The 133,247-nt window shown below is 39.3% G+C and overlaps 3 protein-coding genes across 5 annotated transcripts; 1 reads left to right on the top strand and 2 right to left on the bottom strand.

Annotated features, from left to right (window-relative positions):
- The first annotated feature begins 20,752 nt into the window (after nucleotides 1-20,752).
- Nucleotides 20,753-74,725, top strand: ntrk1 (neurotrophic tyrosine kinase, receptor, type 1). Its single transcript, XM_022190456.2, has 18 exons — nucleotides 20,753-20,836; nucleotides 28,232-28,498; nucleotides 36,748-36,822; nucleotides 37,404-37,475; nucleotides 42,057-42,125; nucleotides 46,765-46,922; nucleotides 47,400-47,542; nucleotides 49,379-49,517; nucleotides 52,139-52,471; nucleotides 52,963-52,977; nucleotides 53,084-53,142; nucleotides 53,221-53,323; nucleotides 58,254-58,409; nucleotides 58,595-58,725; nucleotides 60,624-60,796; nucleotides 65,956-66,196; nucleotides 66,878-67,036; nucleotides 73,252-74,725. The coding sequence occupies exons 2-18, from the start codon at nucleotides 28,302-28,304 to the stop codon at nucleotides 73,435-73,437; spliced, it is 2,409 nt and encodes an 802-aa protein (XP_022046148.1). The 5' UTR covers nucleotides 20,753-20,836; nucleotides 28,232-28,301; the 3' UTR covers nucleotides 73,438-74,725.
- A 2,337-nt stretch (nucleotides 74,726-77,062) lies between these two features.
- On the bottom strand, nucleotides 77,063-107,028 carry paqr6 (progestin and adipoQ receptor family member VI). Of its 3 annotated transcripts, none has more exons than XM_051956286.1 (8): nucleotides 106,797-107,028; nucleotides 93,011-93,282; nucleotides 89,315-89,442; nucleotides 88,563-88,768; nucleotides 85,453-85,579; nucleotides 83,648-83,744; nucleotides 83,099-83,243; nucleotides 77,063-80,581 (listed from the first exon to the last, which is right to left on the bottom strand). In XM_051956286.1, exons 1-8 carry the CDS (start codon nucleotides 106,855-106,857, stop codon nucleotides 80,313-80,315), a joined length of 1,305 nt encoding a protein of 434 aa, XP_051812246.1. In that variant the 5' UTR covers nucleotides 106,858-107,028; the 3' UTR covers nucleotides 77,063-80,312. The 3 variants fall into 3 exon arrangements, with proteins under 3 accessions (XP_051812246.1, XP_051812248.1, XP_051812247.1); XM_051956288.1 differs by lacking the exon at nucleotides 106,797-107,028 and adding an exon at nucleotides 106,363-106,550; XM_051956287.1 differs by lacking the exon at nucleotides 106,797-107,028 and adding an exon at nucleotides 103,559-103,692.
- A 2,239-nt stretch (nucleotides 107,029-109,267) lies between these two features.
- Nucleotides 109,268-131,887, bottom strand: smg5 (SMG5 nonsense mediated mRNA decay factor). Its single transcript, XM_022199620.2, has 22 exons — nucleotides 131,402-131,887; nucleotides 130,322-130,420; nucleotides 127,347-127,470; nucleotides 125,320-125,476; nucleotides 123,803-123,892; nucleotides 123,336-123,425; nucleotides 122,542-122,620; nucleotides 122,327-122,452; nucleotides 121,325-121,393; nucleotides 120,536-120,777; nucleotides 119,973-120,110; nucleotides 118,616-119,530; nucleotides 118,281-118,450; nucleotides 118,114-118,189; nucleotides 116,554-116,729; nucleotides 115,181-115,339; nucleotides 114,902-114,961; nucleotides 114,129-114,288; nucleotides 113,172-113,262; nucleotides 112,940-113,014; nucleotides 112,718-112,856; nucleotides 109,268-110,670 (listed from the first exon to the last, which is right to left on the bottom strand). Exons 1-22 carry the CDS (start codon nucleotides 131,464-131,466, stop codon nucleotides 110,587-110,589), a joined length of 3,384 nt encoding a protein of 1,127 aa, XP_022055312.1. The 5' UTR covers nucleotides 131,467-131,887; the 3' UTR covers nucleotides 109,268-110,586.
- Nucleotides 131,888-133,247: the final 1,360 nt, after the last annotated feature.

The raw sequence follows: 133,247 nt of genomic DNA, 5'->3' as shown, positions 1-133,247 counted from the left end.
GTTTTCTTTTCGTGATCAATTTGCCTAAAGATATGTTTACACCTGTCAGTTCCTGCTGTGGGTAATAGTTTTTATTTGCATGCTAATGTCTTCTTTATCCACTTTCAGGGAGAGTAACTAAATCTAATCTCTGTTCTACAAGTGTGATTTCCCAGAGTTCCCACTTAGATATTAAGCAACCAGGTTGATTAAGTTGTAATTGTACATCTACAAACCCGCTTAAAATCATAAAACTAGTAGGAAAATGCTGAAAATGTATTGTGCTATTGGACAATTTGCTTGATATTGTTGCCATTTACAGATTTAGTGAAATACTATTTCTTAAAAATGTATATTAAACGTGTAGGCAGCACAGGAATAACAGAAACATGACATATTATAGTTTTTATTAGCCATTTTTTAAAGAATATTTGACTTCTAAAAGATTTTAAAATTGCCACTTTTATCCATAGTTCAGATAAACAAAGCTGAATAGTAATAAAACTGTAAGTTTGTCTGGGAGACCGTGTGTAAAGAACAACAGAATGACGAGAGGTTAGATGGTTAGAGCTGAACATTTAATTTGTGCACCACAATCCTGAAATTATTTAGCTTTTTAAAAAAAAAAAAAAAAAAAGGCTTTATATTACGTTTACGGCAAACAGCAGTTTGCAGGTTGGGAGTTGATGATTGCACAGATTCAACTTTCTGCATGATACTGTTGTCAAAATCAGGTTCTCTTTGGGAACCAACAACAACCCCAGACCAGCATCTTACCACATGGAACATTTCAAGTTTTCAGAAGATTTGGATTGTGCAGTAAGACAGCCATGCTAGCTGTTTTTTAGTGCATCATTATGTCAATAACAGTAGTAGAAGTGCACACATGAGATGCTTGGGTCAAACATTATTCAAAACCGTAGTTCAATATTATTTTGCAGTCCCTACAAGGTAGAGTAAGCAGTGTAGAAAATAAATGTTTTTGAATCGGGGCTTCGTCTAACATCAACTGGGAGGTTTTTCCAGGAATGCATGATAACAAACCCTTGCTTCACCATGTTTTGTTCTAACTTTCGGGAATGCCAGTTTGCCTCATGGCTTCAGGGTCCAAGAAAATTCATATGCAACAAGCATGTCAGCAATGCATTTAGTGTCTGAGCCACACAGTGATTTATACACAAGTAGTAAGATTTTGAAATCAATTCTCTTCGGGACAGGTAGCCAGTGTAAAGATTTTAGAACTAGAGTAATGTGGTCAGAACCTGAGTAATGCCAATAAAACACATAAAAGACTATAAAAGGTGTATTGTAATGTAATTGTAAAAGGTCCAGCTGAAACAGGAGTAAGCAGGAAAGTGTCTATGCACAGCAAGAGCAGGAAGCAGGGCATAAATCAAACAAATATTTGCAACTAAAACCCCAAAAACTACTCAGGAGTGGCTCGAGGAACACGACAGAAATCCTATAAGAGGATGACCTTTTCCTCCAGATGTGCAGGGAACTTGCACAATATGCAGTTGGTTTTAATGTTGTGGCAGATCAGAGTACATTTAGTGAGCTACGTAAAATGTAAATGTTGATGAGTTTTCAAACGGTTGCACCTCTACCCTGTCGGCTGTTCAAACGCTGTACATATAACTCAAAATCCACAGAATGAACTCAGAGAATTGAGAGTTGAGATCTCATCTGTGACAGCAGGAAGCAGTGACTCTCCAGGTTGCAGGCAGGATCGTATGCTTGGCGTCTGTCCAAACCACTCGACAGCGCCTTGCACCACTCAGCCGATCAATGTCCAACTGGTTTGGAAGTGAGCCCAAAATCCACAGCATCTCTTGTCACAGTTTGTGAGCATAGTAATTATACATTATTGTATATTTCTTGGGTATGCTCCCAATCCCCTACATACTCCGTGTTTCTTGGTTGACACAGAAACCATTCACCATCAATTTGCTGTAATTACTGCCAGGCCTCTGGTGGGCCACCTCTCTAAGCCGCTGACCGATCCCCATCCATCCTGCCAAAATGGCAGCTTTATGGCCTCCTTCCTGGATTGTCCTCCGTCTGCCAATCGGATCGGGCAAGTGTTTGTCTGACCTGGGAGGTGAACAAAGGGATGTATCTGGTGGAGAAATTAATATGTTGCCCAAGGCTTATTGGTCTTGCTCTTGGTCGGGACACTCTCAAATTAAATCATTATCCAGCAGTCTTTTATGCCACTCAGGGTCTGTCTGTCTTTTTACCCTGTTCAGGATGTTGTTCATTCTTATTATGATAAGGATTCTTTTTCAGTTGTTTGTGAATTGTAGTTTATATTGCTTAAGGCTCTCATTTGAAACTTTTCTTTAAGTTTAATTTCCTCCTAGCATTTTCCTCAACATTGGAAGTAATTTTTAATGTGATGTAATCTCACTACTGAAAGGACTGCCATGATTTGATACAGACATTTGTGATGCTCAGACAATGAATGAGTTCTTTGGTGATTTTATAAGGTCAACATTTGAGTTTTGCCAACATGAACTTTTGAGCGCACTTTCATGGTTCCTTCAGGATAAAAGGATGTCCTCCTGACACTAATTCCTTTTTTTTTTTTTAAAGCACATGCAAAGAAAACCTGGAGTTAATGTTTCCTTGCACCTGTTTCTGGCCTTTTCTCTGCAGGCATCACAATGACTGACACATATTCTGTCACAAAAGATGCAGACATACAAGCATGCGTTCGGTCCCTGTCACACGCACTGGATGATGCTCGCTGGTGTTTCACTCTGCAGGGTTCTGCGTGACTTGGAAAGAGCTGCACTGACTCCTGGTGCCGCTAACACTTGATCTGCCATTCTGATCACAGAGCTGCAGCCGACCCTGCCAAGCTGACACTCAGTGGTCTCCTGGCAGCTTCTTGCTCTTACAGCAGCTCAGCCAACAAGTGACAGAATGAAATACAGAGAATCTGCTAAAACACATTTGTTAGCTCAAGGCAGGTCAAATTAACAAACTGAGCAGTGCTTAGTACCGACTGTTGTTTTCACACTCAAGCGTGATAATAAATTGACACAATCTTAAATGGACTATTGAAATGTACTAGAAAAATACAGAAAAAATATACTTATCATCAGAGATGGGACCAAGTCACACATGTGCAAGTCTTAACCTTCAAGTCTCAAGTTAGTCCCAAGTATTTTTTTCTTGGGCAAGTCAAGTCAAGTCAAGTCACAGGTTATGTCAAGTCAAGTCAAGTCAAGTCACAGGTTATGTCAAGTCAAGTCAAGTCAAGTCACAGGTTATGTTAAGTCAAGTCAAGTCAAGTCACAGGTTATGTTAAGTCAAGTCAAGTCAAGTCAAGTCAAGTCACAGGTTATGTCAAGTCAAGTCACATTATTGTAATTTTACCTGCAGAATATGATATTAATAAAGTGAAAAGACAAGCGATAAGTAACTATCAGTAAACATCACTGGCTGTGCCCAACATGTATTATTGATTGTGTGACGGCGCACTTTACCCAAGGCAGCAGCTAATCCCCCCACTCCTTACTGTTATATTAAGCTAACATTAGCTAAAATGCTAACTAACCAGACAATGTAAACAGGCTCTGATATTAAAAACAAATTGACAAGCACTTACTGGGCCAAATGGGTCTTCAAATGTCAGACGCAATTTGACGTTGTCGTCTGACTGTCTGTGATTTTCACGTTGCGCGTCTTGCAAACTGCTGTTTGTCGTTTACCGTCTTGATAGAAATCCTGATACCCGAAGGTGATTACCTTGGGTACGGCTGACATGTTGATATCTGGCGGTGGGCGCTGCCGTGGAGGCCTACTAAGGTAGCCAACGTAGAGAGGGCGGGGCTGATTGATACGGCAAGCCGATTTCAAATTAAAAGCCTATGTTCGACAATCCAGCATTTTACATATCAACAACGTCATTCAAACTGAAAACATGATGTGAATAATAATAACACTCAAGTCATTCAAGTCATTGTGTCTCAAGTCAAGTCCCGAGTCTTTAACTTCCAAGTCAAGTCGCAAGTATTTTATTTTTTTTCAAGTCAAGTCACAAGTCATTAAAACAGCGACTCGAGTTGACTCGAGTCCAAGTCATCAAGTCTCAAGTCCCCATCTCTGCTTATCATATTGATAAGTGGCTCAATCATTAACTTATTACCAAAGGCTAATAGGCTGACACCCTACAACTAAATCAAGCTGGACAAAGTAAAATGTTGGACACATGTCAAGACACATTTTAAAAGCAAGAAGAAAGAGATGTATTCTGGATCTAAGCAGTGGTGGAAGAAGAATCCTTTACCTAAGTAAAAGTCCCAATACAGTAATGTAAAAATGCTCCAATACAGGTAAAAAGTCCTGCATTAAAGCCCCTACTTATCTAAAAATACAAAATGTAGTTAAAGTATCAAAGTTGTTATATCTCTCATTAGATTTACAAATGGTGAAACTTTAGTATGTGGACTACTTTAAAAACCAGTTTCATGTAGAGGGACAGCAGATAAATCTGAGAGTTCCATAAATGGGAGATGAAAGAAGAAAAACAAAGTTCCAATCTGTTTTCAGTATGGTCTTTTTCTCTAACGTCTGAGAGGTTTAAAGGGAAAAATCTGAATTTGCTGAGTTGTTAGTGACTTAATAACTGAAATGTGTAAGAAGCCAAAAAAATTTGAAAGCCGCTGGTTTAATCTCTATGTTTTGCATTTTAAAAGCATGGAATATTGTCCATTGTGTCAAATATCCATCTTAAAACTAACTAAAACTGCCAGATTTATGTAGTGAAGTAAAAAATACAGTATTTCTCGCAGAAATGCTGTCAGGTAGAAGCACCCAGATATTGTACAGTGTTAGAGTAAATGTACATACACACGTGGACAAAATTGTTGGTACCCCCTCAGTTAAAGAAGGAAAAACCCACAATTCTCACTGAAATCACTTGAAACTCACAAAAGTAACAATAAATAGAAATTTATTGAAAATTAAATAATCAAAATCAGCCATCACTTTTGAATTGTTGATTAACATAATTATTTAAAAAACAAACTAATGAAATAGGGCTGGACAAAAATGATGGTACCCATAACTTAATATTTTGTTGCACAACCTTTTGAGGCAATCACTGCAATTAAACGATTTCTGTATTTGTCAATGAGCGTTCTGCAGCTGTCAACAGGTATTTTGGCCCACTCCTCATGAGCAAACAGCTCCAGTTGTCTCAGGTTTGATGGGTGTCTTCTCCAAATGGCATGTTTCAGCTCCTTCCACATATGTTCAATGGGATTCAGATCTGGGCTCATAGAAGGCCACTTTAGAATAGTCCAACGCTTTTCTCTCAGCCATTCTTGGGTGTTTTTGGCTGTGCGTTTTGGATCGTTGTCCTGTTGGAAGACCCATGACCTGCGACTGAGACCAAGCTTTCTGACACTAGGCAGCACATTTCTCTCCAGAATGCCTTGATAGTCTTCAGATTTCATCGTACCTTGCACACTTTCAAGACACCCTGTGCCAGATGCAGCAAAGCAGCCCCAAAACATTACTGAGCCTCCTCCATGTTTCACCGTAGGGACAGTGTTCTTTTCTTCGTATGCTTGGTTTTTGAGTCTATGAACATAGAGTTGATGTGCCTTACCAAAAAGCTCCAGTTTGGTCTCATCTGTCCAAAGGACATTCTCCCAGAAGCTTTGTGGCTTGTCAACATGCATTTTTGCAAATTCCAGTCTCGCTTTTTTATGAGTTTTTTTCAGCAGTGGTATCCTCCTTGGTCGTCTCCCATGAAGTCCACTTTGGCTCAAACAACGACGAATGGTGCGATCTGACACTGATGTACCTTGGCCTTGGAGTTCACCTTTAATTTCTTTGGAGGTTGCTCTGGGCTCTTTGGATACAATTCCAACGATCCGTCTCTTCAATTTGTCATCAATTTTCCTCTTGCGGCCACGTCCAGGGAGGTTGGCTACTGTCCCGTGGGTCTTGAACTTCTGAATAATATGAGCCACTGTTGTCACAGGAACTTCAAGCTGTTTAGAGATGGTCTTATAGCCTTTACCTTTAAGATGTTTGTCTATAATTTTTTTTCGGATGTCCTGGGACAATTCTCTCCTTCGCTTTCTGTTGTCCATGTTCAGTGTGGTACACACCTTTTCACCAAACAGCAGGGTGACTACTTGTCTCCCTTTAAATAGGTAGACTGACTGATTATGAGTTTGGAAACACCTGTGATGTCAATTAAATGACACACCTGAGTTAATCATGTCACTCTGGTCAAATAGTTTTCAATCTTTTATAGAGGTACCATCATTTTTGTCCAGGCCTGTTTCATTAGTTTGCTTTTTTAAATAATTATGTTAATCAACAATTCAAAAGTAATGGGTGTTTTTGATTATTTAATTTTCAATAAATTTTTATTTATTGTTACTTTTGTGAGTTTCAAGTGATTTCAGTGAGAATTGTGGGTTTTTCCTTCTTTAACTGAGGGGTACCAACAATTTTGTCCACGTGTGTAGTTACTTTCCACAACTGGGACAGAAAAGGCTTCTCTCTGCTCTTAATTCTGATTTACAATTACCTGTTTGAAGAGATACAACTGAAAAGTATGCTTTATTAATTAATAATTGTGTATATAATAAAATTTTCCCATAAATTTCAAATATGTTGCTGCATGGTTGCCTGGATCACATCTCTCACTGCTTTCTGATGAGGATTTGTAGTGTCCTGTAGAGTTTAATACAGTATATGTGTGGAGAAAGAAGTTGTGTTTTTGGCATCTACAAAATAATTCAGCGCAAATATAGTTTCTCAACTAACAGCAGAACTTTCGAGGCAAAGTGCACTTGAAAAAGGTGCCTAAAGAAGAGGCTAATGGACTATATTTCTGTTTTTAGCACAGTGCAGCTCCTGTTGCTTTGTTCGTAGATCCATGCTGATATATCATTAGCTGAAACCGTAGCTCACTGTGGATTTCAACCATTCCTCACTTCTGTTTCCAGAGACTAGTTGGATGGGCACCTGATTTCCCCAGTGAGTCTTTTTTTCCCCCATCGCTCATTAAAAAAATATAGGGATTAACTGATATATTGTCCATGTTTCTGTGTCATTTCAAGGAATTCAGGGATAGATTGATGATTTTCATTTTAGTTTTGTACAAGCTTTACTGTTATGATAATGATGGAAGATTTACATATTTTTTCCATGTGATTTTCCAACTAAATCACTTAGTGCATGCAATTTATTTGTATTGTTGCCGGTAAAACAACAGTAGTTTGGCCTACACTTTATTGCACAAATGATGTTCTTAATAGCCTTGCTCATGGCATCACATGACAATGAATTAGTGAAAGAATATCATAGTATAAAAACAGCATCATGACAAAACCAGCTGGATTAGATTCTTAATTTTTTCATGATAGTGAGGCTCTCTGTCTGAATCCAATCCAAAGCGTCCTGAATTAACAAATCACTCTGGCTGCTGGAGACTGTAAAGAATACAAAACTACCTATATGGAATATTATAGGAAACCATCTGTGAAAAGCTTGTGCTGTTCTCATGAAAGCTAGAGTGCTTAAATGTAAATAAAAGTCTGTTACACTCAGACCCTTGACTAATGAGTTCACACAATGTGAGATAATAGAAATATTTATTTACAGAGCTCTTTTAAAAAAGACATAAGACATCAAAAAAAATCGTAAAATCCTCAGGCTTTAAAAGAGGCATAAAAACGCCATTCAATGTATAAAGTACTGTGTTGGAAAAGGCAAAAACACAAATACAATTTCAAGGACGTTAACGTATGATCACAAACAGCTCTCTGATGAAAGTGGATTTTAAGAAGAAACATAAAAGAGGCCACTGACTCAGCCAAACTTAAACCAGGCCTTGAAAGTAATCAGTAAAATCCTGGCAGTTCTCTGCAGTCTTAATAAACCGAGTGTCGGGTTGAGCTCTGTTTTTCACGGTATACTGAAGTTTTTAGTCATCATTTACTCATTCGTGATGAACCTGTTGTCATTAATGTTACATCAGCCAGCAATGAGGTTAAAAAGGAGACCAATCATTGTAACGAAAACAGCGTAGGCTACAGGAAAGAGGAGTTAATGGGGTCGAAGGAGGAAAAACCTCGGAATCATCTAAGCAAAATTTCAGACTTATAGAGGTAGGATTACAGTCTAAAATAAAAAGCATCACAATACAGTAGTGTCTACACAAAAGATTTACACTGTACATCTACCTAGAATATAAGTTGCTGTGGGGATGAGAATAGGAGATATTAGTAATACGCCTCAGTACCCTTCCTCCTACTGTTCTCCACTTTGACTGTACCTAAAATGTATGGCTCGTCAATGTTGAGTAAAAACTTTCTGCTGTACTCACTTTTTACACCATTCAGAGTCTCATGGTTATCATGCTCTGCAGCTCATTTTTAATCCATCTTATTTAGTTTCTCTGCATTCGAAACTGAATTTCTGGATGAAGATGTATGCAGACAATCTGTATTTCATCAGACAACCTCCTCATGGTGACAAGCCTGCGTTTGCTCACACAGCTGAATGTTAGGAGACAGATGGAATGTTTTCAAGTTGAATTTCTTTTATGAAAGTAAAGGTTTGCGTCAAATTTATGTGGGTTAAAAACTAAAAAAACACCTCATTTACACATGCACCCTCAAAAACTGCAGGCACAATAGATAATTTCAATTTTTGGACTTGTTCACTGCGTCACTCAACTACTTACAAAGCAATTCATTTACACAATGAAACCCTAATGAGCTGCTGCACTCGAGTAAGAAAACAATGCATGGAAGAACATCTTTGTGAAATGAATTGCTTTGTTTTTTTTGCCGCCATAGTTGACCGCAGATTTTCCTTCTTTGCCATTTTACACAATCTACTGTCAGGATTCAGTTGGCCACCGCGCCCCAAAACCAATAATCTTCCGTTTTCGCAACCATTTTTCTGCATTGCAGAATTTGACAAGAGCATGAGAAAATCATTCTCTACTGAATATTTAGCTTTTAGTCTGAACCTGTCCCAAATGCTTATGATCCTCACAGCTCATAGCCCCGGTGTTCCTCTATGTTTCCACACCCGCTGACAGCAATGGCAGATTTACTTGAATGTCACAACTGGCTGTCCAGAATTTGCAGAACTGCAACTCATATTTTACCCCCTTAGCTATTAGCATATTTTTTTTTTACCAGAAGACAAGTAGTATAAAGGCTGAACTCTGCTGTGGACACAATGGGCGCATAGCTGCCGTTCTTGTACTATTACTTGGAGACCGCTCAAAGGTCCTGTTATACAATAGGAGAAGATTAGAGTGTCTGACCCTTTTTTTGACATGCATAATATTACTGTGTTGTCAGCATATTAAAATGATTGCTTTCTGACATGTGCCACTTTTCTGTGATGTTCCTCACTGCTTCATTCACACGTAAGGCGACTAAGAGATGCATAGTAGATGCTTAATATTTATTAGGTATGTATGATAAATGATCTGTCATAATGCATAAACAAAAGACTAAATCTAAACCAATTGCAAGTACATCAACCTATCTGAATCACTGATAACCTAATTTAATTTTGATTTCCTCGACACTGAATGTTTGAGCCACAAGTGACGACAATCTAACTAATACTTAACCAACAGTAAAAGATCCTGACAGCTGCGATGGAGCTCAGGATTAAACCTGAGGATGACCACTATGCAACAGATTATTTTACCTGCAGCTAACAAATTGACTGTATGTGACAGTTCACCTGTTGTAGGAGAAGAAAAATACTGAATGTCAGATCCAGATCCATCCTGTCTCCATGTCGACAATGAAGTGTAATTCTAAGAAATGATGTTCCTGCTGTTCCATGTGTTTCCAAAATCCTGTTTTGGAGATGCTTATATGGATCCTGCAGCTTTCTGATGTTGCAGATGTTTAGTGAATTTAGAGGAAAGACTCCTACAAGCAGCTGGAAGCAACAGTTCATTATGGTAGAGTCTTATTAAGATGACCGGCTACAGACTCTGTCTTCATTGCAACAAAATGTTATTTTCAGGGATACTGCGGTTTGTAATAGACATAAAATTGTATGATTTTTTTGGACATTTTGGGTCTTTGCGCTCTCTGCTATGCTGGCATCTGTTAATGTGAATGCATGTGTTTCAGACTTGTGCTGTGTTGAAAGCATCTTTTATGGAAAAGTAAGCAGACCCGAAGGTTCAGACATGAAGCCGACTCATTGAGACGGCGTCAGATTAATGGGAAGTCATGCATGTCTGAAAGGGGTTAATGTGTTCTGTGCATACAGACTATGAGCACAAAAGGGAAAAAGGAAATTAACTTCAGCTGCACAGAGCATGAACTGACAGTATAAAGAAGTAACTATACGTATAATTTACCAACTAAAATAAAAAGTGCTCTCAGTCTTAAGTTTATCTGCAAAATACAATGAAAGTAACAATTAACGAAGTCATCCTTTGCACCTGTTATCATAGAATTTCTCTGATTATTTTGAAATAAGAATATTTGTTGTTTTCTTGTGCAAAGATACTCATTCATCGGTTAGCAGACACTAACCAGACTCAGTGATTAAAACAGATGCAGCTTTTTTGTGTGTGGTTTGAATCATTGCTCTGTAAACATTGATTCACACAATTCTTAAAAACTTGCAGATTATTTCTTTGGGAAACACATTATACTTTCTGTATACACTCAGATTATTGGACTTCATCTTGTTAGCATGAACAAACAGCAAATGATGAGAGGAACATCATCTATATAATGTTGTGCTTTCAGTCTCCTCAGCTGCCTGTTGTTTTTCTCCATCAGTTGGATCAGCTGTTATGCCGTATATGTACTTTACTTTCCACTAATAACTTGTAGCATCGCAGAATGAGAGCGGTACACGATTATAATGTTCCCACTGTGTGTTTTGCTGCACTATTGAGAGCTGTACAGGGCATATTCCATAAACCTCTTTATTGTGAGTGGACCTAGATGTAGAACATGTACAGCCTGAGTCACAGTTTGCTTCCTGTTTTAAAATTATGAACAATTCTGGTTCTAGGAAGCTTGTGTGGTCAGAGCAGGCAGTCATACAAATAATTGACCAGATGAATCACCCTGACTTCACTTTATGTATGTGTGCGATGTGTGTTTTTGCTGACAAAAAATAATCTAGGAAAATAAGTGTTAATCTATGTAGAATTTACAGAAAGCAAACAGTTTTATAGGTTACTTTGTCGTCTCTTTGCAGTAATACTAATTTGTCTTTGCTGCCTCATGCTGAACCGTAGCGCATGAGATGAATAGAAGGGTTATGGCCATGTATTGCGAATAAAGTGGCACTTTACTCTCATTTTTCAATTAGGATAATGGAGAGCAGCTCTTTATAAACATGGATATGAGCTGGAGATGTGGCTGCTTTCAGGGAGGAGGCCGAGCAGGAGAGTGATTGACAAAAATAGAGAAAAGGAAAAGGAAGAACTTATTCAGTCTTTTCTCTCTCGTAGTTTTTAGCATGCAGTAGTCTTTTTTTCATTTTACGTCACTGTATGTGAATAAACCTAGTTAATGGTGCAGTAGTTGCTGCATAAATGGTGCAGCAACTAAGCTATTTTTTCTTTGTTTGTCTGATATAGTCAGTAATTGTAAATATTATCAGTGAAAAAACAGTTTACAGGAAAATCTGAGAAACTTTGCGAGTCACTTGGATTGCTCAGTAAATTTCACCTGCTTGGATTTTATTTAACAAATGTTGTTAAACAGCAAACTTTTCCTTCAGTTTTTAGCACAATTTTGGTGCATCTTAAGCATTTATCGATTTCTCATTACAGGTGCATGTTTATTAGAAACCATTTTCTGATCAAGCTGACACTTCTGTGTTTAGTACAGTCTCTAAATTTTCCACTAAACCAAACCACAATCTGCCCAGTCGCCAGAGGGACAAACAAAGTGTCTATCTCTCTTTCATACTGTGCATCTTGCAATCAAGTGCATTTGTCAGACTTGTTTGCAGGGTTTTTGTGTTTTTCTAAGCTTGTTAAAACAAAAGAATAAGAGAGACAAAGGGAGAAATTAAAGAAGGAGGAAATGGATAAAGAGGGAGGGCGGTAGAAGAAAATTAAGAAAAGAAGAGATAACAGATAGATGTTAAACGGATGGAGAGAAAGAGGGCAGAGATGATGTCGTTCATTAGCTCCAGAGCTAACTCATGCCGCCTGGCCTCTCAGCTCCCACCACAGCTCCTCAGGTTTAGGTTTCTGCTCATCTGCATGAGACTCTCAGAGGCCTCTGGTGTCCACAGCCCAGCTACTAATGAGGGGCTGAGACGGGCCGATCCGGTTACACACACACACACACACACACACACACACACACACACACACACACACACACACACACACACACACACACACACACACACACACACACACTTCTACTATAGTCTACTCCAGCACATTGATATGGGTTTACCCCTGTGATGATCTGCACACACACACAACACACAGATGTGCACGTACTCGTATAAAGTGCACATAATTCCCTGAAAGCCAGCTTACATACAGCAACTGGATACATACCAGGGCAATGATCAACGCACGCACATGCACAGAACTGAGTGCAGATCTGCAGACACACACACAGACACACACACATGCTCAGAGACCTCACACATGCACACGCACACCGTCCGGGGTTGGGTGTTGATGATCCAGCCACAGATGCAAGTGGCAAATAAGATGGGTGATGTAAAAAAAAAAAAAAGATGGGAAGAAAAGTGATGAAGAATTTGAGACGGCTACACCCAACACCGCTGTTTTGCTCGGTGATATATTGATCAGGGAGGGAGGATTTTGTCCGATGAGAGGTTGGGGGCCTGTGATGTTCAGATCTGTAGATAAAGACACTATAGCATGCGAGGCTTACACAGAATACCCTCTCTGTATCTTGTTCCATCAGCTTGTACTGATCTGATAACAAAAAGAGGACATGTGCTCTCTACATACAGTGTATATGTGACCAAGCTCTGATGGCCACACGGTTATGTTGTACTAGTACTTGGTTATTTGCTTTCATATGACTGATTCGTAAAGATGTCGCAAGCACAAACCTAACAAATGTGGATATTTTACACAGGATAATGATTTGTTTTTGCCAATTTGATATTACTTTGTTGTGGAAAATTGACATACAATGCCTAGAGAGCCCCAGTTGGATTGCATAAATGTGAAAAAAATCAATAACAATAGTTACCACTAGATGAACATGTTTTTTAGCTACAAGCTACAAATATAGCAAAAACTGTGAAGTTTCAAATGGCTGGACTGAGCCTTATGGTCATGTTGCTGCTAAAGAAAGTCTTTATGAAATCATGGAAGGAAATCAGTGCAAAAGCTGAGAACTGGCCAATTACTTTGAAAAGGTTTTTCTGTAGTCCACTTTTCTTAGTTCAGAAGCTTTTCAAGCACCTCACACACATTTCATGTCTACTGTTTGCTCAACTCAACAAAACATAAATTACCCCAAGGAGCTGTCCTGTGAAAATGTACCTCACTTACCTAATTGTTTTCCTTCATTTGTTGAATGTTTGTAATGAAACTAAATGTTTTAAAGACTGTAAATACCTAATTATTAGATGCAGTCTCGTTTTTTTCAAATGAAACTTGCTCAGCATCGTCCAAGACGTGCAATTTTCATTCAGAGAGCGTGCTCATTAATGCTCTTCTTAGTCAAGCCAATAGAGAGCATGTGTGGCTGAGGTCCTGCTTGCTGTATCAGTTGAGCTGCTGTTGGCTCCCTGCACACATGAATGATGTTCAATTAAATGATACAACTCGTATAGACTGTCAAATGTCCATCCATCCATCCATCCATCCATCCATCCATCCATCCATCCATCCATTATCTCTACACAGCTTAATCCTCATTAGGGTCAGGGTGGGGTGGGGCCTGGAGTCTATCCCAGCTGACTGCATGACTGGGGACAATCTGGAAAGGTCACCAGTCAATTGCAGGGCTACACATAGAGACAAACAATCACACTCACATTCGCACCTACAGACAATTTAGAATCCCCAATTAACCTCAGAGCGTTTTTGGACTGTGGGAGGAAGCTGGAGAATCTAGTGAAAACCCACATATGCACAAGGACAACATGCAAACTCCACACAAAACGGTCCCAGGCCCAGACCGGGAGGCAAACTGGAGATCTTCTAGCTGTGAGAAGACTGTGCTAACCACCGAGCCACTATGCAGCCTATCAAAATTAATCAGTTTCTCATAAGTAAAATATATCTTCTTTGATGTGAAATTCTGCAGTATGGACTTCCTGCTTGCCCATGCTCTTCATTGAGTTTGAGAAAAAGCAGTGAAGTAGTTTTTGCATAATTCTGCCGACAGAAACATCCAAACTAAACAAAATATAACCTTCTTGGTAGAGGAAAATTTAAAACAAAATTAGTATTGTGCACATTCTGGAATGCTCAGAAAGACATACTTATTGTTTTATAGCCACCTTGGGACCATCCTGCAAGAGTGTAAACCTTGGTTTGCTGGGAAAAAAAGTTACATTTTTATCCAGGCAGCAATGATATTTCTCTTATATTTATTCTCTTTCTCTTAACAATAAAAAATCACACACAAATTAAAATAGACTGGGGCATTACCAACAAGCTAGGTCATTTAGTCAGGTGTACTTAAGTCCAAACAGCCGCTTAGTGAGCAACAGCCCATTACTTCAATAGATTGTCACAATAATGTATAAACCACATATACATTACTATTACTGACTATTGGCACCGATAGACAGGATTTAAAAATAGACAGCAGCAAGACAGGATGAAGCCAGCAGCAAGACAGAATTTTCTGGGACAAAAAACATGAAATTACTGCAACACTTACAGAGTGCACATAAGTAGCAGAATTAAAATTACAATAGAGAGAAACAGGAATGTATTTTTAAATAACAAAAAACTGTAAGCCAAGTATTCAGGTACAAAGAACTTAATTACTCAATTGATTTTAATCAGAATAGTATTAAATTGCTCAATATGCTAAATACACTTAGCTCCTTGATTCAATAAATTGCAATCAAATAGGAAGTGGAAGTCATATCTGAAGTACTTCGAAAATGTATAAAATTATTGTATAATTATCACTTGAAAAAACAAAGCAAAAAATTAACTCTAAAAGAACAAATTACCCCCAAAAAGTTATTTCATGGTGAAAATCCATTTTACCATGTTCTGTGGTTGTTATAAACTTGGAGGTGTGAAGTAAAAGCTGTTGAGATACACTACCTGTCCAAAAAAAAAAGTTGCCACCTGGATTTAACTCGGCAAATGGGTAAGAGCCTTCCATTGGCTAATTACTGCAGTGATGAATATGTTTCAGCTCCAACAACTTATTTAACCTTAGCTGATGCAGTGAGGAGCTTCTCATTTCTGCACAAACCATGTCAGAAGACATATCCTGTGGTCATGGAAAGGATGTTAATCTGTCTCAGAAGGGTCAAATTATTGGCCTGCATCGAGTGAAGAAAACAACTAAGGACATTTCTGCAGCTACTAAGATTAGGTTAAGAACTGTCCGACACATTATTAAAACCTGGAAGGATAGTGGGGAATCAACATCTTCGAGGAAGAAATGTGGTTGTAGCAAACTCTTAAATGATCGTGATCGGAGGTCATTTCAATGTTTGGTGAAATCATATAAGATATCAGCAAGAGAATTCATGGCTGTGTTTAATAGTGAACATAAGAGCATTTTCACATCCACAGTGTGAGAGAAACTCAAGGCTTTGGGACTAAACAGCTGTGTAGCCGTAAAAAAAAAAAAACACTGATCATTGAGGATGAACGGAAAAAAACGGCTTCAGTTTGCTATGGTGCATAAAGATTGGACTCTGGAGCAATGGAAGAAGGTCACAAGTCCAGATTTACCCTGTTCCAAAGTGATGGGCACATCACAGTAGGAAGAGAGACAGATGAAGTGATGAACTCATCATAGCTAGTGCCTACAAGCCTATGTGGGTTAGGGTTATGATCTGAGGTTGGTCAGGTTCAGCAACATTATGTTCCCAACGAATGAGATCAGCTGACTACCTGAATATACTGAATGACCACATCTTTCCATCAGTGGAGTTTTTTCCCCTGATTACACAGGCATGTTCCAAGATGACGATGCCAGGATTCATGGGGCTCACATTGTGAATGAGTGGATCAGAGAGCATGAGGCATCATTTTCACACATGGATTGAGCACTAAAGAGTTCAGACCTGAGCTTGACCTTGAGAATCTTTGGGATGTGCTGGAGAAGACTTTGTGCAGTGTCAGACTCTTCCATCATCAATACAAGAGCTTGGCAGAAAATTAATCCAACTCAGAAATAAATGCTCTGACATTGCAGGAGCTTATTGAAACAATGCCACAGTGAATGTGTGCCATAGTCAATGCTAAAGGCAGGGCAGCAAAATATTAGAGTGTGCGGCTTTTTTATGATGGGCAGGGTATACAAAAGAAAGAGATAGAGAAAGGGATAGCTTCCCAGCTTTATGAAAGTGTCGTCGAAATAAACAGCGTTTGCATTATTGTGAGCTGCAAATGAGGATGTTATTGACCACAGTGAAATCCCAAATTAATTTAATACTCTATGCTTAATAGAAATGTTTTACAAAAGAACACTGACCATGGATGATGACCTTCAAGATGTAAGTGCTCATTAAATAACAGGGCTGCAAGCCCCTTCAGTGCAGCTAAAATTACCAAATAACCCTTTAATACCAATCAGTCATCAGTTTGGTATTATGAATTTTCAGAAATACCAGATTTAACATCCCGGTGATTCGACCAAGGCTCCCTCATCCCCTAAGAAAAAAAAAGGGAAAATGAAAGAAAGGTTATTTTGAAAAGGTAGTCCAGTGATTTCATTTTCACTTTCAGACAAGTTCAGATCAAATTTTCAAAATGTAAACATTGTAGCCACAGTGATCAACAGATGTGATGTTTCCATCACTAGTATAACCACAAACACTAGATCCTTGACATAAATAGGGTTATTTTTTCCCAAGTTTCTAGAGCTTCATTCAGGGCAACTGTTTGGCTGAGTAGTGCACTTCTACTACCAGTCGAGAGCCCCTTTAAACTGTATCTTGACAGGTACTGCAACTACTCATCTCTGTCATTTACTAATAAGCATTTAATGGTCTTCCTTAGTGGTACTCAAAGCACTTTACAACGTGTTTCTCATTCACACACTCACTCAACCACTGGTGGTGACAGAGCTGCCATTTAAGGCGCTTTACTATGTGTGAGTTCAGTGTCTTGCCCAAGGACACTTCGACATGCTTCGACCTGCCAACCTTGTGATTAGTGGACAACTAGCCCTGCCACCTGAGCCACCAGTGCCCATCTTGAATTCCCATTTGTGTTTTTAATGCAAAGCCTTCCTTCAAAGTACCACCTTATTTCATTTTCATTTCACTTTATTGTTAGTCAATCCTACATATGTACACTGTTGATTGTCAGACAAATTAAAATTTGGTAGCATGAGAGCACATTGACCAGTTGACCCTGAAAGCACAGTCCTAGGTAAATACATGTGAAAGTTTGTTTAAAACATTTAAGAATGTATTAGAAACATATTCAATATTTTTGGAGAAGCATGACATATTGGATTATGCAGTGCTACCAGTGCTTTCAGTTTTCACATTGCTTGAATTTGAATAAATCATTTGTAAAAGCCTTTTAAAAATGTCAGTGATGATATTATTAGCTGTACACACTATATATGGGAAATAGTCAAAATAATATGAAAAATTCAAAATTCTCTTTTTTTTAAAATTTCTTTTTATTGAGCATCAACAGTATGATACATAATCACACAAACAGAAGAATCACGATTATTTATATTATTATTTATATTTTAACTTTTCTCCCACCCCCAAGAACATGTTGGACACCAATCCATAAAAAACATATGATTAAATTAGATGAAACTGGATATGTTAAAAAAAAAAGTAAATAAAAATAAAAAATTATATATATACATCCGCAAAAAAAAACAAAAACAAAAAAAACCTATGCCTAGACTCACCAAGATTGAAGCTGTGCACTAGCCCCGACATGGTTTACATGGATTCAATCATAAACACAAATATTGATGCAAGATAGCCGCAGAGTGGTCATTAAGTGGGTACAGTTTTAAGTTTATTTAGATGTTTCAACATTGGACCCCAGACAGAGAAGAATTTGTCCCTGGAACCCCTGAGGGTATATTTTATTTTCTCTAATTGTATGAACTGTGTCAGGTCGCTAAACCACAAAGATACTTTCGGTGGATTTTTTGATTTCCAATGCAATAGTATTCTTCTACGTGCCAGCAGCGTTGTAAAAGCAATTATGTTTTTGTAACTTTCCCTTAGTGTTGTGTGTTTTCTATCTGAGGTACCAAATATGGTCATAGCTGCGTTGGGTTGAAGGTCTATATTCAATGCTTCTGACAATATTTTAAAGATGGCAGACCAATAGGTAGCCAGGGCTGGACACGACCAAAACATATGTGTTAAATTAGCAGGAGAATTTTGACACCTGTCACAGCTTGCATCTGTGTTAGGGTAGATTCTAGCCAGTCTTGCTTTGGAGTAGTGAATGCGATGTAGAATCTTGAATTGTATAATGCTTAATTTGGCGCAGGAAGTGCTGTCATTGACTCTTAGAAGAGCACTCTCCCAAGTGTCCTCTTGCAAGTCTTCCCCCAGCTCATTCACCCAATCTGCTCTGATCCTTGCCAGTGTTGTGTTTTTTAAGGAGGTCGTACATTCACTAATCCTTGAGATAAGTCTTTTTGAATTGAATGGGGATTTCAACAGATCATCTAAACCAGAAGGTGATGTTATGTATGGAAAGTTGGGATCCTGATGTTGAAGGAAGTGACGGACTTGGAAATATCGAAACAGGCTGGACTGAGGAAGGCCGAATTTATGCGAGAGCTCATCAAAACTTGCAAAAATGGAGTTTATATACATATCCTTAAAATTATGAATGCCTCGTCTCTGCCAAAGTCTAAATTCCGAGTCTAACCTAGCTGGCTGGAAAAGGTGATTATTATGTATGGGACTTAGATAGAGAAGGTTTTTAAACCCAAAGTTCCGTCTAAGCTGAATCCATATTTTGAGAGTGTTTATGACTACAGGATTATTAGTGTACTGTAAGAAAGAGATGGGAAGACTGGAGGTGACCAGGGCTCTAAGAGAGGTGGAGATGCAAGATGCAGCTTCAAGCTGACACCAGTCTGCATCAGGTGTATGGAGCCAATACATAATTTTTTGGACATTTGAGGCCCAATAATAATGACAAAAATTTGGAAGGGCTAAACTACCTTGATTTCTGGGCCTCTGCAAGAGCTCTAATCGTATTCTGGGTTTCTTCCCATCCCATATGAATGAAATTAAGGCCTTATCAATAGATTTAAAAAAAGATTTAGGAAGATAAAGAGGAATACATTGGAACAGGTAAAGAAACTTGGGGAGCACATTCATTTTAATACAGTTCACTTTCCCCGCTAAGGATGGATGAAGTGGTTTCCATTTCTTCAGGTCTAATTTGACTTTATCAAACAGTAAACAAAAATTTTCTTGGAAGAGATTTTGCATGTCCCGTGTAATATTAATGCCCAGGTATTTAAAGCAATTTCTGGACATTTTGAATGGTAGAGTACCATCCTGTATTTGAAGAGCCAGATCATTAATAGGATAACATTCACTTTTACCAAAATTCTCTTTTTGATACATGAAAAAAGCAGCTGGGAAAATGATCTCATTTGGTTATATCACATTCATTCAGCTGTTGAAGTTTGAACTTTGAGACGAGCCTGTTTTTCTCAGTGTTAGAGGAGAATTGGAACACAAATCCGTGCTTACAATATGAGCAACTTCTATGACTGTGCATTTAAAAGTATTTATTTATTTCAACAATCTCTTATTGAATACCTTGACATTCATGCTTTGTGTTTGCTCAGCCAAACTGTGACGTACCTCGCTTTCATTTCCGACGTACAGTACAGTATGTAACAAAATCCATCGTATCACTGTTCTGTACACAAGTCAATGCACAGCAAGTGGAAAGCAGCCAGAAGCAACACAGGGTACATACAAACATGGCAGCTATGTGCATTTACCACTTGGAGTGTAAAAGCCTTTCCTTGTACTTGGTCCAAAAGAGCTTTTACTCACCCGCTCGTTCTCTTATTACCCTCCCTGCCTCTCTGCCCTCACTCTCTCTCTGTCCATTGTGTGGCATTAATATGAAACTGATTGATTATTGTTTAAGGCTCTGACAGAAGTGCTGCCTCTCTTGGACTCCTTCTGTCCACCTGTGTTATGTCCTCCCTGCTCAAATATTCTGCACATACAGTGTATTACATATCGAGTGAACTGAAATACAGTTTTTATGCTTGTAGAAATGTCTTTAAGATTTTTTAACATGAATAATAGAAGGGGAATTTCTAACTTTCTCCAGACTTTCTGGACACGACACCAGCAAGAAAGATATAACTAAACAGAAGAGTGGATTATTATTTTAAATACCTTATTCAAAAAATGTGGCATTGAACTTATATTTTCCTCCAAATATTTGACAAAAATATACAGCTTCTTTTAAAATGCAAAAGAACGGAAAGCCAAACTTTGGAAAGGAAAGAAAAATAAAAAGGAAATAAAGTCTGTGCATTGGTTGCTTGTCAAGTTTCCATACTGACTTTGAAATTGTGTAACTTCTTTCAAAAGCACGTCATGCTAGTGTTTGTTGTTCCAAAGTGCAGAATTAAAACCTTTTGGCATTGGAGTTGGAACATTCTGCCTGAGGATCTAAGAGCAGGTAAAAGTAGTGAAATCTTTAAATGAGCTTTGAAAATGCATTCCATTTCTATCTATTTAACCTGTTTGATTAAGTTGTCATTCAATTTTATGCTTTTTATCTATTTCCATAAGATTATTCTCATGTTTACTCTTTTTAATCTCTTATCTAGTCCTTTATTCTCTAGTTTTATTTCACTATCTGCCTATCCTGTCTTATTACTGGCTTTATCAACCATCTGTGAAGCACTTTAAGCCCACCAAACTATATGAAAAGAGCTGTAGAAATAAAATTTGATCGACTCAGAGAGCCACTGTGGCCAAAAAGACAAAATTATTTCCTTAAACTGCTGCATACTGTAATTTTTAGTGAAAGGAAATTTTTATGTCAAAGGAAAGTAAATGTGAATGTTGAAATATTTTATACAAGTGTGGTCATTTAATGCACAAGGATAATATGTGTGAGATTAAATCAGAAGGAAAAGACGGAACATGTCACTCATTGCAACAGTGTGGTTTTTTGGATGACAGTAGAGCTTTATAGCATAAAAGAATTCAATATAGATGGACACTTTTCTCAGAATCTGTTGATAGTGAGGGAAGCACCAAGTTTATTTGCTGATCTCCATGCCAAACATTGGTTTATTGGGACTGCTTTTTATGCTGCTCTTTGGATTATGCCTCCTGGTGTTTGCGAGAGAGACAGAGAGAGGACACATGGTGGAGATATGGCTGCTAACATGATCAGGTCTATAGAACAGGATGCAACAATGTGTGTGTCTGTTCCCTGTGAGTGGAGTCCTGACCAGTGTATTTATCTTCGGCGTGACAGGGGAGATTGATTCAAAAGTCAAGTGTCGCAATTAACCCCTACAATGTCCATCAATCAGCATAATGCATGAAAACAGTAATCGGATTAAATACCCTGAGAGAAATGAAACCATTGCTATCTGCCAAATGTCCACTATTTTCAAATGATGTGAGGATGAAGCTAGTTGTATGACTCGTAGGAAATTAGATTGTCCTTAAATGAATTGTGTGGATTGCAGTAAGAAGAAGCTCAGAGAGAAGAAAGTAATGATGCCGAGCATAGTTTTTAGGGAAATACATGGTTTCCATAATATACTGTACAACTACAATATAATAGGTTGGAAGAATATCAACTGTAACATATTATGCAGTGTAGACTGTTTAGATTGATTGGGGTTCATCATTGTAAGAATAGTTTAGCTGATGAATGAAACTCTTCACATTATTGTTTTTGTTTAGAGCCGAGAAATTCCAGTGGATTTTGGATTCTACTTTTTAACTTTATGAAATTTACATGGAACTGTGGAAGAAGCTGTGACTGGGCAGTAAATGTAAATTGCTTAATTGGTTATTGTTATCAGGACTTATAATGTATCCCATTATAACAGAGGGTATTTTTGTCCTTCCTGTACTCAGCTTTCATTTGGATGTAAGATAGGCTGCATTACTGTAGGTAAACCGGAGGGGAATGAGATGAACAGTGCAAACACAAGTAAAGGATGTTCAACTACAGCTGAGCAATACGGCTGAAAACAATAAAGCATGTAATGAAAGTTCATATCATTTTTTTTATTGACTTAATTTCAGTAAAGACCTGGAGAAAAAAAAGGCTTAATTTGAAGTAACCACTTCAGTTGAACCCTCTAAACCCTAAACCTGTCAGTGGATTTTTTTTCACCATTTATAGAAACTGTAAAAACACAAAGAAATAGCAAAAATTGTGATGGTCCTTAAACTTCCCATCTGTGACATGCTGTACCAACCAAATCTATGCATTAATTTGTAGTATTTTATTAATATCCCTTCTCATGCTAACTTCAATGTCAGCTCAACCATGAAGCCAATTAGTGACTCAGCTGTGACCAACAGACAAGTGGCAAAAATTCAGGGACTTTTTGGCTGAACTGCAGGCTGTGTATACACAGAGCAGATAGAAGACATGTTTGAAATCAAATTAGCCATGAAAATTTTCACATAAATATACCGTGTAGAATTACCATTATTACCCAGTGTTGGTAGCCCTTGTAGACATGGAATTAAAAGAAACTGACTTACATTAGTCAAATGCAATGAATAAACAAACGTTAAAGAAAATCTTGAACTCCGGTACCTAGAGATAAACTGAGGGTGAGCCTGCAGCACCATACTGAGGAACCTGCACAGGGTTGAACCCACCAGCGCTTGGATCATGCTACCAGAAGTGCGTTGCTTAGTTTCAGGTGGTCGTCTAACCGTGCCACAGCTTTCAACAGCAGAGGTCTGCAGACATGGACGGAGGCAGCGAGAGGCTCAGATAGCAGCAGTGGACTTTTTGATGCACCTTTTGGAGACCTGCATGGACTAGAGCACCAAAGATATGATGTATGAGTCATGGAGGGGGCACACTTGCAATTTGTTCATGCAGCTGAACTTTGTGCTTTCATGGTGTTGTTTATTTAGTGCATTTGGATCAAACTATTGAACCTTTTTCTTATTCCTATTGATGTCCATCATTGCCATATGTCGCAATTGTTCAATCACTCTGACCTATACTCAATCGAACAATTCAATTGAGTATGGGCAATCAACAATTGAACAGAAGTTATGTTGGCAATCTTCATATGCTGTGTTGCTGTTTTAGAATGTTGCAGGGTATCCAGGTAATCCATGACAACTCCCCCGTGTACTAAAATCTAGATGGTTCTAGCCCTTTTTACTCTCCATTGTGAACATCCTACAGTGAGGTGGGTCTTGTTGTCCAGCAAATGTTATGTACAAGCTCAGTTCTAGTAAATTCTTAGGTCATGATCTTACTGTACAGATCACTTCCAGTTATGAACCAGTGCTTTGCTTTTATTGACTGGTCAAACACCTTGCTCTGAACAAACTTTAGCCATCTGTGTCCGATCAACTTCCTTGGTTTCCTGAAATAAACTTAGAATTGGTAAATTCTTACTGTTCAAATATATCCTAAACTTTTTGACAAAACAACCATTAATGGTCATTCTTCAATTCTGACTTATCACCAATTTATTGTTAGCTTGTCCACATGTCTGTGAGGGTCTTTGTAGTTGTCATTACTCAACTGATGCCCATTTGGTGAACTTTAGAAGTGCACATAATGGTTCTTTTCAATGTAGGTTAATCTGTCAATAATTTTCTCAGTTAATTGACTAGTTGTTTGGTCTATAAAATGTCATAAATTACAGAACAATGTCAATCTGTGTTGTAAAGGTGACGTCCTCGTGTGTCTTGTTTGTCCACAATCCAAGATTTTCTGTTGAGTAAAGAAAATACTGACTTTGTTTTCGTATTTACATATAAAATAAATAACTACCCAAACCAATAATGGAATACTTAACAATACTTAATATCTGACAACTGAGAAATCTGTGCAGCTGAGGTGTGTTTTATGTTTGTACTGTATTCCACCATAACATATTCTATTGTTTTCTCTGTTGATTTAACCAGACAGATTGACAATTTTAGGTTTTTCATTATGTCAAACTAAAGACTATAAATTAAGATAGTCCTCTTCTTGCAGTCAGTAGGTTGCCGTCCTATTCTCTAGCAGGAATGTGTATGCTTAGCCCCATTCTTGCATGTATTAAAGTATTTGCACATCTGCTGTTTTGAGTTTGAGTCTGAAGCTGTACATGGAGATAGAAACCATGAATGGGCTTTTACTTTTGGCCTAATGTTTTTTTCTATTTGACCTTCATCTCTTCTTGGTTTCAAATCTTCCCTATTGTCCTCTACTCTCTAGCCTGATTCTTTGTAATTTTACTGGCTTTTAAGACCTGCTGAATTTATCACTGATGCCTGTTTTCATGACAATCCATCCAGTAAATGTTGAGATATTTTACTTTAAAATCTTGAGTTATCCTCTGGGCACCAATTGTGCAAATTTAATCATTCAGTAATTATTTCTGTTTTCCTAAAGCCACACAGTTTGTGTTGCTAAAATTAAATAAAGAAAGCATACTTGTTAGGATCTTTACCAGTATTTACTTTTCACAGAATATGCTCAGTGTCCATAAACTATCTCTTGTTGACGTTCCGAATCATGCAAATATGAGCAAGTGTGTGACACTGTGATTGTGCTGGAGGAGCTCATTCACATGGAGGAGCTCATTCACATACTCTGTCCTCGTAAATTTAAAATGAAATCACTTCCCATGCAGTAAACTGCCAAATAAAGCCTGGAAAGAGAACATAAATATGTTCTGATAAATAATGCACACATATTATACTTTACAAGCTGCTTACATGATCCAATTTGCGTATGCTTGTTTTGTGTAATATGTTGTACGCTCCCAGGAAATGCTTCCCAATCAGTTTCTCATCTTTTAGCTGCCATGCCTGAGCTTTCAGACGCATTCCCTGTGATTAAGCGCCTTGTCCCCCCGCACTATTTGCTGAGCTAAGGCCAAGAAAAAGGGCCATAAGAGGAAGAGTAATTAAGCCACCAGATAATCCTGATGACAGCAGCAAAAACGGCTATTCAGCTTATGGTCAGTAATTGTGGTCGGAACACTATGACCTTACTCATGTGCAGAGTGACTAAGAGGAATGGGGGTGGGGCGCAGTACATGTCCCATGGGTGAAAGCCGGCTCCACTCCTATATAGAACATATATATGATGGGTAGGGGTGGCTCTTTGCCACAGGTTAATGTTCACAGTTATAGGATTAGCAGCAGTGTCACTGATGGTATGTAGAGCTCACCTGCTGTTTCATTTTGCTAATAAACTCACCTGTCAAAGATGATTTGGAAATTTCAGTTTGTGCTGAAACAATCATAGCAAATCTGCAGAAGTTTACAGTTTTCTCATGCGATGATTTCATACTTTTCACTGCATTCTGTTACTGTAAATTGGGTTGTTTTTGTATTTGGGAGGGAAAGTTTGGATAGTTTGTCAAACAAAGCTAGTTATTTTAATGGACAATGAACCAAAGTGAATGCAGAAGAGTTCCCAATATCTATTTAAAGCCAGAATGTAGGACTTCTACCTAAAAATGTATCTCCATTGCATTCAAGCTCTTGCCAGAGATGGTAATTAAGCCTGTCAGTTCTACGTGCATCTTTGTGGATTTTGGAGCTTATCAGAGTTTTAAATCTGCTGTCTTTCAACTTTCCTGCACCAGTTTGCCAAAGTTTAGTAGATCTGAAGACTAAAGCAAACATCACGATCAAGATGAAGTAGATTATAGACAACTGGAATGTGGAGAAAAACACCAAGGAAAGTTTTTGAGATTAGGACAAAGCTGGAGATAGCTTCAGACGAATGATTACAACTATCATTGGTGAGATGGATGTAATAAGCGCGCAGTAACAGTATTTGTGTAATTATTGTCATTGCCAGAAGGGGGAGACAAAAGCACTCCACGACAGGTTTACAGAGAAGCTACAGTCCTTGAAGGTTATAATCTCTGTTTAAAAAAATTGTGCCTGAACCCAAACAGAGTTGGAAATGCAACATCCAGGACCAAGTTGTTAACATTTATTATTTAAAAGCTGGAACTCAAGAAAAACAGAGAAATGTCACATCGGAACCCAGCTAGGTACCTATTTAACTAAGTTGTATTCTCATTTATGTACTTTTTTCCTGAAAGGTAAAGTAATGGGGAACTACTTCCAGTTTGAAAGTCGGCATACAACAGGACTTTTCCATTATTTTTAGATGTATGCTTTTATGTCACTCCCTATTTTCTTTCATTTTCATTTGCAGTTTGCTTAGGTTTAGAAACCAAAACTATGTGATTAGGTTCAGGGAAATATCACGCTTTGGTTTACACTTTCACAATGATAACTACTTGTTTGAATCATGGTTTAGTTTCCACAACATGTTTGAAGCATCTCCTCATCACCTCTGAACCCCTCCTAATATATTGCTGTTGGGCTGAAAAGGAGCAATAGTAAAGCAATACAATAATTTAAAGATAAGCTGATTAAAAATGATACGTTATAAACAGATAATGTGTTTCCCTTAAAACATATTGTAGAATGTAGCATTATTTTCTAACAATGTAATTTCTAGGCCACAAGCAGCCCCAATTCCGCAGCGTATTGCTATTAACAAAAAATATTACTATACTGTCAGAATGAAACTTTGCGTCTTACTGGATATAACACTATCCATCATCTTCCCTTTGCCTGGCTGTGATGCAACTAATGCATCCTCCTTGCCAAGAAAGATGGTGAAACACAACCATTTTTTGTGTTATTCCTCTCATGTTGATTGAAACCTCATGGCTGATCCTGTTGCGATTTCAGGTTAAAAGCCCACTTGCTGTCACCATGAAGGATGATAAATGCCACTGGTGTGGAATCAACTTTGCACACCTTATTTCCAGGCCTGCATTTTCTCATCTTCATGATACAATTGTGCAACACACACACATACACTTCTGGAATCCACTCGGGTATTATACGTAACGTTAAACCAACCTGATGAGAACAGAACCCAACCTGGCTGAATAGAACGTGGATCAAAACCCATATGGATCTGAGGTCTAATGGTTCAGGTGGGGATGTCAAGATCTTTAGCTGTCAAATTTAGGAGGAAAGTTGAATTGTTTCTAGTTTTGATTGATTGGGTACCTGACTGTCAAGCCTGAATATGTGCAGGATACAACTTATGCGCTAAACGCTGTAAATGTTCCAACGCTGGAAAAACAACAAACTCTGAAACCTGCAGGCGTTCGCTTTCATTTCCTATCATTAAATCCTGTTGGGAGATCACACTGTTGAGAAGCAGCTTATTGCAAATAGCATGTGCTCCCCCTCCTTACATTTGCACAGCCATTAAATTCATTGCTGACCTCCTAAGTGTCAACAATCATGAACCTTCCAACAATCAATTCTCCCGGGACGTCCAGATACAGTACGGTGTTGCTAGAGCAGTGTGGGAGCACTGCTGCCTGCATCCAACCACCCAAGAGTCCTGACTTCTTGGCTCAGCTTGCACCTCGAGCTGCTGGCGGGACAGCAGACCTCTCACCCGTGGGGGAGGGGGAGGGGGAGGGAGGGCTGATGAGATCTCCACCACCATATCCCATCTTCTCTGCTCATCATCACACACCCTTCACCTCCTGCCCACCCCCCCCCCCCCCCCCCCCCCCCCCCCCCCGTAGCTTTCTGAGGTGTCTGGTGACTCTGGCCCATGTTGTGATGCTCCTCCCTTTGTTGTGGAGGAGAGGAAGAGAGAGGGAGGAAAAGAGAGGCAGCAGCCCACCACTACCATGTCCCAGGGGCCCCTTGCCTGCTTGCCTGCCTGCCCCTCCTGCTGCTCAGTACAGCTGTGGCTCAGCACCAGACCCCGACCAGCTGGGATCTCAAGTCCGCCAGAGAGCCAAAAGAAGAGTGTGTGAAGCCTCCTCACCACTCTTTGTTTACTCTTCTTTAGGTGAAACACAAACTCCAGCTACAGCCGCCTAACCTCCCCAGTGGTGCTGAGATAAAATCTACTTTTGGAGATGGCCGTGGCACCGCGGGCCCTGGTGCTTCTCCTGCCCCTGGAGCTCGCCCTGCTGAGCCTGGCTCCGGCACCCAGCCTGGGAGGATGCCCGTCGGCTTGCCGGTGCTCTTTCACCATGCTGCAGTGCCTGGAGCCCAATGGTATAACCAGCATCCCGCTGCTGGTACAGCAAGAGAGCGAGAACGTGACAGAGATGTGAGTATGATGTGTCACCTGCTCTGCATGTACCTCTGAATGAGCATGAGTGTGTCGGATGCGCTCTTCTACTTGATGTTGGTGGTTTGCCAAGTGTGATTTTATCTGTTTGTGTTTGCATTCATTGGGTGCTAAATTTGCTCAAAATGGCAGAAAAAAATTTAAGAACTTTTATATCTGATGTGGACTAATGTATGGTTTTATACAGTTTAGGAGAGTATGTTTACTCAGTCATTGGTAAGGTTGTCTAGATGAACGATAAGTACCCAAAAGTTGGAGCAGGTAAACAGCTGCGTATTCCAAACTACTACAACTACAAAGTTTCTTTATACGTCTTTGGCTAAGAACAACCAGCTCCTCTCCATGCTAGGTTCCCAGTTTTTCTCTTAAGCTGCAGTCCAGATATGATTCTATTTATTTTTCCCAATTTAATACAGTCAGATTCAACTTACAATGAGCTCTGGTCTGTCTTATGTGGAGAGCATATTGGTCTGTCATAAACAGTGTTGTCCAGTAGTGTGTTACAAAAGATAATGTTTGTCTTGCCAAAGTTTTGGAGAATCTCCATCAAGACTGCACTGAGTGAAATCCAAATTGTCTACAAAGCTTCCAAGTTTTAGTTCTCTTTATTTTGCAGTCAGACTCTGCTCAGTTTAGTATCATGTGCTGCTTGTTTTCAGCATTAGCCAAAGCAAGGTGCTGCTTCATGTAACGTAAATCTACCGCTACCTGTGATGTGGGGTAGTTTACGTGCTTGGACTGTTGGGAATCAATAATAGATTTGGTGTGACCTGAACAGACATCTTCAACTGATGTGTCAAAGTGGGGCCTTGAAGTAATCAAAGCATCTGAGGAGTCCAGATTTGGTGTTTTAAGTTTGCTTTTAATTGTGGAGGTTGTTCTTTTGTGTAATCTTTCCATCATTTACAAAGACTTGAACACGTATAAACACTCACTCAGGACTTAATCAGCTTTAATTCCTTTGTTTTTTAAATCCAAAGATGCAAACTTATCATCAAAGTGCATCTGCTTAAACTAATTTTAAACTTCTGGCAATTGATCCACTTGTTGGGCGTTTTTTTTATGTTTTTGTTGCGTGTGGAAGATATGTAGTTCATTTAGGAGACTAATAAGATTAACAAATCATTAAAATCCACATTTTATAATCTGCAACATGGAGGGAGAGAGTATTTTTCAATTATTGTGTTTCAAATGTAAATTCCATTCTTGATGAATGATCTGTTGACCTGCCTGCACCGCTAAGGTTGGTCTGACCTAATTTATGTTCCTTCACTGCGCAGCAGTTGCTGCTCAGTACATCAAATAGAAGATGGCTGATGATCACTTGCTTCTGTGGTTTGGAGGTTACTTTAGTTTAATGTAGGTACTTCTTTACAGCCAAACATGCTGCTCTTTTTTCATCATTAAATATAAGTGATGGGCTGGCTGTTCTCTCAGGAATCGGTTTGAGTACATCTCTCACATAGAGCCCGGATGTGCGACTTCTCAGTCAGCTACAGCAGATGACTGTTATTTAACATTGGCTGTTTAAAACTTTGCTCAGAAAAAGAAGTTGAAAATGACCACCTGTGATTTAAAGAAGGCTGCTGTATTATTATGCAACCCACTATCAGCTCCAACATGGAAAACTAAATGTCACTCTCTGCACCGCCACGCTGTTCTCTCTTTGTTCCTGTCCCTAGATCTGAGCAATTAGCACTTGTTAGGAAGGAACTACATTTGTGAAACGCTATTTCGGTGGAGCAAGTCAATTTACTGCCACTTTGTACCTCTATTCACCTATACCCCTCCCTGCTCCTCCTTCTCTTCCTCACTCCCTCTCTCTGTTTTTTCTCTCTCTCGCCTACCTCAGAGGTATGTCCTTGTATCTGCAGCTAAAAGTGTTTCGTAAAGCTCAGGGTGAGGCTTGACATTCTCTCTGAAACATCCAATCAATAAGCAAGCGGGCTTCTGTTTACCGTGGTGCTCAACATGCCAGCAAACAACAACACTTGGCTGTATTGGGAGTGCAGGCGAATACAGCCGATACGCGGAACAAACAAGGGGCCATTAACTGTGGAACAGGGGCCGAAATTCATCATAAGCTGAGTTATAAATTCAATTTTGTGAATTGCCAGTCAATGCCCCCACTCGGGAACAATAGATGATATACAACCCACTTGGCTCAATCCAATAAGTAAGGGCGATGGGTGATCCTGGGCCCACCTGCCCCGTAATCACATTATTGCAGCGTGGGTCAATCAGACAGGAATAAAAAGGTTTGTGTGCTGCAGCTGACAAACTGCGAGCTGGAAAGTTGAAACAATGCCACATGCTGAAAGTGGCTGTCATCAAGTAGATATGACTGCAGGTACGTTTTTGGCAGTGGTTCTACACAATATAGAAAACATCTACTTTCAAATAATATATCATTCTTTCTACATTTTATAGAGGGAAATATCTCACCTTTTTCTCTGCTATATTTATTACACAAGTAAAGTAACTTCTTGCTTTGCAGAATACAGTAAACATATGATGAGTTAATAAAATATGTTGTCACCGATTAAACTACAAAACAGTGTGCAAGCACTCTGGATCCACGGATTTGTTAAAGATTTCTGTGTCATTGTGAGATAGCAGCACAGCGTCACTGAAACTGACTCCAACTGAACACTATGTCAGCTTCCTGCTGATGATCACATGATTGTGATCCTACTACAAATCGACCAAACTTATCGGAACTTATCATCAGAAATAATACAACGAACAATTGATTAAATTATGGGGGTGTCTCTGATCCTGCTGCATATTTAGCTCATGCAATTTGGTATCTGTACATAACGCACACATGCATAACACACTCCAAGGTAACTTTTTATTAAAGATTTCTTCTGTCGGAAACGATACAACAACTGAGAAGCCTTAGCGGAATACTGCACTCTCTGAGTACTTTTCTTGTTACTTATATACCAGAAATGTTTTCCTGCTTCCAGAGTAGACACTACATGAACATCAGGGTTCCCTCTTGGCTTCTAAACTTTAAGATATCACTAAAATAGATAAAGATATGTTGTGGGAATTTACTCTATCATCTAACTCAGAAATCACAAAACACCTTTCTGGGTCGTTGGCAGATTTAATATTAGATACGGTATGGAGAGTACAGAGTTTGCTGAGATTCTCAAAGGAGAAGTACAACTGCAACAACTTTTATAATGAACAGACAGTCAGAAATTCATTTTCATCGATTAGTATACATAGATGTAAATTTAACTCTAATATTTGTTCTATACCATATGAGAACCAGAGTCCTCCTTCCCAAACTCCTCTTAGGAGTCTAGCCATATCGTCTTTTGCAAACCTCAAACCTTTTTACCCTCAGGCAATTCTTTGAACCTACCAGAAACTTCGACCTACCAGAAACTCACAAAAAAAAAATAGTTCCACAGCAAGGACACATGTAAATGTAATAGAGACATAAATAAAAAAATGATAATCTAGGAAATCAAGTTTGTTTGTTTTTTTCTTGCATAGCTGCAAGAGTGTCTTACAGATGTATCTTTTATAATGGTAGTTTAATTGGGAAAACATTTTTGGTTGCCTGGGATTTTTTTTTTCTTTGCTGTAATACCACAAGTGGCCACTGGGAAAGTTTGATAGCATGTTGATGGGTGGTCTTTTAATACGATCATAGTACTACTATCTGCATAAATGCTGTATTGGAGCTGCACAAAATCTGACAAACTGGTGATGGCACTTTAGTCATGTCCATTTGAGATGAAGCTTGCAATTGATTAACATCTGCACATGGGCAGTTACAAAGAAGTACATTTATTAAACCTCTGGTGTTGGCTCTCATGGATGTATAATTAAGAAAGGTGGGTACCAAACACCAAAGGGGGCATCCTCTTAGATTAGCTTCTGCATCCCGCTGCACATGTGCATTAGTGCTTTCCTCTGATGGCCTCACCCACAGATTCCTTCAGACTTTCCATTGTGGTAACATCATGAAAATAAGACACTGGGGAGGTTTTGCAAATATATAGCCTGAATGATGAAAAATTAATGAAATAGTAAAGCCAACCCTGGAGGGGGTTTTACAGTTGTCTATTTTATGATTCCAAAATCCCACTAAGATAGTGATTCATATTGCAAAATGTATCAGAATATTTACACGATCAACCCTACTATGGGCAGAATATTTTATGGGCTGCAGAGGATTTTATTTTTTTTTGCAATATTATGAGTCTTAGTGGCAGGATTGGGGTTGAATAGTCCAGCAAATGAGTTGGTATACCTTTTCCAAAACATTTTTCTTAACCTTGATGGGTCATGTCATAAGTTTGAGGAAAAATTTGAAGGAGAATCCATGAGGACTTAGAAAAAGACAATTGTGGCTCTGACTGCACTCAGACTAGGCTACTCGATCATGCAATGGTGGAAGTTTTTGATGTGGGTCAGGCATGGATGGTGCTGTGAATGCTGCTGCAAAGAATTGTGGGACAGTATTATCTGCTTTGCTTTCATAAAAGATGAACCAGTGTGTTAAAAGAGATAAGAAAGGACCCACAGAAGCACCTTTTTTCAGCATTTAGAGAATTTGACCAGCTCTAATCATGAGTCCTTTTTTTATTCTAAAACCTTTAAGAAAATTCTTAAGCCAAAAAGACTTTTAGTCCAGATCTCCTAATACATCGATGTCCTCTCTTCATCTCCTAGTAGTATGACACAGCTTTGTCTCTGACTCAATCGTTTGCAGCTGAGTTGCATCATGCGCTTTTTACAGGATCTGTAACTCTTCTCCATCCATTTTGATACTTCATCATTATAAAACATATATGTTTTGACAACATTATAGAAGGAGAATGTTAAATAGGTAGAGCATTAGTATTCTAAAATACCTTTGCTATTTCAAAAGCATGGTTAGAAGACAGATATATTACATTTTAAAAAGAATTAAAGCTACAAGCAGCGTTGGACGGGTCCTCGCACCCTTGCTGGTTGGCAAATCCATGCATGTCCACCAGGTGGCGCTTTGACTGAGAGTGTATGTCGGCCTATGGATGCCATGAGGAGTGGACTCTGTTGGCACATGTAAAATTTGAGGCAGATTGGAGCATGTTCAGGCTAGTTTTACAGCTTTTCCTGTCCATCCAGCAGGTGGCGCTGCAACGGAGAGTGTATACTGGCCCATGGATGTGATCAGAACTGGACTCTGATGACACATGTAAAGTTTCAGTCAGATCAGAGTATGTGTAGGCTAGTTATAGAGCATTTCCTTCCATCCAGTAAGTGGCGCATGACTATGACTGTATATCGGCATATATATGTAATCAGAGCAGGACTCTGATCATACATGTAAAGTTCGAAACAGATTGGAGCATGTTCAGGGCATTTACACAGCATTTCCTGTTTCATGGCGAATTGTCAAAATCCAGGGGTCCCCATTTCCACGCCCTGAGACTTTTGCAGAGCATTTTGATAAGTTTTGATCACCCATGCCTGCTGTACATCCTGGCCAAATTTCAGCTCTCTCAGTGTTACCCTGTTTGAGTATATAGCTTTTGAAAATGTCTAAAAATGACCGAAAATCATTGAAAATATGACACATGATTCAAAATGGCCGACTTCCTGTTGGGTTTTGGGAATGGGTGTCAGTTACATTTTTGTGCGTCTTGATGAGTTCCATATGCTTACCAAATTTCATAGCTGTAGGTTACACGTGCTGGCCATAGTAAATGTTTGAAATTTTCCAGGTGGCGCTATAGAGCGATTTTACCACAATCAGGTGAAATGTCCCTAAAATGTAAAATGCATCGTCAATCCAGATATGTGTGTCAATTTTGGTGAGCATTTGAGCATTTTTAACCTGTCAAAAAGTACTTTGCTTTTTTACGGCAATGATGCGTTGCCATGGCAACAGCGTTTTTTGAATCGTCAAAATCTTCACACTGTGGCATCATCAAAGCATGAACACTTAGCTGTCCAATTTTCAGAATGATATGGCAAAGCATTGAGTCATGGTATGTGCAAAGGTAATGAGAAATACTTGTTATTGCCAACAAGTGGCGCTATGAGCAATTGCAAATTTAGGAGTGTGGATGTGCTCAGCCCCAGACTGGTGTCCAGCACATGAAATTTGGTCCAGATTGGACCATTTTCAGCTGAGATATGAATAAATTAATTTTTACGAAATTTGCCACGCCGCCATGGCCACGCCCTTTGACAAAGAATCACCATTTTCTGTGGGAGTCATCATGAACGTGTCTGGGCTTCTGTTACCAAATTTGAGGTAAATCTGATCAACTGAGTAAGAATAGTACATGAAAGTGTAAAAATGTGTACTTCCTGATACCACAAGGTAGTGCTATGACTGTTAATGTACATAACCACATGGATGTCGTCAGGGCAGGACTCTGATCATACATGTAAAATTTCAGGCAGATTGGAGCATGTTCAGCAGAGTTAGACACCACTTCCTGTTTCATGGCGAAGGATCAAAATTTTGGGGAGTGGCCATGCCACGCCCTTTGACTTTTGCGGAGCATTTTGATAACTTTTCATCAGGGACGTCTACTGCATATACTGGCCAAATTTGAGGTGTCTTGGCCTTACCTCCGATGAGTTTTGAATCTCAAAAAATTTACAAGTATTCCAAGTTGGCCAACTTCCTGTTGGGTTTACAGCATGGTCATGATTGACTTTTTCGTATGTTCTGATGTGATGCATATGCCCCCCAAATATTGTAGCTGTGGGTGAAATGTCATGGCAGTTGGCCTAATGACCACTTTTTCAATTTTGCAGGGGGCGCTATGGAGCCATTTTACCACACACTTGCGCAACTCCCATGAAATATCGAAATTTTCGCCAGTCCTGATGTGCATGCCAACTTTGACGCATTTCGGGGTATGATAAGGCCACCAAAAATGCAATTCATTTGCCCGGAGAAAAATGTATGAAGAAAAATAAACCCTAGGGTTTCAATAGAGTCCTAGGCACCGCGGTGCCTTGGACAGTCGGTGCCCTTGCACTGCCTGTCCTCGGCACCGTCGGTGCTTGGACCCTAATAATAAAATGAAAAACCAATTCAATCTGAAACGTGCATTTTCATTCACATATTTGGTTAGTTTTTGAAATTTTTAATATTTAAATATGGGAATATAGTTGGACAGTTTGTATCTATTTTTCTTTTTTACTTCTTCTTTTACCTCAAGGCTTGCAATTAATCTTATTTTTGTAATTTCATAATAATGATAACAATAATAATGTTTTTTAGTAGGGTTTTTTGGTTCATTTTACATCTCCCCAAGGATGCCATGGTTTGCTGAAGAGAGGGCTGAAGACATTGATATGGAATAAGTCCTTCAATATTTGAATCTGGTGTTCTTATTGAAAAGCCCATTAAAGAGGCGTCCTCCTGAGCAAAATGGACAACATTCATATACAGCGCAGGAGGGGGTGGACCAAGAGGTAGAGAAGGGCAGAGAATGAGGTGGACGGTTTGCTCCGGGGAGATCCTTGGAAGGTCCACCCAAACCATCTATTCAAACATCTCCTGAAAAGAGTGGACTGTCCTTGCTTTGAGTGCTACATTGATCTGCAGCTCACTAGTTATTCTGAGGTAGGCTGTGTCTGGAAAAGTGGAAAATGACTCATTGAGAAGAATTTCCCATCAGCCTCATCCGCCCAGCGTCTCTCAAGGCATTATTTTTTTCCACACAAGCGAGCAGATTAAGTTCTGATTAAGCTCTGCGGTGTGTGGGTCCCTGCACATCTCCACAGAGTTTGCTGTCTGCTTCTAGTCTGCTCGGTGGATGTCGATGAGGTCAGATACGAGTCAGAGGGGTTGAATTTGAATGCTAGCCTCTTTTTTCACATCAGCACTGTTTCAGCTACGTGAATCACCCCATTTTTTTAATTAAAAGGAGTCATTTCAGTGCTATTTTTTGTTCTAATCTCGTTGTCTTGGATACAAAAGAACCCTTTAAAATGCCATATGAGTATTTTTCTTTGTCATTTGTTCAGTGTTGAAAACCAATAAATAATAATAAACACTTTTCCACGTCCACAGTTAAGGAATTTATTTGTCTCTCTTTTGTGTCTTTTTCATGGTTTTCCATCTTGCATGGACTTAACCGAGCATCTACACGGCAAAAGACTGAAGGTCACAATAAAATGCATATATTTACGGTTCTGTATATAACTCTCCCTCTCTGTCTCCCTATCTCCCTCTTTTTCCTGTTAACCAGTTACATTGAGAGCCAAGCAGGCCTGGAGAACATAACAGAAACTGACCTTGCTTACTACAGAGAGCTGAAGAACCTGTAAGTAATGCTTCTTTTACAACAACGTCATTCCACACAAATGACCAACCTCTTTCCCCAGTGTTGTTGCACCACTACACGACCGGAAAAGGTGGGTATACCTTGAACATGTTCCTGTCCAACAAAGGATAAACACCATGTGTTGTTAACAGTAGCCGTGTTTTCATAAAATTATACATTAATATATTAACAAAATATGTTAATTTTGGTGGCCAGAGATGGCTTTCTAATGGTTTAATCAGAAGGAATTTAATAAACATTCAAAATGACAGAGGTGATTTTCAAAGTAAAATATTAAAAAACTGAATTTGACAGTTCTCAATACATACAAAGCTGGTAACAGTTTACTGAGAAGCCCAGGACATTCGCATAAATGATTCTTCTGCATGTCTAAACTTGATCAACAAAGGCAACAAGGACTAGCCAATTAGACAACTTAGGTAAAAAACAAGTGACTAGCAGCACATTACTTAATGATGTACATCAGAGGGGATGAATCTTTAAGTATTGCTTGTCAGGTCTTTCACCTTGATGGACACAGTGCTTCTCCATTGTTACTTGTGCTTTCTTGTCCTCTGCAGCACAGTCATGTCATGTAAGCTGAGGTTCATCTCTGCCAATGCCTTCCAGAACAACCTCAAGCTTCAATATGTGTAAGTGTCCTTGTCAATACAAAGGGATTGTCTTCCCCGTGTCGTGTTCTGACCTGTATGTGGGTCAGCCTATTTGTCGCTGTCAATCAGAGCTCAGCCAGCTCTTTAATATTGCACGTGTCACATGAAGTCGGAGCTGCATTTCTCAAAATCACAGTGGCTGGTGGTATCTTCTGATATGGTAAACTGATGAGCTCAATGAAGATAAATAAACCACAAATTACCGAAGATACATATTAGATTAGATTAGGTTGGATTCAACTTTATTGCCACTGTGCAATCAGTAAGATAATGACATGCAGTTCAGCATCCAATCAGAAATGCAAAACAAAGCAGTTAAAGTGCTTTTTATATAGTATATGCAGTATATTACAATATAAACAGAAGGAATAAAGTTTTATTTTTTCATTGTTAAAAATATTGTTTGTTGTTTGTGTGGGTCAAAGTTTGTACAGTTAGCATACTTACTATCATCAATTAGCAGAAAATGAACTATTATGTTAATTTCTAATTGATTTTATGGAAAAACCAAGATTTGTTTCTTTTTGCAACTGAAGTCTGTAACATAGAAGCTTAAAAATCTATACAGTAGTACTAACCAACCTTTTTAACGACGCTTTAGAAAACAAATAATCAAGTGTTATCTTGGCTTTACGTTTCTGCGCTGTTTTGCCTCACAGTCCATGCGAGTGTTAAATAAAATCATGAAACTTGTTTATTCATCAGCAGCTGACCGTTATCGCCACCATCTTGTCCTCATCATTTTACTGAGCGTGTGCAACATGTCCAATGTTGTTTATCTGAAAGACGGGTGGTTTTCGAGGACCAGAGGCGGGGGTGGTGTTGGTAGTGGTGGTGAGGTAGGCAGGGGTGAGCTCAAGAAATTGGAGAAGACATCCACCAGTCACCTTTTACTCGCTCACTTTGGCGGATTATCGACAACTGATGCATAATAAATACACTCCACTAAGGGTCCATTATCACTTAATCAATATTTCACCATGGAGGGAGAGGCTAAGCTGGGGCTGGGCCGAGTGTCGAGTCTTCTGTGCGACAGATGTATTTCTGAGATTAAGAGGGACTGAATATAGCCAAACTGGGCAATGAGCAGGAAAGCTACACCAACTTCTTTCTCTCCTCCTGCCCTCGTCTTCATACACAGGCCTCTTCAACTGTATTCTGTACAAATGTTTTTTAAAACACATACCATCGATGGCTAAAGGAGAATGAGCTGCTATTCCCGGCTCTGCTCTCCCCCTGTGGACCTGAGGAGGAATCGAGCTGGTAATGGATAAGCCCCAATGGCTAACCCATCTGACATGAACTTTTGGGAGCAAGGAAAACAAATAATTGAACCCTTGGCCCTGTCAGAGTGATTATGTATTGGTTTCCATGTGCGCGCTCCCCAGTGTGGCTTTTTGTCATCTTCTGAGGGAGTTTTATTTACAATTTGGTTCCTTGGAAGTCTGAGGATCATTTGAGAACCACGGTGATGATATTTAAGAAGCCTGAGAGAATTGACAGAAGGATATGTATCCTTCATCTATCACAGTATTGTTATGAAAGCCTGACATACACAATATTGAAGATAACATAGAATTAGGTTTATTCACTGATTTGCTTTTAAATTATTTGAAATCTTTAGAAGCAAACAAGAAAGGAGCATCCACAGCTATGAAAGCAGATCTGTTCTCTTCCCAGATTTTAGCTCTAAGATGGATATATGTGAGCTTTTAGAAAAGTTCAGCTTTCTAAGTTGAAATAATAACTTGGATGTCGATGTGAACACTATAACTCCAATGTGACATAAATGCTGTAATAACCCTTCATTATACTCCCTTGTGGACGTGCACACGGACACCCATGTATGCCTAGTTATTGTTGTTGTACTACTATTATGCTACTTTTCTAGTCCACGGGAGTCCGGATGGAGGACTAAATTACATACATAGGGGCGGCATAGCTCAGTGGGTAGAGTGGCCATCTCGCAACCGGAGGGTTGCGGTTCGATCCCCCGGCCCGTCGTGCTCATGTTGAGGTGTCCCTGAGCAAGACCCCTAAGTGCTCCAGGGGCGCTGTACCATGGCTGACCCTACGCTCTGACCCCCCCCCCCTCCAGATGGGGGGGATATGCGAAAATCAGAATTTCCCCTCATGGGATTAATAAGGGATATAAAATTTAAAAAAATACATGTAGAGTAAGTTATGTATACCTCTTCTGTGCATTACTGCTACTGCTAGCAGTGTGGACACAAATTTTGAGCTGTACATTGGTGGGAGACGAGAACATTATCATCATGTGGACCCTGCAGGCGAAACTTTGTGTACACACAGATATGGAAAGTGTTACTCTGGCTTTATATTAACTTCTAGTCCACTTGGTGTTATCTTGGAGCACTCAGTTCTGTACATGAACAGATAATAAAATTTATATCACTTGGACCGATAGCAGACCCTTGTGTACGTGGAGTTGAATTCCGTTGGAAACTTGCACATAGACAGCATGTAGTTCTTGTAATTATACAGCTTTTCTTAGCTGTGAAAATTTGATTAGAGGACTTAATTTCATACATGTACAATAGTTCATATGTGCACGTTGCGGCCGAAGCGGCGGCCGCAGCGGCGGCCGCAAACACCGATGGACAGCTTAGATCGTCATGAATCCGCCGGTATAAACCACTTTCAGATGTGATTACCACAGCGGGTTTCGCTCGTGGTGAGCGGCACGAAAAACATGACGACATCGTGTTGGTGCGCACGAAACCAAAACAAAAACTGACGTGACAGTTTCACGAATCCCCGTGAGACCAGACTGGCACGTTCCATGCATTCACACCACTACTGAGCATGTGCACTATTGCTCTTGTTGCAAAGTTGGTACATTAACACGTATTTTGAAGTTTGCGCTAAAATTTGCATGGAGGAATCTGTGTAGAATGAGTAACTACACAAACACCATTAACACAGGCTTACAAATGTGTGCTGTAATCCTTATTTCAAATCCCGAGTTTCTTTTTACCTGACGCACTGGAATCTTTTCACGGATACCTTTTCGGATAAATTTTTGCCACCATGAGCTCCACCATACACTAGTTGCTGTCATCAACTCCAGAGCAATCATAGTCAGCATAAAGGGCATCGCTCCCAGTGCATCAGCATGGGAATGTTGCCACATAGACTACATTCTAAACTCCAGTATACTGCAGAATAGGGCTGCAACTAACACTGATTTCCATTGCCACTTATTCTTTTGATTATTTTTTAACTGATTGATTTGTTGTTTCATCCTAAAAGTGTAACAAAATGGTGAAAATTGTCGATAAGTGTTTTTTCAAGAGCAAGACATTGTCCTCCAATTCCTTGTTTGGTCCACAACCCAAAAATATTCAGTTAGAGATGTAAAGAAACCAGAAAATATTCACATTTAAGAAGTTTTCCTTAAGAAATTGATTTATCAACTAACAAAACAGCAGACGATTAATTTAATAACAAAGAACTAAATGCTGCTTCTTGACTGCGAACTACAGAGAGATTTGCGTGGTGCTGCTTCTCTTTATCAGCATAGTGTGAACTTGTTTGGCTTGATCCAACAAATTTCTGACCTGTTGATGGCACTACATAGAAATAATCAGAAACACAGAGTTGGTAACCAGATTTTCTGAGGGTTATTCAAATAACTAAAGAGACATGAATCACATAATGTTGGGATCACCAAAGTCAGTGAGATTTATCCTCTGGGAATCACGAGTGTCAGTGCTAAATTTCATGGCAATATAACCAGTAGTTTTTGAGATATTTAAATCTGACTAACTGACAGATTCCCTCTGTCATTGCTGGATCTATTCAGCTCCACTATAGAAAGAGTAAAATTCCTCCAATGCAAGGCAAAGTTTTCTCTCTAAATATTTAAGTGTGTGTACTGTAGCCGAGCAGCATCCATCCACCAATAACTGTTTGTGACTCTGGTCTAATCACCTAATGTACTGAACTCTAAGCAAACACAGAGAGGTGTGTGGCTCCTGGGTTGGTGTGAAATACTTGCCAAGGTAATTGATCAGAACCCATTTGAATGCATTAATGTTTTCCACTCAGTGTAATTCAAAACAGGGACATATTCTTCTGAAAGTGAGCAATCAAATCACAGCGTGACTCATCTGCACAACAAAACCAGATTACAACAAAGAAAAATGCCATATTTACTTGAATTTTTCTTTTAAGCTGATATTTGTTTTTGTTTCATACTCCTTCTCAAAGCAGCATTTGAGTAGATGATAAGCTGGGGGAATCTAATTTCAGATACACTGCCAAGGTGTTCCTACCCTTTTGTGTAAATGTGGTGGTAAATCAACAAGTTTCTGCATGTCTCTTTATTTGTTGAGGTTGTTTTTTCTCATACCAACAATCAGAATAGGAAAAAAAAAATTATGCCACTGGAAAGGTAAATTCAGGCAAAGCAAAGGTACCACAAATAAAAGCTTTCACAAACTAGTTATGAAATAGGTTAAATTGCTGTATATGAATGGAGAGTATGGTTGAGGGGAAGCAAAACAAATGCTGATAATATTGTGTGTCTTTTCACAGAAACCTGGCAGCAAACTCTCTGGAACACATCAGCTGGAGGGTGTTTCATTTCCTACCTCTGCTCAACCTGTGAGTCCCTTTAAATTCACTGTGAAGATGCTCTTTGTCATTTGAATCATTTCAAATTTCTGTGAGGTCGAGGTGGCTTTAAATAAGAAAATAGTCTTTTGAGCCAAATAAAAGGGGAAAATGTAATCATTTTCTCAAGTAAAAGCCAAGTGACAGATCTGCAGCTGCTGTCTGCTTTGAGAATTTGTTTATCATGGCAAAGCTTGCTATGTATACAGCTGTTTGATTCAGATTTAGATATATATGAGAAATCCATTTGTTACATTTTTACCTTCTTTTTTTAATTACAGTGGGTACGGAAAGTATTCAGACCCCTTGAAATTTTTCACTCTCTGTGTCATTGCAGCCATTTGCCAAAATCAAAAAAGTTCATTTTATTTCTCATTAATGTACACTCAGCACCCCATCTTGACAGAAAAAACAGAAATGTAGAAGTTTTTGCAAATTTATTAAAAAAGAAAAACTGAAATATCACATAGTCATAATTATTCAGACCCTGTGCTTAGTATTGAGTAGAAGCACCTTTTCAGCTAGTACAGCCATGAGTCTTCTTGGGAATGACGCAACAAGTTTTTCACACCTGGATTTGGGGATTCTCTGCCATTCTTCCTTGCAGATCCTCCAGTTCTGTCAGGTTGGATGGTGAACGTTGGTGGACAGACATTTTGAGGTCTCTCCAGAGATGCTCAGTTGGGTTTAGGTCAGGGCTCTGGCTGGGCCAGTCAAGAACGGTCACAGAGTTGTTCTGAAGCCACTCCTTTGTTATTTTAGCTGTGTGCTTAGGGTCATTGTCCTGTTGAAAGGTGAACCTTCGGCCAAGTCTGAGGTCCTGAGCACTCTGGAAGAGGTTTTCCTCCAGGATATCTCTGTACTTGGCCGCATTCATCCTTCCTTCAATTGCAACCAGTCGTCCTGTCCCTGCAGCTGAAAAACACCCCCACAACAAGATGCTCCCACCACCATGTTTCACTGTAGGGATTGTATTGGGCAGGTGATGAGCAGTGCCTGGTTTTCTCCACACATACCCCTTAAAATTAACACCAAAAAGTTCAATCTTGGTCTCATCAGACCAGAGAATCTTATTTCTCATAGTCTGGGAGTCCTTCATGTGTTTTTTGGCAAACTCTATGTGGGCTTTCATGTGTCTTGCACTGAGGAGAGGCTTCTGTCGGGCCACTCTGCCATAAAGCCCTGACTGGTGGGGGGCTGCAGTGATGGTTGACTTTGTGGAACTTCCTAGACGGCCAGGTCTAGGAAGAGCTGTGGTCGTCCCAAACTTCTTCCATTTGAGAATTATGGAGGCCACTGTGCTCTTAGGAACCTTGAGTGCTGCAGAAATTCTTTTGTAACCTTGGCCAGATCTGTGCCTTGACACAGTTCTGTCTCTGAGCTCCTTGGGCAGTTCCTTCCACCTCATGATTCTCATTTGCTCTGACATGCACTGTGAGCTGTAAGGTCTTATATAGACAGGTGTGTGCCTTTCCTAATCAAGTCCAATCAGTTTAATTAAACACAGCTGGACTCCAACAATGAAGCAGAACCATCTCGAGGAGGATCAGAAGAAATGGACAGCATGTGAGTTAAATATGAATGTCTCTGCAAAGGGTCTGAATACTTATGACCATGTGATATTTCAGTTTTTCTTTTTTAATAAATTTGCAAAAATTTCTGCATTTCTGTTTTTTTCTGTCAAGATGGGGTGCTGAGTGTACATTAATGAGAAATAAAATGAACTTTTTTGATTTTGGCAAATGGCTGCAATCACACAGAGAGTGAACATTTTCAAGGGGTCTGAATACTTTCCGTACCCACTGTAATTCATGAAACAACCACGAATGCCAAATTTTCTGTCATTTTTTACATCATTCAAGTTTTGACTTTGGCTACCCTTCAGTATGTCATCTTGCATCCTCTTCTCCTAAAGTGGTTTAATGACACTCGACTTACACTTTGTCAAAAAATGTATGCTGCACTTGGATGCATATTTGACTGTAATTTACCCTAGCTGGTTAAATGTTGGGGTGAGTGTGAGCGGCCCTAATCATCTTACAGCTCAATGCTGTACAACAATCAGCCACAACAATAAAACCATTGACACATTGATTATCTTGTTACAGCAGCACCTGTTGAGAGGTGGTATATATTAGGCAGCATATGCAACAGTCAGTTCTTGAAGTTGATGTATTAGAAGCAGGAAGAATGTGCAGCTTGAGGATCTGAGGGACTGATGTCTTTTAGGCTATTTCTAGGATGCACAAGTTGCTACCTACCAAAACTGCTCCAAGAAAGGACAACATGTAGAAAATGAAGGCTGGGCCATGTGGTCTGAACTCACAGAAAAGGCTACAAACACTGTTTAAAACATCAATTCAGTATCAAATAACGGTCTAGGAACATACAAGGAGCTTTCATTGGTGGACACCAGAGCATCAGAACAGATCCATGGAGCAATGAATCATGCTTTCTTTTCCATCACGTGATCCGCTGAGTGCATTTACCTGGGAAAGAGCTGGTAGCAGGAAGGAAAAAGACGAGCTGGAAGATGCAGTGTGATGATCTGATCAATGAAACCTCCAGCACTCATGGAGATGTTAGAGCTACCCAAATATTGCTGCAGGCCACGTACACACCTGCAGGGCAGCATTTTTTTCTGAAAGCAGGATAATGCTCCCTGCCTCACCACCAATATTGCTCTGGTGCAGTTTTTAGGAACATGACATTGTGTTAACATTTAGGAACAATCTCAATGTGATTGAGCACCTGTGGTATGTGCTGGAAAAACACGTCAAATCGGAACCTGAAAAGATCTGCTTGATGTCTGAAACCACAGGACACCCTCAGAAGTCTGTGGAGTCCAGACTTCGATGAGTCTGAGAAACAATATTAGACAAGTGGTTTTAATGTTGTGGCTGATCGGTGTATGTATCTACAGATATGAATTTCACAGGTCATGTCATCTGTGCTGCTTTTTTATTCTTCAAGGACAGAAGTGTTATTCAGCTCTAAATCCAAACAAACCTGGGAGATTGTTGCAGCACAGCAGACATATTTTTATTCTCAGCTGACATTGTTTCAATACTGTGGCTGGGAAAGTTAAGGCATAATTAATGCATAAACGCATTAATTAATTAACACCGACTATTATTTTATTGCGCGTTACTGCAGTTTTTAAAAAAATTGTTATTGTTGGGAAAGTCTGTTAACCACTGGCTCTGAATACACAGGCAGACAAATCATGGGTCACAGGAGGGCTGGATGTTGATCAGTACTTGGGATGGGCGTCATCACATCTCACCCAAACTAACAGTGGAGGGAGGCTTCGGCAGGCTGGTTACCTGCAGCGTGTGGGAGAAGTAGAGATAAACAAAAACAAGACAAGCTAGCAAAAGCATAAGCAAAGTAGTTACCTCTTGACTGCATTCTTATTAGTTTTGTGGAAGATGTCAGACTGAGGAGCGTTCAGTGAATGACGGCACGTGTGAGCCTCAACCTGCATCACTGGAAGGGTTTTTGTGCGTGTGATGATATAAACCGAGACTATAGTCCCCAACACAGCGGCCATTTGCTCTTCTCCCTATGCTTCCTGTCACTCTCCACTGTCCCATATATTCAAGCCTAAAAAGGTCAAAGATGGACTTCAAACATGGACTTCACAGACTAAAAAGTCTTCTGCACAGTCATTCCCAGCTGTGGACTTCTCTGTGTTCGACCACTTCACCTCACTCTAACAAGGACAGCTGCTACTGAACATAGACTGTTTCTGCTGCTCCCTGATAAAAAGAAAAATGGTATTGCATGTACCTGTTCAGAGAAAAAATAGGAATACAGGCTTATAATGTTAACTTGCTGTTGCTGGGAAGGTGCCTGTTATAATGTTATAATCGTGGCTCTGGACTCGGAGGGTAACTGGTTTTTCTATAACAAATCAGATAAAACGTTAATGCCCTTGCCATGGCAAATAGCTTTGGTTTTATTTGATTTAATTACATTACTGCTTAGGTTTTAAGTGTTTGCAAGCCAAATGTTATTGCATTTTTGTTCATAAAGCAGTGCTTTTAAAATAAAACTGCAGAATACAGTACTTTTAAATTTGTTATTTAATGTTATGCATAACAATGCAATTACTAAGAATAATCACAGAAAATATTGCAATTAACCAGAATTTAAAATTTTAATCGTTGCCTATGCAGCACTGGTTAATACTTAAAGTACAACCAATGTTGGATAATATAAAAAATGATTTTAAAAGTACATCTGTATATTTCGGCTACTTTAGTTTTTTCGGCTTACCTTATTGTGCTGGTAAGGTTTTGTCGAATACACTTCGTTCTTTTGCAATATGATTGACAGCACACTTTCTTTCTGCTGGCTTTAGTTCAGAAGGTTTCTGAAAGCAAAAGAAAAGTGTAATTGAGGATATCTGCAGTTTGAAGGTTGTTTTAAAGCTGCACACAAAATTCTTCTTTCTAATTTTGTGCATCACATTTCAGTGAGTAAAAATTTCCAGAACTTGTTAGGTTTTCTGTGAAGAATTACACATTTAGAATGTATGACAGCTAAAGCTCTTGTCTTTTATGTTCATTTAAAAATGAATTCATTGTCGACAGAGTGGCTCTTTCCTCTGATTTTTTTTCCTCAGGGTTTTAAGGGACAATCCTCTGGTTTGCTCATGTGACCTACACTGGCTCCAGATGTGGCAGAGCAATGATCGCGGCGACCTGGACAGTCAAATGTTGTTTTGTTCCTTTTCCAATGACGAGGAAGTACTGCTCAACTCTGTGGTGATAGACAACTGCAGTGAGTTTGGTTTTCATTCTGATATCTGAGCTTTATTTCGTACTGTATTGTAATGTTACACATTTCATATTGTTGGTACTTCATATGTCCAAAAACATCAGGAGGATATGAAATCTTTAAATATTTTCATGCGAAGTTTAAGACATTTTCATTTCTTATCACAGTGCATAATCAGCATTTCAAATGATGCATCTTCATTGAATTGGATTGAAAACTAATAATATTTGTTGTTCCTGTTCAGTATATAAAAGCCAACAGCAAGCAGGTGCAGTGAAATTCAGGGACGAAATTGGTTCCACATTGTTGCTTTAATCACATACAGCAGAAACATCTTGCTGTTGCCAGGAAACATATGAGAGTTATTGGTCATGTGCTGTTTTTCTGAACTGCTGAAAAAGTCTACACTTAGTTCTTCCATCACAGTAGCAGCATGTGCTCATCACTCTGTGCTCATGCTGTCTGCTCTGCTGCTTTCAGGTCTGCCTGAAGTGAGGATTGTGCCCTTACAAGACAAGATCAGAGAAGGAGGCAACCTCACATTTGAGTGCCACGTGACAGGAAATCCCACTCCCAATGTGAGATGGCAAACTGAGGAACTTGCCTCCCACTTCTTCACCCAGGTAGTAAAGAGTTTTCAGCACATTTATGTGGACAAGTGTTTTCAAAAATAATACCACAATTAGTTTTTTTAAAAAATTATTATGAATTAGCTTGATGCAAACTGCAGTAAAGATAAAAAAGGAAAAAGAAATCTGATTTTTTTTTTAGCTGTGAACTCTGCCTTTTTAAGCAGCATGAAGTCTTCTATTTGCAGACAGCATTTTAGACTCAGTCATTGCCTCTTCATGTAATCTCAGACAGATTGGATGATGCTGAGATCAGGCCTCTGTTGGGGCCTTACCATCTGTTGCAGGACTCCTTGTAGATCCTCGTGTCTCTTTCTGTGTGTTTGGGGTCGTTGTCCTGCTGCACCATTTTACATAACATCTGTCTGTCTGCAGTTTATTCAGGCTCTTCTCAGACATTGGATACATAACATTTGCTGGCCTCACCAATCTGTTGAAGTGACAGGACTTGCTCATAAGCAACAAGTCGTCAAACTCACACAACCACACAGGTCGTATGTAACGTGCCCCGGAATACGACCCATGAGAGCGTATTTACGTTAGCCCCCCTACGGGAGACAGGAGCGCATTACGGGATTTAATTCGCGAAACGGCTTTTCCCTCGCGAAACGGCTTTTTCCTCACTTTCGCAACACGGGTTTAGGGTTATGGTTATGGTTTTGGTTATGGTTAGGGTTATGGTTAGGGATAGTGTTAGGTAAAAGTTTGTTTATGGTGACGTTTCAGCTGAGACACCGGAGTGTCGATATTTACTCAACTGCTAGAGGTCGCTTAACGTCAAAACGTAACACTCGGTCGTAATACGGGCATGTACAGACGACCTATGTGGTCGTTTGTTCTATGAGGACAGACTCTCATATGTCACCTTTATATGAATGTTCCTCTGGTTTACTTCAGACATACCCACTAAAGGTCCATGGTTCAATAGTTACAATATAAGCAAGATCTGACATGAAGTGACATAATAATATGCTAATAATCAAGAAACTAATTTTAAATGCACTATGTAACTAATAATTTAACTGCGACTTGATTCTGTATATCAGCTCAACTAACTGAGGGGAAGAAAATTGCTCAGATGTGAGTTGATCCAACCTGTCTTCATTCCAGGGACAATTTATAACCTTAAGTAGCTAATAAAATTACCACTGGTATTTCATGTATGAAAACCATCTTGCTTTGGATCCTAATGCTCTCGGTATTTACTAAACTCAGAAGAAAGACTACATAAGCTCCTGTTGAAGATTTGTGAAACCCTGGATTACATTTATTATTGGTGAGCCTCATTAAGCTCACCTGTTACAGACTTTGTCTTCATGGCCATAAGAAGTTGTCTTTTTTATGAACATTTTAGTTCTAGTTAGTAATACACGTGAAGTGTCATGTAGTTTTGGAGCCATATTGGTGCTAAAATATGAAAGAAGTCTTCCTCAAATCAGTTCACACAAATCAAAGTACTTCTTTTGTGCTGTATTGAAAGTGACTCTCAAATGCTAACTAGCTCTAACTTCATAAGATTGTTGACTGTGAAAAGTGAGAAAGTTGGTCATGTTCTGTCAGATGAACGGAAAGGAGTTCATGCCTGTAAGGGGCTTTATTTCACCATTTTCTGTCTTTCTATTCAGTTTTTTTTTATCTGTGCTGCAAAGCTCTTTACGTCAACTGCACTGTAGTTAAAGTAATATAAATCAGGTTCAGTTCGGTTCTCTAATGTATTGATCTACAGTAGAGCAAATTGGATCCCATTTCATCCCTCTAACCTGCAGGCCTGTAAGCGATCTATATGTAGTTGTGACTCCTCTGCTCTGTGTGTGCTGCTGGCTTCCACAGGAGAGAATCTGGGGTTCCACATTAGAGCTGGTACTTTACCTCACCAACGTTTCCTCCAAGGACAACCTGCACAACCTGACTTGTGAGGCGGACAACCAAGCTGGGCCCAGAGAGGGGATGGTGCAATTGGACATTGAGTGTAAGTGCCTGCAAAATAAAACCACACTCCTGAAAGCTCACAGGCTCAATACAAGTCATCGGGCTTAATGGAGGTTAGGGCGAGTGCACACTGGGGCCATTTTCTAGTGCAGGCAGGGTGGACAGCCAGAGAAAAGAAAAATGCACTGCACTGATTTCTTCTAAATGCCCCTTCTACAAATAGGAGTATGTCCCCACTAGGCTTCTAATGGAGCTCTCCGTCATCTGCCACTCACTCTGGCGACTGGTGAGAAGTGTTAAAATTACGTGAGTGAAGTGCTGCAGGTATGGCTTGCCATTGAATGCAGGGATACAATGAGAGGACAAAGAAAAGTGAACCTGGCTCACCTTGCTTTTTCAAAAACTCCATCACCTCATAGACGCTGTACTTTTTAAATTATAGTTGCAGCTTGACCCAGGAGGTTTACTGTTGTTTTCTCCTTTCAGATGCATTAGTGCATCTGGAAGTTGAGGAACACTGAGGAATGACAGCACCCAGCGGTCCCACAGAAGTCAGTCAGATGCATTAGTGATACATTACTGAAAATACTACCCAAACAATATCATATATCACCAACTTAGTGACACTCATTAGAAAATAAAGCCAAAAAGAGCAGGGGCGCCAATCAGCTGAAGCCAAATGCACGAGCATCGAGGGACAGATAATGAACATCAGGAAAATGGGGCTGATAACCCGTGCTAAGATCTGATTTGAGCCTGTGCTAATGGACTTTTCCCTCCTACTCCGGAAAACCGCTTCATCCGCAGTGATTGGCAGTCTGTAAATGCGTTAGTGGAGCTAATCTATCAACATCAGCCCCCCTGGTGGACGGACACTCGTTAACCGCTAGCCCTTTAATTACTCTTAATTACCTCCCAGAACAGTGGGTGTTTACTGCTGAGTGGCTCTCTGCGCCACGGATTCATGGTACTCATGTGGCTTTCCTTTCATGAGAGAGCTGTTCTAAATCATGTATTTTTTTAAAAAAAAAATTGCAATGTCACTTTTAAACTTCAAATTTGAAAAGAATAAATCAAAGTTCTATCAGTATAAATCACCACAGAAGTGAATAATTCGGATGCAAATCTTCCAGTGGCTGTGCCTGGACTGGAGCCAGGAATCATTTTGTATATTTGCCACATTTCAGAATGTCCATTGTCTAATTCTGCATTGAGGTCTGAGAACTGACAGGCTCATTAACCATAATTCTAGCCTTCCTTTTAACCCCTGCTGTGAAATACCTCATGTAAGATTAGTAGAGGTTGCTAATGGATGATTAGTTAAATGTGATAAATAGCGCTAATTTTCACTCAGTGCAACGGACTTCAGCCTTGAGTAAAGAGACAAATGCCTCAGTTATCCCCTTAGCACAGCACTTTGTGGGGCCGGGTCATGGGTTAAGAGCAGCAGAGTGGCCCGCACAGAATGAGGGGTCTCTGCACTTGAGACTTGTGTTCGATCTAAACGAGGCCATTTCCTGTAACTTCATGTCCGGTGGAGCTTCCAGGTAGCTTTTGTGGTCAGGGGCGCGACGACGACCAAGATTCATTATTCATGGCAGGTCAGCACAGGTTTGCAGTACAGATGGAGAACATTGATTCATGGAAACTCAAAGGGAACCTACAGGGCACTTGACCAACTTTATGTTACACGTCAGGTGCGCATGCAGCATAAAATCATGGCATACATGTTTGTGTATCTAGACAGTTATTATTTGACGTATTGGCAATTAACAAACGTACAATGACTCAATTACTGCACTTAAGCACAGATGTAATGAAGGCTTTTTATTGAACTACCAGTGTGGTTTTACAACTTTTATTTAAATACATAATATAAATACTTCATACACATGGAAAAAAACACTTAAACACACACTTAAACTTCTTGTCATGAGGTGCAAGCAATAATAGTTTTTAGTGGTTTATTGGTTTCCTGGAGTCTACAATGATGCCTGCAGATGTCCTGGTTTTCTCTTGTCAACTTCAAAATCCAAATATATTTGATCTACCAACATATAAAACATATAGAACATGAGCAAATTCTCATGTTTGCAAAGCTGAAATCATTATTTAGATGTCAAGCAAATCCTTTTAAGTGTTCATGTTCCAGGTCAGAAACACACTAAGTCCAAACTTTTCTCATTTAATGATTTTTCTTTATTTTCATGACTGTTCACATTGTAGATTCTCATTGAAGGCATCAAAACTATGAATGAACACATATGGAATTATGTAGTAAACAAACAATGTGAAATTAATAAAGCATGTTTTATATTATAGATTCTTCAAAATAGCCACCCTCTGATTACAGCTTTATAGACTCTTGGCATTCTCTCGATGAGCTTCATGAGGTAGTCACCTGAAATGGTTTTCCAACAGTCTTGAAAGAGTTCCCAGAGAGAGAATCTACAATGTAAATAGTCATGAAAATAAAGAAAAAAAACATTAAATGAGAAGGTGTGTCCAAATTTTTGACTGGTAGTGTAGGTGAAATTAAACCAGATTGTCGGCTTGCAGCTCAGCATTTGTTGGGGAGAAAAGAGAGCTACTCATCTGCTTCCTCACTCTGCTTCTTCTTTAAACAACCCCTAAACTCCCAAACCTGTCACCTCCCCACAGTTCCAGCCACAATCCTCTTCCTGAAAGATGCTGTGAAGCAGCACCACTGGTGTTTCCCCTTTGCTGTGGACGGTAATCCTGACCCAAACATCACCTGGCTGTACAATGGCGACATATTCAATGAGACCAGATACGCGTACACCCAACTGATCCAAGACGTAGACGACGGATCAGTGAAACACGGCTGTCTCTTCCTGAACAAGCCGACCCACATCAACAATGGCAACTACACTCTGGTGGTGTACAACAGACTGGGAAGAGATGAGGCCACTGCCAGTGGGCTTTTTATGCACAACCCCTTTGATCCGCTTGATCCTGAGGGTCTCATTCCAGGTGTGTTCCTGAAACTGTTGTGAATGTTTTTTCCATGCATGAGCATAGGAGCATATTAAAGCAGCTAAATAACAAATGTATCTGACTAACCTCCTTGATAACTCTGAAACTATGAGGATTATGGAGCAGATAATGGTAAGTTACTTCAGAACGGCCTGGAGTTCTACATTAATGAATCATTATGGAATCATTACTTCAGTACATTACACATTACTACATTACTACATTACTTCAGTGAATCAACATGCTTGAGTCATTTTTGTTAATTACTCTGAATCAGCAGATGAGCAGCACAGAGCTAATGACAACTCATTGACTAATAATTACTAAAACATAATTAATTCAGCAGATTTTCTTAAGTAATGTCAAATATTAATATGATAAATAGTGAGCAGATTGTATTTGTGGAAGTTTAATGAGTCAAGCATCATTCCTGTCTTCATAATATGTGGTCATTAATGTCCTGTGTGTTCTCACCCCCCACATGCTAGTCCCTGTGGTTCCAAGTAAGTCTCTGATTTTGAATCTCTTAATACCTGTTTGTCGCCTCAACACTGAACTGACTTGATGTGACATTTGTTTGCTTTAACAAGTCTCGCTGATGTCCCCCAGGTCCTACGAACAAGGCTGACATGGACGTCACAGAGAATCCAGAGAGTCGGGTGTTTGTGGTATGTTCTGACTCCTAATGCAAAAGTAATAATTGTTGTTAATGTTATTGACTGAAAAATTGCCCATTTGTTCCACAGGTGTCAGTGGCTGTGGGTCTTGCTGTGTTTGCTTGCACTTTCCTGCTCATCATGGTTTTGGTTATCAACAAGTGTGGCCAGCACTCCAAGTTCGGTATTCACCGTAAGTTATCACGTTATTTTTTATTTTACTTCATGCATGACATAGCAGCTGGCTACTGAAGATTAATTCAGCATTGTGCAAAATATGCTTATTTGCCTTCTTGCTGAGAGTTAGATTCTGCCACCAGTAAGCTGCTTATCTGGCTCTGTCTGCTGCTTTGATCTGAGTTAGGAAGTCATAAAGCAATTACCTTTTTTTTTTTTTTACACAAATATCCCCTTGTCTGTAATCTGTGCCCTTGACTGTAGCCAGTCCAGTTGTTTTTACCTGTTGAAATCCATGAAAGAATCAATCCAGTTCATATAATACAGTTTTACACTTGGCCAATAGTAATTGCAGCAAAGAGAAACTATTGTTTTCTCCAAAACAGGTTCTTGACACACTCAAAGGAAAATCACCAGCCCCAAAATGATAAAAACTGAGAATAAAAGTAGAATATTTGTTAAACTGGATTTCATCTAGTCACGCATAATAGAGATTTTTGTTTGTCAGATTGTCAGAAATAACTGAAAAATGAAGATCTGTGTCAAATATGGTAACACCAGCTTGTTGTCCTTACTGTATTTGGACCTATTATGTTTGCTCTTGCAGGTAGTCAAACCCAGAAAGCCCATTCTGAGCCAGATAAAACTTGTCGTCACTCTGTGGTCTTCAGCAATATCTGCTTGGTTGCATGTCTCAAATAATGGTCAATTGACAATGAAGGATAAATGATGAAATGTTTCTTTAATTAAACTCATAAAGCACAAGTTCTGTTAGTGGTAAAATGCATGCTGACACCAATATTTTCGTTTTAGTGTAGATCTATATATGTTTCAAATGTCTATTATTGGTCTCCTTAATTACTTATTATCAATATCTGCTCTGAAAAAGACCCAACACATATATGTACACTACCGATCAAAAGTTTTAGAACACCTCAGTTTTTCCATTTTTTTAAAAATGAAATTCAAGTAGTTCAAGTCCAATGAATAGCTTGAAACAAAGAACAAAGAAGTGTGGTGAACAACCAGAGGTTAAAAAAGATAGTTACCCAAAACTGAAAAATAATGTCCACTTCAGAATTATACAAAAAGGCCTTTTTAGGGAACAAGAAGTGAGTTAACAACTTAAAGCTGTTCTGCAGCAATGACAGTTGATCAAGCCTTGAAAGCTGCTGATACCAAATCCTACAGGTGTCCCAACTTGTGTTGATTACTTGCAACCCCCTCTGTCTGCATAAAGATAGTGTTGGAACACACAGCTCACAGAACAACAGTTTGAAGCACATCTTAATAGTGGTCGTAGTTAGCAAGTCTCAGTTTCAACTGTGAAGAGAACACTTGGAGTTGCAGGTTTGAAAGGTCATCTTGCAGCAAGAAAACCATTGCTAAGACATCAGAATAAGAGAAAGAGGCTTGCCTGGGCCATGAAACACTACCAATGGACTACTGAAGACTGGAAGAAGGTACAGTGCCTATCATAAGTATTCACCCCCTTTGATGTTTTACCCTTTTATTGCTTTCATAAATCAATCATGGTCAATAAAATTTAGCTTTTTTAACAATAAAATTATTGGAAAAAACTCTTTAATGTCATGTGAAAACAGATTTCTATAAAGTAATGTTAATGAAAGAAAATTATATAAATAAAAATAATTGATTTCATAATTATTCACCCCCTTTTTAATTTAATGGTCTAATTCAATAGAGGTTCATCAAATTTTGCCAATAGTCTCACAATTAGTGAAATGAAGATCACCTGAGTGGTGTGGGTGTGTTTCAAGTGATTGAGTTGTAAAACACCTGTGTCTGAAGGGTCCAGAGAGTGATTGATCAGTATTCCTGGCTACCATTACACCATGAAGACAGAAGAACACTGTAAGCAACTCAGGGAAAGGGTTATTAAGAAGTACAATTCAGGGGACGGTTACAAAAAAATTTCCAAGGCACTGAACATCCCCCGGAGTTCAGTGAAATCAATTATCAAGAAATGGAAGGAATATGGCACTTGTGTGAATCTGCCTAGATCAGGCCGCCCTCGTAAACTGAGTGACCGTGCAAGTAGGAGACTAGTGAGAGAAGCCACCAAGACCCCTACAACTACTCTGAAGGAGTTACAAGCTTCAGCTGCTGAGATGGGAGAGACTGTGCATGTAGCAACTGCTGCCCGGGTTCTTCACCGGTCAAAGCTTTATGGGAGAGTGGCAATGAGAAAGCCACTGTTGAAGAAAAGTCATATTAGATCTCGACTGGAGTTTGCCAAAAAGCACGTGGAAGACTCCATGGTCAAGTGGAAGAAGATTCTTTGGTCTGATGAGACCAAAATTGAGCTTTTTGGCCATCAGACAGGACGTCATGTTTGGCGGAAACCAAACGCTGCACATCACCAAAAACACACCATCCCCACTGTGAAGCATGGTGGTGGCAGCATCATGCTGTGGGGATGTTTCTCAGCAACTGGACCTGGAAGGCTTGTAAAGATAGAGGGCAGAATGAATGCTGCAAAATACACTGAAATCCTGGGGGACAATCTTTTTCAGTCTGCAAGAGAACTACGTCTTGGGAGAAGATTTATTTTCCAGCAAGACAATGATCCAAAACATACTGCGAAAGTTACACAGGAATGGTTAAAAAAGAACCAGGTAAATGTTCTGGAGTGGCCGAGTCAAAGCCCAGACCTCAATCCTATAGAGAATTTGTGGCTGGACTTGAAAAGGGCTGTTCATGCCCGATACCCACGCAACCTGACAGAGCTTGAGCAGTTTTGCAAAGAAGAATGGAGCAAAATTGCAGTGGGCAGATGTGCAAGACTGATTGAGACTTATCCACACAGACTCACTGCTGTGATTGCAGCCAAAGGTGCATCTACTAAATACCGACTTGAAGGGGGTGAATAATTATGCAAACAATTATTTTCATTTATATAATTTTCTTTCATTAACATTACTTTATAGAAATCTGTTTTCACTTTGACATTAAAGAGTTTTTTTCAATAAATTTTTTTGTTAAAAACGCTAAATTTTATTGACCATGATTGATTTATGAAAGCAATAAAAGGGTAAAACATCAAAGGGGGTGAATACTTATGATAGGCACTGTACTATGGACTGATGAATCAAAATTTGAAATCTTTGGTTCAGGATGATTCTTCAGTGTGTGATATCAACTGTCAAACACGGAGGAGAAAACGTGATGGTCTGGGGCTGTTTTGCTGGATCCAGGGTTGGTGACTTGTACAGAGTGATAGATACCCTGAACCAAAACGGTTACCACAGTATTAAGCAGCACCAGGTAGTAACCTCTGGTGTGCGGCTAGTTGTTCGGGGGTTCATTCTGCAGCAAGACAATGATCCATAGCATAAGTCCAAGCTGTGCCAGAACTGCCTTAGGGAAAAAAAGAACAAGATGGTAAGTTTGAAAACATGGAGTGATCAGCACAGTCTCCAGACTTAAACCTCATGGAGCTGGTTTGGGATAAACTGGACAGAAGAGTGAAAGCAAAGCAATCTACACTTGTAGATTGTTTGTAGATCCCACACATTTATGGGAACTTTGTGAAGAACATTTGATTTCCATTGTGGAAAGAATGCCACAAATGTGTTCAGCTGTTATATCTGCCAAAGGAGGCTACTTTGATGAGTCAAAAGTTTAGATTACATTTTGGTTTCTAAATAGATTTTTTTTAAAACTTCATTTGTTGATTTGTTCCATGCTTTGATTTCAGAGTGCAATGAGACATTAACATGCATAATTTCAAATAAAAAAGTGAAAAATTGGGGTCTTCTAAAACTTTTGACCGGTAGTCTATATATGAGTTTACAAGTCCTGCAGAATACTACTGCATATCTGAAACTCACTTGCAGGCCTGTCTCCCAACCTCCTCATGTCTGCTTGAGGTTTCGTTAATCACCAGTAACACAACATGTCTTAATCCTTAACCAAACCTTTAGCTGTCAAGTTGCATTATGGGTAGTGTAGGCACCGGATTTCGACAAGGAAGATAAGTGAGTGGGGAAAAAAAACCCAAAGGAATCTCCAGTCCTAGTTTCTTAATTTTTAGCCTTATACTTCAGTTTTTAGCCTTATCAGTTTTTACGCTAAAGCGATGAAAAGAATCCAACACAATGTATATATGAATAAGTCACAGTTCAGTGTTCTGCCAAATTATTGTTTCAAATCACAGATGGTTCTGTCAGTCTCTCAGAAGGTAATGCACAGCAGAGACAGACTAATATAGGATTTCCACTGAGCTGTAACTTTGCACACAGACAGCCGCTGTGTTGGCCGGGCTAAAGTGCCTTAATTACTGCACAAGTATGGGGGCAGAAACCTCCCTTGGCCACCGCCACGTGGTGAGGGCCATTAAAGAAGATGGATGGATGGATGAGGAACAGCTAGACGTGATATAGCTCCACCCGGACTCCACTCCACACCCCCACCTCCCACCCCACCAACACACACACACATCTCCACGCTTCTCACTCTCAAAGTGCCTAAGTGGGCCTGATTGCCTAAGTGGACCCTGCTCCCTCTTTCCTTCCCTCCATCGCCTCTGTGCTCTCTTTGTTGTTCCATTTTCTGCCGTGTTGGACTCTGGGGGTTCTGTGGTTTGCCTTGCTGAGTGGGGTTTTACAATTTGGGCCCCACTTGTTTGGCTTTTAATACGCACTATAGGTAGGGGTTGCTAACCATTCAGGCTTTCAGTTCAATGCCGCCTGATTGATGCATGGTTGATGATGGCGATTATTAGAACTTGTCATCATCTGTCACCATGGTACCAACAAATATGCAACCAAGTTGGTAACAGAGAATGTCGATTTGTTGAAGGGAGAAAAATGAGTTCTGAATTGCTTCCTCTGATGGCCACTGCAATCATAAGTCTTTGGAGGCTGATGAGTTATTACATATCTCTCAGTTCTGCTTGTTTGCTTCCTGCCCCGTTTCATTAGGCTCATCAGTTTTGGGGACAGAGGATGATCTGGCTGTGTCGCTTCGTTTCATGAACTTTGGAACGAGCCCTCCTTCCTCAGATGAAGACTCTGGTTTGTCCAGCTTTGTGGAGAATCCACAGTACTTCTGCGGCATCATCAAGGACAAAGACATGTGTGAGTGTTACTGCAGAGCTCGTTTCCATAGGTTTATATTCTGCTAAAGTTTGTTACTGTACATTTTTTCAAATTCAAAATGTCTTGATTGGCTTTTGTTTGCTTTTGTTATCAATCCCCCACAAAGTTGTCAGAAAGCCTCCCCAGTTGTGTTCACCCATATTCCCTCTATTGTGTGTTCTCAGGTGTCCAGCACATTAAAAGGCAGGACATTGTGCTAAAGTGGGAGCTGGGTGAGGGAGCGTTTGGCAAAGTCTACCTGGCAGAGTGCGCTAACCTCAGCCCCGACAGCGACAAGATGCTGGTGGCCATCAAGGTGAGTAGCCCTCTCCTCTGTCTGAAAAGCAGTTAAGGGTTAATGTGTTTTCATTTGTTCTAAAAATTTGCAGTAATGCTGAAAATATAAGCTGTTAGTGTGAGGTCACATGTTGTAGATGTGACAGTGTTGAAAGGATTCAGAAATAACATAGTTTGAATAAGAGGAAGTTGTTTCATATAGTTTGTTAGAAAAAGTTACAATTTGCTTTGTACTTCATTTAATTTGCCTAATCAGTGCACTAAAAACAACAGGTATGTATAAGTAGTTGTTTGCCCCCTTCTTGTAAATGCAATGTCTTTAAAACGCTTTTATCGAATTTCTTTAAAATTTTGCACAAACATATGAACTGAAGGATGGCCTGACTAGATTTTGGTGGTCTACTGTCATTGTGACTTCACAAAACGTGCTTTTGGCCGCAATTCCAAAATTTGGAAGTTAATTATAGTCCTGGGTGAAAAAGGTAAAAAAAAAAAAACTGTATCACAATAAAATGTTTAATTTGAGTCAATTTAAATAATGAATGACACATTTTTAATGAAGATTTAATTTTAATCTAACAGCCTTTTCCTGTTTATCAAGTTCAATTTTATTAACACAATTTAAAACACAGAAATAAATACATTTACACACGTAAATGGAAAAAAAAAAGGATAAAGGAAGGATTTCATGTTGATACACATTAAATACCTGACCTCAAGTCCGTCCAGCCTACAGGCCGCTGATAGTGTGTCATCTTCATTATCAGGACTAATCAACCTAAAATTAGGCTGTCATTGATGGTGATTCATACATTAGGACAAATCATTGCTTTAAAAAACAGAGGCAAGCACTCAGTTCAAAACTTCAAGATACTTTTTACAGCACAAACAAGAGTAAAAGTAAGTCTGCTGCACTCACACTAAAATATCATTCTGTGGTTTCAGAGTGAGTCGTGTTTGTTAAGGAACAGTCAGGTGGTTTAATCCATGGCTCATGTTACATCAGGTTAATGCAAACCACAGCAAATAAAAACAAGATGGTAAATATGCCAGTGCTCAGATATATCATTCCATTAATCATTATGCTTTTATAACACATCATCAGTCATCTGAGCAGAGGCGCAGCAAAGACCTCTCAAGACCTGCAAGTAACGCAGCTGTCTTTTAAACTCCATCTGTTGCTAAATGAGTTGCTAATCCAACTCATTTAAACATTTTTAACTTTTCATCTTTAATCATTGAAAGTACAAAAAAAACAACTTATTATTTGCATTGTTCAGAAAACTTAACATATTTATAGTATATAAAACAAATATTCAAAAGCTATGCCGGTTAATTTATTAACACGTTTAATATTTTAATAATAGTATTTAGTAAAACTGCATAATTGCTCACCTCTTTTAGGTCAGTAATTAGTAGATGCACCTTTGGCCACAATTACAGCATCAAACCTGTGTGGCTAGAGCTTCTTAAATTAGTTCTTTAGGTCTTATTGTTATTTTTTACAGGATTATTTTATGATGGTATGAAGTCTTCTGCTCATTCTGTGTGTTTTTTTTTTTTACTTTTGTTTTTTCTTCAGCTGAGATCTGTTGTATGAGCCCATAGCTTCTTGACCTTTGTCCGTTATCTTCTGACAAAACCCAAAAAGTTAGCTTTCATTGAGGTCTAGGCCAATATTTTAATTTCCCTGGATTTAAATGTAGAAATTCAGACCTACTCGTAACCAATATTATTTCTTTAGCACATCCTGGGTTACTTGGATGGATGTAATGCCATGTGATATTAAAAATAATTTTTAAGGTTTTAAATTTATAATGTTTTTTTTGGTTTACAAAGAAGGACAAAACTTTTATTAAGTTCTTTTGCATGTGTGCATAACTAGAACATAAATATGCAATCCTTGTGTGATCACAGACTCTGAAGGACGCAAATGAGTCAACTCGGCAGGACTTCCAGCGGGAGGCGGAGCTGCTGACGATGCTCCAACACCAGCACATTGTGCGATTCTACGGCGTCTGTACAGATGGCGAGCCACTGGCCATGGTGTTTGAATACATGAGGCACGGAGACCTAAACCGATTCCTTCGGTACGTAGAAGATCCCAAGTGCAAACTCCACAACAGTTCACCCCTGACCAAAGTGTAGATCCTGGCTGCAGTTAATGTTTGTTCGCTCGGTAAAAGTAGCGGATGAAAAGCATCAAAAGCTGACTTTTCAGAGCAGGAAAAGCACAGTGGAAAAGTGTCCCGGCAAGCCATCAGTGTGGCAGTATGACATTCAGGATTTCAGTCCTTGCTGCAGGTAATGAGATGGCTGGCACTGCATGGAAGCCACAGGAGAGGTGTACGCTAGTGTGTATCCTCTTATGTTTGCTCTTATGGAATAATTTAAATGTTTATCTGCCAGTCTAACTGTCAGTATAGAGTTCATGTCAGAAAAAGCTGCTTCAGATTTTTATAGGCGCAAATAAGCAGCAGACATTTTCTTGGTGAATGGTGTTAAAGTCTTAAGAACTATAGGTTCCAGAGAAGTTAGGAATGCTGTTCAGTTGCAGATAAAATTTCTGTCTCACAGTCTTTGAAAAACGTTTCAGTCATTGCCTCCTATATGCCACCATTGGTGAATGCCATTAGGACGTGTGCCACTTTATGTGTGGAGTGCAGAACTTTTAAATGTTAATGAACATCAGTAACTTTCAAACGATTGCACACAATACTGATCAAATCTAAAAGCGGCAGGTAAATCTTAACATTTCACAGTATGTCAGTTTTTAATCTGGTTTCTGGGCACCGATAGCAAGGTCTTTTTACATCTGTCAGCAAAGATTGGTTTGGCAGAGCTTAAGAGGGGAGCAGTCACTGTAAAGTGGAGATAGGCCACAGCAACTAGAAATTTGGTGGAGTCTGTGGAGGAAAAACCTTGGAAGAGTCTAACAAAAGTTTATGTTGCTCCAGATTTAAAAAGAAACTCAGTATTCAGAGGAAGGTTTTACAGTCTAACGAAAGTGATTGTCAGATGTGTCAGCAGTGTGCATGTAATTACTCTCACTGCCAGCAGAGGGAGAGAAAAGTTCGACATGAAGTTCGTTACGATGAATTCTTCGTGGGTTTGGTAAATAGAGTTTGCGGTTTTTCTTCAGTTTGTTCACCTTTTATATTCATGTCCAGCTCCTCTTGGAAAAGTTGTGTGCATTCATGTGGTGGACCTTGTTGATGTGACGCTCAAACTTGGATCTTTGGCTTTTATCCGGAAACACACACACATACTTGTTTACAAATAGTTAAAAATTGCTCTTCCATTCCTTGTAAAAATGATCTTTTTTACTGACCTGACTGTTTTCTGCTGTTATTGGCTATTACTGGATTAGCTTCATATCAGAAAAATCAAACTAAAGATTAGAGTAGACAATAAAATCGTGCTGGTGTGACTGTGGCAGGCATGTGTGTTTCATGGTATTGCAGGGAGGCTGCTCTACTGGCGTAACTGTCACAGCATACGCTGATTTTCCTGAGAGTTGGTGCCTTTTTTCAGCATTTTAAATGGAAAACACCAATGCTCCAACAGCTAAAACATTGTTCCCAATCATGCTAGGGCTGTACTCTTTGCAAAAAATGCAAAAATATTGGCTGTTTTATCATATCATCCACAGACTCATGCAGTTTAGAGGCAGAGGGTGTCACCCAAGTTTATTTACTGCAGCTACAATTTACATAGTATTTAATTGTATTTAATTTACATGTCTAAGTAAATGTTACTACGCAGGTGTGCACAGAGAAGCCTCTAGTCTCCACTCGGTTACTGCAGTGCAAGGGTGTGGCCAGATATTTAGTTCTTTCCCAATTGTAGCACTTTGAGTTTTTGTATGTAAAGTGCATTATAAATTAAAGGCATCATTATTAGTATTATTAGTTCATTTAAAAAGAGCAAAATAAGATGTATTGTCAGATGTGCATCAATAAGTTATTGAACATTGTAAAATTTACAGCATGGATAGTCAGGATGGAAGAAGTTCACACAGAGTGCGAGCGCACAATATATAACAAATATAATGGGGGAGAACATTGAGTGACTCCTACCTGACCTGGAAAGAGAACAGACCACACAAATAGACAAGGACTACAGAAAAAAGGAAGCAAATATGCAGAAAGAGAAAGAGAGAATAGGACAGCGTGCACACACCAGAGACAGACAAGAGCTCAGTTTTCTGGATTTCAATTCACAACATGTCAAGGCACAGGGCAGTTATATTATTTACAATATGTTCTCACATCATTAGTCGGAAATAGAATGAAATTCAACTGCAGAAGAGTTTCACTGAATACTGTTGGATGCAATAAATTGCCAGTTTTTAGCACTTGGGCAGAAATAGATGAGTTTCCTTGAACCGTCCACTGAGCTAATGTGGTATCTCGAAAAGGCTTTATATGGCTAATTAGGTCATATTAACACTTAAATTTGTTGTGGTGAAAGAAGATCTTCAGAATATATTTTTCAGTCATTTATAGCGTAATTTAAAAAGCTCTGACTTTGGAGACCTCTGGAGGGAGCTGCAGGAGTCACTGTCGACCCATTAGAGCTCACTTGGCACCTGGGAAACCATCTGACCCAACTGTTAGAGCAGACCCAGTTGATGCTGTCTGCCAGGTGTCTTCCACAGGAGACAGATTGGGAATGAAAACACATGCACACATGCATGCACACAGACTTTAGCTGAGATATATGTTCACGAATGGATGGAAATCACATTTCCAGCAGACAGAAAGGGTGAAATGTCTGAGAGCCCCCACAATGCAGCTGCTTTCCCACCCTGCCACCTGCCTTTTAAACTAATAGTGATTGTATAGACAACTTCCTTTGTAAGGAGGGGACAAAGTGGAGAGGAGAGATATTAGGATGGATGGAGACACATCAGCTGTGATCTGCTCATTTAGGCTGGAGTTAAATGTGAGAGTGGGTGTTTATGATCCACAAAAACAACGGAGAGTTAATTTGCTCTGCATCTCTGAATTGCATTATTGCAAATCAATTGTAGGCGTAGTACAAGCCTTATGTTTTCTATTAACCAGTATTGTTAAATGGCTTTATTATGGAATGGTTGTGCTCACCATCTCAAGGACTCATATATGTCAGAAATGTTCAATTTGCAGATTGAAGGCTGAGGTCTTTGTCCTTAAGGTCATGCAGAGTTGGTGCCATAGTTACCAACACTGCACTGAGAGGCCAATCCCAATGTTTGAACAACCTGAACAGACAATGGAAGCAGAGAAGAATAGCACAGGCCAGAGGTTCTGTTCTTTAACATGGAAGTTTATACAATCCTGTTTACAATTCGCAGTGGCCATGGGGTTCATTCTAATCACAGTAAGTCCTAAGAATAGGGAGATTCTTCATTTCATAAACTGTCAGCAATGAGAAAAAAAAAAGATTTCTTGGAGCCGTTAGCTTTAAAAAGCAGTGAAACTTCAGAAATTACATAAACGACACTTTATACGCTGGAAAAAATGCCCCTCTCAAAACAAAAAAAAAAAAAAAGAACTTATTTCAAGGAACTTTTACCTTGAAATAAGTGAAAAAATCTGCCAATAGAACAAGTGAAAAATGGCTTGGTAAGATTTCTTCCAGTAAGATATGATCTTGAGATCTTAAATTTAGCTGGGAATACTTAGTTTGAGCTGCATTTTTATCAGGATTGTCAAGCTTAGGTGTCTTAACCCTCCTGTTGTCCTCATTTACGGCACCAAAGAATATTGTTTCTTGTCTGAAAAAAATCCAAAAATTCAGCGAAAAAATTCCCCAAATTCATTAAAAAAATTGTAAAATCTTCAGTAAGAAGTTCCCCTAAAAAAATATTTTTTCAAGAAAAAATCCCCAAATTTGACAAGAAATAAAAATTTTAAAAAATATAAAAATTGTAAATATTTCCCCAAAAAATCAAAATAAATCTTCCAAAAAAAAATCCTAAAAAATATCAAAGTGATTACATATATATCAGTAAAATTTCTAATATTTTCTTTAAGAACATTTGGAAAAAATCAACCAAAATCCAGCGAAATTTGCTGGATTTTGGTTGATTTTTTCCCCCCAAATGTTCTTAAAGAAACATTTTTTTAAAATATTTATTTATTTCCATCAAGAAATGTTCAAAAATTTCCCCAAAGATTTTAGAAAATGTGGAAGTCTTCACTGTGAAAATATTTTTCCCCACATTTTTAAACTTTAAAATGGGTCAACTTGACCAGCAGGACGACGGGAGGGTTAAAACAAGATCATTTCAAGATTGCTTAACTTAACGCGATATTGAAGATGCGTTGTCTTAAAACAAGTCCCTCCATCTTGCTGAATTGTCCGCTATGAAGTGAATTTATCTTAAGTCAAGTGGGATGAGACATTTTGACTAAAAATAAGACAAATAGGCTTGGTGAGATTTTGAGTTTTTGCAGAGTCCTTGTTAACAAGAGATTTTTGTCGAATTGAGTGTTATTATTGAAGTATAAAGCTTTAAGTTCAACTAGATTTTATACCTAAACACAAGATTGACCTGCTTACTCAGGTACGTAGTGCTTTGCAGATGAGAGAGAGCGTCTTTAAAAAGTTTCAACTAAAGAAGAAAATGTCTGAATTGAAATGTATGCGCTCTCACTGACTAGATTGAAACTTCCTTGAATCAAGATTAAGAATCCAATAAATCATCCAGATTAAATTCAGGTATATTCTGTGATATGTTGTTGTTCTTAAATTCAGTGTGGAAAAATAACAACAAATATTTGCTCAGATACTGCAATTCTATTACATACTTCATCCGTCTTTGCCCTGTACTTTACTGAGACCTTTAACCTCTCAGGCCCAGATTTATCAAAAAATCTCTGAATACACTTATTAAATGGTGCAATGCATACTTGAAGATTAAATCAGTGACCTCTTGCAAAAGTCAGTTCTCCTCTGAACTTCTGAGATGTTTTCATATAAATATCTCCTCAAGGCCCAAAGGTCTAACATCATCCAGTGTTTTACAAAAAGAATAGATGAATACAAATTTGAAAGCACATCAGTGTTACAGCTCTCAGGGATTCATTTAAAGTTTTAAGTTGAAGATCTAGACCTTTTTCCACCTCTACTTGGATCTAATGTATCCCTCTTATGGCACAGTTTTTCCTAAAGTTGGCTTCAAAGATGGCAAGATATGAAAATATTCAGACACAAACAGGGGAGCAGCTGTGAAAACTCACCTGTCCTCTGTCACCTGCAGAGCCCACGGCCCTGATGCTCGGATCCTTGAGGAGTCCAAGATGCCCCCACTGGGTCAGCTCACTTTGCCCCAGATGCTGCACATCGCCGCACAGATTGCCTCAGGAATGGTCTACCTGGCATCGCTGCACTTTGTCCACCGCGACCTGGCCACCCGAAACTGTCTGGTAGGGGAGGGTCTGGTGGTCAAAATCGGAGACTTTGGCATGTCTCGAGACATCTACAGCACAGACTACTACCGGGTAAGAGGCTGCAAAAGAAATGAAAATGAGGTTTATTTGGTTCACACATGAAAACTTGATTAAAACCAAGCCAGGCAGGATTTTTTCAAAAATGGTTTTAGGCAACAAGCTAGTTTCTAAAAGTAGTTTTCACTTTTTCGAAGTAGTAAATGCTTCCTTTGGAAACTGAATTTAGATTAAAACTTACCAAGCTTCTTCATATCCTGAACAACTCGTGTTTAAAAATTTGAGAAAATGTGGAGTATGTTGTTGCTTCTATTGTATATTCTACATTAAGCATGCAGGTAAGAATTAGTTAAATTAATCCATAATATGTAAATTACTCAATAAATAAAATTATAGAGTCTTAACATCATTATTTACACTTGTAAGGTTAATTTCCTAACGCCAGTCAAAATCAATTTTACTGGAAAACACTTGTGACTGAACTTGACACTTGGCTCATTAAGGCCATGTTAAGAACTCACATTTGTCAAAATTTCCAAATCAAAGCAGTTAACGAAGCTGACTTTTGTAGGAGTGAGTACATTTTCCAGTTTGAAGTAAACCACGTAAAGTTGTTGTCCACGTTGTCCCGTCAGTCAGAGGCAGCTCGAGGATGAACAGGAATGAGAACCGATTGCTCAGCTGACACTCAGATTATTAAATTGTGCTGATTGTAGACTCACGTTTCATCTTCAGGTGGGTGGACGCACGATGCTGCCGATCCGCTGGATGCCCCCGGAGAGCATCATGTACAGGAAATTCACGACAGAGAGCGACATCTGGAGCTTCGGTGTGGTCCTCTGGGAGATCTTCACTTACGGCAAGCAGCCCTGGTATCAGCTGTCAAACAGTGAGGTGGGTTGAGACGGAAAGATTCTGTCATTGTGCGCTTGTTTTTTGCTCCTGTGATGCATTTTTACTGGAACTTTAATCCAAAAGCAGTCACAGGACACACTCAGACACACAACCTCCATTCCCAGTTAGAGCATTTAACATACCGTATGTACAGTATATACTAAAGCCTCTCCCTTACCTGTCACAGTGTTTAGCCATGCAGGGATTTTGAGTTTTCTTTGTCATGTCAATACAAACAAGGTTAGAAAAAAAAAAAAGAATTTCATCTGTGCTGCTCATAAAGCTGAAAACTTGTTAATTCAGGTGAGACACAGACACTATTCCAAGTAAAGGAGAAAGGTGTTTTTCTCTTCCTGTGCTGAAACTACATTCAGCCTAAATGAATTCACACAATGCTGATTAAGTCTATTAATCTTCCTATATTTTGCAGCAAAGCTAAGTTTTACATTTGGTATCTGCAACATTTCTGCACTGGTAGCGTTGTTTCAACCTGCAATGATCAGTTTGCTAGAGTGGGAACAGAGTAGGCTACTAAGGAGTATGATGGTGTCTATGCATAAGAAACTTAAAATTCACAATTTCTTCTTTGACACTAAAATATACAGCTGATCTCATTGCTGTGTCCTGGAAACTACATGCTGGCTGCATACATGTATATAAAGGGCCATTTTATAGTCAAAATATATGTTGATTGTTGCATCTATACTGACCACATTTTATTTACCAGTGCAATGCAACTTTGGAGAAACACTGATCAATCTAGTCTCTTTCAACCCAGAACCAAACCAAATTATCAATGATTATGCCACTTCGTGCTTTTCCACACACTGCAACAGCATTTTAGCTAATTGAAACAAGATTTTACACTGAATATCATCCTGTTCTTACCCAGAAATCAAAGCCGAAATCCCAGTTGGTGCTCAATGGGATAGCTCTTTAATTTCAGTATGTCAATTTCGCTTGACTTCACTCTTATTTTTTACCCCACATGGCAGTGTAAACGCATCTGTGCACAGCAGCCTGAGATGTTTTGATGCTTTCACATAATTCAAACTTGCTAAACAGAGCATCTCCGCTGTGGATGTATGTCGATACTTTACTCTGCGCTCTTAAACTAATCAATAAGTTCGTAGTAATTAAGGGCAGTCCAGTCTAGCCTTTTCAGTTCAAGCACCAAGAAGTGGGACTCCACTGTGACCACAGCGATGCTATTACAGGCCGTAACCCTCTCTCCTTTCAAGAGAAGGGTGGATCACTTTTCCTTTGCACTCAATTCTAATCTGATTGGCTTTCATTTTTACCCCAGGCCAATGAGCTGTAACCTTGTTAACCTTATCTGTCTCGGCCAATGAGGGACAGGTGAAATTATCATGTTGCCTAAATACTCTGTGGCGGCGATAAATCATCCCAAAATACTGACGTGGGCCGCCGTGGCGACAGCAGCCATTTTGGCGGGCCCTTAGAGTCTGTGTGTTCCTACTGATGGGCCATTTTGGTGAGAAGCAGCTCAGCAGTGACAGAACTCTTCTGTTTGCCGGATCAGGCCAAGGTGAACAGCTAGGAGGACGCCGAGTCAGGAAGCATTCAGACAGATTGGAATCGTTCTTCTCATCCTCGACAGTGATTTATTCACAGAGCAGCGAAAGCATGTGAACTCAAACAGCCACGGCAGCTATTAGTGTCAGAGCTGGAGGTTATTCATGCTTTGGCTGCTCTCATTTGTCCCCGAGGTCGCCGCTAATGGACACATCTGTAGATTGTGAGGCTGTTGTGATGTTTGTTAGAAAACATTGTCTTTACTGCAGCAGACACACATGAGTGAATGGATTGTTGCATACTCTGCCAGCTTTATTTAAATCTGCTCTCACTTACGTTTAATGGTATCTTTGTTTGTCCCAGTTCTGATCTGTCTTTACTGTCAAATTCTGCACTTAAAATTGGTTTAGAAACTTTAATTTACTTAAAAAATTAATTAATTTACACTTTTCAAAAAAATTAATTAATCCAATAATAATATTGTTAATCATTCCTAAAGAATGTTATTTGGTCCAATGGCATCCTGCTCTCCAAAAGGTGATTGAAAGCAGCTTCACGTTTACTGTTATTATTATCCCCCGCCTCCACGAAGTGGAAAAGGGGGATATAGGTTTGGCCTCCGTCCATCCGTCCGTCCGTGCTTCCGTCCGACATGAAGGAGACAGCTTTTCTCGGAAACTATTAAAGCTAGGATTACGAAATTTAGTGTGTAGCTTCACACCATGGACACCTTGATCAAGTTCGAAAATGAGACCTGTGTGATAATATTTAACAGAGTTATGGCCCTTGATCACTATTTTGGACGTAGACTCATAGACATCACATGTGGCGGGGGATATTGATGACCATGTCGTCTTGTTGTTATTACCTTTGTTTAACCGGGTTTGTCCCATTGAGATCCAAGATCTCTTTTACAGGAGAGACATATCCAAGAATGGCAGTCCATACATTTAAGAACAAAGGTTTTAACACACAATCACATTTAAACGTAGACATACTAACCTGTCTAGTTTAGACATACTAAACTATGAAGTTTTTTATGTACAAATATTAAACTATGGCATTTGAGTGACATTTTTGATGACATACTAAGCTGTGACTTTGTTTTTGAAATTTTGGATGACATATTAAACAATGACGTTTTAGTGATATTTTGGACCACATACTAAACTATGACGTTTTTTGTCACATTGTGGACGACATACTAAACTATGAAGTTTTTTGTCACATTTTAGACCATATACTCAACTATGATGTTTTTCTCATATTTTGAATGACATACTAAACTATGACTTTTTTTTCACATTTTGGACGACATACTAAATTATGACTTTTTTCACATTTTGGACGACATACTAAACTATGACTTTTTAGTGACATTTGGACGACATACGAAACTATGACTTTTTAGTGACATTTTGGACGACATACTAAACTATGATGTTTTTTCACATTTTGGACCACATACTCAACTATGATGTTTTTCACATTTTAGACCACATACTAAACTGTGATGTTTTTAACACATTTTGGACGACATACTAAACTATGACTTTTTTCACATTTTGGACGACATACTAAACTATGACTTTTTAGTGACATTTTGGACGACATACGACACACGTGGACAAAATTGTTGGTACCCCTCAGTTAAAGAAGGAAAAACCCACAATTCTCACTGAAATCACTTGAAACTCACAAAAGTAACAATAAATAAAAATTTATTGAAAATCAAATAATCAAAATCAGCCATCACGTTTGAATTGTTGATTAACATAATTATTTAAAAAAACAAACTAATGAAATAGGGCTGGACAAAAATGATGGTATTTTGGCCCACTCCTCATGAGCAAACAGCTCCAGTTGTCTCAGGTTTGATGGGTGTCTTCTCCAAATGGCATGTTTCAGCTCCTTCCACATATGTTCAATGGGATTCAGATCTGGGCTCATAGAAGGCCACTTTAGAATAGTCCAACGCTTTTCTCTCAGCCATTCTTGGGTGTTTTTGGCTGTGTGTTTTGGATCGTTGTCCTGTTGGAAGACCCATGACCTGCGACTGAGACCAAGCTTTCTGACACTAGGCAGCACATTTCTCTCCAGAATGCCTTGATAGTCTTCAGATTTCATCGTACCTTGCACACTTTCAAGACACCCTGTGCCAGATGCAGCAAAGCAGCCCCAAAACATTACTGAGCCTCCTCCATGTTTCACCGTAGGGACAGTGTTCTTTTCTTCGTATGCTTGGTTTTTGAGTCTATGAACATAGAGTTGATGTGCCTTACCAAAAAGCTCCAGTTTGGTCTCATCTGTCCAAAGGACATTCTCCCAGAAGCTTTGTGGCTTGTCAACATGCATTTTTGCAAATTCCAGTCTGGCTTTTTTATGAGTTTTTTTCAGCAGTGGTGTCCTCCTTGGTCGTCTCCCATGAAGTCCACTTTGGCTCAAACAACGACGAATGGTGCGATCTGACACTGATGTACCTTGGCCTTGGAGTTCACCTTTAATTTCTTTGGAGGTTGCTCTGGGCTCTTTGGATACAATTCGAACGATCCGTCTCTTCAATTTGTCATCAATTTTCCTCTTGCGGCCACGTCCAGGGAGGTTGGCTACTGTCCCGTGGGTCTTGAACTTCTGAATAATATGAGCCACTGTTGTCACAGGAACTTCAAGCTGTTTAGAGATGGTCTTATAGCCTTTACCTTTAAGATGTTTGTCTATCATTTTTTTTCGGATGTCCTGGGACAATTCTCTCCTTCGCTTTCTGTTGTCCATGTTCAGTGTGGTACACACCTTTTCACCAAACAGCAGGGTGACTACTTGTCTCCCTTTAAATAGGCAGACTGACTGATTATGAGTTTGGAAACACCCGTGATGTCAATTAAATGACACACCTGAGTTAATCATGTCACTCTGGTCAAATAGTTTTCAATCTTTTATAGAGGTACCATCATTTTTGTCCAGGCCTGTTTCATTAGTTTGTTTTTTTTAAATAATTATGTTAATCAACAATTCAAAAGTAATGGCTGTTTTTGATTATTTAATTTTCAATAAATTTTTATTTATTGTTACTTTTGTGTGTTTCAAGTGATTTCAGTGAGAATTGTGGGTTTTTCCTTCTTTAACTGAGGGGTACCAACAATTTTGTCCACGTGTGTAAACTATGACTTTTTAGTGACATTTTGGACCACATACTAAACTACGACGTTTTTTCACATTTTGGACCACATACTCAACTGTGATGTTTTTAACACATTTTGGACGGCATACTAAACTATGACTTTTTTCACATTTTGGACCACATACTAAACTATGATGTTTTGTCACATTTTGGACCACATACTAAGCTTGACTTTTTCACATTTTGGACGACATACTAAACTATGACGTTTTTTCACATTTTGGAGGACATACTGAACAAAGATTTTCTTTTCACATTTTGAACGACATACTAAACTATGACGTTTTTGTGACATTTTGGAGGACATACTAAACTTTGACTTTTTTTCACATTTTGGACTACATGCTAAACTATGATGTTTTTTTTCACATTTTGGACGACATACTAAACTACGACGTTTTTTCACATTTTGGACCACATACTCAACTATGACGTTTTTGTCACATTTTGGACGACATACTCAACTATGACGTTTTTGTCACATTTTGGACGACATACTCAACTATGACGTTTTTTCACATTTTGGACGACATACTAAACTATGACTTTTTTTCATATTTTGGACCACATACTAAACTATGATGTTTCGTCACATTTTGGACGACATACTAAGCTTGACTTTTTCACATTTTGGACCACATACTAAACTATCACTTTTTAGTGACATTTTGGACTACATACTAAAATATGACTTTTTTTGTGACATTTTGGACGACATACTAAACTATGACATTTTAGTGACATTTTGGACCACATACTAAGCTATGATGTTTTGGTCATATTTTGGATGACACACTAAACTATGACTTTTTTTTCACATTTTGGACTACATACTAAACTATGACTTTTTTGTGACATTTTGGATGACATGCTAAACTGTAATGTTTTGTCACATTTTGAACGACATACTAAACTATGACTTTTTTGTCACATTTTGAACGACATACTAAACTAGAAAAGCAATCAGAGAGTGCAGACCCCTGCCAAGGATAGAGAGGAAAACAGGAATCCCATGCAATAAAGTATCATCAGCTGGAATCGAACCTGCGTCTCTGACACAGTTCTGTTTACAAATCAACTTCTTAACCAGTTGAGCTATCTGGACACCTTGCTCCAATTTGTTGGTGTTTTTGTCATATTTTGGACCACATACTAAACCATACTAAAAAATTCAAAGTGATCCAGGATCCATTCCGGATTGCCACCAAAATTAAATCAGCTCTTCCTCTTACCATAGTCTACATCCCCTCAAAATTTCATGTGAATCTGCCCAGGCGTTTTTGAGTTATCTTGCTAACAGACAGACAGACAGACGGAGACACAAACGCCGGGTGTCACATAACCTCCTTGGCGGAGGTAACTATGACTGTAAACTGGTGCTTTTAACACAAACACGAGAGAGTTGAGGTATAACTCCCACTACTTTGGAAAACTGTTCACTGAAGCACTGAGACAGGCTAGCCATTTTTCTGGCAGTTAACTTTTTTTTACACCCCAACAGGCCATTGAATGCATCACACAGGGACGGGAGCTAGAGAGGCCACGTACCTGCCCCAAGGAGGTGTATCTGCTGATGCAGGGCTGCTGGCAGAGGGAGCCCCAGCAGAGGATGGTCATCAAGGACATCCACAGCCGCCTGCTGGCCCTTGTCAAAAACCCACCGGTTTACCTGGATATCTTGGGCTAGAAGGGCCAACAGCCAACAGGGAGTGGAGATCTGAGGCTGGGGAGGTTTTGATTTGAGACTTTAGTCTAATCAGAATCAAATCTTTAAACAAGCTCTCTTTTGGTTTACAGTCTGCTTTTTCTCGTATCCATTAAAACACCAGTAGAAAAGCTCCCAGTCCTGCCGCTTTTCCAGCCTTGATGCTTGACGGAAAGTACAAACAGCAAACTTCCTGCTTCAACTACACCTGACTCCGCCTCGACCTCAACCCCTGTTTACTGCCCCGTCGTTCTCTGGACACCTGTCAAATGTTTACCAAAGTGTTCAATGTTTATCTGAGGTGGGCTCGGCCTGACGGAGGGACATGCATGGATAAGTGTTGAAGTAACAGTATATGGGCTTTATGTTTGCTCGGAATCCAATTTCACATGATGGCTTGTCGGGGGATTTTGCCTCTCAAGTCCCTGCAGATGTTTGTGAGCTGAGCCGTGACACATTTTATATGACTCTGCAGCCGACACTCGTGTTGAAATCCAATTAGAAAATGAAACGGATGATAACAAGAGGGGACACTCTACATCATGAGACACAAGTGAAAACACATTTTACTGATTTGGGTCCAGCAGACAGTCATTTGTATAGTACAGTCACTGATTTTGGACAAGTTTTGATATGGAAGGTTATTTAAAGGCTTTCAGTGAATGTATATAAGATAATCGCAACAGAAGCTTGTGTGTTTCTCATGTGTCAAATCCGATTCAAATCATATGAATATTTTTCAAAAAGAAGAAAATGTCAAATACTAAGCAGTGAAAGCGTTTCCTGGTGTATTATCTATTGTGTTTACATGTACTTGCTGTTTGACCTGTGGCCTGCCTGCAAGGCTCACTCAGGAGTGGCTTTTGTACAAATTATGTTTAACATGCTACTGTAACGACCCTCTGAATCAAAGCGCTGCAGTGAAATTTGGTACGTGAGGTGGCGACACCCTTAGATGGCTTTAGAGGCAACAGATGGATTAAAGTGAGACTCCAGGAGGAGAGGGACAGATGGCACCGAAACAGAGCCTGGAGGTGAGGCCACCACCACGAAAAAAAAAAAATCAAAGGGAGCATCGAGGGGGTAAAAGAGCCGGTGTACAAACCACTGCGATGCCTTTAAGTGTAAATACTGAATGTACATACTCTGTATTAATGTCCAAAAAAATATATCTACATGTATTGTTACTCCAGCACTTTGTATATTGTCTGCCCTTAAAAATAAACAAACTTGATTAAAAAAAAATGGCTGCAGCACGTGCAGGAACATCCCTCGGCATCAGTCAATCCATCGTTATCGTATGCTTCAGAGCAAACAATGATTTGGGCTGCTGTCTGTACTTAAAGTTAGACATCTTAACAAGGCTATTCAAGAGCCTTCTATTATTTTGACGAACTAATCAGCAACCTGCGACGTCTCCACGGGATGCTCAGCAGACGGTTATTGAAAAGGAATAATCAAGTTTCATATTGCCTTACTGCCAGCCCTCCAGCAAACAAACACCCTCCAAAACCCCTCTCTCTTTTTCTGCCTCACCCCCTTCCTTCACCACCTCCCCCGCCCTCCCTCGCTCCATCACTCTGTATGCAGAGAGTCTTCAGGGAGTGGTAATGGATTGTGAGTAATGCTATCATCCCTTTCTCTGTCTCTCTACCTCCTCTGGTGTACCGGGGGGATGAAAAACACTTGGAGGACTCGTGTCTGGCTCATTGTTTCTTCTAGTGTCTTACAAGCAGATTCTGGCCAGATAGGATTAGTACACTCTGTAGTGTTTGTCCCCGTTATCCTTAAGGGCTCCATTTGTGGTTTCAGAATGAGCCTTTTTAATAAGCACCCGAGGCTCCTCCCTGGTTGGATATGGAATATGACTATAATAAGAGCTGGAAATGAGGCCATTTTTAAAATGGAAGTCCTATTAGAGGCTTCCAGCGGGAAACTTTCCTTTTCAATCTTCCACCTTGTCATATAATGCACACATACAGGGTATTGATTTCTTATGCTAATTATTTCTTCTATGATAATGGCGGTGGCGATTCATTTTGGTTGCTGCTAATAATAAAGCACTCTGTCCTTTACAGTCCATCCCGTAAGATATTAAAGAGGAGAAAGAGAACTAGTTAGAGTCAAACCAAAGCAGGCAAACTGAAATAAAAGCAGTGAGCTCAACTAAATGTGCAAATAGATTGAAATTCTCAGTTCATATTAGGGTAATAGTGTTTTGTATTTTAGTTAAAAATGCATCTGTATTTTGTAAAAAGTCACATTTTGAAAATTTTAGCAGGAAATTTAATGGGAATAGTATCCCCCCCCCCCCCCCAGTTTGAGTACAGATGCTGGCATCAGTCTGTACCCAACCAGCATGTTCTCTTAGAGGCACCTCTTTAACATCACAGTGTTCAGTTATAAAAGGGATGTTGTAACACATTTTATCTCAATCAAAAAAATTCAGCTCCTACAATTTGGAGATTGCACTTGGCCATATTGCAATTTTAATGATAAAATTTTGAGTCCTAATTGCAAATCTATCTGGTTTACACAAACTTTGAGTGCCCATCATTTATCAAAAAATAATATAGAGACAAAAAAACCCACAATATACTAAGCTGAAGAGAAATTAAGCATGGCATTTTTAAAAGCATAATTATCTATAGATATGCCGATATTATCTCATGAGTCAAACAAACGACTCTGCACCATAATTCCACACCAGATCCTGACTTTTCTAGAATTTCACTTTTGAGTCCTGTGTTATCTTCTCATGTTTTAACTCGACATACTGACCTTCAATTCAAGGCTTCCTGAAGCACAAAGCATTTGCCCAGTGAGCAAGTAAAACAATCTCACACCACTGCTTCAGCATTTAGCAGAAAAATCGGATTTGAAGGCCAAAATTTGTACTACATTTCCTGTTAGTTTTTTTTTTTTTTTTCATATTTGTCACCTGAAGTCACCCAACAGCTGTTTTTCTGGCGGATAAATCTTCACACTCTGTTGCAACGCTGCATCTGCAGTTCATTTCTTTGCTAATAAAGAGTGATCAGCAGAGGAGCGATGAGCTGCTCAACCGGAGAGGACGAAAGCTTGTTGTGCTGCTCTGCCCTCTGCTGGTGACACGCACAATGATCGCATTCACACTGCTGGTGAAAGAAAGGATGTGCAACAACCATTAGTCCACATTTTAAAATTCATCAATCAGAGGCAAAAAATCTGAGCATTTTGAATTTGAGGTTGCAGATCTTTAACACTGATTAGTCACTGACAAAACTGAACAGTTGTACTAATACTTTTTTTGGTAGTTCGAACTTCTTTGTCCTTGATGGTAGTAAACTGAATATTTTGGATTGTTGGTCAAAACAAGACAACCATGGGAAAATTAAACACAAATTTCAGATTAAAAAAAAAGATAAACCAGAAAAGAAACATCAGATTAGTTGGTGATAGAAATAAGTGTTTGTTGCACGATACATGCAAACTGTACCGTTCACACTTTTAAAATCATAAGGTCGATTTTGAAAATCTAAATTTTATAAATTGCTCTCAATGAGTAATGTAAGACCACGCAGCGACGTTCAGCCCATTTTCTAGTGTGTGAAATGAGTCCAGACAATTTTTACATTTTATAAAAGGCTTAATTTATTACACAAGTCTAGTAGAGAAAAGTGGCACGTTACAAATTATACACAGCAAAGAACAAATAAGTATTTATACATATTAAGAGTAGTTGTCTTTTTGAACAGAGCATTATATCAAAAGAAAAGTACAAAACATTGGAACAAAATGCATCAACAACTTTTTTGTTTCTCTGAACTCTTGTGTCAAATGGTTCATCCTGTTCTCACCTTTGCTCTCAATTACACATTAACAAACATCCTTCAATACACTGTATATTGTAAAAAGAATCAACAAGTAAGTGCCCAGTTTTCCTGATAATTACAACCTGCATCAGCTTGTCCACTCAGAAATGTGAACCTGGGAGGTTTTACACAACAAATTGCCTTCAAAATTACAGTGATCTGGTCGGAGAATTGAAATTTAACAGTAATGTTTGAGATTATGTTCAAAATAATAGAATTCAAAACGGCAACCTGTCTATTGTGGAAGCCTCGACCACCAGCATGACTGAGCTTTGCAGCTTAACAGTGCCGGCACCGAAAGGCTGAGAATGAGTGAGATGACAAAAGAAAACAAAAACAAACAAACAAACAAACAAAAAAAAACAACAGCAGCAGCAGCTCAAGAATAAATGCTTTCAAACTAGTTTGTGTCCACGGCAAAAGAACCACATCAGAAGCCAGTAATGATGCAATTCCAAGAATCAACAGGGTCAAAGCTAGGAATGCTGTAAGATGATGACTGTGGAGAAAATAAACAAAACATCGATCGATGCTGCTCGGCAGAGGGAGAGATAAAACAGAGAGCGAATGCTGCTGTTTTGTCTGGGACATAAAGGACGATGCGACTTTTATACTCTGCACACTAACCATGAAAACATCTCAAGCAGCTGCTCTAACGGAAAAGTGCGTGGATTTGTGTGCTCTTTGTGATTCTACACATTCTCTCTGACATTCCTACCTCAGCATCCAACATGGACCTGGAACACACCTCAATCCCATAATATCACATACATTTCCCCTCTAATTTAGCCTCTCTACGAGTGTGTTAGCAGCGTGTTTTCCTGCGGGTGGGGAGCACAAACTACACGCGTTAGTGGTGGATGAAGGTGAAAATTTGTGCCAAAAATTGCTTAAAAAAACGCATTTTATACAGATTTTAAGCCTTCTGTCAAGTAAAATGAGCATTACCGAACCCTGTACCTACAGTATGTCAGTGTTACAACAGAGATGTTGAGAAATATGCGACACCCAGCCTGCAATTAAAACCTAATGGACATTACTTCCTTGCCAGTTATGCATATACAGTACTGCTATGACGATATGTAGGTATTAATGAGTATTTTGACTTATGCATTTCTTTAAAAAGTCATTTCTGTGCATTATTAGGTCTAACTTTTAAAAGAAGTGACAGAAATCAAAGAGGATTTTTACTCGTGCACGGCAATCTGCATTATTCTCTCTTGCTTCACAAAATAAACAAGGTCTGCTCCTATTCCAAATCATCTGCCATTTTTTTCCTAGTAAATCTAAACTAGGAGGGTAAATGTGCATCACAATTTCCCCAGAGTCCTGTTCAACCAACAGGAATGAAAAGAAAGTCTAAACGGAGTTGCCAGCACCCACAATTAAGTATAAAACACCAGACAAAACAGGCTGAAAGCTTAGAGCATTTGTTTCTTTCTGCTGCTACACAACAATGAAAGTGTTACATACTTAACTACGAATGCACAACACTGAATTTACTGTTCTGAGCTTCTGACCAAATTTTTCTTTTGTTTGGCTTCAAAAGAAATTCAACAAAAGCTGAACTGACACTCATTCCTGTGAGTGAAACAAGAGAAAGTTCAGCATATTTGCAAATGACGATATGAAAATCCTCTCTTTGCTCATTTCTCACTTGACTCAATAATAATCCACAAAAATAACTTTATAAAATGTGAAAATTTTGCAGTTACAGTTTCCTCATTTATGGTTCTACACCAACAAAAAAGGGAAACGCTCATCTTCATTCCTGTTTATGCACCTAAAACAAGCAATAAATATAAAATTCTATAAATAGGTAAGACAGTTATTATTTCAGTGGTAAATGTAAACAAGAGTCACGAGGCAACCAGATACCCACCCTATATAAGGTTTGTTAATGCTTTGTTATATGCACCAAAGTACTGGAACACCACAAAAGTCCCACGTTAATACAACCCCATACTATCACTAAATATACGTTACCTCTTACCGCTTCTCTCAAATCCACCAACAGTTATTCTAAACAACAAATGTTGGAAATTTTGCTGGACTAGAAACATGCTTTAAAAAGCCTAATTACGACCACTGATTTTAATTTTTCTTTTTTTACATTTTTTTTTTAGTTTTGGAAGTGCTTTTCGTATCTGATAGATACTCAGATTGATCTTATGGTTTGTGAAGGTGCCATTTGCTCTGAACATAAAATTGTTGAAGACCTTCAGGGGGCATGAGGCCGCTACAGTGTTGCCATGGAAACACAATGGTATAAAAAAGGTACCTGTCTTTTAATCACCATCGTGCTAATTTCTTTTTTTCCCCCTCTCTCCCCGTGTTTAAGGCAGATTGTGGGGTTCTAATAAGGCAGGCAATCAGAAAAACAACCACACTGGTCTGGAAATCAATTCCGGTCCGTGCAGAGCGGAATCAATAGGTGGATATATATAAGAGCTGGCAATCCAATCTGCATTATATTATGTCGGGCTGATTGAGAGCTGTCTGTGTGGTCCTACACATAGAACAACCACACTAATCAGTGAGTACAGTTACACAGAATATCTTCAGTAAACCCTTATTGATGTAAATGACAGTCTGGCCTCGCACATTCAGTTCAATACAAAATAATCCCTGCAAATCGTCACATGAAAGGTTTCCAGTTTGAGATTTGAACTTGTAGTAATCCACTGCAAACACTGGGAATGAAGTTGACAATAAGGCACTTCTGTGTTGTGTTACAACAGCATGCTTCCTGCAACCCAGAGCCTTTTTCAATGCCCAATGAAAGCGGACATTTGTGTTTTCAGCCTCTGAAACTTACAGCAAAAAAGGCTTCAGTAAATGTGACTGGGTCCTCAGCTTCTGAGTAAACACGCAAACATACTTCAGCTGGGTAACACTGCTAGAAAAACGCTTTCGCACCGAACAAAAGGCATAAAATAACTCGATCTCTGAATGAGGAAACTGTGGGTGTGGAATAACTACTGTGAACTGCAAACCTTTCCCTCACTGCTCCTTGCACTCGCAGCAGGTGGACGTGTGCGGCTGGTTGGAGCTGTGGCATGGCTTCCACAGCAGCGGGGCGCTGAAGATGCCGATGAGGCCCAGGTTGAGGACGAGGCTGATGGCAAGAGCACCGATTGTCCCCAGGAAGGATGGCGTCACCCCGTGGGCCACAAGCCACGACCTGCGCGACATCATGTCTGCGATGACGCCCTCCATCTGAAAGTGGGAACCCACAACGGCGCTGACGTGGAAGAGCTGGTGGCTGTGGCCTGTGTGGAGGAACACGAGTTAGTCAGCGTCGTAGGAAACTGTCAAAACTTAAACTGCACAAAAAACACTTTGCTGCTAATGGGTAAATTTATTCCTTAAAACTTGTATGCTGAAGGCTGCAGAAATCGTAAGGCAAAGCGGAGTCATTTCTGGCATATTCTGTTGCAACAGATGAGAGCGCTGATATTACGGACGTCGCTCAGCTGGACATATTCATTCGTGGAGTTGATGAGACTTTGAAACTTATGTGAAACTAAACCAAAGCAAACTAAACAATCCACAGAGCAAAGAAACAGGCAGAAAAGTTAACGTGGCATCAAATCAAAAGGCTGTTTGATGTAATTGTGTCAATTGTGCAGCGGTCAGCAGGGAAACTGTTCAGAAACAAGGAAAAACAAAAGACAGAGAATATAAAAAGCCCAGGAAGGAGAATTTAAAAAAAAAAAGTCTTAAACAAAACACTGGACTCTGTACAAGATTCTTTCTTATATTCATGCACTTTTTTTTGGATGAATTTACATGAAACCATCCATCTTCAACAGTGTGTACTTTTACCAATTGAAATACTGGCCGAAATATGTTTTCTCTCATCCAATAACTCCAGACTAATTGCACAATGTAAAATGTTCAAATATCACATGTTTTGCAGGGTTTCCCTTTGTACACCTCACTAAAGCCTCCTTGTATAGATGAGTGGAAACATTGGGAGAGAAACGGGTCAGAAACTGCCAGAGAGAGAACCTTCAGAACTAAAGGTGAAGTGGTCTGATATCCTCCTCCACACAATATATTGTTTTAACATCAACACTACGATGTGAGCATGTGCAATAATCACACCGCAACAAGTGCAATGTTAAATAAAGTGAATTACAAGAAACACATCATGCTACAACTTATTTTGTTGCTAATTAGAAAAGAAAACGCACAGAGCTCTAATTTTTCACGACTAATCTACAAGCAAACTTAGTCTTCTGGCATCATTTACTCTGATTTAAAGGTTCTTGGGTATGGAAATATTTCAGCTCCAGAAAGGATGCTGTCAACTAAAGTTCTTTGCCAGTAGTGCACGAGGAAATACGACTAGTCTGTTCTACTATTTAAATCAGCACCACAAAGCTCTGCATGATGAGAGAAAGGCCCGAGGAGTTCAATTCTTATGAAATCACTGAAAGTAAGAAGTTATTTTAATGTCTCTGTCAGTGTTACAACAAACGAGAAATACACTAACTGAGGTTGATTCTGGCTGAGTTTAACCCTCTGAACCTCAAAATCTGACAAAAGGTTTGAAAGACATGTTATCCTTAAAAATCCCCCCAAATTACACCATTTATCAGAGCCAGAAACTGCAAGAATAGGCTGACGTAGTTCGTAGAGCGCCAGAAATCAGAGGATGTGGTAGTTCGGTGAAGCCTTATTTATACAGTCAATGGGTGAAGCTCAAGTATATTACAGACATGTTAACAGAAAGACTATTCAGAGTCGGTGCTAATGGAGCTCAACGACTGTTGTCGTTTTTGTTGTCGACCCTGGCAGAGAATTAAATCCGTTGCAGTGTGTTGTCTAGCGCGGCTAGGCCAGTTGTTTCCGGTTGTTTCTGTCAGAATCGTCGCGCCTCTGCCGTCACTTAGTTACGCCCGCATTCTGACTCTACACTTCATGGTGATTCGTCGGCCAGTTTAGGAGCATCCAACCTCGAGGCTTACCGAGGGTAACTAGACCCACCCTGGCAGAGAATTGAATTCATTGCCGTGGGTTGTCTAGCGCGGCTAGGCTACTGCAGTGAGGCTTTTCCAATATTGTGCATCCCTGGAAGCTGTTTCACAAACTGCTATTTCACAAGACACAGGCCTGCTTGAGATACACTAGTTAGCTACTACATACTACATTAATATATTAAGCTTTCTGTCACAATAGTTCAGTCATGCAAGCTAGCTTGATCCTATCCTGCTATAAGAGCATTAATGTGTATGCATATTTAATACTGTAGAATGTTAATTAATCCCCTTTTAATGCCATTATGAAAGAAACAGGAACACACATAATAGTTATTTATATTAACATTTACAGTGGCAGCCTAGCATTACTACTTCTATATTAGACATGGATACACAGGAGAGAGCATCTAGAGAAAAGGTTGTATTATTATCAGCTGCCACATTCAGAGTAGAGCTTTGTCATCAATTCTCAAATCTTGTTACAATTTATGTAAAGTCTGTGAAATGATCTCAATCATAGGTCTACTCTTTAACTCTAAAGAGAGTTTTGATTCAAATGTACACCTTTGTATGAAAAATATTCCGCGAGTCACTGCTGCTGATGGGGAACCCACAGAAACATTACTAATGCCAGTTTAACCCCTGCATGCAGTCATACCAGAGAGCTGTGCAATGAAATGTGGTAATCTGTAACACTAGTGGAGATGGGTTTTCATGTCTTCCTGCTGGAATCGTGGTTTGAAACACAACGCTGCACAAATCAGCAAAGACAAACTGTATTAAACGCCAACAAAGACATACCGAAGAAGTCGAAGCGCCCCGGGGCCAGCCTCTCAGGGAAGTGGGCAGTAAACAGAAAACAGGTGAGGAAGGCAAAGAGAAGGTGGTAGCAGTAATTGGACAAAGCATCAGTCAGGCCACAGCTTCCACCGCAGCACAGGAGGATCTAAGCACAGAAAACACAGGCACACTTTTACAATTAAACACATTTAGAGTGTCTAAAACTCCATAAATGTAAGAAGGTTAGCAGCACTGACCATTACATCATTTCTGACCTAGTTAGAGACAAAAAACTACAACAAACGACTTGCATAATGTGCAAGCTAATCATCACGGTGATTAGGCAAATCAATTGCTGGCAGCAATATATTTGTATTAGATTAAGAAAGGAAATCAGCTTCTGGGTTACTGAGCCAAAGTCCTGCTAAAAGTATTAAAGCCTGGTACTAATCAGCTTCAAGCACTTACATAATAACACAAACACAACAACACAAGCTGCAGAAAAATACGCTTATTCAGACAGCAAATTAAGATTTCAAATTCAGATAGAGAAGAATATTGTTGACTCACCCTGTAAAACAGAGGGACAGTGTCAAATATAAACGGGACGACAAACGCTCCTGTCCTCAGAGCTTTACTTCTCTGTGGGAACTGGAGCTCCACGAACCTGTGCAGACAAACGGAGGGCAGAAATCTAACTTTACTTTGTCCTCTCAAATCAGTCAGTCTTTGTGTCTTAGTGCAACCTGCTATCAGACCTGCTGTGAAAGCTTTAGACTAGTTAATCACACTACTGTTATCCTTAGTGTTAAATTCAGTGGTTTCTCTGATCCTTATGGAACAATCCCACACTAGTTTGTTCAATGTGAGGCAACTACTGCTGCCTCACAAATAAATTCACTCAAAGAGGTTACATGTGCATGTTTAAATGCAACAACTGGAGGTTGTTTAGGCTTAGTTTAACCTCCTTAAGTGGCAAAACTTGCTGAAAGGTTTGAAAGGGATGCTAACCTTAAATATATAATTTTTTAATAACACAACTTATCAGAGCCAGAAACTACACAAAATTGGAAAAAATCTTTGGATTTTTAACTTTGTTTTTAAAGGTTTCTTTATTACTTTTCCAATTAATACAGAAAAATTATTACAAAGAAACATAAGAGTACCTCATATTACAACAAACATGATGAACACTCCCACACGGTGAAAACCGCAGAAGAAAAAAAAAATAAAATAAAATAAAGTCCCCCACCATAAGCAAAAATTAATTCACAAAAAATAAGTATGCAGGACAAAAATATATAACACCACAACTTATCAGAGCCAGAAACTACAAAAAATTGGAAAAAATCTTTGGATTTTTAACTTTTTGACAAACAATGAACTTCTCCTCTGAGCACACCATTCCATCAGGACAAATAGCCAAATCTAAGCTTAAAATTGTGATTATTTTATCCAAATTACTTTATTCTACATGTCTCACTTGAAAAATTGCTGAAAAATAAACAGTTTGCAGTCGCCAGATGGTGCAAAAAAAAATAAAAAATTCTGCGCTCCTTGTCACACCTGAAACAGCCTTAGTGACTCATCTATGACTAACAGTCACATGATAAAAACTCAAAGACTTTTCAGGTGAACTGTAAGTAGTAAAATATCTATCGTGCACGGAGTCACTACTTTTTTTCCAGCATTGGTAACACTTATGCACACTTGGAAAAATGTTGCACATGATAATTCAGGGTTTTTAAAAAAAATTTCAAAAGAATAATCTGAGAAATTCACCCGTTTTTCATACTTGACAATTTATGACATAAGTGTTATACTGCACAAAAGACATTATTAAATTTCTCTCTACTTCTAGTCATTGTTGTGCTGTTTCCATACAGAGCTGCAAGACTTGATAATGAAGTGAAAGTGATTCCACAACGAGTAAAAAGGTGACAGGAACAAAAAATGCCCAAAATCTTATTGGGGTTTGGATGGTTAAAGTCTTACGGGTCTCTCTTGTTGCTGCAGAGTTGCAGTGGGTCACCGTGTATGCAAGAGCTGCTGAGACTAAAAGAATTTCCTTTGTCTGGCTTTCAGTGGAGAACTTTAAGTGTCACATGACAGTCTGAATGCCGTTTCCTTTCCGTGACAGAAAGAATGCAGGCCTGAGGGAAACACCAAAATCTTTTGGGCATGAAGCTGTCGCTCTTATGGAACGCAAAAGCAGAGAGGCTATCTGCATTCAAAACTCAAGTTACACGGAAAATGTATATCAAAGCTCCCCAAGTACATCTGTTTACCTTCATTCTGCATTCCAAAATCTAAACTAACCCAAAACTTAAACATTCAAACTTTTCGATGCAGGCCTGAGTTCAGCAGCTTCTTACCTGGAGTAGCAGGACAGGCTGGTACAGAACAGCGTGTTTCCGATGGCAATGGGAACAAAATGCTGATGGAGCCAACTGTTCACCCAGCAGTCTGGCATGACATAGTATCCGTAGCTTATGGCACAGCCTGAATACAAACAGAAAGAGCCACCAGATGATGAGGCAACTTTGAAGCTAATCTTGGTGCATCTTTTCATTTTTTTCAGATATTATTCAACCAGGATGGTGTCTGGAGATTTGATTTTCTCCTTCAAATGAATCCTGGCTGCACAATTTTGTGACACAAATCAACACATGGCAGATATTTACTAAGGAAGAAGAGTAGGGATAGAAGAGAGAGACACTGTAGCACATCTAAACCATGAAAACATGACTGGAATTATGGAATATTTTCACTATCAATCCATTTAATAATTATTTTCTAAATTAAATTAAATAATGCAAAAAAAAAATGCCATTACAGTTATTTTTTTTACCCACAAGGCATGTTTCTGCTGCACAAAGCTTTCTAATAACCAAAAAACATTCATTTTTTTTTACAAAACAAACAGAAAACAGCAAATGTGTGAAACGATGAAGGTGGGACTCAACAATTCAACATATTTGCTGAATAAATGAATAACAAATTATCAAAACAGTGGTAAATAAATTTTATCTGGACTCACAATTCAACAAACAGATAAAAAAATATTTATACCAAAACAGAGCAAAATTAAAGCTATGCATTATGCAGTATTAAAAACCACCACGAACACAGAATATTACAGTGTCTTTTCTAAAACGGCCACTTGGAGTCGCCAAAGTAAAAACACTTTAAAACTTTACACAGTGCAGCTTTTATTATTTAATACTATTAAGGGGCTGCAGTTTCAATGTTTCTTTTTATCCCTTCAAGCAGGAGGAGCTGCATACCTTCGGGCTTTGTAAAAAAATAAGTGAGAGCAATCAAATATATCAGAAAATGGGGTAAAAATGCTCAAATAGAGTGAGCGTGACACAGTGTACAGTGAATTTATATCAAAGTACAGCGCTGATCTTTTTCTGCAGAGAGATTGTTTGGTCCAAAAGAAACCTCACAATAAAAAAATCAAAGCTCTGCCTCAGCCCGTCCGGTATTTTTGTGGGTTTTTTTGTCCTGCAGTGATAAAAGCCCCCTGCAGTTCAGTTATCCCTGAGATGGACTTTTGAACACTGTAAACTGGGTAAATCTTGGCACTAAGAAGCTTTATGGTGGATTAGGAATCCGGCTGCCAGGGGGCCACATCGTCTAAGACATGCCTTTTAGTAAAGCTTTGTTAACATTTGACTGATGTCCTACAGGTGGGATCTTGTAAATGCAACAGGGGTCATAAACACACCCTTAAAGACAAATAATCTGAAATGCCCAGACATCTCTGAATTATGCAACATGTTACACAATACACAGTTCTCATGGTCAAGTGCAAACTAAGTAAATGTGTTGCACGTGTATGAACTTGATTGTAAATAGGCAGGTAGACTGGAAATGAGCATGTGCGCAACAAGTGCTGCATTCCTAAAAGACAGGTATGTTTCTGCTCCTCCCTTGATGAGACTACTGTACTGTGTGCAGGCAGGTGCACACAGACAGAGATAGAACTCATAAGAGAACCAGTTGTTTGGGCCACAGGGCCATTAAACAAACTATTTATCACGTAGAGGCAGAAAGCAGAAAGATTACTTTGAGGTTTGAGATTATACGGGAATCAGACGTGTCCTGATCACATCTAGTCGATAATAAAAGGCAAATGTATGCAGCAGTGCTTTGAATATTACGGTTGTGGAATTTGCCAGGAAAACAACACAGAAAGAAAGAAATACTTCGTCTCTGGGGCTCCTCTAAAATGACATATGTGTGCATTGCTTCAGATAGATTATTGCAGTTAAGGACAAAATAATAAAGCAGCTGTCATTCAGACTTCATTCTCAACAAAGTGTCTGCCGCTGGATCAAACTGTCAGCAGCGTTTCATGGAAATCAACCACGGACAAACTGCTCTCTCCAGTACAGACCAGAACTAATCTAAACATTGGGAAGTTAGGAGGTTTTCAATTGACAATATAAAGAGAAGGCAACAGTTAAAGGGAAGTCTGTGTGCCCCCTGTTTCTGTAAACATACAGTTAGTGGTCCATGTGTGAAACCTGGCAACAAAATACCACACACAAAAAAGAAAACACTGCTGAGTTGTCGGGCTGCAAGAGATTATCATGGAACAATAACCATCTAATGTATCGCAATTTTTAAGGGTTTGAAACGCATAGAGAAATATTTGGCACCATCCAAAGAAGTTTTAGGTGCTTAAAAGAGAACATCGGTGAGTATAACTGGTCATATTTTATTGTAAAGTCTCCCTTTCATCTGCTCCCCTTTGCCTTGTTGATACAAACTTAATGCTTCTTGTCATGAATTAAAGTTGTTAAGGAAGCTCAGACAATAAAAACCTGAGTTTCCTTTATTTAAACCTTCTACAATTTCATTTAGCAGACGCTTTTGTCCAAAGCGACGTACAACACAAGCAAGAATTCAGACATAAGGAAAAACCTGTAGTAAGTGCAAAAAGTGCTTCAAGTGCGATTGGTCAAAGGTGTTGCCATCAAGTTGCACAACACAAAGTTTTGTTTACAAGCAGCAAAACGAGCAAGAAACACCAAAAAAAAAAGGAAATTTGATTGCAAATAGGCAAATATTTCAGCTACAGACAGGATGGCATTGACTAAGATCAGCTACTGTCATGTTAGGTCTTGCACTTGTTGCCACCACACGAGGCTACAAGACTAATTTATTTGCTGAGTTCAATCAGCAGCACAAACCTCTATATGATGAGTGCACAGCCAGATCTGAAAGTCATGCACTGCCAAAAACTAATGTGGATGCTTTTGCCAGCGTTGCACTATAAGAGAAAGGCTTTTTTTCAGCCATTTTTAAATTGTGTTTTATCTTCTATGGAGAGTGATACAAAGTGATTCTATTTTTTCAAAATAATGTTGGCAAAATCTATTTTGTTCTCAGTTTTGTGCGCCTCTTTTCTGCATGGAAGCCAAAATATCAGAATCAAACTGTATATTGCAGGGATTGGACTAGCAGGCCTTACCTAGGCTGTAGAGGCTGAGAGCTCCGTAGTCAAAGAAGTAGCAGATGTGACGGGACTCTGAGGACATGGTGCTGAAGGTGTGTGCACAGCTGGAGGTGAAGGGGTAGACACAGATGAGCAGCATGTAGACCAGCAGGGGCCAGGTGTAGCTGTCGGTCAGGAAGTTCATGGTGGAGCAGAGAACGCAGAAACGCCACAAGAAGTACCTGCAAAGCAACGTTTCATCTCACTTAAAGAACAAACTTTTACCGTCTCACGCTGCTCGGGACTGTCAGAGTTTTCGGACATATTTGTGTATTCAGATTTAGGCTTATTGAGTTTTTGAGAATCCTGTCTGCTGTTTTTCCACCTATCTAAAAGAATTTCAACTGCACATCCTATCCTTGTGTTTATATTCTCTCCAGCACTGTAAAGAATTTAAAGAATTACATCTTCAAATCAAAACCAAAAGTCCTCCGGCTTTTACTGATCCTCACAAACTCTGTCATGTTTACACAGCTGAAGGGAAAACAGGATCATTTTATTGCGAATTGTTCTGGCCTTCATCATAACCTGGAATTTGATAAAAAATTCTTCTCATTTTTGCGATTAGGAAATAGATGCAGGTATGTAATTTAGATTTTTTAAGATTGATTTAGACCTAAAATAATACTGGAATTAAAATGCACATGTCAGGAAATGTCGTGCCATTTGACTGAACTGCTTGCAACACGTTAAATGAAGGTGTGATGGATGTTTGTGAACACACCCACCATGTCGGCAGGAAGTGGGTCCAGATGTTGATGGTCTCATTGTTCATCTGGAAGCTGCTGAGGACGCAGTCGAGCGCTGAGCTCCGCGGGTGACGGTATCCAGAGATGATGTTGTCCTCCCTAAACACCTGAGGACCACACACACAGTCCAGGTGAGCAGACACATAGAAAACCCTGCTGGTCCTTCAGGAGAAAAAATTAGATTTTCACCTGAACCAAAGAGAGATGAGCAGATAGCAGACAGCATCCAGAACCACAATGGAACTACATTTAGAGAATTTTCAAAGTAGTTTCAGGGAACACTTAAGCATTGATCTAAAACGTGAAATTAAGTGAGGACAAAATTCTGTAAGAATGGACAATGGAAACCCACATTTTTAACCTGCTGAGAGGGGGATTCACCATCATTCATGTTTCCCAACTGAACAGATCGACATCCCAGGAGTTTCATTTTGTAAGAGCAGTGTAGATTTATGGATTAATGCAGATTAAAAAAAAATGAATAAGATGAAAAATGCAGTACAACTAATAAACATAGAATTTATGAAAGAATTACTACAAATTTGTGACTGACCGGTGATTAAATTCATATGTTTTTGTGAATTAAAAAACAAAAACAACAGAAAACGGATAAGAATATACTCGAAATAATTTTCAAATAATTTTAATGGTGATGCACTCATTGGCAAAGTTACAGATTGAGAATTTTTTCCATGAAAATAATCCCTTCCCGCGCTGCAGCTCGAGCACACCAGCTCACCGGCAACTCTGCTCGAACACGGTGAAACTACAGAGGCATGCATGAGTCAACTTGTAATATTGAATCAGTTCAGCTGTCTATCTATCTATGAATCAGAAACCGATGCTAACGATGTAGAAAGATGCAATCTGCAAGCTGACAGCACTGCCTCTTCTGGATTACTTCATATAAAAGTCCGAATTTGGTTTTAGAGATTGTCAACAGTACATTGTAGCTTTAAAGCAGAAAAGCTAATTAATTTTTCTGACTGCTATTTTCACTTATGAAGTGTCTAATAACACATAAAAACACCACACAGACATGTCAACAAGTTTAAAAAAAAATTGCTAATGAAAGATTTTCATCAAAGGGGGTCTATAAATTTGGTCGAAAAATAACTATGACCAAAATAAATTAGATATTTACATTGCCACACTGCTGCTAATATGTCTGTAAATTACCTTAAACACTTGTTACTAACCAGCTGACAAACACTGAAACCAATATCTGCAGTAAACATCAGCCAATAACGACCATGAAACAAAACTGCGTCTGCTTCCAATCCTTTGTTGCAGACGGTTTATCTCTCTTGGTCCAAGTTTTGTTTCAGTAATTTTTAATAATGATGACCACACAAGGTCAAACTAAAATTCCACAAATGAAATGTAACATATGAGCAGTAAAACTGTGTATTTTCTTTGTTTCTCCTCCTTAGCAGAAGCTTCAGTTCTTCATTTCATGCCTCACTGAATGCTGTTATTCCTGACAGACTGCATATGTTGTGGAAGTGGTGAAAAGTTGTTTCCTTGGACTAAAACGTCTCTGCGTGTGCAAACTGGATGGACTAAGAAGGAAGATGGGAAGATAAACAAAGATAACAACTATGTAAATATTTAGCAGGAGAATCAGACGTCAGCTTACACAGTTCAAACTAACTGTGGTGGAGTTTGTTTTTTTTAGCTCTGTAGATGTTGCAACTTTCACAGGGTTTTTCAACTTTTTTGTAACATTTATTTCCTATCAAATACAATGTTTTTACACTTATGTGCCTTCACGTGTATTATAAAATGCTGCATCTTCATATTTTATCGCCGACTGATGCAGAAAAAGTGTCACTGCAACGGTTTTGACTGACCTTCACATTGAATTGCCAAAAATGATCAAGTTGTTGCACATGAGAAATGAGGTGTTGTACATTTCTGACAGCAGCAGCAAATAGCTTGCTTGTAATAAACGCAAAAAGAGCTGGAATATTAAAGATTATTTTACATTTAATAACATAATATTGATGACATATTTGTAGTTGTTGACACCAAAGTCGTGGCTGGAAGAGGTGACACAAAAACTGCTCCAACAATAACCAACTCTTGTGAGATAAGGTCAGTGCAGCAGGGTGGATGCAGGCCAACACAGATGCCTGAACTGCAGGACTTGACCTCCTGTTGACAGCCTCAGCCCCAATCAGCTACCTCATTTATCTACCACACATTGTCTGTCTACTGTGTGCAAATTAACTACTCTTTAAACAATCATTGGAAATGCACTTGTAGCTTTATTACTCTAAATAAAATTGAAATCGACATAAAATGATAGTATTCTCAGCATATTCCATCATTAGAACCTGGTTATTTTATCATGAAATGCTAGCAACAGACTCTGGGCAGACCAGACCTGACTTCATAGGATTTTCTGTTAATAGAACTAAAGTAACAGGTGATTCCAGCACAACAACTGTTGAGGAAGTAGCATGAAAACATGTAGCTTCCTAGATGATGAGCAGTGATATACAAAGTGCGGTTTGTAATTTTTACACTCGACTGTTTGGCATGTGTTTGAACAAAATGCAGCCACAATAACAACTTCTTTGATATGATATCAGTTAGTTTAGAGCCGACTGAGTAAATGCTAAATAAGTTAGTGGCTGCCTCTATTAGGTTGGGCCAGTTCAAAGTTGGGAAAAATACAGCGATGCTCACAGGTAGTTTGTCCCACCAGTTGACAAAATTAGTGGATAAATCTTTGAAGGCTGTTGATGTGGATTTGCTCAGGAGTAGGTATGATTTCAGCTCTACTAGGGCTTGCATGAGAAACATCTTCAGGCAGGTTTTTCATATGAAGAAGTCAGCTATAGATGCAAAGATGTGCATTTTATCAACAGGAACATAATAAAAGTCACTTTAAATGAAAAAAATCCTGTTTGCTCTATAATTACTACAAGACTACATTGCTGTCGTTTTGAGTAAATTATTTCGAAAAGGTACAGAGAGCTGTGTTTAAAGCAGCAGTTTCACATAGCCAGACCTTTCTCTTCTGGTTGTGGTTGCACCTCTTTATTCTGCTATAGAGCAGAAAAAAAACTGTTTGGATTCTTTGTGCTTCTTTAACCCACTCACTAATCTTAGGTGGTGCTAAGCCCAGGATGCTGTGATGGTGCCCCTCTGAAATAACGGGTGGAATTATTTGGTGGAACATTTGCACACAGGGAAGCAGCAACTGTCATTAAAATGGCTAATTCACCAAAAGAACCAAGCAGGACTGCCTTAGTGCGAAACAAAACTTATCATTTTCAGTGTGGAGTTGTCGCTCAGAAGTCACTGATTCCAATAGCAACGGAGATTTTGAAAACTGTAGGTCTGAAGTCTACATTCTTTAAGTTTTTTGAGAATCAGAGTATCTAGAGTGGCTTTATTCTGCATGTACTGGTTTTGTAAGACAGTGTACCAACTAAACATAATCAATATTTCACCCTGAAACCACCACAAACTTAAATAACAGGCTACTGACTAACTGCTACTGCATTCACCCTCACCATTTTATACACTTCGGACACGTCTTCACGCACAGCAGAAGACATGTCCGAAGGTGATGACAGGTACATCACAGGAAATTTAGTATTGACAACAAGATGACAGCCTGTCAAAAGACCTCCATCACCCTGCAAAGGATGTGCTGCTTACCTTGGGGACCTGATGGATGTCGAAGAGCTGTGGGAGCTTGATGCTGAGCATTTCTGTGGGTAGTTTGATGGCGCCTCTCCCTCTTTGACAAACCTCCCTCAGCCTGGCTCGCCCCCCGCGGCAGAGGACCAACCAGACCGGGTAGTCAAACACCGGTAACCTGGCCTTTTGGTCTGGACCGTCCGACTCCCATCTCAAACAGCGGCCCCAGCCCTGGCTCCACCCACCTCCGACGCCGCTACCGGCCCGGATCCCCCGCCACACTGGAAACACTGCAGGAACACAACACAAGCAATTAGATGCCAACGCAAGAGCAAAGTCTAGATTTCTCAACACCAGCTCCTCATTAAAGTCAGACTACAATCAAAGATTCAGGAGTGGTCATTTGCACCAGGGCTCTTCTGCAGCCTGAGGTCTTCTGGTTCCACGTTATTTTTTTACAACAAGAACATGACTGTGGCTCTTAAATTGGAAACCCTCTCACTGCTTAAGATCTGGGTACAACTTCCTCCAGTTCTACTTTGGTCTATGAAGCTGTAGACACCTCCTGAATGTCAATAAAATGTTGGTTTATAAAATGAACATCTTAAGTCTTGCTTCATTCAACCACATTGTGGATCACAGCATACTAAGAAAAAAACATCTGGGATGACGAACAGATGAATCTGAGAGCGCATTCGCTTCATGTTCAGTCCACACCTGTTCAAACAGATTTCCACCTGGTGTCGAGCGCAGTCGGTCACAAACATTTATCTAACATGAGAATGCTTGGTGCATTTTGAATATTACAAGTGTTTTAAATTCTCTTGTTGAATTTTACTGAACACCATTTAGATGGTTTAGTTCTTCGCTTTGACATGCTAAAGTCCACAGCTGTAGCACTTTTCTGGACGTCGTGTCCCAGGTCCGTCTGTGGGTCGACGAGCACAAGACAAATGTTCAGCATTCATATGAGCGAGCGCTCGAATGTGACATCTTTTGTTGACTGAAGCCGGCATTGAGAACAATCTCTTATTGTGGCTGCTCTAGAGACGTACCCAGACATGGATTTGAAGAATGCCTGGCATTGTCACATTGCAGTGGCCTGTGACCAGACGCAAACATGTAAAAACGGCGAGTGTGCGAGGGTGAATATTATAGAGAACATTCCTTACATGTCAACAGAAGACAGCAACACATTTTTAATGTGACAGACAAGATTTAACAAGAGTATCTGAAGGACAAACATACTACATGCTACACACTTACTTTTTTAAAAGTGATGTAGCAAGTATGAATGTCTGAAAGGTACAAGCTGTCAGTATATTTGGTTGCAAACGTTTTCTAAGTTCTAAATTGAGCACACAAGTCACTAAAAAAAAATCCTGAACACAACGATAATACCAATTAGCTTAACAGTCATACTTAGCATATCGTTCAGTCTTTTCATGTATTTTCAGTAATTACGTAGAATGTGTTTAGAAACAAATCTGTGGCGTTTTTTGGGTGTACTATGTAATTTTCTAATTCAATGTTCAAGGACTGTTGGAGCACTAAAACCTTTGGATTCTTTAAAGATAAAATAAGCTTTATATTGGTTAATAAACAAACTCAACACATAAGTGTGTATGATAAAAACTAATAATGATATTAGTATTTTTTTCTTTCAATTTGCAGCATAAAACTTGATATTACTAAAAACTGCAATGTGCATTGTTTTGACAATGCATACTTTTCCCCATAAAGAAGTTAAGTGTAGCTAACATCTACACACACAAGCTGTTCTTCATACCATTAACGCACCATAAACTGTAGTTGGTTTCATAATAGAAACTACACCAAGTAAACACGATGATTTTAACACTGTCATCACACTGGTAGGCCACTGAACATTTCAGATTTTTCACAGCAAATCCTGGATAAGTTTATTAACCAGCCTGTGCTTTGTCAAAGTTTGTTTCTCTCTCATCAGACCTGAGAGGATGAAACACTTCCTGACGCCTCTCTGGGCACTGTTCCTGCCTCATGGGGCTCCCCTCCTGCAATGTGGGAGCAACAAGAGGGGGCCGCTGCTTACTGCACCCCAGCTGCAGGCCCCGGCCTATTAGCAGCGACAAAGTGAGCTTTGTGGAGCTGCAGCCTTGGGAGTACAGGGGCCAAAGGATGGCTGTTACACGCTGCACTGGATGGAAATGAGGCATCTTGCACACAAATGCACACACACAAATACCCTGCGCGCTAACATGCATGCACGCTGGCACAACTCTTGCATTCATCATGACTGGAGAGCACCACAGCACACAAAACAACACACATAAGACCACAACTTGTGTCAATAATAGCAGCTGCTAAAAGTCTCTGCAATGTGAAAAAAAAGCCATTTTGAAATCAGGTCATTAACATCATGTGGTGCCACTTATTTGAACAGTCATTCTGAGACTTGGATGTGGTAGTATAACTGGATCTGAGATTGAAAGATCTGAAAAAGGAAAGCTCATCAAGCATATGAGTGCTGCAGTGAAATATGGACAGATGATTCAGTGTTTAAGGACATGGACCAGAAAAGTTGAATAAAATGCTAATTATCCTTCAAACACACGCACAGACTCAAACCAAAGTGTTTAGAGTACAGAAGAAGTCTTAGAATATGAAAATAGTCTACCTCAAACAAAACCAGGCAAAGACAGCATAGCTCACTCTGAGCCAGAAGCAGAATTAGCAGAACATGCTGATCATTTTATAACACAGGCGGCTGAAGAAACGGATTAGAAGTCCTTCAGTGAGGATTTTGGGGGCTCTCAGTGATAAAGCATTCTATTACTCTAGTAATATTTTTGATTCAATTATTCTTGAAAACATTATATATTAAGTAACATAACTAAAAGATAAGACAGCATCAGCGATTCACAACTGTTAACTCACTGGTAGATGAAACAATAAATTACTGTCTCAATCATCTGTTAATCGGTTTAAGGAACTTTTTTAAGAAAAGAAGATGAAATTCTGTGATTCCACCTGCTAAAATGAGAATATTTTCTTCCTTTTTTTACTCCTCTGTGACAGTAAACTAAATATTTTTGGACTCTGGACAAATAAGACATTTGTCATGAGAAAGGGCAACACTTTCTACCCTTTTTATTTTTCAAAGAAACAATAAAAGAAAATAAATGACAAATGAAACCAAAATCGTAAGTTGCAGCTCTATTTACTGGCAAGAAACAAGGGCAAAATGTTCCACTTGTTCTCCATCTATGGAGTCTTTAACAAAAACACTTTTTCCATGGAATGAAATAAAAGAATTAAAGCTAAGTGTGTACAAACCCTGGTAGAAAGATCAATTAAACTGAGACAACAGGAATCAATTCCAATATGCAAGAGCGACATACAGCGTTACTCAAAAATAATGAAGTGATTTCATTATGGAATATTTTACTAAGGAAAAGCAATAGAAAACTCCAGCCAAGTCACAACTATTCTACTCACAATAAACTTTCATTCGATGTTTAAGGTCATCAAATGACATCGAGCAACAACAGCGATCACCTTAGTGGATCGTGATATGCTGATACGCGTCTGGGAGGAATTATTTTATCGCATTGATGTTGCCTGTGCTGCAGGTGATTGCCACGTTGAACACTTGTAAGACAGGAAATAAAAGTTGATTGTGAGTAGAATACTTGCGACTTGGCTGGAGTTTTCTATTGCTTTTCCTTGTTACAGTATTGTATAATGAAATCGGTTCATTCTTTCTGAACAACCCTGTACAGTGTCTTTATCAACACTGCTACAACAAAGGCTGCAGCCAAAATATTGTTTCAAGTCAGTCATCCATCCATTTTCCCCTGGATTTCCTGCATTTAACAAGAAATGCACAAAAAGAAACAATGAAATGCCAACAACTCTCTGTCTTATCATTAACCAGCTATGAAAGTAGCTGTAAACCTTTACTTCACTGACATAAAAGTTTAAGGTGTGAATTTCCTCTGTGCAGGATAATCTTGGAACACACCTTGCAAACTGCACATTTATTGTCTTTTACAGACACTTGGCACAACTGCCAGATGGTGAAACCAGTGAAGCTGTTTTATCATCTGACTGACTCTTTTGATTGATCTTTATGGGGGTCAGTGATCAGTGGCCGACGGATGAGAGGAGCCCTGAATGTAACACAGTCAAACACCGTGGACGTCTCAAAACCAGCTCCACTGAATTTATGAATCCAAAGACAACAGGAGCACACACAAGCTAAAAACCTACTTCATTTCTAATCTGCTTTCTGCATGCAGCCTGCTCACTTGTTGGAATAATCGAGTCAGCTGGTAAAAACTTCTGCTCTACTTTTTGACCAGGGAGAAATACTCACATGGTGAAAAACACACGGATTTGTGCTGAGCTAGAGCAGACACACATTTTTACTGCACAGATGGGGTTAAAAAAAAGCTGATGTATAAAATGCATTAGCTGTAAGGAGCCTCTTTAAATCTTGGCAGTGAGTGGTATATTCAATCATGTATACATCCTCACTTATTTCTAGGATTTTCCCTACAACAGAAAGGCTTAGGCACAGCATTTTAAGTGTTGTTTTGTTGGGCATCTCAAACCTAATTAATGCAAAAGAAACAAAAAAAACAAAAGGAAAACAAAAACCCAGAGGTGGTTTAATCTTAAATTTTAATTGATTGATTACAGAAAATGATCTCAGTGGATGTCATTCTATGTTCTTTAATGGTCACTTCAACGCAGTCACTCCATTGGCATAGATTATCGGCTTAGAGTCTTAGTGCACTTTAGCTTATCTACAGAAAAAAGCTCTTGCTGGTAGGCATTAAGCATCACACAAGACTTTGTCATGGTGACCCTTTACTAGCTTAATGCCCACAATGCTCTTTGCTTGCCAACATGGAAGTGACAGTCGTCTAAGTAATCACCTGCTTGAGTTGCTACAGTTTTAAACAGTAAGACCCTCCCCCTGGTGGCCCAATCAGGTACTACAGTTATTCTAAATTACATTTTCTATCAAACGTCCTTCGTTTTCTGCCTTTTCGGTTATAATTATTGTAATTGGTTGAATTTTTACCAGCAACTAATCAATTACATGATAATAATGAACATCCCTATGACTAACGTGTGACAGATGCTCAAACTCTGCAAGATACCAGAGTTTTAAGAAGCGGCAGGAGGAGCACAAAGGCAGACGTACAGTTGGACAAGCAGTTTTAACATTGATCACTGTTGGAAATAAAATAGACTTCAACAAACATAACAAAAATACTTCTGGAGAACATAATATACTCTAGCTTTAAATCACAAATGTCATTTTGATTCAATAAATAGAACTCTGACTACAAGTATGCCAATATATGATAAGTTTGCCAGCTTTCTTTCACATATTTGATAAGGACAATGACTGAAAAAAAATTTCAAAATTTCCCTTTGAATAATTCTAAACTTTTCAAACACAACAACCCCCCCCTGAACCTAGCCAGCACCTGAGTCCATAAATCTTTAAAACGCTCTAATTAGCCATGTCAAAAACAACCAATTGTTGAGCTTCAGAGAGTTTGTTATCTCTCTGCTCCTGTTTCCAAACTCTGTGCCAGGCTAAGTGACTGCTGGTTGCAGCTTCAACACTATCAAACTCTTCCTCTCAAGCTGAAAGCACTTCATCTCAACAGTTAATGCTTCATTCTAATTTGAACATGCTGAAGTAGAACTCGGTGAGAAACATGTTACAGAGATTAGTGTCCTGTTGTGTTTTCTGTGTGTACAGAGTGGTGCTGGTGTGTGTAAAAGTATTTACTCGGCAAACAAGAGGAGGAAGACAAGCCTGTGGAAAAGTGAGACACTTGATGAGACATCAGCAGCAAACACAGCATCTTCCTCTCCCCTCTGCATGACTCTGGTTACCTGCATGTCCAATGACAAATGTGAATTTACTCAAACTGCACTTCCTCCCTTCAATGTTGTTCTTTTCCTCAACCTCCTCACCCCCTCACCCCCTCCATTGTTCACGATGTCATCATGCGACCTCTGTGAATGGACATCTTTATGGGCCTGAGGCTGACAATAAGAAGGTTACGCAGGCTGCACACGCACATGTGCCCTGCGCTGCATGTATGACCGCCTTGTCTCAGTCTGTACGTTAATCTATCGAACATTCCAGCGTCCTGCTCAAACATGTCCAGTCCACAAGACAACACGACAGACAAAAAAGTCAACACCACCAGCCCTGTTTTTAATGCACTGTTTCACAAAGGATGAACTTTTCCAGATAATTATATGGTTTAATGTGATGATTCATTAACCCAACTAAAGGTGCTGTAGGGTGAAAATCCAGTTTTATTGTGTTCTGTGGTTAACCGTCAAGTTGTGAAAGAGTTTTCTTCTGCCACTCCTCAATGTTCCACTGCAACTGGTCGGCCTCTCAGCACCTGGGTTTAATTCGTACCGACTGGTAAAGCTCTGTAACCCCTACCGAACCAATAACAGCAGAGCCCAAACTGGCAGTGTGTTCCTTCTGAAGGGGGCAGGAACAGCAGCAGCTTGTTGGTTTTCAGATCAAAAGAGCACTAAAGCCACTCTATAAAAGTCCAGAAAACCAAACTGCCATTGTGAAATGAAGTATCTTTGCATTATTTTTGAACGGACATGTCACTGTGGAGACATGTAAAGAAAGAGTACAGTGTGGGACCTTTGAATAAGCACTCAGATAGCATGCCTTCACATGTTACACATGTGGTGATGAGCAATGACGAAAGCCAGTTTTTCAAGTTAGGAAAATGAAACAGTGACTCAATTCCAACGCCTGTCTGCAGTGCTTTACATAAGGTCTGAGAGAGGCTGCTGTCAAAACGAGGTAGTATCTGCAAGGAATTTCTATTTGAATAACAGTCCTGATTAAAAAATTGATTCTCATCATTGTCACAATATAAAGCTGTGCAATAAACACAATGCAAAAGACTACCTGAAACGCAATAAATGAGAAAAATGCTTTTACTTATTGAGACAAAGCACCAGCTATCCTCGGAGTGAGTTTGCCAGGGGAATTTATTTCCTTCCGTTTTATTTAAATTCACGTTCTGTTTAACCCTCGTGTCATCCTGCAGGTTAAAATTGACCCGTTTTAAAGTTTGAAAATGTGGAGAGAAAAAAATATATTTTCACAGTGAAACTTCTGATGTCCACATTTTCAACATTTGTGGGAAATCTTTGAACATTTTTGGTGGGAAAAAAAGAAAAGTTTCAAAAGTTTCTTAAGAACATTCACAAAAAAAAAAAAATCTTTGTGAATGTTCTTAAAGAAGTTATTGGAAGTTTTACCGATATATATGTAATCACTTTAGATTTTTTTTGGAAGATTTTTACTCATTTTTTGAAATTATTTACAACAATTTTCTTGCCAAATTTGGGAGATTTTTTTTTAAATAAAACTTTTAAGGAATTATTGGAATTTTCTTCCTGAAGGTTTTGAAAATTTTCAGAAATTTAGGGAATTTTTTTTTTTTTGCTGAATTTTTGGATTTTTTTCAGACAAGGAAACTATGTTTTTTTGGTGCCTGTAAATGAAGACAACAGGAGGGTTAATTGGTTAAATGCTCATGAATGAACTGTTGACTAAAACATGTATGAATTTTTCTCACATGACCATTAGTCACAGTCAAGTCAGTAATGGATAAACATTTGCACTACGAAGGGCAGAAACTTTCAGTTTTTACAGAATCTTTTGGAAACAGTGCAGTTTTGGTTTTGATTAAATGTCATGATTTTAAGCCTGTATTTGATATTCCAGACATAACTCCAAGTCAAAGACGAGCAGTTCAAGGACTCTCTGAAAGGTGAAAATCCAGCGGCTCTTTCGGTTTTGGAGCTGTGTTTAAAGATAACATGCCTTTCAAACCTGCCTGCAGGCTTTCAGATTCAGAGGGGGATTGTCTAACTAATATACACACTTCAATATTTCTTTATCACAAGTTACATCAGCAACACTCAACAATGTTATCACACAAGGAACATTTTCCTCATATTGTTCTGGCTTTAATATCAGCGCTGAAAAGTGATTCTTGAAAGAAAGTCCTGCTCTTTGATTCTTGGGAAGCTGACAGATGAAGCCAAAAATAACAAGAGCTAACAAACACCCAAATAAGAACACAAACTGAATTTTGCATCTTAACAGAGCGCACATGTTGATGTTGGAGTTTTATCATAATTGCATGAAAGCTGTAACAGCCAGCAAGCAGCAAACAAACTATTATGATCACTGATTCATTGTTTTAAATCACTTCATGTCAGTCAGTCAGCTACTGTTTCTAGCTTCTCAAATGTGAGTGAGTTGCAGCTGTAACTATCCTGGTTCATCTGCCAGCTATTTTCTCAATCAGCTGCTTAAACATTTAGTTTACAGTGTGACAGAAAATAGTAAATTTCACAAAGCTAATATTGACTTACCATTAAGTTTACCATGGATTATTTTCTCGACTAACCAATTCACTCACTGGTCTATAAAATGTCAGAAAATGGTGACATTTTTTCAAACGGCGTTTCCAAAAGCCCAAGTCAATGTTCTAAAATGTCGTTTTTTTGTCTGAAGATATTCTGTTTACTGCCGTTAAGGAGGAAAGAATCCAGGAAATATTCACATGATGACATGATTTGATAACACTTCTTCAGTTATCAAAATGTTTGGTAACTTAGAGAATTTGTCTGTATTCAGTTTATTGTCATAGATCAGGGCTGTCAAACATGCGGCCCGCGTTTTGATCATAAACTACAATACTATACCAGTGATAAATGTTTTGTTCCTTTGTAGGCACTCTGTGATCTGAAAGCTGTAATGTGTAAATAATAAACTGAGGTAAACTGTTGTTGAAATTGAAATTTAAGGTTTTTCATGATGTTTTGTAAACAGTTGGTTCATTAACTGTGAAGATTTTCAGAATGTACCTTTTGCACTAAAAAAAAAGGAAAATTTCAGAGTTCTCATTATTTATAGGTTATTATGTTATGATTTTACTGACATCAAATTGGGCTTAATATGGCCCCTGAACCTTTAAAATGAGTTTGTCATAGATGATGACATATACACCTAAAAATGTCCACATCTGAGAGACTGAGCCAAGTGTTTTATATGTTAGCCATCCTTAAAGAATTGAGTCAAATGTTACTGATTAACCTTCTCTCTTTTATTTGTATGCAAATTAAATATCCTGGGGTTTTGGACTTGACATCAGATAAATTTGGCAGACAAATTTCAAGGTTGATCTGGGCATTTTTCTTTTCTTTAAGACATTTTACAAAGCGCTGAATAATCTACATGTGATGAATAAATGTAAACCTGCATTCTCTGACCAAGAAGTTACTTCAGTCTCTACAGGAGCGAACACCAAGTCATGTGCTGCGGTTTATAACATCCCTGTTTTTAAGTCTGAAGTCATGCTGGAATGTTCCTCTGAAGGTGTTCGTCCTCAGCGACCACATTTCCTGGTAAATGTCTACATCTCACATGAAACCACGGCACAGAGTTACGCAACAACCTCTGTGTGTGTTCTTACACATCACAAAGGATCACTGACTCCCCCTCAAAGATCAGAACGGATTGTTGCTTAATCAGTTTGTTCACCCAACCAGTTACACCTGAGTCCCTCCTAAAGATGCACCTTTGCACGCCTGTCTGATTCTCCTTTTGACAAAGAAAGGGAACACGGAGTCAAATAGAAACCAGTTTGAGCTCATAACTAGTCCAATATGAGGTCATGGACTTGAACATGAGACTCGGCAGCTCGTGTTGTGTTGTGTTGTGGCGATAACAGTCAAGCTCCAGAGGTATGCGTGTTACCCTGAACCCCCACCATGTCAGCACAGCTTTTCCTTGTTTATATCACAAGGAATCTCCCATGTATGTACACTTTTACACTTTATATCCCCTGCAAATTGAATACATTGGTATTGCTCATGATTAATGTCATTGTTTTCCCAGTTTATCAGAAAACACAGCTTCAAGTGTGTTGTTTTGTCCAACAAACATATATCGTGTATATTAACTTTTAAACAGAAAAAAGGCAGTAAACATTCACATTGTCCATGATGCATCTTGGCTCTTTTCTTACTAAACTGATTTTTTTTAAAAATGTTTCTTCAAAAATGAGTTTCCCATTAAGAAAAGAAATAAATAAATGAATCTGGAATGGATTCAAAGTCACAGATGTGTAAATAAAGAGAAACTGCCTCCATGTGCTCAAGACCATGAGGCAGCTTCTTACAATATGGAAAAATCCAATGTGGGAAGAAAAAAAACAGCCAAACCCTGCCTGAGTATTTCTCCTGGACATCTCCACAGCAACCATGTAGGAAAACATGTTGGTCACATGCAGCTCATAATAAGTCGGAATGTCTCGATCCTTCAGCCTCATGTGTGTTTTTCTGTTTCCTCCTTTTTTCACTCGACTTTCCAGGAATTCGCTGAGAAAGTGATGTAGGAAACAACAACAGCAGCAGCTTCCACTCACAGGGAGGCAAACTTCAACCCCAACAAAGCAGCGAGGAAGAGGGGGAAAAAATATGTCAGAGACTCACCGCGACCCTCGGACATGCGGAGCGTCCACGGCTCCCCTGCTTGTATTTGCGTAAAGACGCCGTTCGGAGACGGTCCGTGTTCTCTGCCTTCACTTCTCCGTGTCTCGGGTTTAATTGTGTACAGAAAAAAAACATCCACAGCCTCCTTTTCTCTTGTCCTGAACCAGCCAGTAGGAAGCAGCGCTCGGTGCTCACGTGGACCGACGCAGGAACAACAACATGAACCATGTGTGCGCGCTGACAGGGATGGTGGAAGGAGCAGATAAATGCTTTAAAACAGGGGTGTCAAACTCATTTTGGTCCAGGGGCCGCATACGGCCTAATTTGATCTCAAAGAGGCCGGACCAGTGAACTTAGAGCATAATTACCGAGAAGTAACAATAAGTCTAAGTTTTCCGACGTTTTAGTGCAAAGGAGAACAATTATGTTAGAAAAATCTTGATATGTAATGAACTGTCCTTTTAAAAATTAAATTAGAAACAACCAGAGATTAAAGTAAGTGCAATTTCAACAACACTAGGACTCAGTTTAACATTTATTTGTGTGCATTGTGCATTACAACTGATCACAGTGATTGTACAATGGCACAACATATTTAGTCACAGGTATGTGGAACTTAAACTAAGCCGTACTCTGAGGGGGACTTCCTTAAAACTTGCATGCTGAAGGCTGCAGAAATCGAGGGATACACCATTCATGGTGACCAGACGATGAATCCTGATGACTTCAAGGAACCTCTGATTTTTTTTAAGTGCCACACACAAGTGTAAAAGGAGAGAAAATGAAAACTGTCTGAGTAGATGCTACTGCCATGGGTCCTGCTGTCACATAGACTGGAAGTATGCAGCATATAAAAAGTGAACCTAATAGCACTCAAAAAACCACAAATGTCTGTAGAAACTTCAATGGCAATCCAACTTCGAGCCGCTGAGATATTTCAGTCTGAATCAAAGTAGTGGACTGAAAAACCGACTGCTTTTGCATCACTTGAGCCACATTGCTACTAAGGCTACAACATCTGTTTTATAATAACCTTTAGTAACTCTCTCATGACAGCGATGACCTCAGTGCCAGCAGTGATGTCGGTCACTCACATTGTTTAAATACTGGAAGTTACTCCACATTACTCAGCACAACCAATTCAGCCTTGTGGATGACGACACACCCTTGAGGTTACAAAAAGCACAGCCGCCTTTGACTTACTTTTACTTCTACTATATCACGTGATTTCATTGAATGACAGCCTTCACATGAAACTGTGGGGAGACTCCTTTGTCCAATCTCTGACCAGAGAGGACATCCTGTTTCAGTCTGTACAGGGCAAACATCCAGTTTATGTCAACACCACGGTCAGTCCCATCGTAAAGCTTCTGTTTGAATTCATCCAAAGCTTAGTGACGTTAAACACTCGAGAACAATGAGCACTTAAACACATTCAGTCAAACCTGGACAACAGCACCTCATCAAACTATTCAAATTGCCTTGATGATTAGCTGTAGCTTAGATATTTCTTTTTCCAATCTGTATTCACACAAACAAGTTTCTTAGCAGAATTTAAAAAGCATCTTCATTCAACATTCATATTCTGTCTCAAGCAAGTGAAAGTGTCCCAAATACATGACACACCCGATTAACATTCACATAAAATCCGTCTGCAGACTGCAGAGGATATTACTATGAATTCTTAAAATAGCAGCGTGTATTCAATAGAAAACATCTTTATTGCTCCGGTGGGAGACTTTGAAAGGATCAGCAACGCCTCCTTTATTGCGACATCAACTCTCCTGCACATGTGCAGTGACCTCTTTCTGGACAAGTTCCTCCTCCCTCCATGAAGTCATCGGCTGTGTCCGAAATGGCATACTAACGTACTACTCATACTAAACGTGACGTCAAAATAAGTATGTAGTACGTTAGTATGCCATTACGGACACAGCCACCGTGTTTGGGTTTTTATTAGTTCAAACTCAACAATCAGGCATTTTTGGGCTCTTTTAGTTCGAATACACTTGAGAAAATCACTCTTTACTCTTTTAAAGTGGGCTTTTTGGTTATTTGTTTGTATTTGTATTGACTTTGCTAGCTTGATATGATTGTCTTGTATTTTATATTTTCCTAATCGTCATTTAAATAATATTAAGGCACTCATCCAAACATGCTTTCACCAGTGGTGGAAGAATTTACTAAAAAGTACTGTTGCCATAATTTAGAAATGCACAAAAAAGACTCTTTCAGGTATATTTCTATTATTATGAATGCATTAATATGTAGCATAGTCAATCTTACTGTAACTACATTGTATGTCAGTGGTTTATTTTATAGTAATGCAAGTAAAATCTGCAAAGTAGCTACTAACTCAAGAAATCTAGTGGAGTTAAAAGTATAACATCTGTGAAATTAGTACACAGCAACACTCAAATACTTCAGACTGTACTTCTGTGACTTAGTACAAATACTGTTATTGTGCAAAAATGTACAAAAAGCTTCCCAAATGACCCAGTAATGAAATTATCACGGACACGCTGACACTGGCGTGCGGAAAAGCAAAGCCTGATCCTTGACGCGCCGCTCAAACTCTGGAAACATGCGCATCGACATTGCGCCACGGCACATATGTGTGTGTTTTTGTGTTCAGTTCCCATAAACGGCAAGGACTTACGAGGAAAATCCTCCGGGGTCTCTTTACGAGAGGGAGGGGAGTGGGTTGACTGATACATTAGACAGTTATTTGAGAGAAACAGGCAGCGAGTCTCGGTGTGAGCGCGCTGCAGAGATGGAAGAGACACACAGAAACCTGGTCTGACCTTTCAGCTGTATGTGTCCGATCGGCTCATTGCAGGCGAAGTGAAGAGAGTCCGGACCGAACAGGAGAGGAGAAAACTCACAGCTCCATCATTACTCTCCAGCAGGGCCCGGCTCTATTGTACCCAAAAACTCCTCTCTCCTTCTCTCCCTGCGCACATTCCTACAGGAACCAAATAAAAACACTACTGGATCCCAGTGTCGAAATCCCACCCTCAGGGCCGAGACTTTTTTCCATTGGATGTGGCAAAGAAAGAAACCTTGTTTTCTCGATCAGCAGACAAGGCGCGGAGGACGAGAGCTGCAGCATCGTTCACAAAAGACGAAACACTGATGGAGTGAAAATCAATTCCTAAAAGATTTTGCGCATAAAAAAGGACGACTAAAGCGCACATGTGAATGACCATATGCCCCAAAACACAGAGATGCTACTTACACATAAACTCCAAACAGGCGAGACATTTCCCCACTGCCAGCACAGACCCCTGCATGGACATTTCTCAGACGGATCACAGGCGCTTGTTAAGTTGTAAATCTAACTAATGGGTTTTTGGAAGTTTAAACCTCTCATCTTGTCCCAGCAGTCCAATCCGTCCGCTCCAAAGTCCCCGCAGCCCCGCAGCTTCATGAGCTCACTGAAAGAGGATTGCTTTGGGTCAGTGAGGTTTCCCAACCCCCTTACCCAGCAAAAAATGGGCCAACACCAGTGCCAGCCTTCTTCTGTTTGGGGCCCTGGCACCGGTTCTGCTGCAGGGGGATTGGTTATTCTGTGTGCTTGGTCAGTGGTGGGCACTGGGCCTAGGACAAGAGATGGATGAAAGAGGAGAAAGAATGGCACATGGAGACCTAGTTTGAGAGAAGAGGCAGAGTCTCTGGAAGGGCGTCAGATGAGGACTTGAGGGGGTTCAGGTAACTCAGGGGAACTGAAGAGAGTTTAGATTCAGGGTTAGGGTTAAAGCGGCACCCAGTGTGGTTCTGGTTATTGACACGGTGCTTTTATTGTTAATTAATCATTTTGTCCATCAGAAAAAAAAGTGGGAAAGGTCTAGTTTTGTGCAACCACAAAGATATTCAATGTACAATCCTATGAATGAAAGAAAAGCAGCAAATCTGCACATTTGAGAGCCTGAAATCATTGAATGTTGTATTGAACTTGAACTGGTTTTTTTTTTTTCAGTGGCTTAATGGTCAATTTGGAATATTGACTGGCTCTTCTATGTGGAAAATCTTGAGGGGTAAGAAGGACGGAAATTGCATAGTGGATATGACAGAAAACACTGTATCCCTCATAACAGTTCAGAATGGGGCTCTTTTTAAATAGAAGACTATTCTATCATTTGTCATATTTTTTGCAGCTGTTATCTGGTGTTGCAAACATTTTTAAGAGCTTAGAACCAAATGTCAAAGACTTTAATAAAAAACAGTCAAAACTGAACAAGTGCAGCCAAGTTCAAGAAATCCTCACTCTCAGTTCCTAGTATGGGTGAACTGTCCTACATTTCCTACAAAGGAAACTTAAAAAAAAAAAAAAAAATTAAGCCCATGTGTAAACTCAAACTTTTTTTTGTGATTTTACTGGTTATTATCGGCAGTCGGCCAGTCTTTTTTTTTTTTTTTAACATTTAGCGTGTACGTGAATATACTTTTTCTGTGATTGTATTAGTTATCTGTAATTTAACACAACAGAGAAAATCTGCAAAATAACAGAAAATTCTTCAAAAAGCTGGAATAAAATGGAACTATTATTTGAAGCAGATATGTAGCGTGACTATTGCTTAACTTTCAGTCTTCTCTGAAACAATGCAGCCCATCAGTCTAAACAGACAGGGTGTCAATGTTGACGGTTTTAGCAAAACAATCAAAAAAGTGGAACCTGGCTCAACTTCGTCATATGGTAAGGTATTGTGTTGTGCAAATATGTGCAACTCCCCATTCCGGCCAGATTACGTTGTAGCTTGAACTGAGTATTTCCACTGCACCTCTCACGACTGTTGCACAGATTAATGAAATTGTTGCTGCTTTAATATCTTTCCAGAGTTGTAAAATTCAGACTTTCATAAACCCATAGCAGTGTTCATTGTTTGGGGGTCCGAAAACTGGTTCTCCAAACTAAAGCTGGACTTCCTGGATCGTATTTCATGTCTCACTGGTATGTGAAGAAACAGCCCTCCACCAAAGCAGCCCCCATGCTGTTTTTGTCTGAAAGCCTGCTTAAGAAACCTCCCTTCAGAGAACATTACGCAACTGCTTTCAGTTTGAGGGATGTGTAGTTTGTGTAATACTGGCAGAAGGCTCCTTAAGGGGAAACACTGCAGGTGGAAAGGGTGAAATTAGCGTGAAACTTCCCCAGTTGGCTACTTACTATAAGATAATTTAAAAAAAAAAAAATTGTATTCAAAGTATTTTGAAATTTGATGTTTAAAAAAGTAAATTAGGTTTTATACGTGAATAATGACCCAGCAGTTTACTTTTTTTTCCATTTTGTTTTTACAAAGTGGATTTTAAATGTATTTTTTCATCACTCCTCTGTAAAAACAAAACAAAAAACTTCAGAATATAGACAGGAATAAAAATAAAGTTTGGTGTATGTAGTTTCCAGTAAAGTGGGGATTGCTGGCTCAAAGTATAAGTAATTTAGAAAAAATGAACTTTAAACTTACATCTACAGATGCAAAGTGTAGTAAAATAACCATCTAAATGTGTATTTTGGATGTTATCTTTTCATTAACTCGAAAAAAAAAGATACATTATAGTACCAAAATATCCCAAAATGTCAAAATTCCCCAGTACATGAAAATATATATTTTTTCTGCTCGTCAACTAATTGATTAGCAGTTTCAGCACTTTATTTTTCATTCATAAAATGAAAAGTGGCACCGTATACTGATAGGAAGAAAGAGGTCAACGTCATATAGGAGTTTCGTTTTATTGTTCAATGTATGACCACACACATATACTGGTTTTCTTTTGCACTGTGCATGATTGGACAGTCACTATGGAAATGGTGATGTCGATGGGATACATTTTAGGAGTTTACAGGGGGTCCAAACACAACCCACATTCCTCAGGGAAAGTCATCCGGTCCTTCTGTTCTGAGCCTCCGATACGACCAGCTACAACACGAAGCCAATCAGCTCCTACCTGCCTCCTCCCGCTAACACGACTCCTGGATAAATAGATTCTAGGCTTCTTTTAATTTTCAGAACCAAAGGTCTTGTTCAGTGGATCAATGCATGACACCAACCCCTTCCCTTTCCCTTAAACATTCTTGCATATATCATTCAGATTTAGCTTACAAAAAAAAAGAAAATAAACAACATCATTTGGGTACAAAAATAAATCCAAATTAAACCTTTAAAACAGGGCGGTGCCTGTAACGGTATTTTTTTTTTCCTTTTCTGTTCTCATAACAGAGACAGCACAATACATAAGTCACTGGTCACAAAAGTACACCGCAAATAAAGAAAAACAAAACCAAGTAAGATTTCAAAAAGCCACGTTGGAAAGAAACTGATCCCGGAGAAGCATACGTCTGCCTTCCCTCAACCCTTCCTAGAGGCCTATAAGCTACGAGACGCCTGGTTTGTTGTTGAAGGCTGGAAGCCGCAAGTGTCAGGTGGACAGAGTGTTTTCTCTGTCTCAAAGTTGTCGTCATACACTCTTGACTTTCCTAAACACAGCCCCACCAGACTCACATTCTTGTCCCTGTTTCTCAAATACAGACCGAGGGGGGAAAAGGGAGACGGGAACGGAAATCCAAACCACTGCTCTAAATATCTATATGGATTCATCTGAGTGTGAATGTGATGCGTTTGTGTGTGTGCGGTTTCTCTCAACACGTATGTACTCGTTTGCTAACATATACAGTGTATTCCTGGTTAGGGTGTGAACCAGGGGCACTTCAAATTGTGTCGCATCATCCCACCATTTCCTCACCCCGACCACTAGGGGTCGCTCTTTATGTTTAGGATTAGGAGTGGGAGATCTGCTGTTTCGTATGACGCGTTTCGCTCGCATTTCTCTTCTTTTTTTTTTTTTTACTCCACTGTATTTACTTTTCCAGCCCTCTAAGCTTTTAACTCTTCGATCCAGCTTTCTTTTGAGTTGTTTTTTTGCCTTTGGAGACGCAGATACACACAGAGCAAAAGAGTGGGAGAGAGAGAGGGAGCGAGTGTTGTGATCGATCAGCTGTTCGCAGCGCCGACAGCTGCCCCCTTTTCGACCTCTCAGCCAATCTCCTTCCACTGACGGTAGAACTCCACGATGTTCTTCAGCTCCATCCCTGCCGAGCCAGCTGCCTGAATCGCCGCCTGGCAGAAAGACGAATATCATGAAAGGTAGGAAGAAGAAATAACGTGGTAAATGTACATGTGTCACAAAATGAAGTGTCTGATATCAGAACTGAGATGATGCCAAGTTCATTATAGCTAGGGGCGTTGGGGGTGACTGAGCATGGAGGAAATTTTACTTTTTTTATTCTTCAAATCTATTTTATGGTGTATAGCCAAGTGCATAAATGCCCTGAAAGACAGGATGTGTGAATGCTTTAAATGACAGCAGACTTTACACTCTGGCTTTACATGTGTTTAGATGACACGATTAAAACTACTGTGAAGTATACTGGAAAAGAGATGTGCAATTCATCAGTATTGACAAAAGCATGTTTCTTGCAGGGCTGCACAGTGGTTTGGTGGTTAGCACTTTCGCCTAGCCTCTAGAAGATCCCTGGTTTGTGTCCCGGCCTTCCCAGGAGCTTTCTGCATGGAGTTTGCATGTTCTCCCTGCAGCTTCCTCCAAAGTCCAAAAATATGCTCAGGTTAATTTGTGATTCTAAATTGCCTGTAGGTGTGAATGTGATTGTTTGTATGTGTTGCCCTGTGACAGACTGCCAACCTGTCACTCAATCCCTAATGAGGACTGAGCGGTGTATAGATAACGGATGAATGTTTCTTGCACTTTCAGAGTACCGCTGTGGCTTCCATGTTGTACTACATTCTTGCTAATGTACACATTTCTGCATGAAAGTGAGAATTAAAATATTTTTTTCCCTGATTTCATTGCATCTCCTGGGGGCAAAATATAAATAAATTACAATTACACTACAATTTACCAATGTTCATAAACGCCTCACATGCTAGCTGTGCACAGAGAAGCCTCTAGGCTCCACTTGGTTACAGCAGCAACGAAGACAAGTATGAGGCCAAAAATTACTTAGAAAGGAGTGAAATGAGGTGTTCTAATGTCAGATGTCACCCAAGTTAAAACAAAAAAATTTTTTTGTGCTTCTCTGAGCTGAGTTTTTTTGAGCAGAGAACATTTTAAACATGAACATTCCAATCTATAAATCTGATTCAGTGTAATTGTTGGAACTCTTAATTTTCTAATTCTCTATTGCTCAACCACTACTGGATTTCTGAGGTTGATGCCAAGCTAAGATCTGACAATATGAAGGCTGATGAAGCCCAGATTTCTGCTCTCATTTACTAACAATTAAAAAACAAACAAGTGTTCCTTCATAGCTGATGCACGCAGTTAATCAGCACAAATCCCATCCCCAACCCCTCACACTGTCATTCAAATCTCACAGTTCGCTGAAGGGATGCAGGATGTTGGATTTTTTTTTCAACTCAACTCTGGCAGATGCCAAAATATGCATATATTCTTTCCACCTAATTTCAGAGAATATCAGGTCTCTCCTGTAGTGGAAATAACATATTATTATGCCTACTCTGCCCACTGGCAGGTGCAGACATAAATACGGTGTTTTTCAAATGTTCACATTTACCAGCAAAACAACTCACACATAAAAACTGATATATTTATTTTAATGTAACATTTTTTAAATAAAATGATCAACTTTTAGCCTGGTGGGTGTTATCTGCCCATCAGTGTTTATTTTGGGTTAATGCTGATATATTATTTTACAGCCGTAATCAGCAGGTACCACTGATGATACCATCAGCCGTTCCTATTTTAAATGAGAAAAATGAAAGCATCCTTATCAATCAGTCTAATGTTTTAACATTAACACACATTTTAAATTGTAAAAGAAAATAGAGTTCCGGCCAGAAGAACACGAAGCTTTGACAGACAGTTCATGTCTGTGGGATCTATACGTAAACTGAGGCCCAGAAGTCTTTACTTCTTTCATGAAATTAGTGTTTTTAAAAAATAAAGTTTTCCTGCAGTTCTATAAACCATCACAAATGTTGATTGTGTATAGAAACAGCAGTGAGTGATGAGCACAGTCCACTGCAGGCAGCAGTGAAGCTAAACAGAACCCATCAAGCTTCTAGTGTTGGTGGAAACTGTGACCTCCTGAGCGTGTTTGTGTCTGTAACGCAGTGAGTGACTGACCTTCATTGCTGCTGACTGAGTGCAAAGCTCTTCCACCTGATGGCCTGTAAGAATGGTCACCATGCCGGCTGTATCTTCATCTCCGTTGCTCTGGGAGACTGTTAGCTGACGGCAACTGTCCACCATTTTGTAGAGATGCCTGGAAACAAGGAAGGAGCAGTCAAATTAGAAATCACATTCATCTAATAAGTAAGGAAACGGTTGAGGAGAAGAAGGGTTTACCAGGCTTCAATGTCCTGCCGTTTCAGTTTATCTCTTTCAAAGCTTCGACCCGACTCTTTCTGACAACGGATGTATCTACAAAGGGATGAAACAGAGAACGCTGTTATTTTAAAAGAAGTTATATTGAGAAAAGCGAGCCTCAATATGTAGCTCACAACTCTTTCTAAAACAAACAAAAAAAAATGCTGAAATATTCTCTATCAGTCACCCCATGTCTAACACAAACACCAACCTGTTGCCTTTGCGAAATTCAGACTCCAGGAAGCGGATTCCATCCCTCGCACCAGCATTTTCCTTCTTCAACCTGTCAAGTCCATCAATCACTGCAAAACAAAGTGAGTTCAGATTACACACCACAGTCAGACAGGTTAACAGTTTAATCTTTATTTAAACTGGAGTTGAATTTATTTTGGCTACAATACAAAGTCTTTATTTCACTGCCATGATCGAATGCTCAAACTGGTACATTTATCGTTTGACTGATTGTCTATGTGGTGCTGTGGAGTCTCATTACTCTGGATGGCAGCTTAGCACATGTAAATCAGGTCTCTAAAAAGCAGAGCACTAACAAGAGCTGCAATAAATCAATTTATTAATATGTTTTCTTTTTAGTAATTGTTCAGTCAGGACACATCTTAAAGTTTGAAACCAGATAGGATCAAATTTAATACCGTTTTCACGATTATTGCTACCTAATTTTGGAAAATAGGGACGATTTATCCAAGAAATATTCACTAATACATCACTTTTTTTTTTTATTTACACTTCCGTGGCAGTACATAGCAATAAATACTAATAAGAATTTTTAAAAAAACTAATTCATCTTAAATTCTAAAAATGGTTAAAACTTGCTAGTTATTGCATCTCAAATCTCAGATTTTGTAATACTTTCTGGAGCCTCTTTTTAAAGAAAGTGAATTCAAAGCTTTGTGGGACTTTTTAAGACCTGCAGACATCCTGGTATTTTTCAGATAATGTTCAGGTGTAATATTAAGAGTCAAGTGAGTGTACTGAACATAAGTTTTATTCCTTTAATAAAGAGTAAAGCGCATGAGTGTCAACAGATCCTGTTCAGATGAATATTCCACAGCGTTCATCTACACAGCAAGGTCAGTAATCTTGGGAAACATCCCATCCCACCGAACACAACACACCGCTGCTCAGGACAGAAAGAAGGCCGCGCTCTGACCTGTTCGCGGGATGATGATGATGAAGCAGCCGCTTCCAGCCAGCTGCCGGATGAGGTTCAGATGCTGGCAGAGAGCAGCTGTGTCTGGCACCAGGTAGGGAGACATGGATGACTGGGCTTTAGGCTGCTGAAGGCTGCCCTCTAGCTGTGACACCTCCAACTGCAAAGAGACAGAAAAAGAGACCCAACACTTGATGATTTGAGAAAAATGAAAGATGATGTGGATTTTATGGCAACAGAAATATGATTTCAGGATTGCTGAGGTTTAGATTGATGTTGGCTGTTTTAGGATCATGCCATTACAACCATGTCACTTCAAGAAAACATTTTTTTACAACATCAAAATGAAAGTGGCTTCAGAAAAAGAAACGACAATATCTTTCTAAGATTTTTCTTCTCTTTAAACATATTTTTCTGGCATTTTTGCCTTAATTGGGTGGTCACAGTAGCGAGAGAAAGACAAAACATGCAGCAAGGGTCCAAGCTACTCAGGAATCAAGATGAGGACTTACTGCAGGGCATTAGCACCCATGTGGCATCTACTTTAACCACTGGGCTATCGGATCGTTTGATTCCCAAGCTCTCTCTATACATTTTAAGTAATTTCCATACTCATAAACAAGACAGCTTATGTATTTTTTCAACAAAACTAGGGACTTTTGACAATGATGACTGTATCAGTGCACAGCTGTGTCTATACTGTATCTGTGCACAAATTTCAAAGAGAAACACAAACAGGGTAAACGCTCAGTGGACAGAGCGATAATAAAAACCTGTAGTCGAAGCTGGGCCATATCCCTCATTAAGCGATTTCGACGAGCCTCCTCTTCAGCCTGGACAAATAAAGATAAACCAAGCAGAGTCAACATCAAATGGGACAGTTTCTTTGCACACATGTAAAAACCATTTCGGTTCCAGGTCATTAATTAAACATTTTTCACACATATTTAGGTCAGCAGTTACACAATGCCATCATTTTTTTTACTGTCTATGTGACAACTAATGAAAAATTGAATGCAGGCTCCCTGTGGTTCTGTTCAGATGTCGCTCACCATTCGGAACTGGGCTTTGGCCTGCTGCACCAGATTATCCTGCTCGGACTGGCTAATGCTGGTGAAGATGCCCGCTTCTGGGTTGAAGTGCAGCACGTTGCCTTGGAGATTTGTCAGGAAGTGGCCAAAACTGCGAATGCAACACACTCGCACCACGCACTGAAAGAACAGAAGGAAGCAAATGTTTTCATTTTAAAACATGTATATCTGAATACAAAATGTTCCATCGGAATCAACTTCATATCACTTTTACATATATATTTCTCTACATTTTAAGCACTGTAATTGTCATCTGTCTTCACTGCATACTTGTTCAGTGGGCACAGCCACATGCCAGTTATTACACATTTTAACACTGCAGATGGTGCAGAACATCGTGATTTATCAGCAAAAACAGAAACAGAGCCAGTAAAACACTTTAAGTTGACAAAAAGGATTTGCTTAGAAGACATTAACTTATTGGCTGATTGATTTCTCAATGAATTATATACTGTTTGCACTATAAAGTAATAAAAATGTGCACTGTAATTTCTTCAAGCTACAGGGTAATCATATATTTAGTTTCAGTGGTTTTCCTGGCTCAGAATAGTCCTGTGCGTGTCTGAATGAAAATAAGCTTGATTTGTCAGTGCACAGTAAAGTGTTACCCTATTTGACAGAAATTTATGCATTTTACGGTTATTTTTGACTATTTTATAAGCAACAATATCTATTATGCTTGAGTATGTTGTATTTAAAAATGTTAGGAAAATATCTATGTATTTTTATTCTCAGAATTTCGGCAGTGGTGATTTTGTTTTGTTGATGGTTAAAACCTCTTTCGGAGGTGCCTAAATTCTATGTAGAAAAACTACTGGCTCACTATCACATAGAGTAAAGACAAACAGATTAAACAGTTAATCCCCAAACAAAATAGTGGACATGTAATCTATGTATTGGCGGATTAGCTAATAATTTAATCTCCAGTCTCACTTATTGAGGTAACTTTATGAAATCTGTTATAAATACTGCAAAATAGTAGCAATGCAAATAATTCACTTGTCACCTCCACAATGTAATGCACAGGGAAAAAGCTTTTAAGATCAACTGAGACTTCATTCTGCTGTAGTTTTTCCAGAAATGTCAGTAATTCTTGAGATTTTCTACAATGAAAATGGTTTTATCTGATAGGATAATACACAATGTCCATCGTATGATCTCTGTGGTGCTGAAATAAAGCAAACAAGCATAGAATGAGCAGAACTCATAAGACACATTTGTACCAAACTGAATATTTGTACAGTACAGATAATTTCTTTTGTGTTTTCCAGTGCTCTCAATCCACAATAAACATTTGCAAACACTCAGTATTGTGAATCTGAATGCGTGTTTACCTCCTGTAGGGGACTGAGGGAGGGGTTGCGGCGAGTAAAATCAAGGCGGCGGTGAGCTACGTTGAGCGCAGGTAGGTGTCGCAGAGCCAGATCCTCGGGCAGCAGCAGACTCTGGACCAAACCCGGCTGCTCACACTCATTTAACAACTCTGTCACCTCTGCATTCAGACCAAGCTCTGCAGTACACACACACACAGACAAATAAATAAACCTACTGGAGACTCAGAGCACAGCCATTGCAGTGTAAAAAAATACATCACGCAGGGAGTGAGACAGCTGAGCACTGGCACTGTTTGTGGCAGTACAGTACAGGGATGAGATCACAGCTTAGGGATGTGGACAAATCTAATACCACAAAAACAGCTAAGATGAAGAAATACATCATTACTGCACAGACACATAATATTCCCCAGTTTCCTTCAGATCTCATTTTGCAAGAATTGTTTCTTGGCACTTTGCATGCAAAGTTTAAAAAATATATATATTTAAAAAAAAACTAAAAAGTTCGGGATTTTTATTTTTGCAACACTCCTTGAATGAATCAACTGTGACATACGGCTAAAAAAGAAAATAAAAAACATATTTTTCTGCCTCTCTCATTCAAAATTTTCTGCCAGATCATGTAAAGCCACGACTGCGACCAAATTCTGTGAATTTTCAGCTGAACTGCAGGCCGTATTCATGCAGCAGAGAGGAGACTGAGAAGACAATAAAACATACTTGAATGATAAAATGAATGCAGCACTGTTCAAAACCAGAATGCAAAGGAGCAAACCGTCAGATATACTACATTGTTAACACCTAAATGCATTTGTGAAAATGTTGTTCATAATGATAGTATTATTCATTTTTTTGTGTAAAATAAATATTTAAAGAAACTTTACGTTTTATTGATTTGTGGAATTACTGTGTCATACTGCACAGAAGACATTTCTGAGTTTTCTTTCCTTCTAGCCAAGGTTGTCCTGTTTCTATAGAGTTTCAGGACTTTATATTGCAAGGAAAAATAAGACCACAGTGAGGGAAAAATATGACTGGAGCAAACAAAAAAAATGCTGAAAACCTGCCCGGAGTTTAGATAGTTAAGAAACAAGGGTTTGTAATTTACATACATATTTTTTATATTTAAGATACTCTTGAAATATCTGCCAGCTTTTACAGTTCAGCAGTTGTCCTATTATAGTTGTGCACTTCCACAGCTTCCTCAGAGTCGAACTTTATGTTTCAGTTACACATGACATTGTAAGAGTGTAAACCTGAAATCCCATTCAGGTGTAGGAGCTCATGTTGTCTGCAAGCGAACAGCCAAACTACCAAAACTGACTCAGTTTGTGTTCATGACAGTTTGCTGAATCAGATTTCGAGACAGGCTGACTCTGAGAAAACAGTTATTTACGAGATAATTTGGCAAAGAACATCGAAAAAAAATCTTCATTTTGTGCCTAAAGATATAAACAAATCTGACATTTCAGTATGTGTGAACCCAGGGGCACAAAAAAGCCTCGGCTGCTGTTGTGACAAGTACAAATCTCTATGCAGCGCAGTCTAGCAGTAACTTACCAGCCTCGAGCATCTTGCTGCCATCTGGTAGCAGGTTGAGCAGCACAGACAGTCGGTTCCACAGGCTTTGAGAACTCTGCAGAGAGAAACGCTGATCAGTTTGTGAAACATACTTAGACTAAAAAGTCCATGTTTCATAGAGAAAGCAGGAAAATCTGTTGCCTCACCTGTGCACACATTAGGATAATATCAGTGTTTGTCCTTAGCCAATCAATGAAGACCTTCACCACCTGGATTAAGCCCTGATTGGTCAGGATCTCCAGCTTCTCCAACAGAGTTTTTTCACTATGTACTGACTGAGTGCTGTGTTGGCTGCCCTCCGAATCAGAGTCCAGGTCTGGAGAATGTGGCAAAACAAAAACTGAGCCAAAATAAAACTTTGACTTCAAACTAAAATTACATTTCCAATTCTTTAAGAATAAATTTTCAAAGAAAAAAAAGACAAGAAAATGTTTAAATATGTTGGTAAAGAGCATACAATAAAATCATAAATGCAAATTACCATTTTCATTGGTTCCATTGGCCGTACCAGGGTTCATGTCACAGGATGAATCCCCAGGAGGAGGAGGAGTCTCCTGGGAGGGAGGAGCAGAGGTGTCAGTAGGCGTGGGAATACCCGAAGAAGAGGAGGCTTGAGGCCTTAACAGCATGTTGCTGAAGGTCGGCGCCAAGCGGAAGCAGCGCTTTGCCTGAAAGAGTTGAGAAGACATGGCTTGGAGGTTGCTGCTGATGCTGGAGTCGCTGGGTGCAAGGGGCCCGTTGGTGGTTGGTGGGGTGTCACCATCCCTCTCTCCTCCGTCTTCCTTTGGTTGGTCTTCATCTTCCTCTTCATCCTGGTGCTCCCGAGCCTGACCCTCCAAGTTGTCAGAGTTTTCCGTGTCCTCAATGTCTTCCAGGTCTGAGCGGGACTCCTGGCTGTTCATGTCCGAATCGGTCTCCACATCAAATGCTGTTCCGCCTTCTTCCTCTTCTTCCTCTGAGCCACTTCCCCAGCTGCCCTCCTCACCCAAGGGGTCTCTCTTAGATTCTTTCCTGACAGATGAAGGATTCAGTGGGGTTTCCGTCGTGGTCCCACTTGTTGAATCAGTACGGCTCCTCCTCTCTTCATCTTCCTCTTCATCATCTTCGCTCTCGAAGCCTTCGCTCAGGTCGCTTTCATCTTCTCCTCGGGCATCTTTGCGAGCACAGCGGCGGCGGCGGAGTCGAGAAAGGCGGGTGTATTTCTTCTTCTGCCTCTGTTTCTCTTCCTCCATCTTGTGCTGTTCTTCCACACTGGTATGCTTTTTGGTGCCAACCCTCTCGCAGCCATCTTCATCCTTTTCCTCCTCATCCTCTTGCTCCAGGGATCCATTCTGCAGAGGCCTTTCATTTGACGGATCAGTCAGTGGAGCTGATGAATCCCTCGTGTCCAGGTCGTCTAGATAAGAGAAGAAACATTTACTGTCCGTCTTTTGTTCATTCAGGTTGTTTGTCAAAGATATTTCATTTCTAACAACATATTTCTATTTTAAAAAATGTAAATGTTCTCCAGTGGGTTATTACTGTAAGATAAAATCGGAAAAAATGAATAAATGTGATCAACTCAAGATTGCTCCTGACATCAAGCGATGTTAAGTCATAAGGAGGTAAATGCATGGTATTAAGGCAGACACTTCACATATTGCTCTCCCAAAAGATGTTCACTTTCAACCACAAAACAGGCCTTAAATCCTGTAAGATGTGGCTGATTAGGAGAAATTGATCCTGAAAGATTCGTCTACAAAGCTGACGGTGGCTGAGACATTCTCTGTGCTGTGTCGATAATTTGCACTTATATGCCTTTTCCTCTTTTTAAATACATGAAAAGTTTTGTCTCTCACCTGCAGCATCAGTGTGAAGTGGAGGCACCTGGCTCTCTGCTTCCTCCAGTTCAGCCTGAAGTCTGATGTTGACGTGGTTCACAAGGTGAGAGAAGAGGGCCAGAGTAAAAGCTATAGACGCACTGTACTGCTTTGATCCTAAGGACACAAGACACAAACATTTACTACAATACAAATAAAGCTCCTAAACATAACTTATCAAAGTACGTACATTATTAAAACTGGAAGTTAGAATCCACATTTCCGCTTGAAAGGGAATCCATTACATATCTTCAAATGATCACAAGAGCCTTGGACAGATGTAGCGGTTACTTATATGCCCAGCAACCCACAAAACCAAACTGTGGCTGGCTGTTGTCTTCTGCCTCTTCTACTAATTACTCTAATCTGCATCTGATTTCGATAACCAGGCCCTCTGAGGATCATATTGAAATTTTAACTACCATTTTAAAAAGGACATAAATGAAAACTGTTCTGTGTTACTGTTAGAACCACCCAGACAAATCATGTTAGAAGCTTAAAATAGTAAAATACACAACAGCACTAATGCTATACAAACCAACCTCCTCTCTTAAGGCTGTGCACCACCATCAGACATGTGACCACCATCTTGAAGATGAGGGTGTCAGGCAGCACAGGACAGGAGCTGTCAGTGTGCTGCTGCTGTTGCTGCTGCTGCTCCTCATCTTCCTCACTGGGTGAGTGGTGAGCAGCACCATGTGTTGGCGGTGGCAGGTAGAACAGGACCAGGTTGAAGTCCTCCAGCACCGACTGGCACAGCGAGGTCAGCTCCGTCTCCATCAGACTGCAAACAGAGGAGGGCAAGCAAAAGACAGAATAAATGAAGGGATGATTCCTGTTTGCTGCACTAAAGTGGCAGCAAAAACTGCTAGAAATCATCATGTTTGTTCTGTGAATGCCTGGAAAAACTGAGTTTAATCGCAAGTTAACGGAAGAAAATCTTGATCAACTGAATTTTGAACTAGTCTTCAACCAGTCGAGTTGTTGGGTGGAATATAACCTGCACGTTATCATCTGTTGAACTAAATCAGCCACAGTGCACTTCACCTGCTAGCCTTATTAGCTTAAGTAAATCATGAACTAACATAGTAAGATAGCAACTGCAGCATTTTACATCATTTGAATCTAGGTACTTCATACTGATATGATAACAGCTTTAGAGCAGACCAGTGTGCATATAAACCAAACAATGAACCATCTGACCTAGAGAATACAGTCCTACTACAGACATATGAAATAGGAAGGAATGGAAATAAAGTAAACCGCTGCAGACTTTGATTCTGAAACAATGTGATCCATGATAAGTAGCAGAGTGAAGCACAAACGCTAACCTGTTCTTGGGCTGCAGCAGGCTCTGGAGGTACATGAAGCTCACCAGGAGGCGCTTAATGTCTTTGGATCTGCAGAAAATAATGCCAATGATTGATTATAGGTCAAACATAACGACAATAAAGAATCTATTCACTACTTCAGAGTACGCGGTAAACTGCGGCAAAAACATCGTAATTGAAACTGTGGTTATTTAAGAGACCTCTCTCTGTCCAGTACAATATGTTAAATAAATATTTAACCATGAGCTCAGTAATGAACACAAAAGTAAATATGGGAATTTCCAACAATATTACCAAAAACTGAGTGTCTGCACCGCATTGCATTGCACAGGTCTAAATGTAAAGGAGGAAACTGATATAGTACAAAACTGGTCAGCAATTATACAAGTCAATGAAACAGAAGTAGCATTGTTTTCAGTCCAGGTGGCAAAAGAATTTGTTAAGCTTATTTGCATTTCCAGAGGCACCAAGCACTGGCCTCTGAAGTGCTTATTTAACATTCTTCACTTGCGTTTATATTTGCCTTTTCTTCCAACTGAATCCTGTTACTTTTGTTGCATTCAACAAACTAATTACCCCACAGGGATCATCAATCATCTCATCTCATCTGCAGAGAGATGCTGCTTTATCCCACCAGAGGTTAGAGCGCCTTTGTGATTGAGACGGCGAACACACACGTCGTTAATTATGTGAATCCATAGCAGTCAACTGGGACTAGATTAAAATTGCTAGGGGACGTTGAGCAGAATAAAATGAAAACACTTTCTTTATTTCAGGTAGATTTTTTAAAAAGTAAGACAGTGAAGATCTTTAGTAACATCACTTAAATTATGAACCAACAGAAGTGAGGCCATAAAAACTGACAAAGGCCAGAACAACCACCACAAAATACAACACTCATAATGAACCCCAGAGATTAAAATGAACCGGAAATTTGTTGTAAAACATTGTATTAACAGCTGAAGAGTATGAACAATTTCTCCAGTTTCAAAAGGTCCTCACCTTTGCCGTGATGGAGACAGCTTTTTCATTTCCTGCTTCTTCACTTGGTGGTACATCTTGGCTGCTTTGTCAAACAGGCGCTTGAGGTTGCCATAGGCACCCTCGAAAGGGGCATCTGATTGGATGCTTAGCATAAATAAAACATCTGTTAAGACTAACTAAACAACAACGGGTTAAACTTATAATATGTCTTGTAACATAAAAATCTCTCTTACCAGCGTAGGTAGTAGTATGTGGCTTCGACATTATAGAACTTGCTGCCTGCAAGTGTGCCCAGTTGATTAAAAGGCATTCCTGCAGACAGATCGAAGGACGAAAAGCAAAAGAAAATAAAATAAAAACAAAAACAGGTTAACATATATGAGTTGATGTGATATGCTCTTAAAATCATTAGTTCATATTTATTGTCAAAACTGTAAAAATGAATATGTCCTGCCCAAGTATAACAGTGACACAAGCCAATATGATGAAACAAAATAACTGTAATTATGCAGCTTTCCATGAAATATTCCATTATTATTTAGGAATCAATACATTTCAAGCAGAAATAGGAATGGTATTACTCTGTACAGCAGGTATTCAGTAGCCCCTAGTTGCTTTTAAATTAACTGTGCATGTCAGCAAGCAAAAGTTGGACATTTTTGCTACATTTAGACACAGCCAGATGAGCAGTCTATCCACATTTTCAGCCTTTGTGCGAAGATAAGTTAAACAGCTGCTGGGTCTGCCCAAATTATTTACCATATAGGACATAAAAGTGGCATTAATGTTCTGATTCAACTCTTGGCAATTCCACACAATAACATGACAGCAGTAAAGGTAGAATTAATACTGAACCATTGGATTTAACATTTTTGTTATTCAGTCTACAAAAAAACAAAAAGCTTTAACTCACCTTCTTAGAAACCTAACAATCCTACCTCTTTGCCTTTAAATATGTTGTGGAAAACCGAACAAAAAGCAGCGTAACAGAGTGTTTTTATATACATTCTACATTACAGTTACTCACCTACGTGAGGCATAACAGACAGGGCCTGATGGTAAAACCTCTCTGCCAGCTGCTCAGCCTCCACTCCTGCAAGTTCGTTCTGGTAGCGTGCTGAAGAGGAAACATTTAAAAATAACATCAAAAAATAAAGACGCACACACGCAAGAAATTAAATCCATACAGCTACAGGACTGTGGCAGAAAATGTTCATAGCATCATTTATTTATAAAATGTCATTATGTAACGTAAACATACATCTACAATGGCGAAGACAGCAAGCACAATTCAAATAATACAACAGCAGAAAATAATGCTCGAAGCAATACACCAGTGTCTCTGATCACATAAGTGTGAACAGCCTCCTGCCAATTATTCTATATAACTAAGCCAAATTTTCCCACACTGAATGACACACATATGCTGTCTCACACTTCCACAAGCTGGGTAGAAAGCTGAATTCATTACATATTCTATTATCATATTATTACCTAGATCTCCAAGGTAGACCAGACAGCGATGACAGGCCATCTGTGCCCACTCCATCTCTTTGGGGGTGGCTGACACGGGTTTCTTTCGGCCTGTTCAGAACAATTACACAATGCATTTTTTTTTAAACGTTTCAAGCATTTAGCTGATGCACTTACCCGAAATGACTTAGAGTTACGTAACAAATGAACTTAGCAGAGCTTACATTCCAGCAAAGTGTTAGGAGAAGAGCAGCAGAGTCTCGCATTACTTGATACACGGTTTCTCTGTCTCAACGATGTTTATACACAAAGTGCGTTGTTTATGTTGGGACTGTTTATTGGTGATATTTTTGAGATAACACAGACATATTAGGCTAACAGTCAGAGGTGTAGTGGCTCTGATATCTTAGATCTTGTCTGTGTAAATTTAATCCATGCAGGGCATTTGCAAAAATGTTTGTAGTATCCAACTACAAAGAAAAAGACAAGCCCCTCTTAAGTGTTGGAGGAGTGCAGGTTGTACAGTATCACCACGGTGGGTGACACTACACCTGTCTTTGTATTTTCTGACAATCCACTGAACTGACACCTCTTCATCTGTCTGTTACCTTTGCATAGTGTAGAGAATCACTGATGTCTGATCACTGACAACTGCATAATTGTCAAAATTGTCCAAAATTTTGATTTGAATTAATATGGAGATCATAATTATAATGTGCAAATCAAAACAAGACTTTTTATGACAGTGCAGCTCCTAGTGGACAATCTAAATAAAATTGTACCAAAAAATAAATCAACAGGGCTGCTTTTACTTTTAATGTCTTGCGATACTATAAAACATTGCTGTAATTAATTAATCATGGACAAGGATGCGCATTCAGTCAAGTAACACTGGCAGCATTATTTTTCTTGGACTTGATGCATTGATCATACTGCAGCTTAAGATGTTTTTTTTTTCTTTTTCCATGGACTGCAGATGTAACATTCAGGAATATGTTTGCAGAGGCTACAGGGGTGCATGTGTAGCACATTATGACTTCCCACCAGTGAACCCAAAACATCTCAACTTCTACCTGGTGGCTTCCTATTAGTTTAAGAAGTGCTTGATGTGACGTGCACCAAAGTTTTCTACAAGTAAAACATGCATTTTAAATGTCAATATAGTAGTTTGTCATGCTTATTTAATTGCACAAAGCAAGATTCGTGTACAAGATTAATGTTGAATCAATTCTGCAGCTGTAGCTCACACTTATTATGTGGAGAGTGAGTCACAACACAGAGCACATTTTAATATCAGTTGTAAAAGTCTAGTGTTGTGTCCAATAAAAACAAAAAACTATATTGCCTAAAACAGAAGTCATTTTGACTTGTCATTGTAGGAAAAGCACAGGTGGTATTTATAACGATTGTGCTTTGAGAGTGGACCAGTATGCACAATATCAGGATCCGAACACTAAACTAGGTCAATTTAATTTAGCCATCATTACTTTTATATCTTTATCTGGATCTGTGTGTGCATTTGTACTTGTAAGTCTGACCGATAAGTGGATCTGTGACGTGAGTCCAGTCGATGCAGTCCTGCAGCTCCAGCTGGTAATGCGACTGGATGTAGAGCAGCAGGTGTTGGTAGAAACCCACTCCTGCAATGAGGTGTGTTCTGTAGGCGCACTCCAGAGCACTGCGACTGTGGATGTGCTGCAGTGGAAGAAAGAGTGGAAAGTGAAAAAAGCGTGATGTGGAAAAGGGCGAAAGCAGGAGTCTAAAGATATGACCAGAATAGAAATAACAAGACGACATGGTCATCAATATCCCCCGCCACATGTGATGTCTATGAGTCTATATGCAAAATAATGATAAAGGGCCATAACTCTGTTAAATATTATCGCACAGGTCTCATTTTCGAACTTGATCAAGGTGTCCATGGTGTGAAGCTACACACTAAATTGTTACCTGTAAAATTAAAAGTTCACTCACACTGTGTGCATCTCCTGGGGGCTAAGCCCCCCTGTCCTGAAAACCTAGTGCCGCCCCTGCAGCAGTTTACAGCTTGTCAGCTGCAGTCACGTTCTGTCGCTAATTACGGGCTAACCGTGAATGCTAGCTCAAAAGTAACCGGATGGTGAGTGGCAGGATGAGTCACGGAAGAGGTCGGTATGTTTAATGTTGCTGTAGAGTGAAAAATGAGCGAGAAATGGCAGTTTTAAAATCGCTGTGTGTGAAGCAGCACAAGGCATAAATTTGCATTGAGCCTTAAGGAGGGCGATTCAGGTTCCCACGTCAATTAAGGGCTGGCGCGTGACGTAACAATGTGCCAGGTGAACAATGTCGGACTCAAATAAATGTAGAGAGTCTTTACTATAGTCTGTGAAAGGATTGTCCTTGTAGTATGTACCGTTTGGTCAGGATGGCGATTTAAGTAAACAAAAACCGGACAGATTTTGTCCCTCTCCACACTCTAGCACCAGAGGAGCACATGCTCTAACATGGGATTTTTTGCTCAACCTCGGGGATTTTGGAGGCTCCTGTATGGAAAACCATAAATCCCACCGTCACAATATGTACATGCCTGAAAAGAAGAGAGTTGGTTTTTTTTTTAAGACTAAAATGAAGTCTGTAAGTGAAAGTATGGCGAAGCAGTAGTGTTTGGAAAACAGTGCATGACATGGTCATCAATATCTCCCCGCCACATGTGATGTCTATGAGTCTATATCCAAAATAGTGATAAAGGGCCATAACTCCGTTAAATATTATCGCACAGGTCTCATTTTTGAACTTGATCAAGGTGTCCATGGTGTGAAGCTACACACTAAATTTCGTAATCCTAGCTGTAATAGTTTCTGAGAAAAGCTGTCTCCTTCAACTCGGACGGATGGACGGACGGAGGCCAAACCTATATCCCCCTTTTCCACTTCGTGGAGGCGGGGGATAATAAACATGAACTACAGAGCATCTAGAAAGACGTTTGTCCTTTCAAATGTGCAGTCGAAATACACAAAAGCACGTAACAGTAAAGTATACTATACATGCACAAAAACGACAAGAAACTCAGAAATAAGCAACTTGTAAAAAGAACAAACCACCTCTGGAAAAATAAACGACACATAAATGAAATAAATGAAAATGGGCAGGAATGTGGCATTATTAAAATAGTATGACCAACAAGATTTGCTTACAGAAAGTACAACATGAACGTGAAAAATCTCTGAAAAATATATAGCTCTAATGATTTAAATCATTTTAAACTGTATTAATTAGTCATTAAAGAAACACTTTTATACAAAAAAAAAAAGACTAGAAATGATCTGGCTACAGTAAACATGATAATGCTGGATTGTTTACTTGTGTTGGTCTATTAGTAGAGCAAAGTGCCGTAAGTGCCATTTTTAGACATTTGATTTCCAATGGACTGCCCATGCACGACATTTGCCATTTTATGGTCACTGGCATGGCCACAAAATAGCATGACAGAGTTGACCTTTAAGGGAAAGCCAGCTAACAGGGAGAAAAACCAGTTGGCTCAACGCATGCAGAGAGGCATTTTTCCCACAGCTGCCGCGCCATTTACCTTCTTGTTGGTCTTGATAACCTGGATGACCTCATAGTAAACCTTCCTCCAGAGCAGCTCCTCAGCCTTGCGGCCATAGTCAACCGGGTGAAGAAACATCAATTTCACACAAAGCTCCCTTAGCCTGAAAGAACACACACAAACACAAAAAGAGATGCACACATTGAAGAGGTAGTTGGGTCACCGGTTTGACAAGTGGACCAATGAGTCAATCTATTGTCACATGAAGGGTGGGGCTATGCAAGAATTGAAACAATGAAGTATTAATAAATTTCTTTCGTCAAAAAGTCCTGTTTCAACATATTCGGCTACTTTTGAAGTAGAGCTTGAATAAGTGATACTATTTTAATCATTTGTTAATAATTTCAGGCGTTTTTCATGTATATATTCTGAACATTGCTGGTTCAAGCTTCCGCTTATAAGCCACAGAATATACACTCACGTTTACACTTCGACTTGTGTATTTATATATATTATTTTGTACTATTTGACACTTTCATTTATATTGTTTTTTTCTTTCTTTCTTTCTATCCATCTATAGTGTGTTTTTTATTCTTTATTCTCATTGTTTTTGTCTGAAACAGGTGCACAACACATTTCACTGTGCATAACTGTTTGTGATAAATAAAGGTCTTAAATCTCAGTTGCCAATCCATTATGTGCATTTATCTAAACCTAAAGCAACAATAAAACCAACTTTACAATGCTCCCTTTTTGTTGAAACTGCTTTAGAGAGATATTAAATCAACTGTATGGTCGTTGTGGAGGCTGCAGTTTATAGTACTGTTTGAATTTACTGTGTTAAACCAGGGTTTTGTGCACTGAATTTCTGTCAATAAGGCCAGGCTAAATAACACTAAATGTCTGTTCAGCAGCACCACAAACTGCAGCCTACAAAATGAAGCAGGTGAATCCATCAAAAACGAACATTGTAACCTCACTGAATGTTAGATATATTGTGGGAATGTTTGATTAAATTGCATATTTGGGGTTTAGGAGTATGAATCACAAACAAAAAATCTGAAATCATCATCACGGGCTCATGGTTTTTTTTTTGTGGACACTGCAAAGACAAAGCAGGCAAATCAATGATGGAAATAATGCCAGGTGGCAGCCCCACTTTACTAACACTACATCAGTACATTCTGTACTACGGGACAAAAACAAATATTTGTGGCATTACTAAAATGTTTCTTTTCTGTGACTCACATCGTCTGCGACAAGTGATTCACAAGAATTTTGTGAAATCTCAGACCCCACTTCATTTGTGCAGCAAACAGCATGATTATGTTAATAGAATTAGGCAAGTGAAAGCTGTATTTTTCCTTATTTTGTCTCATAAAGATGCTTGTCAGTGCTTGTTCTTACATTCTTCAACACCAGAGAGGATAATTTAATAATACCATTTACCACTGCAGCAAAAAATGGTGATTAATCAACTGACATAAAATGAATGTATGGATACAGCTTGTTATATGTGAATGTTTTCTGGTTTCTATAGTCTTCTAAGATACAAAAAATAATATGTTGGGTTTTGGTCAGACAAAGCATGACATTTGGAAATGTCACCTACGACTGTTAAACTCATTAGTCTAACACAACATGAGTGTGTAAGTCACTGCTGACAATGACCCGGATGAAAACCTACACTGGAATGCAACATGTTGCTCATTTTGAATAATATTGCAAAGCAAAATCTTGTGAACCATGTGAAATCTTTTGAGATTTTCAGCGTGGCTTGGATCATTTTTGTAGGAGACATGCATCTTAGTTTTTGGTACTGAGGCATCTAAAATGGAATAGCACCATTTCGAAACTGAGATCAGGATTTTTCTCCAATTTCTGACAGTGTACAGACCAAAAGACTGTGAATAATCCCAACCATAATTAATATTTAAATTGCTGCTAGTTGCAACACCCAGTTTTACCCAGCACCTCACTTGGGGTATCAAATTATCCTGTTTACATGTAAAGAACAATATATGACCACAGTAAACACTACATTCTTTTTTCTAGGACTATTATTCCAAAATGACTGTACAACTGAATCTAATTCATAACACCACTTGTAAACTTGTAGTTAATGCTACAACTAACATTTATTTCTTATTATTGATTGCTCTGTCAGTTGACTATTGGATTTATTTTTGGTACAACAGTGAAGATGCAAAACAAGGTGACATTTTAAAACATCAATTTGTCCAAATACCAGGACCAAAACTCAAAAATATTCATTTTATTACTATAAATGACAAAGACGAGAAGCAAACCCTCAGAGTTGTGTTGCAGTGCAGCTCTATGTCTTGCCTTGTCTAAGACAAATATCTCCCACGGGGGACAATAAAGTGAACTTAGAGTTACACTTTGAAAACACAAGTTTAGTATCAATAAGTGAAAAACAACACAATTATTCAACAATCAAGATAGGTGAACATTAACTTTCAGCCGAGTTGATTACCTTTCATGTAAGCGCTACATGGAGACCAAGGACGTCAATGAGCAGGATGAGATACCATTTCCTCTGCCTCTCTGTCTATTCATAATCATCTCTCTATCTCACATTTACTTCTAACCTCTGCTTACTCATTCTGAGCTTTTGCCCATTGTATCCGGTACACAGACAGCTCCTGCAATCTTGTTGAATGGGTGAATTGGTCGATGTTTGTTTGTTTCCTAGCTGAAGTTACAATTTCTAACAGATATCAAATAGCTAAATCCAGTCCAAGGTGGTCAGTTCAGATATGACAGACATCTGAACTGGAGTTGGGCACAGTCAGGATACAGAAGTTCAGACTAACATTTAAGCTAACAAAGATGCTGCAGATTCAGTTGGAAAAAAAACAGCATAGCAGAGACTCATTATATACTAGACAAGTAGCTAGACCAGATAATACTCTGATTACATGTAGCCAATACAAGTGAAATCTCCTGCTACTGCCTCCTTTCGCACACACTGCTAAGACGGATGGACGTACTTGTTGCGAAGGCTGATGTTCTCTGGCTTGAAGACCTCTCTGTAGGATGATTTGCTGCCGATGATGACATCCAGCTTGTGCACAGACTCCACCACAGCCCTAGGTGGCATTTGGAAATAGAAAGCATCAGCAAAAAAGGACAAACTGCAAGCTAAATATCTGCTAGTGTCAGGTGAAATGTCATGACACCAGCAAGCATGTACTATAATCTAAATGGTAATGTGCAGCCTGAGAGTGGGGTCATGGACCAGAAACCAGTCAGTCAGGTACTGAGATTGTCGATGTTGGCTTGTGGAATGTTGTTCCATTTTTTCTGAGAGGTTGGTGGACATTTTGGGGGGACAGACTTATGTTGCTGATCATCCAGAGCTGTCTGAAAAGATTTATTAGAAAACAAATGATGGAGTCCTGGACATTCAAGTGCCTGGCTTGTGAGCATCAAGCAGCAGCTCATTCATGTTTTCATCTCGTCATCAGTGGCATTATGAAAACAAAGCTGCACTTTAACGTGTTTTTAAGCAGTTGCTGGTCACAGGAGACTCTGTAAGTTGGTCACATCATCTCATCATTTTCCATCAAAGCCACACCTGACGATAATGAGGATTAACTCAATGGTCACGAATTTGTCACCACTCAAAAACTTCCTGAGCACATTTGGCTAGATTTCTAACCATAACAATATAAATGACATTTGTAACGTTATCTCTAAATTAGAAAAGTTGGCCATTTGTATGTTGCGTTTATATTTGCGCTCACTGTCTATCATATTAACTGCCAATATCCCTTTCTGTTTCACTTCTCTGTAACAAAAGCAGGAATGAGACATGCAGCTACTTAATGTCGACCAGCTACCATAAGCTGTACTTTGCCAAACAATGATGAGTCAAATTTAGCTGATGTGACACTGCTGAGGAGCAAACACATTGGGATACTCAGAGTCGTGACAAGTTGATCGGTGAATAGCTAGCTAGACCCTCTGCTGTGATAGCAAACACTGATTGGCTAGCGCTAAGCTAGCCAGCACAATAACGTTCAATTAGCACCTCAGTTAGCTCGACAAAAACGGCCTCGTCAAGGTACCTGTAAAGCCGCTTGATGAGAAGGACTTTCGCCTCTGGCTCGCTGTCCTGCCCCGGTCCACTCATACTAGCGATGAACCAGGTGTTTGATCACACGCTCCAGCGTTCAGTCACCGTTTCCTTCCACCCTCCCGTCGCACAGTTGTCACGGCTCTTCGGGTTCTCTCCCCGGCAGTGACAGCCGTGTTGGTATCCAGCTAGCGCTAGCTACCACAGTAGCGCGAGTTTTCCTCCTCTTCCCTCCGAGTCTCTTTCGTTTCTCGTGTCCTTTGGCAAAACCCCCTCTACCCATCCGTTCTGAAAACCGGGTAGGAGGGGGTGCCCTGTAATTTGCTCTCTTCCCGGTCAGCTAAAACGCTCTGTTATGCCTCTTGTGTTGTTCCCTGTTCCAGCCATTGCTACGAAGGCGGCCATTTTTTCCTATCAGGCAGTGACCGCTCGAATACCGCGAGAGTACAGCATATACTCACGAGATTAAGTCGGGCGGTTGCCAGATAATCTGCAAACCCCCTATTTCTGAAAATCTGGAAAATATCCTGCAATCTAGAAATGTAGAGAATAACTAAGTTTCAGACAAAAACAAAACAGCAAAATGCATTTAAAAGCATATATAATTATTCCACATGATTTATGACAGAGGAGATAATATGGAGGATACTTCTAATGTTTGGAGAGATGGATAATCTTCACTTTTTGTGCTTGCCTGCTTCTCTGTGGAGAATGGTTATACAGGGTGGGCTATAAGTTTCCATGCATAGGAAAATGTATAATGTATATATTTTTTCATGTTTCAGATACCCCATATGATGTGTTTGACACTGTCTTTGAGGGCGCTTGAAGGCCCTCAAAGGTTCCTATGCTTGGAAACTTATGGCCCACTCTGTAGTGTTATGACCGCTTGCAAAATAAGAATTTCCCTCCACTCTTAGCATATGTTATTTGGACTTGCCTTTTTTATGTAGTCCCTCAGCTTGCTATTAATTATGCTGCAAAAGTGAGCACACAATACTTGAAATAAGGACTTGCAAGTCCCTCACCTTTGAAACTTATGTCTGGGTATCAAAATTACATATTAAACTTTTTCTCCATGACAACGATCCCTTCTGTTCTTTAGAATATGGAGATCTGTGCTTCTATCTTATATGTCTCCTCTCGCCACAGCTTGAGCACACCAGCACACAGTAAAAGTACTCTGTGCTACATAATGACAATTTTCAGTCTAATGCCAGAGTATGGTTGAACCGTAAACTGATTCTAAAGAACAAGAATGATACAGAAAGGCCCACTTTGCAAGATGACAGGATTGGTTCTTTAAGTTTGTTACATATAAAACCCTGCAAGTCTGAATCTGTTTTTGAGACTGTCATCAGTATACTGTACTTGAAGATGGAAATGTTCAGCCATGGTGTTGACCACTTACTTCGCTCATGTATCTTCCAGAATATGATAAATGACATATTGATACATTGACGAGTTTTTTTTTTTTTTTTTGAAGGCTCTTTAAAGCATATTCTTACCTGGTTAAAACTCTTCTCAGGACTGTGTGGGTAAATTTAGATGGCTTGGTTGGCACAACCTTCCATCTAACGTCAAATTTTATTTTCTGTTCCTTTCTTATTACAACATTTTGATGACTTCAAATAATTTCCGGCACAGTTCCAGCCAGAATAACGATGCTGAAAGTCTAATCAGTCCGAAAAAAAGAAAGTGCATGCTGTGCAGAAGCTTTAATAATTCTTTGCTGACTTCAGGCATCTAAACGAGACATGAAGAAGAATTCTTTCCATGCCTCATGAAACATTTTTCTCCTGCTATGAGTCTCCAGGCTACGTATGCAAATGACTTTA

Source organism: Acanthochromis polyacanthus, chromosome 12 (genome assembly GCF_021347895.1).
Source record: "Acanthochromis polyacanthus isolate Apoly-LR-REF ecotype Palm Island chromosome 12, KAUST_Apoly_ChrSc, whole genome shotgun sequence".
NCBI lineage: Eukaryota > Metazoa > Chordata > Actinopteri > Pomacentridae > Acanthochromis > Acanthochromis polyacanthus.
Note: the sequence above shows the minus strand (reverse complement) of the source record. Positions and strands in the feature narration are given on the sequence as shown.

Excerpts from the sequence above, each read along its gene's own strand:
- ntrk1 (XM_022190456.2), top strand. The coding sequence starts at position 28,302 with ATGGCCGTGGCACCGCGGGCCCTGGTGCTTCTCCTGCCCCTGGAGCTC. Across the intron at positions 53,143-53,220 it reads CAGAGAGTCGGGTGTTTGTG|GTGTCAGTGGCTGTGGGTCT; the intron begins GTATGTTCTGAC and ends TTTGTTCCACAG. Across the intron at positions 66,197-66,877 it reads ACAGCACAGACTACTACCGG|GTGGGTGGACGCACGATGCT; the intron begins GTAAGAGGCTGC and ends TTTCATCTTCAG.
- paqr6 (XM_051956286.1), bottom strand. The coding sequence starts at position 106,857 with ATGTCCATGCAGGGGTCTGTGCTGGCAGTGGGGAAATGTCTCGCCTGT. Across the intron at positions 93,283-106,796 it reads CGCCTGTTTGGAGTTTATGT|TGTTTCCAGTGTGGCGGGGG; the intron begins GTAAGTAGCATC and ends GTGTTCCTGCAG. Across the intron at positions 85,580-88,562 it reads TCTCAGCCTCTACAGCCTAG|GCTGTGCCATAAGCTACGGA; the intron begins GTAAGGCCTGCT and ends GTTTGTATTCAG.
- smg5 (XM_022199620.2), bottom strand. The coding sequence starts at position 131,466 with ATGAGTGGACCGGGGCAGGACAGCGAGCCAGAGGCGAAAGTCCTTCTC. Across the intron at positions 114,289-114,901 it reads TGGCCCAGCTTCGACTACAG|TTGGAGGTGTCACAGCTAGA; the intron begins GTTTTTATTATC and ends GTCTCTTTGCAG. Across the intron at positions 112,857-112,939 it reads CGGCAGGACATTGAAGCCTG|GCATCTCTACAAAATGGTGG; the intron begins GTAAACCCTTCT and ends CCTTGTTTCCAG.